General features: G+C 38.2%; 1 protein-coding gene across 1 annotated transcript; it reads right to left on the bottom strand.

The window, feature by feature from the left end:
• Positions 1-28,235: 28,235 nt before the first annotated feature.
• Positions 28,236-128,985, bottom strand: ldlrad3 (low density lipoprotein receptor class A domain containing 3). Its single transcript, XM_088006344.1, has 6 exons — positions 127,842-128,985; positions 89,649-89,795; positions 73,364-73,483; positions 70,671-70,805; positions 31,004-31,391; positions 28,236-30,034 (listed from the first exon to the last, which is right to left on the bottom strand). The coding sequence occupies exons 1-6, from the start codon at positions 127,891-127,893 to the stop codon at positions 29,830-29,832; spliced, it is 1,047 nt and encodes a 348-aa protein (XP_087862470.1). The 5' UTR covers positions 127,894-128,985; the 3' UTR covers positions 28,236-29,829.
• Between the last annotated feature and the right edge of the window lie 15,194 nt (positions 128,986-144,179).

Here is a 144,179-nt window from a genome sequence, read left to right as displayed (position 1 = left end):
AAAAACTGATCCAAACGAAGGCAGAAGTCAGATGCTTAAAGCCTAAAGGTGCTAAAATAATATACTTCTTTAAAGAATGATGCATGCTGATTGCTTTTACAAGGAATTAGAGTCATTGATATTGCTAATACCTTTTGAAAACTTATTCCTAATTTACGAAACAGCATTAAGTGTAGCATTTTTTAGCCTTGACTCGCTGACTGACAGATAACCTCTAGTTAAGGAGATGTTTGCATCCTTCACGCTAGCCACGCATATGAAACCCTAAAAGTTGTGTCAGGAATACACAAAACCCTAATGTGCAACTCTGCAAAGAATATGAACACAGCAGCACCAAAAATCTCTCTTGAAACAAATTGCCAAGTGAAGCACAAAAGGCAGAAAAACAGCAGAAAAGGCAGTACATGTTGTCAGAGGGATCTAGCAAATCATTTCTCAATATGGTGAAAGCCGCTGGTAGCTCTTGTAATCTTGATTCTCGGAAATAAACCCTTACATCGTACTTGTTAGTCTTCAAGAAATTATGCAAATTCTCTCTCTTTCCCTCTCTGTCTCTTTTTCTCACAAACCCACATTGGAAAAAAAAAAGTGTGGTTATGATTCACTGTTTGCCTCTCTTTGTGGACAAGGGATGTTGTTGACAGGCGTTTCACTCTAAGTCTGTTTATATGAAACACGTGTCTCCATGCAAACATTCACACACACACACTGTGACCGTTAACAGCTTCAAGTCTCTGGTTACAGGTACTAAAGGAGGAAGAGAAGAAAGAGGCAGAAATAATGACAAGATGTCTGTTTGATCATATGAATGGGGAATATAATAAAACCCATATAACAAAACGAACACCTCAAATCCTGAAATCACAAAAGAGCTTTTGACTGAATCTTCAGTGAAATGTCTGCTCAGACTCAAATATGCAATTGCTGAATTGAATTATGAAAATATTTTTCTGCTCTGACTCAAACATTTTACATATTTTGGTTCTTGAAACAGTCTTGGCATAAACCAACACAGGATCTCATAAAAAAAAAAAAAAAATCACTATACCAACAATCAGACACAGAGGTGGTAGGTTGATGGTCTTGGGCTGCTTTCTCCATGTCAATATCTGGACATCTTAGCTTAATTTATGCAAACTGCTGTCCACTAGAAATCTACTTTTGTACAGCACTGTGTATCTGACAGCATCCAAGAACATGACAGATTAGCAAAAAATAAAAAAATAAAAACATCCAAGAAGCCAAAAAAAAAAAAAACCAGTTAAAGAGCCAACATGTTATTTAAATGTTTCTGGGAATGTCTCTGAGAATGATCTAAAAAGGTATTTGAAGCATCAAAATTTTCATTCATATGTTATTTCAACTAAACCTATAAACATAATTTCAAAACTGCAACAAAAGAAGACGCAGCTATTAAATGGCGGAAGCTGAAAATAGTTTTCATCAGGTTTAGGTGTGAGACTATAGTCAGTGCGTTCCAATTTTTTCTCTTTCAACCCGAACATTAAAAGGAAGAGAGATTTGAAACTAAAACTCGTAATATGTAGGCGTCAACAAAACAAGAATATACTAGCAGTGCACACAGGCTTAATAACCAATACATTGTTTTTGTAACTACTGTTTGTATCATTTTGACTTTTCATGTTTTATGTTTTTTCATCTGTTTTTTTCTTCTTCACTTTCATTTCTGAAGAAGATCTCAGCACCTTATGACCTCCCTTGGTTTACTGAACCCACTTTGGGAACCTCCTTCAGGAGGGACTTTTTTAATTACTACAGATTAAAAAAGAAATAACTGACTTGAATTAAATATGTGGGAACCCACTTTCTTCATGAAAGCAGGTTCCTGTGCCACTTTGCATATTTTGCGCTGAGGGGAAACCAACCTGCGTGCTGATGTGACGAGGCAGCAATTATACCACAGGGATACATGCTGCCTGCATCATTCTTATTTATGTTTAGATGCATTTCATGACATGCCAGGTTGACTCCCTTATATTTACTTTTGCCCAAAGGCAGCCCTGTTCCTGCTGCTTCTTTGAGGTTTAATCAGTTGTGATGTGGTGCAGATATAATAAATAGTGCTATTGTTATGTGATGCTTTTAAAGCTTAGAGCCTATGACTTCACAGACTTCTAAAGAATGTTTCAAATGATAATAGAAAAGTTTTTTCAAACTTCAATTTAACCAGGAATATTTAGCATAGGTCCTGTTTAGGAAGTATGCGTTCTCTTGCCTTTTTTTTTTTTTTTCCCCCCTCAGACGGTTTTTATAAACGTCCCGGTGGAGCAGATCTTGGGACAGACCCAGAAGCCGTTACAGGAAGTGTTTGTAGGAATTATGCTAAACAGTTTATTATCAAGACTGTTTTCTTCTTTTCTGCATAGCAATTTAAACAATGTTGCAAAATAAATTTGTTCATAGGGGAGTTGTGAGGCCAATTTAAAAATAAGAATTTAAAAAAGTTGAATTGGCTCTAGTGATGTCAAACCATGTAGTTCACGCGTGAGATTGAAATGTTTTCTCTTTTCTTGAGAGATTATCAGAAGTCTTTACATTTACTCCTTAAAACATCATACGCACAGTGTGTGGATCTACCTTTTTGTCTCCTTTTATTATCAACCTTCTTCTTTGTAACTTTTTTGTATAGCGAATAAATAATAGGCAAATAAGGGACACTGTGATTCTGATCTGAAGTTGCAGTCTGAAGCTCATTGTTCTCTTGCAGAAAACAACAGGCTTCTGAAACTTGCTTTTCATGGAGACTTCAGTCACGGCCCGAGGCAAAACTCTTTTTACTGCGGCATCATTAAGTCACAAACCACACTGTGCCCACACAGTTGTTTACTTTTCACATTTTGTGAACCATTATGATTCAACCTGGTTTTCCCCCTTGTGCAGACTTTGAAACTGGGCCAAGTTCAGTTGGTTTAAAACATATGAAAAAAAAAGCCACTCCTTTAAACACATCCCTTTATTTCTAAGAAAGGCCATACAGTTTTTCTCTCTCTATCTCTTGCAGAACGACTCTCACTCTCTGTGGTTGATTGAAATGATGTGAAAGTAGACAGATGGGCTTGGCAGCTCGACAACAGTCCCTCATCCTCTGGGCTTCATTCCCTCACTCGCCCCCCTAGCGTCCTCCATCTCTGAAGATTGCCCTGCCTTTCCCCCGCTCACACTGCTTGCCCCGTCTTCTTTTTATTTTAGTCTTCACGCAAACATTCATTGTCAACATGTGTCCCAAAATCTGTTCTGTCCCCCCCCCGTTTTATTCCTTTCCACTCTCTCTATTCTTTTATTCAGTGCCATTATGGCCCCGTGCTAACGGAGGCCTTTATTAAATGTCAATTATACACCAGAGACCACACAGTGGAAGGAGAGGAAACAATGATTTCTGACCCCAAAAGGTCAACATGCTTATGGGCATTGAGCTCCTGTTGGAGAACAGTCTGTCTGCCGTGAGATGTGAGGAAATTTTAGCTGAGGTTATTGCTCCCAAGACCAAGACAAATTCACAACCATACCTCTGAGTAATAGCGCAACTGTTGCCCTCTGTAGTTGAGAAAAGTTTTGTATATTCTGGGAAGCGTTTGTGTAATTTCTTACATATAGAATATAAAGTCAAGATCAGTTCAAGACTGAACTGAAGATCTTAAAATATTACAAAGAAATGACAGCAAGGTCTGAGATTTTGAGACTTTCTTAGAAGACAATCAGTTACCTGCAAAAGATACGTTTCTTGGTATTGTATGATGATTATTCAGATTAGTTTGCCACCTGAGGACAAAGCTAACGGCTAGTCCAAGAGCAGTCAAGACGAAAGCAGACTTCTGACATCTTAAACAACTCAAAGCCGCAAATGGAATTAGCACATATGGAATGCTATTTTTTAATTTTTTTTACTTTTAAACTTTCAATGTATTTGCATTGGTAGTGAAGCGGATGAGAATAGTTACAGCAAGAAAGTAGCAATATACTGAGAACGTGTAAAGAAGTAAGTGAAGGGTAACTAAAAGCCAAGGCATTGTAAAGAAAGACAAATAAAACAGTGCACACAAAAACTACTATACTCTCTGTTTTTCGTACCACTGTATTTTCACATCAGACATTTTGTTGTCCAAAAAGCTGTACACGTTCTGTTCTAAGTACATGTTTCAGAAACCCATTGGTTGCCCACCCTCTTCCTGTGTAAAGAATCTGTGCAAATAACAACTCAAAACAAACATGACACTGGTTTACAGGTTCATAAGTAGTGTTGGAATAAACCGCTGGGGTTGGGGTTAGGGTTAGGGTTGAGCAGTTCTACAACTACTCAAGGTTTTTTTTAAACTTGAGTAGTTGTAGAAGTCTGCTTTGTGTTTGACCTCTCTCAGACTAGCTGTCAGTTTTAACCTCCACTGACTAATCTGAGTTTTTACAAAATTAAGAAGTCAAGGGAGTTGATTATTCTAGGTAATACATGTCAATGTAGTCCCTCTTTAAAAGCTCTGAACTTTTAAAATGTTGCAATTCTCCATGTATCAAAATTTAAACACTAATAAAATGGCATAATATTTTGAGTGCATTGATAACATTTTTCACATTTTTGTACTGAACAAAAACATTGAAAAAATTAAAATACTTTTAAATATTTTTTTGTTTTACATTTTTGTGTGTAAAATGTGATGCCACAAAACAGAAGTATTTTTACTCAAGGTTGTCATACTGTTGATATCTCGTGCCAGCCGTAGCCTGTATTGAAGAATTTTATTATTTATTTTTTTGTGTTTAACAGCCTTAGTACATTATAATGAAATTGCATATCCAAATTACTCAAAAGAAACTGGAACTGTTACCATGACACGGGGAAAGTCTCCATGTGTGCATGACCATGGGAATATTTTGATTGCACATCTGTGCACTTTGAGCTGTGTGGGACACTCGCGCTGCAGAGGAACAGGCCAGATGGTAAATATGTGTGTGTGTGTGTGTCTATGTGTGTGTGAGGAGGGAGTGGGGTGTGCCACATGTTGTGAGCCTCCATTCAAGCAAGCTGTGCAGTTTGGACTTGTCCCCCAGATCTAAATAAACCTGTGGCAGCATCCTGGGAACAAGGGGAGTGTGATGGGAAACATTCAACAGGAGTCTCATGCTGTTTTGCCCGCACACTGTGTATTGTAAAAATATTTTACAATACTCTTAGTTAAATTTTGTACATTTCGTACCGCCACATTTCCGTCATTCTCCATAAGTGCCTCACTCCCTCTGACCCTCAGTGAACTAAGCCCCTGTTCCCTTTTGTCTATCCCAATTACATGAGATTATTTGTTCCAGATTTATGTGTGTGCAAGAGAGACACTGGAAGAAAAGGCTTGGCATTTCAGGAAGCAGACTGAGAGACAATTAATCCACGTCAGCAAAAGAAAGATGAAGAACCATCTGTCAATTTTAGCTGGCCAAGTCAAAAAAAGGGATTCGGTGTACAGTCCCCCAATATGCCCAGGGTAATTCTAAAGGAATACAAACCACAGTAGGACTAAAAATCCCATCATTTCTGCTAGAATGCAATATAGATAAGGGAACCTTTAGCACCTGAAGTACGTACCTTTGGGAGATATGCAGAGAGAGTTCCTATGGGCGCATGCAAACTCACAGGCACAGCAGTTTTATCTTCTCCTCTTCTTTCCAGGGAAGTACTCCCAGATTACCAATGCATCTCCCTGTCAGCAGTGGCTGAAAATAGGTGAGCACTGACCCATTTAATCAGACTTGTACTGACCCCTCACTAAGGTGAGAGCAAACGTTTGGTCTGGAGCTGCAGGAATGGCTCAGCTCCTGTGTGTCCTGCAGGTCTCTCATGTGAAATTGCAACAGTGTGCAAAACATAGGTAGCGTTTGAATAGGTTTGGTTGACTTTAGGATAATCTAGTGTTTCAACACAAAGGTCATGGCATGCCTTTTTGCAACATTTTCCCACCCTTCCTGGACATTTAAAGATAAGATTCTAGACTTCCAGATTGTTTGTCCAGCTAACCAGTTTAGTGGTTTCTGAAAGGTGGAAAGAAGTGACAGGAGAGATTCTCATGGGAGACTGATGGTTAAGTTCAGCTGGCTCGTTGACCCATGTCTCTTCCTCGTCCCTTTCGGTCTGTCCTTGTGGGTGCCCTCTGTCCCCCTTAGTTAGCACCTCTGGCCTTCTGCCCCCTGATGTCCACCCCTATTGGGGCTTCTGTCCACCCACGCCATACTCTCAAAGAGCCAAATGGTCAAAGGAGCAGCAGTGAAGGGGAAAAAGCACCCATTCCCAAAGCCTGTTTGTTCAAGGCTGTCATTACTTTGGATGTGATTAAGAAACCAAGTTCAGCTCCAAGATAAACCAAACAACCCCCACCCCTCTATTCCTTCTGGAAAAGCCCCGTAGGCACAACGTCTTTTTTCTTAAAGGGCTCCATCACTGGCAGAAAACCTGCTTCCATTTTATTTCCCTTCGTCGCCCTCTCTTTGGTATTCTTAATATTTTAGCCTCATATGCTATCAAGACTGTGAGTGATACTTTCTCATAACCTTATCATTTCAGGGCTCTTCATCCTCAACCTTTCTTTTTTGTCTCATCACAAACATTTTGCATTTATCTCATCTCTTCCCATCTCTTTCAGCTTTAATTCTCCATCTCTATCTCCTTTTGGACCTTCTTCCCTGCTTCCATCTCTCTCTTCCAGTGTGGCCTAGACACCCTGTAGTCTGGAAACTGGCCCATCCCGGCCCTGCCCCTAAGGCCGTCCGCTTGGCCCCGTGGGTAATGGGCATTGTGTGTTCCTACTGATCCCTGACGGGACCATATTGTGCCTCGGCGGGATGTCAGGAGCACAAAGCCAACCAGCCTGCCACATTGTCTCACAGTCCAAATGAAGAAGTTCCTCCTCTGGCTCCCAACACAGCCTTGAAATGTCAGAAGGGAGGGAGGAGGTGCGACAGTGCCACGATGTGCATTAGTGCCGAGGTATTTTTTTCTTTTTTTTTTTTCTTTTTTTTTTTTTAGGAGTGTGAATATGTGTGGGCTTATTGTTGTACTTGAGGGTTGTTTGTTACTCATTAATGCACCAACACTGCACTCATTTGGGTCCAGATCCTAAAGGCTTTGGCACACACACGGACATAAAGATGAGCACACACACACATACACACATGTTTGAACTGGATTCACAGGTTCTCTGGGAATCTGTCTCCTCTGTCATGGTGATTGTCTGGGCTTTCACAATCACACATCCAGACTATCAGTGGTAGGATTCAGAAGCTGCTCATGTGCCGCCAGATAGATACAGATAAGCAGCTTCACATGCATGTCTTTGCCGTCACACCTATCACTGAGCAGGAGTGATTGGGAAGAGGCGTGCCATATTGATGTCTCTGCCCCACCATGTCTGTCTAATGAGATTCATTATTAACTTTTTTGGAGATAAAAGGTTATTCTAACCAAACCTTGGGGTTTTCTATTATTTGTTCAGAACAACTTTGACCTTAAGTTAGCTTGCATGACATGGCTTTACTCCAATGACTTTTCTGCTTAATAAAAGACTTTTGTCAATATATGTATTTGTGTAAAACTCACTTTAACCTGTAAAAGAGCTCATGAATTCATATAAATAAATGGACGACCTCAGTTTTATCCATAAATGCCAATTGATATGAATTTCATCAAAGAACTACAAATAAAACCTTTTTGATCATGTTCACCGAATTTCATTTCATCCCTGCAATGGCTTGATTTACTTAACATTTCTTCTCAATTTCCCATTTTGCACCAAAGGACTTTATGCCACAAACAGCAATGGGAGTAAAATTCATTTTCTGCAGAAGTTTTCTTCAATCATTTTCACTGAAGCTCTGCAAATCTTCTAGGGTGTGTGATTGGTGGAAGCGGAGCAGGAAGTGGCCGTGTGGACATGCAGCATGCTGTGCCTTTTGCAGTCTGATTAACCTCTTCATCTTACTTTCTTCTTCCCTCACCAGTACATAAAGCTCGTGTGTGGTGGCTAACAGGTGAGTCGTTTGTTCCCTTTGCAAAAGACTGTGACTTTTAAGCACATGTTATACATGTACACAAAAACACATTTTAACTAACATTCCATGGATGATCAATGACCTGAAAAAAAACAAAAACAAAAAAAAAAACGTTTTTTTGTACTTCAGACTTAAGACTGAAAGTGAATAGGAGTATAAATGGCAGTTTTACTAATGCCTCAATTTAGCTTTGGTTTTTAATTTTAATTTAGTTCAAAATGCTTTACTTCTCATCTGTTTTTGCACTTCAAACTTGAGACATAAAGTGATATTTGAATTGCATTGTGTCTTAAGAGATATTTTTTCTTATCAAAATCAAGTGCTATTGAAAAATCGCTGCAATTTCAAGTTTAATGTAATGTATTGTCACGTACTTTTGTTTTGTTCACATCTTCATTACACTATGGTGAGTTTGAATTCAAACCAACCTTTTGCATTTCAACTGTCAGCTCTTTTTTCTCCTCTCCCTCCTCCTTCTTTCTCCAACTTATCTTTCCATTCTGCAGTAATGAGCGTGCAGTTGCTGCAGGCCTGTCCGTGCTCTATGTTAATCCTTCCTTTCAGCTCGAGGGCTGTTTAGATCACAAACACCCAGATCCCGTTCCAGATTTTAATTAAAATTTTTTTGTGTTGCTGTCTTTCTTTGCACTTTGTTTCCTTTAAATGGAGACATACACTTTATGTGCTTGGATATCCATCCTCATACCAGTGAGAGATTGTGATCTACACGTACATTCCTTTGCAAAAGTTTTAACATCCCTAGAACATTTTCACATTTTGTCACTTTACAACTACAAATGTTATTTCAGTGAGCGTTTTAAGTAGTAGACCAAATTGGAAAACATGTTATTTTATACCAAGACCTTTTGCTGCAAACTTTTACTGCGGGTCTTGTAGTATGGCTCGACCAGCTCACTGACATTTTTGAATTCTGTAATGAAAAATAGCTGGATAGCTATTTAGCTTATTAGTTATAAGCTCCATCAGACTGGATGCCAAACATTCTCAGCTAGATGTAGGTCTCAACAGTTCTAACACAAAACTATGCTTTAATAAAAACCATGTCACGTGAGCCTATGTCCCTGTGTTGTACAAACAGGTTCTCTCCAAGGAACTTCTAATTTTCCTCTCTATCCATCTCATCAACTCTAATCAGCTCACTTGTCCTGCTGAAGTAACACCATGATGCTGCCACCACCATTTATCATGATGGGCCTGGTGTGCTCAGGACTGGCTTTATGCAACACATACCACTTTGCATTGAGGCCAAAATGTTCCAGTGTAGCCTCATCTGATCTCAGCACTTTCTTGTAAGTTTGCTGGGTCCCCTGTGTGGCTTGTTGCAAACTGCAGAGGCAAATTCTTCTGGCCTTCTTTATGGTTAGCAATAGCAATAGCAACTCAGCAGCCTTTCCACTTTTTCATAAAGACAAGCTGTGCGCTCTTTCTACGCTGGTTGTCCCGTGGCTCCTTCAGAGTTAGCGTGAACCTCTTGACTGGTTCTCTGAGTGAATGTACTCCTTGCCAGGCCACCAGGTGGGTTTTGTCGTCCCAAACTCTTTCCATTATTGCACTATGAATTGAACAGGGGTCTGTGAAAGGGCAAACCATCAGACATTGTTTTAGAATCTAACCCTGCTTTTAACCGCTTCAAATCTTTATATCTTATCTATCATGTATGTTCCTGGTCTTGATCATGCTGTTTGATCACAATGCTTTTGCTTGTTAACACTACTGACATTATGTTATTAGGTAACATTTCAAGGCAGTTGGCTGGACTGGATTTATTTTAGGGATATCTGCGCGAAGGAGACACAGGGTGAATGCACAGCACAGTTTTCAAATTTCTATCCACTTATAATTTTCCATTCAAAACACAATCAGGAAATCATAAATCGACCCATTTATCTTGGTCTATCAAATAACATATCAGTAAAAAACAGCTTAAGACAAAATTATGAAAAAGTTCAAAGGATATAAATACTATTGCAAAGCATGTACATCACATCCTATTTGCTGACTCTATTGTATGCTGCGGTGAAATGATTGCATATTCCGTTTATCTTCTAATCTGTCAGAGTCTAATAGAAGTCTGCTAAGCTAATAGATTTTGGCATCCATCCACTTAACTTTAATGTTTTAGGTTCGTCTAACATACAAGGACCAAAACAGAAAAACCAAATTGTTAAAGAGTCCTAAATTATGTGCTGTTTTTAAAAGTTGACGCCATTGAAGTTGCTCTCTTGTGACAACATTCTGACAATCAGGTGTTGTAAAATGGTTATATTACTCCACCACTTAGTGATTGAAGGAGGGCAGTCTTGCCTTTTATTTGACTGTGAGGAATGTGCTCCAGGTGCATCTGCGCCCTCATATGGCAGATACAACCTGAACTCCATAAATCAAGTCACTGTGGTTCAACCGCACCTCACCCCAACGGTGCATGCGTTAAGCCACAGAGCGCCCTCTCCACCTCCCCCCTCCAACCGTCCGTTATTTGTACAGCTTAGTCAGAGTCGATGTTTATAAACTACACAAACAAATCATCTCAAAATCTTCTGAGCCCTGATGCGTCTTAAAGAGGCCAGAGGACTGTTTGTCTCTGTTAGAGATGCTCAAGTATTCTTGACATGCTCCATGCACACATAGACACATGTCATAAAAGTTAACTGTTGGACAGGTGCACAAATTGTCCAGATCAGTTATGCTCACCCACCAATCAGGACTCTTCATCTTTTATCAGCAAAAAAACTTTCTCTGCAGGAAAATCAGAGAAGACAGAGAGGAATATACAACTCTGGCAGCTCCCCCTGATTGGGAGTTTGTTATCTTGCCTGGACTAACACAGGCGCTCATTCATACTCAGGTCTTTATAACTGGCCAAAGAAGGACTAATTTGGGTGGAGGCTTTTTTTTTTTTTTGGTGGAGGGGGCTGCCATGGAGGAGCTGCATTGTTTGCCTAATCCGCAGCAACTGGGGAGTTGTACACTGTGCAAATAGTGCATGTTTGAGTAGCTCCAAGGCAATGTAAAGCCCCCTACTGCCCCAAACGCTGAGATAAGCAAGCCTGATTTTATTCATAAGATGCTGTCTCAACTGCCTGTTGTAAAGAGCATGAAAGGTTTCATTACTGCTGTAAAACTACAAAAAATGATAGAGTAATAGATAATTCTTTTTAGGGAATTATGTTATTTCTGTGACGGACTGGCGACCTGTCCAGGGTGTACCTCGCCTCTCGCCCGTTGATAGCTGGAGGTAGGGACCAGCACCTCTCCCAACCCCAATGAGATAAGGGTGTAAGAAAATGATGGATGGATTATGTTATTCTTATCTGGCGACAGTGCAGCTAATCAGAGTCTGTATCTGCAGAGATGCAGGTACAAAATTGTGTAAAATATCAGAAAAATGTAAATGTACAGTTCAATTCTTTATTCTTTTTTCATCCCCCGTCCCCTGTTGCTTTTCCTCAATATTTCCCCTCTACCTTTTGGGTGCAGAGGTTTAGCAGTGATGCTAAAATGTTCTATGAAGTTATTTATAAAGTATTCACGTCCCTTGAACTTTTTAACACTGTCTCATTAAAACAAAGCAAAATACACATATTTTACCTGGATGTCACCTAATAAACCAGCACGAAGCACGACAGCATTTTGAGGTATTGGAAAAAATGTATAAAGAGTTGTTAGATTTTACAACATAAAAATATGACATGCATAGACATCCAACCCCTTGTACTCACCTAATTCATAAAACAAATACCCATCATGTTTATCTCTTGATGGCCAAGGATCACACCGTACAGGTCAGGGATAAAGTTGAGAACTTTCAAGCTGGGTTAGTTTTTTCAATAATATCTTTGAACTTCTGAGCCATGATAAAAATAAAAAAAAATCTGGAAAGTGTATGGTACTACTGCAAACCTACCAAGATACAGCTGGCTACCCAGACCGACAGGCCAGGAAAGTTACCCAGAGACTGGAGCTCTAGAAACTCACAACTCAGATGTGATTATCTGTGGACAGAACAATTTGTAGTGATGCACTTCACAGTTCTGGCCTTTATCAAAGAGCTTCATGCAAAACAATATGCCAAACAATAGTGCTCTTTGCCCTGAAAACACCTTCCACATGTTGGTTGCAGTGTTATGCTGTGGGGATGCGTCTTCACAGCAGACACAAGAGAGCTGACGAGTATTTAAGGGGAGATGGATGGAGGTAAATATGGAGCAATCCTGGAAGAAAACCTCTTGCAAGCTACAAACACTTGAGACTCTAGCAGAAGGTTCCCTTTCATCAGGACAATAACCCTAAACCCACGGCCGGACAAAAGGTTTAGATCAAAGCACATTCATGCGTTAGATTTGGCTAGTTGTTTCCTGCTGGTTTGATAGGTCCACAATCTCTGGAGGAGAGGAGAACAACTTGTTGCTATGGTGTCGAAATTATGCATTTTATGCATCGTCCTGGTGAAAGAAGAGACTGAGGTTTTCTGTGTTCAGGGCAGGTTGAATGTTTTGACGGTGACACTGAGTTTGACATTAAAGTGGCGCAGTCAGACCTGAACTGTTTCACCTTGTTCGCACCGGGGCAGAACTGCTCCCACGAAGCCTGGAGCTGCATGTTTTTACTCTACGTCAGAATAAATCGAAAGGTTCTGACATGCTGCCTTTTCCACATCTCGAAAGTTTCCCTTTATATGGCCCAAGGCTGACTTTACTATCTTCGCCACTGTTTGACTTTCAGATTACCATAGCAATGGCTTTTCAAACACCACAGACATCCTAGTTTGGAGCGCTTAAGTCAAACAGAGTGCATCGGAGGTTCTGATAAGAAATGTGGGACCAACAGCTAAATCCGTTGCTTACTCTGTTGTATTTCAAAGCTCAATAAATTCAGACAGCTGCAGCAGTTGGGGCCATTGTGCTACCGTTTGAATAACTGTGATAAAGCTCTGTATCACAACTTTAAAGGCCTGGGTAGACCAAGGCTTTCCTAATCTTCCAGTCATCTGCACAGAACTGCATAAAACCGTTGCTCACAATGGGTGTGCAGATCAACACCAACAAGGCTAACTTGTCTAACAAAGTGCCGCTTTATTTTAAAACACACAAGCTATAATCTACGGGGGGAGTGTTTGGGTTGGAGGACTGAATCTTTCAAACGCAGGGCTCCCCTTTTTTCTCTTTCTGCTATACTAAGGAATTCCCTTATCTTGCCTCACCAGCGGCGTAGCACAGAAAAGAGCAGGCCGCTTCATTGTCAACCCTTCAGAGTTCCAGTCTTGTTTGATAATATTTTCTGTGGGTCACTTGACATCCCCCTCCTTCTTATTTCCAGCACCCACCCATTCGCCCTCATTGTTTGCCTCTTCCATTATTCCTCTAACCAGATTCAGGGTATTTTGGGTGGTTTTTAGAGGGGGGGTGGGACGGGATGATATTGAGAAGTGGGATGAAGGGAGGATAGGGAAGTTTGTCATTGCTTTGAAAGTGAAAGGGTTCAGTCTGCCAGCAGCCAGCAAGGGTGAACCTAAAAGCAACAGAACCATATGGAGCTTGGCAGCAATCAAATTACTTTTCTCTCATGTCATCGTCTTCTTCCCCCTTTGTCTTTTCTTCTTTTTTTTCCTTAAAGAAATTAGTGAGGACCTTTGCATTTACCAGCCCAGGGCAGTGAGGCCATGTCATTGATGTGAACAGATTCCAACGCTCCTAATGGGTTAATGAAATAATGAGATTTTTCAATGCCCATCAAGAACTGAATAGTTCTGAGAAAAAAAATACTAGTGAAAAAACAACAACAACAACAACAACAAAAAACAAACAAAACAAAAAAAACAAAAGAAAAGAAAAAAAAAAAACTTGTTGGTTTCCTTCAATTTCTGTTGGATTCAAAATGGCTGTTTCTGTTATAGGACCATGCAGGAGCAATATTTTCCTTTTACAGTTGATGTTTCTTGCATTTATTGTTTTAAAATTTCAATAATTTAATTTTTACATGTGTAGAAAGTTCCTAATCCTAAACAAGACAATAACAACAAAAAGCCATCCAAATTGGCCAGTATTAGGCTGATTGGTGTATGTCAAGCAATGTTTATGTCAAACAAATCTTGAAAATTCACAGCAAAATTGCATTTTAATATATTTATTTATGGGATAAATATTGGAGATAAATATTCATGCAACGTATTTAAGCATAAGCTTAATTATTCTTTGATGCATTCATGACTCAGTTTACCAATTGTTGGAGGGTTGTGAATTCAAAATGAGCCTTAGTTGCAACATCAGTTTTATTCAAACCACCTTGTATAATAATGGCACATTAATTTTTTCCCATCAACTCCACATCTTGTGTTTGATCATTTGATCATCAGTGACAGGGAAGCTGGCTTGTTTTTTTTTTTTTTTTACTTTGTTTCAGAACATCTAATTCTCTCAATATTGTCATCTCACTAAAATTATGTTTTTAGGGGGGGAAATATATAGCTTATATATAGTGAAGTTTCATATTGGACCTGTTTCAAAAATGTTTTTATCGTCAGGGAATACTTCCTTCAGCTGTGGTCACTCGCATCCTGTGTGCCATTTAAATGGCAAGGTGAGCAAAGAATAGCTGCAGTTGGGAGGTGGATGGGGGGGAGTGGGGCACCATGGGATGGAGGCATGCACATGCTAGAGGCGACGCCTGGGTGGCCAATTAGCAAAAAGGAAATAAAGAGCCTGTGCCATCAACCAATGACTGCTGGGGGAGGAAAAGAGAGGGACGTTTTTTTGTGTGTCTTTTCCTCTCTCTTTTCTCCCTCCTCCTCTCCCTCCATTCCTCTTATACTTCTCAGCTATGTCTGTCAACTTGGTGTCCACAGCGAAACCCAGTCAGAATACCCAATGAGGATTACCGAACTGGATCTCCAGAGTTGTGTCTGTGTGTTTATGTATGTATGCGTGGCTGGGTGTGTGCGAGTGCATGTGTGGATCTCACTTGTTTGTGGAATAAAAATGTCCTAGTGTGTCCCCAGACAGACATTTGGCTGTGTCCCATTGGTCGTAGGGGATTACAAACCCTCCTTTTGCCTCTTCACACTGCTCCACAGTGCTCGATTCCCCTGGCTAATGACCCAGTGAGACACATTCATTCCTTCAAATAGACATCAGATCTTGGCTCAGACCCTGATAGTTCCTCTGTACTGAACAATAAACACCAGGCCCTGATTACCAGGAAACCCAGACATCTCTTCTTTCTAATTCCCGTCGCACTCATCCTCGTTAATCATTGGTTTCGCAACCAGAAATAAAGTTGCAGAAAGCAGAATTTTAAAAAGAGGCCTGCTTGTTCTGAGCGTTGACTGTGACGGTCATGTTTTCTGTGTGTAAAGGGATCAACAATCGTATTGCTCCAGAAGGGCTGGCTGCTTCTCTTCCAGGTCCACTGGTTGATGATTCTGGGAGAGGAGTGTAAAGGATACCTGTGGGAGCCTGTCTGTTGCTCTCCTTCCCTACATCCTCCATCATCTCACTGTGACCCTCCAGATATTCAACTGAGCCGATCCTCTCTGATGCCACGCCAAGTCATGAATACGTTGCCTCCAGCAGTACAGCCCATTTAATCAAATCATTTTGAAGTGAAATGTTATGAAAAGGTGGAAAACAGTCATAGCTGAAGGGTTAATTTTAATGCAGAAAGTCAATATATTTTATAATCCATTTTTTGAACTGGAAACAACTCATAAATTACAGGTAATAATGTACATAGTGATGTAATTTGATGCCTTTTTTTCCTGGATGTTACATCACAAGCAAAATGAATGTTAGCTGGTTTGCAATGTTTAAGTTAACTTTCTTAGCTAAAGTACTGAAACATATTTTACTGTAAATCAGTAAAACACATCACTTCGGTTTTGCATAGGCGATCAAAATGTACTCACAAAGATACCAGAAACTAGGCTAACTAATGAGCAGCCAGTGTGAAAGCATGCAGTCCCGTTCATGTTCGCGTGTTTGGGTGTGTGCTGAGGAGCACAGGCCTGCAGTAGGGTGCTGTTGCTGCTGCTTTCGGGGTCTTTGTGACTCTCTGTGAGGCGAGGTTAACCTTGTGGGGCTCTCCTCTGGGGCTCAGACAAAGCCTGCGCAGGATTATCCACCCTGGGACAAAGTGTGTGATTACCATGAGAAAACAGCCAGCTCTAGCGCCATAGCCAAGGACCGCGAGGCCTGCTGGAGAGGTGGTCCGCCACTCATTAGCCACAGGGTGAGGCTGAATGCAGACGCACACTCGCCGCACTTGGCGCACACAGCAAAAGAAAGCCAAAAAAAAAAAACAATGACACAGACACACATAATGACTCACACACTAATGCATTTGCTCATCTGTAAGTGAACAAAAATATGTTTATATACATGCACTTAAGTTTAGGTTTATGAAAGATGCACTATCATTTTAGTGTATATAAGTGACTGACATGATATTATTTTGTTGTGATAGCCTTCATTAAAACTTACACTGTTTCACAGTAAAACAGCATTCAGACAAAAAAATGCAGCAATTGTTGGGCTACCTGCTGAAGCAACTAGCCTGCAGTCTGCTGCTGTACAGACACAACGCTTTCTGTTTTCCAACCGTTGTATCAAAGCAGCTTAACACCTTTCTTACTACCCTAAAATGACAAACAAGAGTGTTTGTCATTTTAATGGGTAGCACAACTTTAGTTTCTACACATAATTTTCAACATGAATATTTGAATATGTTTGTTCTCATCAGAGAGGGACAAATTTGGTCAACTTTTGTCAGCTGGCTGATGGGCAGTGAGCTGTAACAGGTGGGGAAGGGGCAAACCTCGTATACTATTGATCAGGAAATTTAGATGATTTCATTTTACAAAGAGGTTATTTCCACAAATATTATATTGATAAATTTTAACTTGGCATTTGTGGTGTTTTGTGAGGTTTGTGTTTTTATTTTTTGTTTTGTTTTGTTTTGTTTTTTTGTGCTAGCATGCGGGTTTCATAAAACAAGATGTTCCACCTTGATGTGACAAGCCCAACTAGGACCGCAGACGTTTTGCAAGGTTTGCATCTCAAGCTCCCGATCAGCGGATTTCTCCACCTCACTGCTGAAGAGTCTCCATGTCTACCCGGGATTAAAGAGATGAACTGCTGCTCCTCTGTCTCTTCATGCGTCTCTGTGTCTCCTTGGAGGAGGAGGATGAGAGAAAGATGTCTTTTGTTGGCAAAGAGGCAGCCCCACTTGAGTTGAGCTAAAGAGCGCCCGCGACGGAGGAGGTTTGGGGGAGGAGAGATACAGAAGGAGGGAGGATAAGACACATGATTATTGATGAAGGAGATGTTTTTCAAAGACAGCTACCGGGAGGTACCTCTGTGCACGGGGCTGCACTTACGGAGGTGCTGAGTGTATTGTTTTAATTGGGTAGCAGATCCCGGTCAGCGGGTTAAAAGTTCAAACTGCAGCAACTTTGACCTTTCACCTTTACAGGCCTTTTTTCTTTGATTTTCTTTGTATTTTACAACTTTGTGGTATTTTACAGCCCTTTTGTTTGCCCGTTGTGGAGATGCAGCAATGAATAGGGTGTAGAGGGCTGCTGATTCAGGGATGTTGGTTTATTTTCCCACTGCGTTGTACTTTGATGTGTTCTTATCCCTCATTTCATCTTCTCTAATTATAGCACAGCTCATCTCCTTCTTTCTTGTACTTCCTGTTGCTCTTCTGGTTCCGAGCCTGGGGTGGCAAGGCTGTCATGCGCTGCTTTATCTCAGTCTGCACCAACTCATAGTGCCACAAGTTAACCTGGCTACTCCTTCCACTCTACATTAAACTACTGGAGGAATAGCAGAGTTTCTCCTCACCGAAGTAGTCTCTAGTGGCTCCACAAAAGGTCACTTTGACTTTTAATTTCCTTCCTATGAACATGATTCATGATGCAATCTTCCATGGGAGCTTGTTGACGTTTACGTTTGACTTCTAAGAGTGCTAAAATAAATTCAAATGCGATCGGACACACAACTATTTATCTACCCGGAGATGGGTGCCAAGTTATACGATGAAACAGGAATTAGTGAATGTCACACAAGAGAAATGAATCCTGGTGTGCAGCTCTATAAATATTTGACTCTCCTTCCTCTAGTCCTCACCCTGAGAGGAGGCTGTGCCTAGTCCTGCTCTCCTTACCAGAGGGAACAGGGTGGCAAGTCGTCTGATTAATAGACTTAAAGAGAACATACATCATGTTTTTTAGGAGGCCTAGAAAAAGTTTGGGCCCATCCTACATACCGTGCAGAACATCTTAGTCAGCAGTAAATCTGAGCCTTTTTTTTTTTTAGTGAAGCATTGCACCAGCACTGCATGCCCTGCTTCTTGCAGAATTACTGTCCCGTTGTTTATTTCACTCACTACATGCTTGAAATCTGTTCTCTCACAGGGTCTTCCTCTGTGATCAGTTCAGTATTCTTATCGACAGCATAAGAATGAATGTGGGTCTTATTTACGTAAAAAGTACAAAGAGTCTTTTTTTTAATATCAGCAAAATAAATAAGCTAACTCAGCAACTACCTTCCTATTTTGGTTAATCTGGCAAAATTAGCTTTTATACCATGTCTTATGATGTTAAATCATTCAAGGCTCATATAAACTTACCAAAAGGTCATTTTGGTAAGTTTAATTTCAAACTTTCTCTCCTTTGTAAATTTTTGCTCAACCCTCTTTTGTGTTAACAAACAACAAGCATTTTAAAGTTGCACATCATTTAATTTTATGTGGCTGCTTGGGTTAAATAATAATCATAAGTAAACCAATAATACCAAGATAATGTCATTGTTTGACTTGGAATACAATCCCTTATGAATGTATTAATACCCCTTTAAAGTTTTTCACATTTTTACAAGGATAGTGAAAAAAACAGATATCTAATCTTCAATTTTTTGTTTGTTTTTGTTTTAAATGCATTTACAGAGTATATCTGGTTTGTCAAAGTGGTTGATTTCACTGACAGACACTTCTTTAAAATCCTGGCTTTTTAAAAAGTGTCAGTTATAGGGAATTTTGGTTGCCCAACACGATTCAAATTGTGTGAGTATCACAGATGGCCTGAGGTCCTTTCCTGACATGAATCATTTATAACCATCAGGGGTGGAGGTGGCTCCCATTATTTCTTGGTCCTGTTTGTTCTCTTTTTTTATTTATTTTTTCTCATATGCACACATGAACCAACATGTATACATTAAATTTCATTTTACTAGAAAGCACTTAGACAACTTTATTATCATACACTTCAGTAGTTGCAATTTTCTTGCCAAACTTCAAGAAAATTGAAGTTTAGCAACTTCAATTTTCGTCCTACAATTTTAGATTTGGGCAATAAAAGAACATTATGTTTTGAATTTTAGCCCTGGGATTTTATTTTTTCTTTACAGCTCTCATAATGTTCAACTTCTTTGCCTGAAGTTACAAAACTAAATAATCAAATAAGACATTTGTTTGTATTCAGCTGCTTTGAATTCTCCCAGTAAGGGAACGCAACAAGCTGTTATCCCAAATATCGCTAAACTCAGCACCACCCGCCCCACCTTCCTATCCATCAATGCAGCAACCAGTGATGTCTGAAGAAAAGGGATCAGCTCCTTCTGGTGTGTTCCCTTGCCCCATTAAGAGTAGGTCTCCACCCTGGGGCCTTCGGGTATGGCTCTGTGCCCTGACAGAGCAGTCTGGGGGAATGCACACCCCTGCTGAATGCTTTCTAATGGCTCAGAATCGCCTTTAATGAGCTTGAAGTTGCAGCGCTCCGTATGGTGCAGATCACCTGGGAAAATCACAATCTGTGCACTTGATGACGAGGCTTGGGTCTGAAACAGACACGCTCTCTCACACACATAAAAGTAAAAGTAGAAGCACACACTGAACTGGCTTTATGCAGCCTCAGCACACTATTGTCCCAGCAGTGAAAGGAGCTGAAGCATGGTCAGTCACGGTTCCTTTAGGGTGCTGCTAGCTGGAGGTCCGCTCTTGTTTGTGTTTGGGTAACTATGTCTAATTTTCTGTTTGTTGTCTTGCAAGAATTGATCTTGTTGTTCCCCCTGCCCCCACCAAAAGTTACTTTCTTTTTATTTTCTTCCATAAAGTGAAGTGCATCACAATTAGCTGCATTTTTAACAGATTCTCCCACCTGAGCTATGGATCGCTGCAACTCCTCAAGAATTACTATGAGCATCTTTTCTGCTAGTTTTCTAAATTCTTCCTTTGCCTGGGTTAGTAAATTAGGTGGATGTACCGTGCTATTTTTTTCATTAATAAAAGATTTAACGGTGTTCCATAAGTTATCCCAAGGTTGGAATTAATTTTATAACCTAACACTGTAGAAGGGCCTGAATAAAAACACAAGATAACGTCCCAGTAAAATACATATTTACGGTTGTAACGTCAGAAAATGTGAAACATTTCAGGGGGTCTGAGTGCAAGGAAAGCTTCTGTAGTTACAAAACTCAAACTTCAATTGTCCTTAAAGTCAGCTTATATAAATCCCATGTTTTATGCATCTTTCCAATGCAGATGTTCTCTCGGTCCTGCTTCACACCTGAGTTACATGGTTCCACTTCACAGAGTCTCAGTGGTCAGGTTAGTAGAGGATTGTGAGCCTTGGACCCTAAGTCACCAGTTCAGGGCTCTTACTGCCCTGCAGAGGGAGTTCCGCTGGACGTAAGGGGAGGGACAGGGTGGCCCCGTTTGACAGCTCAACACACAAGGTCTGCTGGTGACCACGGGGCCATCTAGGGGGCCTTAACTATACTGCTTTGGATAGTACCACACCCCAGTTCCATCCCCCCGGCCTCAAGGCTGTTGTTCTCTTGCAGAAAAGGGTGTGTTAGCAGAAGAAACCAGGCAAAGACCGGCATGGCTGAGAACAAAAGGCGATCCTTGTGGCCAGCACTGTTCTGCATGGTAGCGGCTGTATTCTTCTCCCCCTTTTTTTTTTCCTGCCTTCTCTATTCTTTGGTTTAGCTGTCTTTGTGGAAGCATGATGAACGGTTGGGGGGGTGGGGGGGTAGATATGATGGATGGAACTAGGGGGCATGTATGAGCTGAGCGGGGAGGGACCCACAGGGTAGATCCGTATAGAGGGGCCCAGTGTCGTGCTGCCTTTTTGAGAGGAACGTGCGAGGCGTGGGGTGGGCCTCGAGGCTCAGGTTAGGGGTAAAAGCGGTGAAAATCATTCAGAGAATGATGGGAGCCACATTGAAGTTGGTTTGCATTTTTGTTTGAATAAATAGTTTTTAAGACAACTTTTTAGCAAGCAGTTAGTGATATAACAGAAAAAGGAGCTTTCCAAAAGGCCAAAACACCTTCACACTAAACGAGATAATCGTATCTTAATAGCCCTAGTGGTGCAGGACTAAAAAGTGGTAAGTTATACTTGTTTCTAAAATGTGGTTGTTTGAAAATAGTATTTTGTATCCCCTCTGGTTCTATTTGACCAATATGCAACACAGAGTAAAAAGGAGAGGTCTTTAAAGAGACAGAGGCCCAATCTGCTTGTTAAAAAGTTAAATTAGCAAGTACAATTTTATTTCAAGTGATGTTTGCTATATCTAGCATTTTTATATTAACTGCAGTTAGCACAGTTCTTGATTATGCTATAAAACATAGCATAATCAATGCACACAATGTGCATTGAAAACAAATAAAACTGGCCCTTTAAATTGCCAAAGCTTGTATACTGCTGTGTTTCTGACAGTTACATCAGGTAAAAGGGGTCCAACAAATAAAAAAAAATAGTAGTGAAGGAGCCTGAGATGATTTGTTATTAATTACTTCTGGTTGGTATTGTTTACCACATCCTCATACCTGCTTAGGATACAAGAGAAAACGACAATGAAGTAGTCGTTCAAATAGTTCCACTTTAATATAGATTTAAAGACCTGAGCACATCTAGCAATTACATCCAAATATGCAATATGGGAGATGTTTTATCGTAGAAGTGAAATAATACTTGCGTGTTACACTGCCTGCTGCCCTACTAATGAAACGATGTGTGTAAAAGAAGTGGGTGCTGCTGTATGGCGAGCCCAGTTCTCTGGGGGTGAGAAAGACAGATGAGGGTGCAGAGTTGGGAGGAAGTCACAATATTTCATCATGGACAGTATAGGACCAGAACTGGATAAATTCTTTAAAATATTTATCACACGGCTGTTCTCTTCCCAAGAACATGTGATGCCACACATGTGGCAGATGATGTTGTCATCAATTCTGAAAGCTAACTATGGTCTCCCGAATTCTCGTCATCTGAGGTGTTTCTTTTATCACAAATATAAAGACTTGCTGTTGCTTTTTAATGGTGTACCCAGAAGAATCAACTCCTTCACTGGCCTTTTTACTGCACCTTGCACTCTGGAATGTCATCTCAGGAAATCAATGAAAGCCCGTGTCACTTCCTTCTCCCACTGTCCACCTTGCAGTGTGGAATGTCCTAATCCATAGAGAAACAGAGAAAGGTTCACATAACTTTAGGAAGTGTCAGAGCTAATGCTGCTCTGACATTTCATCAATTTGCATGAAAAAGCCCCCTTCTCCTTTTTCTGACATGGTTTTATTTGGGAACGTCTTGGTACTTAAGAGGCTATTGCACTTATACATTTTAGTGTCAAGTGTGCCCCTTTCTGTTGCCAGCAAAATAAGCATTTGCAACTCCTTTATTTTGTAATCCAAAATCTTGTTTGGTTTTCTTTTGCTTATTGTTAAGGTCGCTGGAAAAAGCTGCAGGTCCAGCTGCAAATGTAGAAACCTCTGGCTATCCCTGCTTTGGTCCATTATATTAACTGGAGCCCTTTGCTGACCCATACCAACCACCTGCTGCATGACAAAACTCTCCAATGTCAGCCTTTCACATTTTTTCCCCTCTAAGAAAGATACCAAACCTCCTCCTGCTCCCTCGAAATTAGGAGAAGACATAGAGAGAAAATCAGCCCAGACGTCAATCGTCAGCCCATCATCCCTATCATGAACTGGCAACCTACTGGCATCCCTATGGAGGCCCGGGGATCAGTGTCTAGCAGCATGCTGTCTGTCTAAAGCAGGCAGGCTGGTGGCTGTCACCCAGTGCCCAGAGAGAGACATCCTCTTAAGGCTGGAACAAAGGTGGCTGGTCCTCAGGGATTACCCATTAGCATTCTAGTTTGTGTGTTTAACACTGGCCTGAATGGAGAGGACAAGAGCCAACACCCTGACCTATTCTTAGCCAGGGAAGTGTTACTGTTACAGCTGCTAATGCTGCTCTGACTTATGCATATATATGCATAAATGCATGTATATAAAGAAATTATAATTCCCTTGATCTACTGACATGATCATTTTGATGGAATGTTATACAGACAAATACAACTGGTTGTCTATTTGTCTAATTATATATAGTGTGCATACAGAGAGAGAGAAAACAAGTCAGAACTCATGCAAATAAAGATCAAATTTCTTGCAACTAAAAATCTTCAGAACCTATGTTGAAGTCCAATAAAATGTACTCATCCTCTATATTCATGCCATCTGAACATCTCCATTCTTGCTTCTTGAGATGCCATCTACCCAAATGTAGCAGAATTAACTGTTCTTTCTTTAGTCTGTTTGTTAAAAAGCTTGGAGTTTGCTTTCTACGGTGGTGGAAATCCATACTTCATTCCACAGCGGTGCTTCATTGTTAGTGTAAAAACATATACCACCAGATATCAGATTAAAAGTATATATTTTTTATGTTAACTTACAATTGCTATAGCAAGCTGATAAATTAGAGTGACACATATTTGTAGGAACAAAAACAATCTTAAATTCACAGATTAACAGGTTAAAAGTTGATGTTTTAATCTTTTCTGCCTAAAGATTAAAAAAAGAATTTGAAAGCAGGTGGAGGAAGTGGATGCTTATAGTGTGTTTCTGAAAGTTGATGTAACTTATCTAGTGCTCCAAGGTAACCATAGTTCCTCTTTTTCCATGTGTTAGCCACAATTATGTGAAAAGCATGCATGAAATCTGAAATTTCATTTGTGTTGTTGTGAGCGTGTGTAACTGTGATTGTGTGAAACGTCCATCTCTTCCTGCCACCGCTGTGTGTGATTATGTGCTCAGCCCTGCTGGCTGGCGGCTGATAATAACACAAGAGGCCGTATTTCGTGAATCTCTTAGTCGAGGAGATTCCCACCGTGCTCAGCATGTCTGGGCTCTGTGTGTTTTTGGGGTTGCACGCGTGACTCCGCCAGCTGTTCTATTCTCCCGTTGGCCCCCTCAACTCTACCCGGCCGTCGTCCCTCGCCGACCCCCTCCTTCCCTCGGAGGCCTGCTCTTCATCTGATAAGGGTCGTACTGGCCAAACCCTCAGCAGAGCTCCTCGGAGCCGCTTAGAGCTGCTCCATGCTTACAATGCACCCTCCTTCCTCGCCATCCACACACAATTTACATGTGAAAACCCTGGGTCTTATCTCCAGCTCACTGGAGCCTAGTTAGAGTGTGTGTTGGTATATGTATGTGTGAGGGGCCTTGAAAGAGCTGAGTGAGTATAAGCAAAGTGAATGGAGAACAGTCATGCGCCCAGAACTATATGTATTTTCAGCCTTTACTGAGTTTAGTTACTTTTTCTTAATAGAAAACACGTGAAAAAATGTATTTCACAATCATTTCAAGAACCCAATGGGACATTGGGCAGCTTCATCAAACTTGCACCACATCTGAAGGCTAAAGACATTGACGATGGAAAACAGAAGGGAAACAGAAGAAGAGACAAAAACTTGTCTCCGTACTGTATCTTTTTGGAATATGGCCACGCAGACTGTTAACATTCATATTAATAATTTATTTAATAAAGTGGCTCTCAAAAGTTTTCAGGACCACAATAAAGAATTTCAATTTGTTTTCAACATATAGTGGGACATTCATCCTGTAAAAATTCATCTGACAGCAAACAAGTCTGTTAAAAGAAAGAGAAAAGTGCAGTAAGTTTGCTGACTCTTATGCTATAGTGCTTTGTGGAAACCCCTCCTGATTTAGCTTTCAGCCCAGGAAGGGAACTGTTCAGCATCCAGCATCTTGACTGTAATATTTGTTCTCCACATCCAATGAGTTTGTGAGGTCATCTCTTGTCCACAGACCCTTTTCAGGTGGCACCAAACACTTTCATCAGAATTTAGCGATGGACTCTTGCCATCAGTTCTTGTGCTTTAAGCTTCCTCTCCTGAACTCATTGGTTTGTTGAGTTGAATGTGTACTCTGAGGCACTTATCTGCTGCCAAATAAAATTTGTCTTGATCTTCAGTTTCCTAGAAGTCACTGAATGGTTTGGAATCAAAACTAACTAGTATCTAGAAATATTCATAACTTCATGTACCATGGTAAAAACCTCAGTCATACCTAAAGATGCATTATCCTCTAATGTGGGAATGGCGGTGTTTTGGTGATCTATAGTTTTCAAATTTACCTTTGAATTCTGTAGGTCAGGTTTAGACTATAAAGTCTGGATGGTGTCAGCCCCAGAGTCCTGAAGAACTGTGAACCAGCTATGTGGCATTTTGCAGCACCTTTTCAACCTTAGCCTGACCCAATAGAAGGCTCCAGTTCTGTAGAATACATCTTGATCTGTCTTGATCCAGTACCTTAGAATGCTTGTGCATCAGTCTTCAACTCCTTTAAACCTGTCCCCAGACTTACTACATTATGACCGCCTCGGAGAGACTCGGAGTGGATTTTTGGCATCATTTTTCCAACTGATATCTGATACCATTTGTACAACCAAATCATTTCAATCCTTTCTAAGCAATCTGAAAACTGTGGCTTTAAGATAAAAGGTGAAAATGAGCAAATGTCAGGAAAGTCCAGTTAGGAAAGTATTGGCAAGACTTTAATTGATGGCAGATGGGAAGCCAAAAAGACTGAATGCTGGAAGCGAACCGAACCGAAAGGAGGTCAATTTAATTATCAATATGAACACTTTTGCAACCAGGTTATTGTACCTTTTATGTTATCTCATTTACTCCTCCTGGCTCTGATTGGTTGTCTGTCTAAGTGGTTTATTTCTGCAGATGACAGAAGGACCAAAGGGAAAAGGCAAAAGAGGTGAGTTTTTACAGATGATCTATTTCATATTATGTCATGGCATAGTGACAGTTTTAACAAATATGTAAAAAACAAGCAAACAAACATTTTTTTTTAAAATAAAAATTACCTACTGCAGTTTGAAGGATAGAAATAGTTCTTATCTTGGTGATTCTCACCTTATCTTGGTTTATCATTGCTTCTGTTTTACATTAGTGCTCCTTTCACTAACATAACATAACATGACATTCATGACTGACTATTGATCAGTCATGCTCAATATAGCCTACTGAGCATGACTGACCAATAGGCTATACTTTGCAGTATAGCACGATTCCCATCCTGCTTGTGCACCAGCTGCCATAAAGAAAAAGTGTACAACAGGCAGAGTAAGAAGTGTGCAGGCTTTTAATTAAAGTCTGTGTAGTTAAGGGCTCAGGATAAGCAAACATGGGCCTCCAGCATCAGAGTTTAAGATGAGGTAAAGAAGAGTGCAGTGACCAGAGAAGACTGGATAATTTTAGAAAATGGAGAGGGGGGTATAAAGGGGATGAAAATGAGTTATGTGCTTGGATGAAGGGGGGGGGGAAAGGACGAGCAGGCTGGAATAAAGGGTTCGAATAAAGTGATGTTCAGATAAAGTGACGGGGAAACCCAAGCAAAGGGAACAGGCAGGGAAGTCAAAGATGGTATCATGTTATCTGATGTGTCTTAATGTGATGCGGATATTAGGGTGGGAATGGCAAAAGGAGATGGGAGGTTATAAGGGGATCATTACGATGCAAATTTGAGGCGGCTGCTAAACGCTGTTTGATTTAGAACTGAATGTGAGACACATGGAGTAGACGTTTACCCTCAATGTTATACATCAGAAGACAAATTTAAAGTCAAATTGTTGTAACAAACAGCTTAATAGATACTGTCCCTTTGAAAGCAAAGCAAACAATGAGTAAAATGTTCAAAAACAAATGTGCTAAACATCCAAAAACATCCAAGACAGGCGTCCCTTTGACATCCTGCTTTACTGAACTTTATCCTGAATGGTGACCTAGTGACATCTATTGGAAAGTTTTGGAACTGCATGCCCTTGGTTAAGCCACCCAAACAGTCACCCAAATAATAATTAATTATTTATTAATAATAATAATTATTAATAATAATAATACAATAACTTTTTGACTTAATTTGCTTTCTATTGAATTGATATTTAGTTTCACCAGATATCCCATTTTACATGTTCCATAATTACACTGAATATTTTTTTTCTACCATTTTTGACTTGTTTAACTGCTTTAGTCACAAAGCACTTCATTTCTCACTCCCTGACCTGGAGGAAACAGTAAAGTTACTGGTGAGCATGGAGTCTTTTCTGAGGGGGGTTTCATTCCACCTACAAAGCTTTTCTTGTGCACACAAAAAGCTGTGAAACTACATCTCTATTAATAATGTGTATCTGAATTTGCTCAATTTGAGCTTGTAGAAGTTAAATGTTTGGGCAAGCTGGTTCTGTGAAATGCACATGTTGTTGATCTGCTTATGAAGTGTAGGTTTTGCAGATGTTTTAACATTTCATTTGATTATTAACAAAATAGGAGTTGATAAACTCTCCTTGTGTCTAAACTTCAACTCAGTAGTTAGAATCTAACATGTTTTTGAGTAATTCAATTGTTGAATTGAAGGAAAATTATCTGTACCAGAACAGATCTGCAGGCTTTATATAATAAATATAATATAATATAATATAATATAATGAATACTTGCAACCCCCCACCAAACCAACTAGTCAAATTATGTTAATGCTGACATCACTTTTGACATCCAGATCTACTGTAGTCAGTTCTAGCAGCTGACTACAGTAGATCTGTACAGCATCTCTTTCTCGTTCTTTTTATCTGGATACTGGTGTAAGTTCAAATAAGCGAAAGCAGTATTCCGCTTCAGAGTCTAAACTTTGACAACCCTTTATCTAATCAGTCCATAATCAGCGTCTAAACACGCTGATTATGGATAATTTAGTATCTTAAGTACATGCTTCTAAGCTATTGGTCAAGAGAAAAGCCTGACCAACAACCAATAAGACATTTAGTTTGACAGTAGAAAAAAATAAATATCAACTCAGGATATGAATCGTAAATTTGTTTTACTTCAAATGTACACACTACATAGAACAAAGAAATCATGAAAGAAAACTTCACAGATGTGGGATTTGTGTGGATAGATAAAGTTAGGACTAAAAATCAGAAATGAAGAAGGACTTGATCACAACAAACCCTCAAATCAAAACCGAGATCAACACTGGTGGGAATTCGACCTGAGACTCATGTCCAGTTTCACCCAATCAAACATTTGCAGTCGTTTTGGTGATAAAATTACAAACGCATAGTTGTTTCTTTTATTGGTAAACTTTTAGTATTCATATATTTGGTTTCATTTGCTTTTGTACCAGAATTAATTGCATTATAAAAGGAAAGGAAGGTACAAATGAGACCTAGAAGGTCTTACAACACAATCATATTTTACTTCACATTCTAAGTAGTGTTCTGTTTTAAATAGATTGATTTGTTTTGTCTTGTGCACAATTTCTTTACATGTGCATTTCAGTCTAATGCCTTTTCTACCTCACACCCAGCTGTTGTTCCAAATTTGAAAGAAAATAAAAAAGGTAGTATAGAATCTAATGGCTGTTTGTGTTATTACTTGTCCCATCCCTGAAATGGAAGGAAAAAAAAAAAATATATATATATATTGTACCGATGGCTAAAATGTTCAACTCAAGCTGGGATGTGACAATTTAATTTGTTTCTAAATCATTGAAAAAAAAAAAAAAATACAGAACTTGTTTCTATTTTAAAAGTTCATACATTTTTCTTTTAGAAAATCAAATAAGCAATAACATATTTTGTCAAACCACATTTTCCCCTTTGCATTCTTATGGAATATAAAGCAGATTGAACCCTGTTGGTCTTACAGGATCCAAACGTCTCGGATCCAAACGTCTCGGTTCTTCTGCTTAGAGGAATGATTTTAGAACATCAAGTACAAACATCGTCTCCTAAAACATAGGTGGTCCTATTACATATTGTTATTGGTATTTAACTAAATGGCAAGATGAGACACAAAGGAAAATATTTGAGTAAAAAGAAAAAAAAAAGCCTAAGCTGATCTGTTTAAAATTGTTTCAAACAAGCAGCAAGATATTAGTTTGTGTCTGTATGTCTCATATGATGGTTCATTTGATGAACTGGGAATTTAAGCTAAATCTAATTTAATTATATTTTAAATGCAAATAGGCACATTGTGGAGTATTTTAAAATATAGCAAAACTCATCCTACGCTAATCAGAAGTGTACCACAACAAAGACAAGCAGTTGATTTCTTCTTTGTAGTCTTCAGTATATTCACTGATAAGTATAATAGATAAAATGTCTTCAAGGAACTGAATTAAAACCAACTGAACACTTTGAAATGTAATTAACCTATCATGCCAGCAGAGGGAACCAGCACACGGGTTCAGTCTACAGGAGAAATGCTGGAGCTTCAGCAGGCTGAAGTGAAGGCAGCCAGTTTTGGACCCTTTTGAAGTTGATTAACTCTCCCGAATCTTTTCCTAAGGGTCTTTATTTAGGACTGTCCTTTAGTCTTTGACAGCTCTATATGGCTGGATTAGTGAATCCAGCTGTTTGACTGTCCAAAGTCCAATCAGTATACATGACGGGGCTACAGCTGGTCTGACTCCTCCGTAGGACTGGGACCCGTCTGCGAGTCCGGGGGAAGCATCCTGGGAGGTGGGGATGCAGAGCCCGGCGACGTGCGATGGCTCAGACCATCCTGCAGATCGTCGTACTGAGGAAGATTTCCCTCTGAAGAAAGTTCGCTGTCTTTGACGTAAGGCGGAGGGGGGAGGTCAAACCAAGGAGGTCGACTAGGGAGAAACAAAGCACATTGAGACTTTACAGAGCAATTACACAGAGTGCCTTGTAAAAGTTTTCGTACGGCACCAACCTTTTCGTACTGTCACATTATAACATCAAACTTCAATTAAGTTTTACGTAACAAATAAAAAGTACCATATAAATGGGAAGTGAAAGAAAAATGACACATGGTTTTCGAAATCTATTTCAATTACCTAAATGAAAAAAATTGGTGTGTTTATGTATTTATCTCCCTTTACTTTGATACCTGTAAGCAACATCTAATCGAACTGAACAGTGAGTGTTAATCAGAGGAGTCCAGGTCCAATGTGGCTCCGGACTCATAGTTATGATATAAGAAGGTTGTGCGGTCAATTGAGAGCATATTTTGTGTCAGTACAAATACACACACTATCTGTTCTTATTTTCATATATTTTTTAAAATGATAAATACATTGTTACATTTTCTTGCAAAGGATTTTGAGAACCTTCCTCATCCTTTGTTCCACTTCACAATTATACAATACTTTGTATTAGTCTGTAGACAAAATCCCAATAAAAATCTATTATTTGTGGTTCTAAAGTATGTAATAAAACTTCAATGAGTGTGAAAACTTTGTCAAATCACTATGCAAATTAAACAAGAGGTGCTTTTTTTATACAAAAGAAGAAATAAGTAAAAAACAACAACAACATATGTCTGGAAAATATTTTAGGAAACCTTAATCTTGTAAAACTTTTTTCTTATTGTTCAAATATCAGCCCTCAAATAAAAGGGCTATTTATAAGCCTGTTTATTCGAGGGGTAGGCAGGAAAGATTTAGACACAGAGGAAGATGAGCTGTGGAGATGAAGAGCCGGGGGGAAAAGGCTATACAAGTCTGTTTATTCGGCTTATGTAGTCGAATAAACCTCATAATAGGCTAGTTGTTGTACTAAAACAGATTTTAAGGTGCAAAATACCAAGAACGTTCATTTACCTGACATCCAGAACCGATTCAGAGTAAGAGGGAGGCGAGTCTAAGGACACTGAGGAGGGATACATGGCCCCGGACAGCAGATGCAAAGCTTGAGGAGCTGCGGTGTACTGGCCCGCAGCACTGCTGGAGCCGGGGCTGAGACCCAGACCTCTGGCATTAGCGTGACCCCGGTCCAGGATGACCAGTCGGGACAGCAGGAGGGGCTGGTGGTGATGCGTGCTCCCCCTTACGCTCCTGGGCAACAGGACGCTCCGTTTCCTCTGGTGATGAAGCACCAAGGCCAACAGGGCCACCACCAGGACGAAGATGATGGCGCTGCCGATGACACCGTATGTGATGCTGGGGTAATAGCGCAGACTGTGGTCCAGTGTCACAAAGCCAGGAGCTTCTGTGTGGAAGAAAAAGGAGAAGAGAAAACAGATGATAGGGTGTGTTTCCTGATATAAACAGGGATGCTGTAGGGGAGGAAGGAAGGATTTAGATACAGAGGCTGAGGAAACAGGAAGATGAGGCGTGAAGTTGAAGCGAGCCGGGGGGAACAGAGACAGGAGCGAAGGAGACAGCCGTGAATACAAAGCAGTAAATTGTTTTCACAATCATTTTGAAATATATCCTGCGTGATTCAATAACAAAAGCCCCTCTTGGAGATGAGAGGTGAGGCCCAATGAGCTCCATGAGACATAAAGGACAAGTCATGGATCACTGCTGAGACTTGTTGAGGGCTAATATGAAGGAACCAGAACAGAGACAGAAAGTAAATGAGTCTTTGTGAGAACAAAGCCACCCCTAGCACTCCGATATCGAATGCAACTTGCTCCGCATCAACGATGAGAGATGGCCTGCAGAACACCGGCAGCTGTCACACACCGCCATGTTTGTCACAGTCACATAAGGACTCTGAAAAACACTTGGAAGTGCAGGAAACTTATTGGCCACAATGAAAGCTCGGGCTGGGAGGAACAAACTCAGAGCGAGCCAAACTACTAGCTTAAAGGAGGAGTGGGACGACTATAAAGCCAGAGAGCACTGCAGCTTATTATCCTGGATAGGATGAGGGAATAGCACTTAAACATTTCCACTGACTGATATTACAGTGAGAGAATTTCAATCAGGCACTTGGCATGGGGCTCGTGTAAATGGTGTTTCAGCTTATCAGCCGACACCACTGTTGTATTAAGCAGAGAAGAAGAGCGAAGGGAAGGAATCTTATTTATTACAGAGCTGCAGAAAGCATGTGCTAATGAGGAACGAGCTACATAAAAGTATTTTACAGTTGCCGTTTCACTTCAAATTAAACTTCTGCCTCAGGGGACTGCGAACATCAAACGTCTGCACGTCACATAAAAAAAGCTTAAAAACACTCTAATGGAGGCTTTCTAAGCTTCGTCGTCCAGGCTTCTGTGGTGCTACTTAAAAGTTCATGTGCATCGCCTGGAACGTAAACCAGTCTCTGTCTACCAGCCATCAAGCAGGCTGTCGAGGATATTACCCAGAATGCTTGCCAGGAAATGACCATTACAGGAAATCTCAAGTTTAAATCAGTAGTCTAAAAAAAAACATTTCCTTCTGGAGGGATTTGATAGCAAGAAAATTGCGAGCAGGAAGCCATCTTGCAGCTTTTTGAATCATCGCAGGCATGGATACACTTACGGGCTTATAAATAAAACGGCGTTTGAACCAGTTCCACATTTAAAGAGCAGCGAGAACAGGGAAAACAAAATAAAGCAGGCCAATGTGACTCATTTTGATCCACTTTGTCACTTTGAAGCCTTTTGAAGGTAGTATACGGTTTGTTTACGCACTGGAGCTGAAATCCTGCACATGGAGTTTCCAAAGAACCTTTAATGTAGTGCAAAATACAAAACCAAGCTGCTATTTGCTTTATGCATTTCATTCCACATGGACAACCAAAGACAGCGATCCACATGATTCATGGAAATCGACATGTTTAATCAACTTTTTTTTTTTCTTACCCGATCTTTAATTTTCCGAAGCAAATTGTTGGCACCAAGGTAAAAATGAGCTGAAAGTTTCAAAAATAAAATACTTAAAGCTTATGTTAGTGTTGATCGATAAAATGTAATATAGAAGCAGATCATTAAGTAAACCACACTGAGGTCAAATATTGATAAGCAATTAAATCAGCTTTTAACGATTTCCTACTTTACTGTTACAACTAGCAGATAAAAGTATTTCATGGTTCTTCCATTTGATTGAGCAAACTTGCTTCATCACTTTAGGAGAAATGCCCCAAATGATTGAGTTCCTCTCACTGATTTATAAGTATCCTCATATCGGACTTTGCTGTGTAAGAGAGCTGTGATTGGCTAAGACTCCACCTTTCTGATTTGGGCAACAGCATATTCCTGTACTGAAATTGCAATCATTTTATTATGTTAATGTTAGTTTGGTTTGTTAATTATTACAAAATGTATTAGTTATATAGCTGCTTCTTAATATTGGTTACTAATTCTTGCTGATTAAATAAAATCTAATCGTGAGACATACGCAGATATATTCCTTACGCTGACATGTAATGAAGGTTGCTAAATGGAAAAGTAGAAAATAAAGATGTCAGATTTTTGTCCTTTCAATAGATCACGAGTGATTTGTTTGTGAATATGTACAAATGCTATTAAACAGTCACTAAAAGCCTGATGCAATTGCTGAGATCTGTCTTGAAAGAAATATTATATTTCAATGAGTATTTCTTTTGCCTTGATAAATAAAGAATATGTATGTCGCACAATTTTTTTTCTGAGAGTACAATGCGGAAAAACAAGCACCCTTACAAATGATAAATCTTGATTTTCTGTGTTTTTCTTTCCTTTCAGACAGCACAGTGCTTTTTTCCTCTGTCTATCTGACCTTGAGGGCCTCAGGGAGCTTCTTCAGTGTGTGAGTAACTGTGTTCGCACACATTGTTGAATACCTACCAACAACTATCCTGGCATACAGCCTTTGTAATGTACCACTGCAGTCAGGGGGCCCATGCCTTAATTAAATTTAATCTAATTCAGATGCTCCACCCGCATGCTGTCCCAACCAAAGGAAGAAAAAACAGCCAATAAAACAAGACCCACAGGTCCCTCCCTTGTGATTTAAAATTGGTCGGTCCTTCACGCTACCAATTAATCACACGCCGAACCCTCAGCAGAGAAAGGCCAAAACAAAGAGGAATTATTCACATAATTACCTAGCAGAAAAAGAAAAAAAAAACACAAAACAAAAAGCTAAAATAAAGAGATCCCACCACTGCCAACCTATGCTGCTTTCAAGATTCATTGAAGTCTTCTGGGAGCAAAGAGAAACGCACACAAAGGAATCTCATAATGCTGTAACGCGAACAATGGGAGCATCTTCGAAAAGATTTGTGACGGAGCCCTGAAAGCCTGCCGCAAATGACACACTGACTGAAAAGAAAAAGGGTGGAGACAGGCGCAGGCCCCGCTTTTCTGCCAGAGGAGAGGGGGGTCCCAGGAGTCTCTGGTCCCCTGCTATGTCTGTGATTGAGTTTTGGAATCTGTCTTTTAACCATATTAGCTCTAGCAACAGAAAAAGGTAAGCTGTAAGGATTATATACAAAAAAAAAAAACACAAAAAAGTGAGGTTAATAACATTTTGTTTTTCAAAATATGCGCTGCTAAAAACAACTTAATGTATTTTCCTTTTTCCAGATTTGTACAATTCTTTTGTTCGTTTTTTGCTGAAAATCTCTTGTATCTATGTGTTTGTGTGACCTTGTTTTTTTTTATTTTACCTGTTTTTGTCTTTCTTTTGCCTGAAACAGTGTACCTTCAGCTTTTTATGGTTTGAACATGTTTCACTTCTCTCTCTCTCTCAATCTTTCACCGTCTATTTACACTTTATGTACTTGCTCAAAGTTTTTGTTTCAGAACTTTAGTATATTTTGATTTTTTTTTTTTTTTTGTTCCTTACACCTACAGTACTTTGGATGTCCTGTTCAATGGTTTTGCTTTGAACTCTAAGCTTAAATTACACCAAATCCCTAGCCAGGACCTTTCAGCTCACACTCAAACTTGGTATTTAACAATTTGAATTGTAAACTCTTACCGTCGGGTACCTCCAAATTGAATTACAGTAATGAATGACTTCACACATCAAAGTCTCGGAAGGCTAAACTGATCAAAGATGCTGAGTACAGGGCACATGAATGAATATGAGCAGGGCAAAAAAAAATAAATAAAAAAAAAGCACTCAAATGCAATATTCTTCTGATGTATGCTAATATTCCATCACTTTTGATGATCAGATATGTAGTTGCTACAATGAAATACTATGCAGGAATTGCTGGAATTTATTTGCAAGATTTACATGCAAAATCCTTTTAAAATTCTGCTAAAACACAAAAGGAAAGAAAACTGAAATGGTTATGTAAATGCATAATATTATATTTTAATTTTTTTTTACTTGTATGTTTTGGTTTGTAGATTTTAGGATCTGCTTTTAGTACTACATGATATAATTAATTTAGGGGAAGTTCAACATCCAGCTCTGGCATTTAGCTCATAAAAACACTGTTAAGTTAGTTTTAAACAGTCGACAAAGATACTGTTGATCAGTCAGCGATAAACACATTCCTCATTCTCTTAACAAACTCTTTGCTGCAACATAAAAACAAATATTTTACAAAGCGCAGCTGCGGGGAAATAAGCCTCCATGTTGACCTTTTTTTCCAGCTGAAAGTATATAAAATCCACAAAGTACTTCTGATGTAAGCAAATGATAACTGCTTAGCCATGAAGCAGCAAACTTTACATAAATATTTGTTGAAATACAAATACCTGAAAGTAACAGGTAAAATAGGAAAAACTAGTAGATGTGAAGTTTAAACTAGTGATGTCCTGATTGTGTTTTAGTTGATCAGAGTCCACGGCAAAACTCAGACTTCTGCAGCTGGCAGTTCACTACAAACTCAGCATTTTCAGTTACATTGCTCAGAAAGTTACATTGCAGGCTGTACCTGTTATTTTGTTAAACTAACAAATCTGAAATTTTGTGCTTTTTGAAATGAGGTTAAGAGTGAAAGAAAGACTGTGTTTACAACTCAACCTTCCTGTCTGAGTGTTTTTAAAACATTGACCTGCTCTGCACATCTTTCCCAGACATCTGTGTGTGTGTGTGTGTGTGTGTGTGTGTGTGTGTGTGTGTGTGTGTGTGTGTGCGTGTGTGTGTGTGCGTGTGTGTGTGGGAGAGAACAGATAAAAGAACATAATAAAAATGTACAATCTTCAAAAGAAAAAGTTGAGCTTCTGATACAGGGCACCATCACATGATTTACTGGAACCGAATCAAACTACTAGACGAACTGTCAACGAGGCATGTCAAAGCAGAGAAAAACTTACCAACATTAGCTTAACTCTTCGGGAAATTAAATTTAAAAAATCATTATATTACTAAATACTATGGTTTTATATGTAGAGCATGATGTACATGTTAAAACCACATCTGCTTAACCCTGTGTGGGTATGAGAGAATCTTCAGTCTAACAATGCTTAGCCTTGTTCTTTTAGATTCTAATGTCAGAAACAATGTTATCACCACCTGCTGGTACTGCAAATGTTTAACAAGTTTTATTAAAAACATTATTCTTAAAAAAAATAGAGGCCTCCGAGGTAACGTTAAACTAAGATTAGAAGATTTTATACATTTCTTTGTTTTGACTGATTGGGAATAAACATTAGCAGCTAGGTGCCTAATCTTAAAGGACTTGCTATGAGGGAAAATCCTAGTTTAAGCAATACATGTGCCTCTCATCTGCCAGCTAGTCATTTCGTGTAATTGGGGCAGCACAGATGCACTTAGGTTCCTTATTAACAATATCACGCTGCAGTTCTCCCTGTGACACCGCCGCCTCTCTCCCACTGCATCCATACTGTATTCATAAACTCCTAAACCTTTCATATGTGGAGGCTTGGGGGAGAGGTGCAGCCTTTCAAACAGGCCACTTTAATTACATCAGAGTGCCATCTCCCCACATCCCTCGTCTACCCTCTTTCGCCTCCACTCCACTGCTCCCAGTGCATTTTGTGCCCCTCTTGTCTCTCCTCTGTTGTTTCCCGCGCCCTCTTCTCTGCTCTGTCGCTCTATTCTCTCCTCCTTCACTCTCTGTTTCACAGCATTCACCTCTTCATTTTGTTCAGTTGTCCTGGAGATGACATGTACCTTGCCGTTTTAAAACGCAACAAATATATGGATGGGGGAAATAACTATCTGTGATCAGAAACAGTCTTTCCAGTAGTTTGTGGATTTTGTCTTTTACCTTGTGATTTCACCAATACAATCCCTTGTAAGTAGACGTGCACCGATTGCTGTTTGTGGCTGATCGCCCATCTTTAAAAAGCCTGATTTTGGCCAAAACCATTTTTTTTTTTTTTACTGAAATGTTGCTAAATATAGCAAGAAAGTTGCTGAGTTGGGTGACTATTGTTAACTGCAAACGTGCAGACATGATCTGGTCTGATACATGCAATTAGCAAATTGCAACGTTTTTGGATAAGTCTGCATTGCTTTACATTTTGTACGTTGCCTGTGACGGGTGCTGGTGGGGAGAGAGCTTCAGTAAAACTGAAAAAAAGAATCTGAGGTGCACTATGTCTCAAGACAGGCTTTACAGTCTTGCCATATTGTACATTGAAAGCCATTTGGCTAGTCTTCGAGGACATGATCAGTCACTTTATTAGAAAGAAGGCTCGGCGCTGAGCTCTTGGTGAGTCAGGCTGAGCAGGCGCCAGGCAGCTGTCAAATGGCATATTTGAAGAAAACATTTGTGTTTGCAGTGGTTGTTTGTTCTTAAAAAAATGTGTTGTTTTCACTACTTTTAGATGGTGATATTAGCTTATTTTAATTTAGATTGATTGTAAAATTAAGCTTATGTTACAATTTTATCAACATAATACAGTTATAAATGCGTATGTGTAGGACTTTTTTTTATCTTTCAAGAATGTTTAAATAACTTTTTATTTTCATTTTCTTCAATAAAAAACATAGGCTGAAAAGACCCTTAGAGACATTTTTAATGTCTGCTTTTAATGATGCTTCAAATAGTGAATTGTACGCAAACTGTTGCATGTTAGAGTTTAGATTTAAAACCCGATCCCAACTCGAAACTGGAGCCGGGTTGCACCAAAATTTGCTTATTGGACAGGTCCAGGTCAATCCTCTGTGGCATGTTTCACTAGCCAACAATACACACAATGCAGAGAAAACCAAGGGAGAATGCACAATATAAAGTTGTGTTGATATTAAATTGCATGTACAGTTCACTAGCAGTAAATATTGTGCTAGTACCAGTACAAGACTGTAGCAAGCCTTTAAAGGTGGAACTTGACAAAATTAGGACTAGTTCACAAGAGCGAACGACTGTATATGTTAACATGCTACAGTCCCAGCAACACAGTAAAAACATACATACAGAAAAAATAAAACTAACAAACCAGAGACCAGGAGAAAAAAAAAATTCACCCATGAACAGTGCCAGTTGAAATATCTTACACACAGCTTCTTGAAACTTAACTTCACAGTTTCTGCTCCAAAAACCTGCTACAAGAGGCTGAGTAATACAGACTCCCACTGTGTGCTTTGCTCAGCAACAGGAACACACTCGTTTCTGCATGAACGTCTGTGTGCCATCCTTCCCAGACCCTACAGACGCTTCTTTTTCTTTAAAAGGGGAAATGAAAGTAACCATCTGAGTCTTTGTAATGACTCAGACTTTTTCCCAAAACCCCAGCAGTTCCTTTGCCTGCCATGCAGACTAATACTGGAGACTGTGAATGGCCATGAGGGATCACTGCTTTTTGTAAACATAAACACCCACTATTATAACGATAAAGGGAATACGAGTAAAATTAGAACAGAATCCAGTTGAAAGGAGCCGATTGAGGATGCACTCATAAATATCCAACAACACCAATTTGTTTGTGTGGCTGCATGTTAAAATCTCTCTTTAAAAACAAAACAAAACAAAAACATCCTCGAAAGGCCAAAGGGATTTACATTATAATCTAAAACAGCCCACAGCAATAAGACGGAAAGCTTTCATATCAAAATCACCAAAAATACACACCAGCGGGAGTTTTTGGAAAGCAGAGATCTGCCGAGAGAGGCCACACACAAGATCAGAGAGCAACTTACTCCCACTGAAGCAAAGCACAATGGGCGACTGAGGATGCAGTGATTAATACAAGAACAAAGCTTTCTTTTGTCTGCTGTTAATCAAATGATGATGCAGATGAACAGCAGACTAGCCGTTGGGTTGCTGAGATACACGATCCTTTATGTTGTTGGAACAAGCTCCTTTGTCTCGTTTGGCTACCTGCCATAGAAAATGCTAATCAACTGCTGTCCGATTAGGCCCATCCGAAGGTGAACAGGCAAAATAAGATGAAAAGAAAGTGGGCTGAAAGAAAGAGCCATCATTTGATAAATGCCACACTTAACACACTTCTGAATAGAGAAAAAAGAGAGCTGTGTTTTCAGCCATTTGAGGAAAAAAAGTAAGGAGATGAAAAGGTGCAGTGTACAATTCACATATTTACAAAATCCATGCTTTAAAGGAGCCCAGAGTAGATGGGCTGGTGGTAGATAGTTTCCTTTGAATTGTTTTTTATGTCAAATTTCCATAGTTTTCCAGAGCTCCCTGTTCTTTTTATGACCACATTTCTTTCTTTTTTGTTCTTTTTGCGAGTGGTAATATTCAGTTTTACAGGACGGGAAAATGAGTAGATAGAGAAAACATGGAGCAAAGCGCTCAGGTCAGATGGATGGATGGATTAATAGATATGTACTGGTAGTGGGATTAAAGTCTGGAAATGCACTTGTTTTTCAGAATCTATTTTCATTTTCTATACTTATCCACATCTGGAAAAGTATAACATTTCAGACATTCAACTTTGGCAGTCCAGGTTTCGCTATTTTTGTTGGCATAAAGCAGCTTGGTGCTGGAGAAGGTCGTTTCCTATCTGATGATAAATGCAGATGAGAAGCAGTTGACTAATTTGAGATCTGGCATCTTTAAAGATGAAGCTCTTCATTAGGACAAGGGAAGGAAGAGAGCCACTAGGGGGCAGGAATCTCATATTTTTATGCTAAGAATTTGGTAGACACTAGAGTGAGCTCAGGGTGTGCAGTAGGTGGAAGAGTGTGAGAAAGGCAGGATTCTATACGGTGTGAAAAATACCCACAAAAAGATCCACATGATTTCAGGATAGTTTATGTACATCAGATGTAAGATACTGCCATGCATAAATATTCATGCATAAAGATGATTAGAAAGGAAGTCTCAAAAAAACACTCACTCACACACACACCTTGACATTCGCAGACAGGCCATTTTTAGATTGTCACATGGCTAAAAACAGCAGAACAAACAAACACCAACACCTCTTTCATCCTGAAACAAAGTGAGCTCAGTTCAACTGTGTCATGTTGTGAAAGCTGATAAAAAAACAACAAAAAAACAGGGTGGAAACCAACCACTAAAAGAAACTTGGGGTGCAGTAATGACTTTGCTCTCTTCTGACTCCAGCAACAATGTAGTTTTGAGGTTGAGAGGATGAAAAACAAACTCTTAAAGCGAGCCAATAAACATGAAAAGGACAATAAAACGTAATGTTATGTGTACTTCCATTTCCCTGCAAGGAAAATCTGAATGTCATGCTGCATAACTCTGATCAGTTGTATCTTCAAACTGTCTAATAAAAATGAATTATTCTGCAATCCGGGCCATCTTTAAAAGTGGCCTATTGATTCATTTGCATTATGACAACAATGTCTAAGTGCAACTTATTACATTACCTGTCTAAATAAGACATCTAGATTGAAGTCTATAACTATTCACATAAACCCATCGCCCTCATATAGTTCACAGATTTGGACCAATCAGCTCAAGATGTATGGTGTTTTCTTGTGTTGTTGTATCCCACAGAAGAAACGTCCACTCAGGCAGAGCTGATAAATGGCTATAGATATGGGAGTTATCACCAAGAAAATGGGAAATACTAAAGTGCATTTCATTTAGGAGATACTGGGAATTTTTTTTATTTTTATCTCATATGACCTTAAGACCAATCACATCTTTGAGGACAGGATATTGGATCTTTAATAAAGTAGATGATAGGCACAAGGTTTTCTCAGGGCCAAGTCCCAGAATTAAAGCTCTTTGCATAAATGCCCTCATGCATACATTGAGCCAAAAATAAAAATCATATTTTTATTTTAGGTTTAATAGAAAAGGCTTGTTAATTCTCATAATATGATCACTTGGTTGTAAAACTACACTGAGATGTTTGAAAGCCCTTCTCTCCTAAGATCCTAGGTGCATGCAAATCTTTACTCAAGTGACTAATCACCCTTACCATCTTCTGGTATGCATTAGAGGTTTTTTTTTTTTTCTTTTTTTTTGCAAACCTTTCTGCCAACAAAGTTCTCTTTCCTGGAACATAAAACGCTGATTGAGTGAAAGCTGCTCTGCCAAAGCACAGTACAAAGCAAAAGGCTCTAACCGCAGCACTTTTCCAGATTCTCTTTGGCAGCTCACAATTAATATTTATACTCAGTGCTGTCACCCAGCTCCTTCACTTTTGGCCTGTCCTCTACTGCATGTCAACTTCACATGTTTATTTTCTCATTAGCTGGCACTGAAGAAGGTTTTAACACACAAGAAGACTGTACCTTATCTTGTATGACCTTGTTTGCGTTTTAGTAGTTTCTTAAGAGAGCATAGATGCTCATGTTGTTATCTGTCTTCCTTTATATTGAGCAGCATAGGATTTTTGTGCAGAAGTGATTATTTAAGGGGAGGAAGAGGCTCATGCTTTTATTGGTCTCTATTTGCTGTCCTGTAATAGCTTGTTTGCTCTATTCACTACCACTGTAGGATCTCATCGCAACACTCAACGTTGTTGTTGCTGAGGGGGAAGGGGAAGAGAAGTCGACTAGTTAAAGGAAGACTTTAGGAAAACAACTGAGTGACTCTATTGAGTTAAAAATGCAGCAATAAAACCAAAAGAAATATTCAAAAGAACAAAAGTAAAAAAATAAACTTCAGTAAATCAGGGCAAAATCAGTAGAGACTGGCAAAAGAAGATGAAATAAATAAATACAATTCTGAAAAAGCTCTGTACATGTTATACTCAGGACAAAGAGTTCCCACTAACATGAATTATTCCTGAGGGAGATGTTCTAGTTTAGGAGTCAGCAGTACATAGATAAGAGAAAAAAAAAAAACATATGAAAGCTGTAGAACCAGATGTTGGTGAGGTAAAAATACTCTAATGAGCTAATTGATGTGGTCATTGACCTTTTAACCTGCACTATGACAGCTACCACTAGACAATGGTGTTTTTTGCACCTGTGGAATAAAAACTCTCACCAAGAAATGTTCCTGCTAATTTTAGCTCTATTGCTAAGATTTGAACAGAAATGCATGAGGGATTTTTAATGAAGACCTGCTTCTCAAATGCAAGAAAGTTGCCTTTGGAGGACCCTGAAATCTTAATTTCTTGGAAGCAGAAGTCATAGCTTTTGGTTCCAAGAAATTATAGTAGCTTGCAACAATATTAACACCACCGACTTTTGCAATGTATGGATATGCATGAGTTAAGATGCATCCTTGTTCCTTGTCCAGCATCCCTATCCCATCCCCACAGCTTCATACTGCCTTCACTGTGCAGGCAAGCACTGGATCGTGGTGTTACATATTCAGAGGAATTAGAATAAATTAGGTTGAATAAAATGCCTACTAATTCGCAGAATTTTATTTGAACTTTTAATTTAAAAAAAATTGTCCTTCCTCTTTACAAATATTCACTGTGGGTCTATTATTTACAAGAAAATTTTGCAAAAATACACTGAAGATTGTGACTGAAAGGGCAAAAAAAGTTCAAGGAGTATTACTGCTTTTGTCAGGCACTGCAATGGCATAAAGAACCGACGATGCAATCATTGATCAAGATGCGAACAGAACAAACAAATCTGTGTAAATACAAGAACTCAAATGCACTTTATGTTCCTTTTTCATAAGGGAACGTGCAGAGAAGTGAGAAATGACACAGAGGGGTGGCTGATGTAATTAAGTGGAGAAAGGCTTTGAGATGTGAACAGAACAAAACACACTGGAAGCTGGTTAAAAAAGGCAAAACATTTCCACTTCTCTTTGTTTCTCACAGAATTCAACAAGTAAAAAAAAAGAAAAAAACTAAGAATGTGACACTCAATGTTCCTGTGGTAACATGTTAGATCCTCCATCCGAATCACACGTGCTGGAATTTTTATTTCTGTTAACCTTTTAGTAGAGCAGTGCGAATGTAAAAAGGGTTTGCTATGTTTTGTCTGGAATAAAAAGGAAGAAAGGGGAGGGCGAGAGGTTGCTCGGGATTGTTGAGGGCTTTTGAATATAAGCCTGTCCCACTAAACCTCATGGGTAAAATCTCCATGGCAACTGTTCTTTGGCACCAAAAGGTGAGCTAAGAATGAGCGGAAGGGCATCGGGTAGCCTGAATGTGGACACAAACAGAACTCAACAACAGAAGGCAAGGACATAAAGTCCTGATGTGGTGCAGATGAGTGTTAAGGCTACAAATATTCCTGTTTGGAGGCATTGTGAATTGTGCAGCAGTGTTTTAATGTAGCTCTGGTAAATGGAAGAACGGCCGCTATAAATTGCCGCCTGCAGGCTTCACTGACAGAACAGCCTGCAGGAAGGACATATAGGTGTAGAGACTGAGCCTGTCTGTCATACTTGTTGACAACATTCTGATTAATAAGTGCCTTTAAGACAAAAAATGTTAACACGAGCTGGGAAAATGAATTAGGGCAAAATAAAGTATCCATAGTTTTTTAACACTATATTCATGCAAATGTGCCATTAAAATGCTCTTGTTGTTGAATGCTTATATAAGGGGAAATCTGGCATGTTCAGTCCATTAACTTTACTTAGCATCCAAGAAAAAAAAAAGCTTTACAAAGTAAGGGAACCAATTTTCAAGGTTTTAATTAAAATATACCAACTGGGGTTACTGTTTGATTAATATTAAAGTTGCAGTATGTAACTCTTATAAATAAAGTGTTTTTAACATGTTTGTTAAAACTGTCACTATAATCTGTGAAAAAGACTGAGCTCTTCTGCCTTCCCCCTGGGTTAGGGTTACCCAGAAATGCACCTCTCCCTGTCAGAATCCACCAATCAGAGCGAAGAGGAAGGTCTTAGCACTGTCAATCACCCTTGTGCATGTGCTGCTCGAGGTCTAAAAAGCGTAAAGCTTACTAGACCTTAATACCTCAAACTGCAACATGCCCTAATAATGCACAATTAGTTTATGGTGATAAAATGAAACAAATAAAAGCTCTACCATCAGCTTCACTGTGGTTTTATCAGACTTTAGTCATGAGGATAAGGGAACAAAATTTGATACCAAGATGGAAAATAACAGAAAATGTTCTCACTGTATGGAAGCATGAGCTTATTCCACGGATATTTAAGGGAAAATAAAACTTCTCTGAAGTGTAAAACAGAGGACAGACCTTTTTATGACAAAGCCCAATTACCAACAATCAGGCACCAGCAGCGTGTTTGTTCTGCAGCAGGACAAATTTTCTAATAACTAGATATTACACCAGGTTTTGCAGCTTTTTACTGCTAGTGTCTCACATTTCTCACCCACATTGTGCCCAGGATTTTCCACTGGGTTTTTTCTCTATTCTCTTACTGACTGCTTTAACAGATTTTTTTTTTTTTTTTACTTTTTTACTATCCATATAAGGCTCACTGCCAGCCAAAAATGATTTGCTCAGCTCTTAGAAGCAAAATCATCTTTATCATCAACTGTCTCAGATAAATTGATTTTCAGCTTGATCAGTGTGCTCGAAATGGTTTTCATGTCCTCTAAAGAGAACTAAGTCATTGACTACAAATATGTTTCACTCCAATACTTGCAACTGGGGCAATTTACATGTAAATTTTGGAAAGTTTCCTTAGTCAAATTCATGCAATGGGACTTCAACCCTTGTTTTCTCACAAAAACATTTTACTTTTCAGATAGATGTTGCCGATAAAAATGAAAATGACAAAAGGTCAGGAGTTGATTTGCTATTTGCAGGATGTTTCCAGGCATTTGGAGAGGTAAGCAATGGAAAATGAGCTGTGTCAGTAATAAAGAGATTCAATAGAAGCGAAAAGACAAACATGACAACAGAGAACATTGGGGACACGAAGATCTGTTCCTGAAAATAAGACACATTTGGTTAAACTTTGACAAACCTGTAACAAATCCCTCTCTAAAAGGGGGACCGAACCAGAGAGTTCTTTGAATTGTTTTATAAAGGTTAGAAATATGAGTATATTAACAACTTGTCCTAATTAACACCAAAAAGAACAATTTGACAGAAAAGAAAAAAAAATATCTGACACGTCAGCTCAAGGTGCAGGTGTGTGGGGCTCGCTATATTTAATAATAATAATAATAATAAAAAAATATCAGTTGTTTAAAAGGGAAGTTTCAAAATAATCAACCACTCATTCACTCATTCACACCAATAAAAACTGAAACATCTCACAGGTATTTTACGTGGGAAAAAGAAAAAAAAGCCTCTGAAATACATAAATTTCATTTATGTATTTAGTTAGTCGCAGTTAGTCGCTCAAATACATCAGATCCCAAAAAAAGAATAATGTTGTGGGTCAAGTGATTCACCAGACTTTGTCTTTTAGAAAAAAAAGATAAGGAAACATTCTCCCCCAAAGTCCCTCCAGGAAGCGGATCCAATCCTTGCCCCGTGGGGCAATTAGTTGAATTTATTATATTTTATCAGTGAAATTATTTATCATTAATTGAGTCCTATTGCATGAGCTGGTTCTTGTTAAAAGAGAAGTTGCACAAAACTACACGTGTGTTGTCACAAGCAGCACGATAGTCATATTATGTGCAAGTCACATAATATGAATGTGGCTTATAAATGCAAAAGTCAAATTTATTTTGAAAGTACTAGGATGTAGACGAAGCGCGAGACGAAACGAAAGTTGACATGAAGGCCCACGGATTAAACTGAATCATGAAATGCTCAGTTTTGCCTTTCAGCTAAGTTAGATCTACTAATGTGTTGTGCTGCAGTACAAGTTTAAACACTGTAAAAAATGTCATACCTCCCAAAAAGAAATTGTTAAATATTAAGTCAATTAATATAAAATTGCATAAATATGGTTTGATGTGTCAAAATGTCACCATGGACAGTGCAGCTGCGTTCAGCTCTGATGAGTGCTGCCCCCATGTTCACACTCCGTAGTGATCAAACCGCTGGATGGTTATTGCAACTTGTTTTAAGTGGAGTGAGTCCCCTGTGTAAATGCCACTTTTATTGATCACATAAGAGGCAGTTAAGCTGTCAGTCCTCTCTGGGCTGCAGCAGTACAATCCCATCTGATCACTTTGTTCCAAAGAGCTCTAGTAGCTGACTGGATCAGGACCACTGCATCAACAAAGAAATGAACACAGCATAAAACACATCTTTGAAAGCCTTTCACAGGCCGTGAATAATAATAATAATTAAAAAAAAACTGGATGGAGAACACATTACCACACACCTCGCTGAGTCTGGAGCTGACATTAGATTACAGACAGTAGACCGACAGCAGGAATCCAGTTGGACTTTTCATGGACTCTAAGACTGACCAAAAAGGTCCCTTAAACGGGATCCAAAGGATCAGGAAGTTCCCAAAATAGTTTCACTATTTATACAGCTGTAGCAGGAAACTAATAATAGTTAATTTATAACAATCAATGCTGGAAAAACTAACTTTACAAAAGTTAAGTTATGTCTTAGTGAGCTGTTCTGATCAGTTGCTAAGGTTGTTATTGTACCTGGTGTTAAATTAGAAAACTCTGATGCCTTCAAGCTGATGCAGATTCTAATGCTAATAGTAAAGAAATAAAATGCAAGTAAATGCAAAATACTAGGTGATGTATTGGCTAAACTCTAAAACAATATCAAACTACCTTTTACTAAAAATGTTACATGCAATACACCAGGTTTACGTAAAGTTGGCATGAAGTAAGTATATTTGGAAATTCCCGTATATGTACCCATGACATGCATATTCAAAATGTTACCAAATGTTTTGACGAGATTCATGTGGCGATAGAAACTGATAAACATCTGTTTTTTTATTAGTCATTTCATCACGCTGTTGTGTAAAACAGCATGAAGTAAATACTATCCTGGTGCAAAGCGAGTATTTTTTTCAAATGCCATGTGTAGAACAAGTGATTATTACTCGGCTAATCCTGATATATGCATGTCATTGGAAGCCAGACATAAATGCAGGCAGAGTGCTCAGGATTTAATTGAGTTTTCAAACAAGACTTGGAAACCCCATAAATATACAATTTTTACAGTGTTGCTTGCTGATTTGAAATCTCCCCCCACCCCCCCAAAAAAACTGGTAACCGTCCACCTACTGCACAGGCTCAATTTATCCTGGGAGTCATGCTACATAAAATCTGAGCTCAGAGAGGGAAAAAAAAAAGAGTGCAGGGTGTCAAGCCAGGCCCTGTGTTTAAATAACGTGGGATAAAATGCATTCAGTCGCATCTATTCATACTGTTTGTACTGACAAAGTATTAGATATACACCAACACCAATACTGGCCAACAAGAACTACAGTGTGCAGGCCCACAGAGTACAAGTCCTCAGTCGTGCCTTATTCTTCACTTTGTAAAGTAACAGAACAAGACACTTGGGCCCATTCCATCTTTTAATCCCTCTTTTAACAATAGGCCTGGTCAGGCAAGTGGACGTGTGAGGAGGCCCTGCGAGGTCCATCAAAGTCAAACAATGGAGCGACACAGTCCGTGACTGAAGGTCTGCAGTTCCCTCTCATATCTACGCTCAGCTAAAGAGGAATCAATGGCCTCTGTCCGAATGATAAGAAGCGAGATGGTCAGTTGTACATCGTGTACCCATTCATTCCAAGTGAGACAGTTCAGCTTGAGGAGGCGTGCAGAATGATGGACCCAAGGGGAGGCTGGTACTTGGAGGGCAGAGATAAGGAAGCATCCAGAGCATTCTCAAAGATAAGTCACTGACCTTTGAAGTGCGGGAACCAGTGTGGAGCCAAAATGTGTCAGGAAGTTAAGCATTCTGTGGAGTTGGTACCAAGAATGAACTGTGTGATAGGTATAAAAAAAATAAAAATAACAATAATCTAAAATTAATTACCTGGTTACTTGTTTTGCTTAATCCTGTCTCCCAAGGGATTTGTCATAATATCCAGTTATTATCACATTTCATCTTACTTTCCTTTTACATACCTGAACCTGTAAGCACACAATATCAGATGTTATTTTAGGACAAAAATACTAAAGTGAAAAACTGCTCCATTTGAAACGCCACAACACCATCACTCAAAGCATTTCTCAATTGTGCTCTTTAGGACCCACTTTTAGAACCCATCAAATAACTGAATAACCCCCTCAACCTGCTAATTACCTATAAATTAATATTAGGTGTGTTTAGGCAGAGAAACATCTCAAACATGCCGGTCAGAGGGAGCTGAGGACAAGGGTTGTGACAGACTGCATCAAATCATCCCTCCGAACACTACTTTATTAAGAGAATAAAGTAAATCCTGCATATCGCTGAAGGGCAATGCTTTACCAACACGTCTTGTTAGGATTAAAGCAAAAATCAATTTTGCTTAATAACATAAAGTATATTAAATGACTGTAAAGCCTGGGGCTTCTTGGATAAATTGAAGCCAGAAGTTCAGGGTAAATTTAACCTTTATAATTGGGAACAAGGATGTAAGGGTACCCATCTTCATTTGAAGTTGATAATCTCTTCTTAGAGGGGCCCCAGTGTTATGCAGCCAGATGACTGGGTCAGGCAATCAGCTGGATGGCCTGAAAGTTTCCTCGTCAGCAAAGAAAAGACATGCAGTTCTAATCTATCCTAAAATAAACTTGTATGATTTGCCAGACAGATATCACAAGACAGGGAGAAAAGCCTGTTAGTTGGAACGGATTGCACTGATGCTGACTGGGGTAGAGTGTTGTGCTTTTATGACTGTATGACTTGCAAGCTTCTTGTGAGTCGCGTTGTCAACAGTGACGTGAGTGGGAGCACTTTTTTTCTTTTATGAGGCGCTGTGTTGAAGCTCTCATTAGCCCCCTGCCAGTGCTTTTCTTCCTCAGCAGAAAGCCATTGAAAAGCTTCCAGAAAGCCTTTTAATGGCAGGAATTTTAAGTAGAAGTGGCAACAGAGTTCCACGATATGTCAGAGAAAACATTCCTATTTTTCTATTTGTTGGAGAAAGATGAGCCTAATTTACGTAAAAGCTCGACTTCTGCATGTATTAAGTAAACAAACTGACTCACCTGTCTAGTGTCTTGCATCCACAACTAAAGCTTCAGTTAAACTACCTTTTTCTGTTCTTTGGTCATTTTATTGCATAAAAACTATCCATTAACCTTGCTTTATACTAGCAGCAAATGCTGATAAACTTAGTTTTTAACGCAGATTGGTAATATTTCATTATATAAGGTGGATAACTTGCAGAAAAGCATTTTACATGCTTTAGAAATGCAAATTTATTGCTTAGAATTTATATGCAATTTCACATATCCGGCTACCTTTTCTAGTTGTCTAAGGTTTTGTAAATAAGAAAAAAAAATTGAGTGAACAATTTTTGCTAATTTCCAGATACACTAATGTGTTAAACATTGGAATCTATGAGACTAATATGACAAAAATTTGATGCGACACAAATAAGGAGGTGATGTCCTTCCAAGAGCATCAACAGAAGGTTTATGTTAAACAGGAACATTATTTTGAAATTTAAAAATTTCTAGCGTCAATGTGTGCAGGCTCACTTTTTCTGATAGCAGACATTGTTTGCTGCTGTCTCAGGAATCTTCCATACCCCATTAACACCACAATATCTCCATTTAAATTAGACATAGGGACCTAAAAATAACATTTCAACTTTGCCTTCTCATACACTTGATATGGAGGCAAATGATTTTGATAAGCTACTGGTTTACACAGATATTTGGACATAGTGAACAGTTCTGTGGCATGAGTGTCAAAACTTATACAATATACAAAGTACGAACTTGATAATGTTTCATCTATATCAAGGCTTAGCAAATGTTTGTGGTGATCAAAACTCTCAGAACTCAGCATGCCATCTCAAAGATGGCGTCTGGAGAATTGAACTTTCATCCCCAGATCATAAAGCAAACACTAACGGGTTACTTCTGATTTTTTCTTTTTTTTTTTTAATAATCCCATATCTGTGAAGCTATAAGATAGCTCTGCTACACAAACTCTAAAAGATTTTGTGTAGCAGAAAATGGTTTAATCACTCTGAGGTTGTTGGAAAAGGGAATTAATCATATAGTACAAAAGGCAGAAGGTTACCAAGTTAGTGAAGCGTATCGGCAGTTTTAGCTGTCCTCAGCAATTTAACCCCTTTTGCCTGACAAAGTAGCGAAACTAAACTTTTGACACCCTTCATCCAAGTAGACATGCACTATAAAGAGATCGTATCAGAAGCAACCCACATTATTTCATATTTCTTGCACTTCATTTCTTCACATTTATACCTATCTGAAATCTGTTTTTAGATACAAAAAGATGAGTTAGCATGACGGCAGTTTTAGTCTTGTATCATAAAGAACCTAATTGTGTTCATTATTCCAATGTTTAAGTTTCTGGAATGCAAGATCGCTCTGCTAAGAAAAAAAACAACACAATAAAAAATACAACTTTGATATTGCTGCAGAGGATCTGTCATTAAGGACGTATATACTTTAACTGAGTCTGAAGATTGTGGCTAGACTCATTAGACATGTATTACGTATATTTTTTATAATTTTTTTATTGCACTTTTTCATGTAACTCACATTTTTAATGTGAATCCTCCTTTGCTGTTCAGTCATCTCCTTTCTCACTCTCTTTAAAGTATCAGCAGCTTTTTTGTATTCATTCGAATACAATGTCAGTACATCTCCTGTGAGCCGCTTCTTTACTGTAGTGTGTTCGATATGAAGGGTTCTGCACCTCTGTTAGTTTACAGATCAGATGTCGGGAAATAGGGGGCTTTATCTGTGATGCGCTGTGTTATGAGTTTTCCAGTTTCAAAGTAGACTTTGGGAATCTCAGTTTACATGAATGTGTCAATCTATAGAATTCAATCATCTAAAATATTGACTTAGGTGTATTAATATGTAGGAAGAAGACATATGTAGGCATATGACTTCTTCCTAGTTATGTTAGCATGATGGCTACCATGATTACCTGAAAGATACAGAAACTTCTTGTCACAAAAATATTTAAAGATTTACCTGAATCCATATTTCTGTGCACATAGATGGGAATCTGATTTATGGACATGAATTCAGCTACTTACAGTTTCCTGCTTCCTTTGAAGTTTTGTGCTGTTTTCAATCCCTTTTCTGAAACCCACTGAATGGATGTGTGTGTTTGTACTCTTCTCTCCAACTCTGCATCCCCTTCATGTTGAAGTGATGAAAAGAATAAGGCTCAGAGAAAAACGCAGACACTGCTACACAAGAGGCATACAAACACATGCACACTCCATTATAGATTGACAGACTGGACAGCATAGTAGTACCCTACAAACACTGAGAGCTGCACAAAGCTTTAGTTTAAACAAGTAGCATTTATGTGTTGATTATTGCTGCTGCAAATCACATTTACAGCAACTTGCCAGCTAAAATGATCTTGTTTTCAGTTCTTTTTAGAGATTTGGATGTTGATCTTGTCAACCTTTAGGAGGTTCCAGTTTTGTTCTATAAGCCTTTTAAGTCGGATTGCACTTCTTTTGCCTCATAGACGTCATATTACATCAATTGTTCAAATTATCCTTTTACCTCTTCTTCCGACAATGTCTCTGTCATCAAAGTCCAGCATTAGAGTCTCTTGGGGCGCCCCAATCTTGTCTTGTCCTTGTTTACATGATTGAATCTGTAACAAAACTCAAATCCAATACTTCTTTCTGTACAATATTACCAACTGCACCCAAGAGAGAATGACACACTCAAGTTATATAAAAAAAAACAAGATTTAAGAGTAGGAACATGAGCCTCATGAAAAATCTTTGTCTTATAAAATCAGAAGTCAATGTTAACCAGCAAGTTTGCCTCGTGTTTAAAAAATATTGTTTTCGTCTTTGAGGAGCTTTTGTTTATGCAAATTATGGGTTGTCAAGCCATCACTTATAAAAATAACGGTGCAGTTGCTGTAGATTGATTGCAAAGCTGTGTTTACATTTCTGCCTGCAGAAAATGAAAATGAATAACACACCTAAATATGTCCTGAGCCAAATTATCAGTGAGTTATACAAATACCTGGAGCTTATATTGCAAATGGTAGCCAAGCACTTCAGCAAACTGCTTCAGATGAAAACATTGTCTGCAGGAACGTAACACAAGTTTGTTGAGGTCTGCAGTTGTTTGTGTTGAGTCAGATACATATTTAGAAACAAATGATAAGTTACCCCAGGTTGGAGCAGCATATTGAGGACCATAAGCAGAAACCTTGAAAAAAACGAGTCACTGTATAAGAGAGATTGCATCTTCAGCAACATTACTGAATGAGTAGAGTGTAGCACAATCAATTTCCTAACATAGAGCATGTCATAGACATGATATTGATTTCAATGAAGTACAGGAATGGAACTCAATGTCAGCAAATATCTTTTCTCAAATGATCCAGACTGCTGATGGGCTGCAAACAATCCTGATCAGAACATCCAATCATTAAGCCTAAATGAGTTATTTCTGAAACTGTAACCTAGGCAACTAACTCCATCTATCATTGGAAGGATTTTTCCCGTCTTTAGCAGGAATATTTTTGTATGTGACGAATAATCGATGAGTGGAAACTTGTTCTTCTCTCAGTTGAATTTCATAGAGATATCAGACAATTTACCTCACTTCCTCAGACCAGTGGATTTTTCTTACAGTAAGAACCCCAAGTGATTTTTTTTCCCTCCACATGAATGGATTACTCTATAGAAATAACACACAGCTGATTTATTTGTCAGGGAACACAGCTGCGTCAGTGTTATCAATCCTCATCCTTGCACTCACATACTTTTGTTTCATCTCTGCAATTAGGGCTTTTGAAATAACACACATTTGCCGAAGATGCCATCCATCAGCACTAGTCCCAGGCATGCTTGGCCTTATTAGATAACGCACAGAAACACAATCTCTCAACCGAATAGCCACAGCTGGGACAGACCACACATATGATTGTGGTGCAGAGAGCAGGTGCCAGTCTAATTAATATTTCAGCTTCCAGCTTCTCACCGTCTATACACTGAGGAAGTTAAATGACACTACAAATTATGACTGGTTGCTGGCAGGCATCAGTTGGTGTCTTTGAATAACTAATGGTGATGTCTTCTCGGAAACTATTTGTAATTTATCTGTGACTCCCAAGTTCCCCCACAAACTGAATCACATAACACACAAAACAAAACAAAACAAAACACTCATGTTACTAGAAAACTCTCCATGAGTTTATAAACAAATAACTCAAGCTTAATTAAATCAATCATAATGTGTGTTTATGGTTATATAATTACATTTTTTCACCCCATTTATGTGTAAACTGAAAAGGAATATCTAAGTTTGTAGATATTTGTTTTCAGAAAAAACTATTTTTTTCGCCTTTGATGATATTAGCAAAATAAATTACTCTGATAAGAGCCAAACATCTCAATTGCCCAACATCAACACTGCAAAGGGATGGCATATAGTACTTCTTTGAAAGGTTGGTATTATATAAAATCAATCTAAAATCAACCTCTTATGTGGAAAAGCCATTTCTGCATTGATAAAACATGAATGTACTGCCACAGTCAAGCATTATTACTGAAAAAACAAACAAAAAAAACAACCGAAAACTGTACAAACAAGCAATGCCTTTAAATGAACAACACTAAGCAGACCCCACAAAGGAGCATATCATTCGCCCATTGACAGAAATTCAAAAACTGAAGAGAAAAAAAGTCACTGACATCAATTTTTCAGCAGAACATTAGCACAATAGCAAGTCCAACTCACAAAGGCCAAACCATTTTTTTTTGTTGGTTTCGATTCTATTTTTTGTTTGACTATGCCATTCTTACAAATAACTGCATTTGCCTGAGGACAGACGGAGAAATACAGTACCATGTGTTAGTTTTGCTGAATATCTTAACCTTGTTAGGGTGAATTAGCCCACACGGTCTGCAAATGTTTGACATCTACAGTCCAATTTAATAAGAGATCTGCATGGAAACAGGACTGGGTGAAGTGTTCGATGTCATAGCTCCTGTTAAAAACTGGCAAGAAAGAAACAACAAACATGGAGTGGACCATAAAAAGAAGGCAAGAAGGAAAACAGCAGGGGTGCTTGTTTTTTTTTTTTTTTTTATAGATAGAGTGTGAAGGAATGAAGGAGGTTTCCCAATACATATAGTGTTCATGAAAAAGTGCCGGACAGTTGGGCAATACATTGCGGTATTTTAAAATTATCCGATGAAAAATTATTAAATTGGCTGTTTTAGGGGTGATGTAAGCAGAAAATTCTCATACAAATTTTTACTGGTGTTTCTACAGGCAAAGTTTTAGATATACATATCGGTCTTTATGTCTATAGTTACACACACAACTGACACAAAGAAAAACTTGTGCTCTTAAAAGAAATTCATGAGCTGAGGTAGAGAATAGAATGGCATAGAAGAGAACAAAAAAAAAAAAACATGTAAAACATGTGCATGCACATTTGTTGAAGAGGGAGTTTGTCTCCGAAGTCAAAATCAATTTCTTATGTATAAGAATAAGACTAATAATAGTGCACTACTGCAAGTTTGAACTACTGTTTTAAATCAGAAAATACTAGTGATGTCAAAAAGAGTGGAACATACTTGAAAGACTCTGCACAGTCTTGCCCAAGTACATATAAATAACACAGGCAGATACACTGAATAAGAAACACGAGTAAAAACATTGAACGTTATTGTAGCTAAATACCAAACAGTTGTAGAGAAGAAAGTAAACAATACAAAGCAGCTGTCTTTTTCTCTGTCTTACCTACAACATATAATTAAAATATGAGATTACAGTCGTAATTTCTATTTAAATTGGTTGGTTTCCTAGTAAACACCTGGTTTTTAGGTATAGCTCACAAGTTCTGTATGGTTGAATCGTTGTTTTGGGGCACTCAACTTTGTGACAGTTTAAGGTTGATGTATTTACTGTAAAGTTGAAAAGATTTAATGTTTGGTCTTTTAAATTCTCCTGAGTCTCGTGCCACCAGTCACTGTGTTCCCATCTCCCACTTGACTCTGTTTTGGAAAAGCCAAAAACTACCTCAAACAATTTTTGCAAATTTGAGGAAGTTCTTTTGAACTTTTGCATCAACCTTTTCTAATGCAATGCCTCAAAATAAAATGCACAGACACAAACTGTTGATGGAAACGCGGCCTATGGCTAGTGTGATAAATCTGTGGCATTCAGATCGCAGATTTAGAATTAGGAGTAAACGACATGAAAACACTGATCCATCTAGCCTTTTATAAACACTTTAGGCTTCTGATAGGGGTAATGATTTGTGGGGTTTCTATTTGGCACACATTAGACCCCTAAATACTAACTGTGTGCCATTTAAACACCACAGCCTACTTGATAATTAGTGTACAAAACACTCCTAATAATTACTATGTTCATCCCAAATCCACTGACGCATAGCAGACAGGGATGTAGCCATCAGTATGGATACAATCTGTTTGGGGAGATTTGGAGAAAAACTGCAGAATCTCCTTGGTACTGGAGGCAGTGACTAATAGAGAGGCCTGTAGGTGTATGTCAATACCAGAATATTTATGGCTTGTTGTACTTTAAAGGCTGTATATCTGGGTTGCAACCACATCATCTGATTGTACTCCCCCAGATGCATAGTGTGCATGCACAAATTTACACACACATTTATCCTGAAGCCAAATTTGGCCTCGCTTTCTGCACACTCTCGATCAAACAAACCAGCTTAGAAGAGGCAGCAAACATGAAATAACAAAAAATAATAATAATCTCTTTCTATTGTTCCTTAAACCCATTTCAACTTTTGTCTTCCTGTCCCCAAGCTTTATCAAATCCCTGCATAGCTTCAATGAGCATATGGCATGTGGGTGTTCGTACGGTCGCATCTAACAATTAAAACATAATGAAAGAGTTGGATGGGGAAGTGAGAAGGGTGATGGGGGAAGCAAAGGTGTCAGAAGGGATGGTGAATTATTGTGTAGCACATTCTGTTTTATAATAGTGGATCTGAACACAGGATATGCAGCCAATCACAGGGGGGGATGAGCTGTAAACACAGGGAGACAAGAAAGTCCATGATGAGGGGAGTTAAGACAGTGAGGCAGTTGAAGTGAAATTTAAAATAAGAAATGGCATGAAAAGGGCCTGAGATTAGAGACAAATGTCAAAGCTAGCAGAAGGGAGGCCGATGGGACACGAACCACGACAAAAAAGAAAAGAGATTGACAAGAAAATAAGAGTCTCAGAAATATAGAAATAGAACCACTCTTAGATAATGGGTCTAATCTAGCCTTCTTTTCAGTCTACGAACCCTTTGAAAAAAGTCCTTTCACACCGCTTCTGTTTTTGCTTTTTACTCTTACATTATCCTGTCATCACTCAAATACCCCATCTTCTATGTTGCTTGTTGTTTTCATCTGTACCTTCACACTACTTGTGTCTAACCTGCTTTGTTTCATTCCCACTTCTCCACTCTGGCTCATCTTCAATCCACTGATCCGGATCCTTCTCCTTTGTTCTCCCCTGTTTCCCCAAATGCTTTTTCTCCCTCTTCTACCCTTATTTTTCCTTTTGCACCTGTCTCTCAGGCTCCTGTCTGCTTATTCCTGTTTCCGTGCGTACCTTGTTTCCCGCTAACTTTCTCATCTTTTTTCCTGCCGCTCCTCTCCATGCTCAGCTTGGTGCTTTGTTTCTACCTCTGCCAGCTTCCATGACCCAGTCCTCATTTACTCTATTCACATCACTGTTTTTTTTTTCTTTTCGTCTTTGTCTATCTTCTAATTCCCTGACTCTACATAGAGTGCACCCACAAGCTTTTATGCCTTTTTTTCTATCTAGCTTTCCCTCCCTTCCTAATCTCTCATCTCAATCAGCTTTCTCATTCTTCATCACCATGTCCCTCGTGCTTTGCTTTCCCCTTCCGCTCCATTGTCTTCACACTAACACTACATTTTTTGTTAGCTCATATTGTACCTCCTCGGCTCCAATGTTGTCTTCTCACACATCAATTTCTCACATTCTCTGGCATGCAATCTCTCTTTTCTCACTCTAGGGCACTCTTACACTTTTCTCGTTCCATTTAAGCTACCCTTCATTTGGCAGCTCCCTGGTGGATACGTTCAAGGCAGACACATACATAAATGTTTAACCCTCTTAAACCGCACTCATGCCATTACATCACAGGACACCTTTTGTAATTGCTGGGGATTTTTAGTTTTTTGAGTTATGCCTTTGTGGCAATTGCCTAATATGAAAATGCACACTAAAACTATTGGCAGGAAAAGCTCATCGCATTACAGTGACTGCTGACTGACACGCCATTCACTCTTGATAGCTGCAAATTGATAACGGTGGCTCTTAGTAATTAACACAGAATTATTTACTGTCAGCCTGACTATTAAATAAATGCAAATCATGGTATCATGGGGTAGTATTCAGTTCTTGAAGATTTTAGGCGATCTAACTCCAAATCTCTAACCCCATGAGGCAGACCAGAAGGCTGACTCATATGATGATGTCTCCTGATATAACACTGGCTGCTGGCTACTCCTTTTGAGCTGCTTCTGTTCCGTCTCTCTTTCTGTTTTCCAGTTTTCAAAATATCATCTGCTTCTGAAAACAAAACCCTGCAGGCCATCAACCAAAATACTAAATATGGCAAGGTTAGATGAAAAGATTTGGAACTGTGCAGCAAGGCAGTCCAATGTGATTTCTTTAGTAAATGGGGGTAAACATGTGCTTAACGTATTTGCAGATTTTGCACATTTGCCTTATAGGACCACCAAAGTTTATTTCCTACAGGCAGCACTTTGCAGTACAAGCAAGATTGGTGCATTTTTAAAATACAAAGTAAGCAGATTTACTATCCCGTATTTTAACATGCTGGTAATGTGGCCAATAACTCCAGTGCTCATGCAAGACATTGAAAAAAGTCACATTTAACCACACGGCCTTGCGCCACAACCGCTGATTTGTCGCAATGAGAACACAATTGTTTTTCAAAGGTATTAATTGCTCCTTGAACACCTCTTCTGTCAAAGCTTTAAAGAACCAACTTTTCACATAGAGCCACCATTAAAATTGCAATCTTTTAGTGTAACTCTATCTCTTTTATACATCTTGACACTAAATTGTTTGTGTCCAGACCTCCATTGGTCTGGCCTGGTGTTTAGAGACATTGTGCTGCTAAAAGGTGAAACTATGAGACAGCTTAGCTTCCAAGCTTCCAACAGGTTTTCTTCCAAGATTTTTCTCTTTTTATCTCCATCATATTCTCTAAGTTTTGGTTAAGTTCAGAGAAATGTATGGAACCATAGCAAAGATGTTCTATGAATAGGACTTAATTATGTTGCAAGACTTTGATGAATATATTTTTTTTTTAATTTGGAAAAAGTAATTTTCAAATCTTCCACAAGCCATTTGGAACCATGCTGAGATCCTCATATCGTTTACCTATACAAGGTTTAGGGCAGTGGTTCCCAAACTTTTTCTCCTGGGCCCCCCCAGTGGTTTCCAAACTATTTCTGGGCCCCGCTTATGTCTTACAAATAGCTGTTTGTTTGAACATGTGTGTGAGCGAAGGGGGTGGAGGGAAGAGGGATTCTTGGAGACTCCCTGTTATACTCAGCCCCGGCTCTAGACAATCAAGGGGATGGGGGGAATCAACTTTTTTGGGGACAAAATAAATAGTAGCTAAACAAAGACAACACCAGTAGCCTACAAGCTGCTTGTTAACAAGCTTAAGATGCTGTATTGATATTAGCTAGCTAGTCATCCTTTAGCTAACTTTACCTGCATCCAACAGCTTTACTCAACTCAGTCGGTTAGTTTGGAGGGAAAAACTGTGAAAAGTTCTTTGCGTTTTGCTGGTTTGCTGCCGTGATTCTAACACAAACCTGCGTAGCTCTGCACAGCAGCAGCAGGTCTCCTTCACTGCCGCACAGGTGTAAACCCAACGCAAGCATCGTAGCGCTCATGTTGCGTTTAAAGGCGGCTCGGAAAAACAGGTTACGACATGTTAACGGATTAAACAGTTTTAACTGCTGATAAAAGTGACAGAGGACACATGGGAAGTGCGGAACCCCCTACTGTATCACATTGACAGAGGAATAACAGAGTTGGCCATTCTAAGGTAAAACCCCAGCGCATACAACATTCATGTGTTTTTTTTTTTTTTTTTTTTCATCCAGACAACTTCCCGCGCCCCCCCAGTTTAGGAACCTCTGGTTTAGGGCGATGTTCAGTCTTAGTTTTCTGCCACACATAGCATTTAGTAAGTGGGCCAAAAAGTCTTTTTTTTTTCAGACACATTCCCACTCACAACATGCTCACAACCTGGCCACCACAAATGGAAGTGACACAAATGTGATTTTTTGGGGGGGAAGGTGAAAATATCAGAATTGTTCTGTTCAGACTGACATGAAAAAGTTGGATATAGGTCGCATATGGGAAAAAAAAAAACAGATTTGGGTTACATTTGCCTGCTGTGTGAAAGTAGCCTGAGTTGTTGAGATAATAAGCTTAGAGAAATGTGTCAAGGCAACTGTATCACTGTATCACAGAAAAGAATCAGAAAAATGTGGCTTAGTTGTAATAGCATTGTTACAATTTTTAGTAAGGGCATCTCCACTTCCTTAGTCTTTGATATCATTCAACTCCAGTTTCAACAGATTTTTGCCAGAAAATGTCCAAACATTTTGAGACTTACATTCCTGAAGTTTCTACAGGATAGATTCAAACACTGACTTTGGTTGGATGAATGGATGGATGAACTCATACAAAGTACTTATCAAGCCCTGGAAAATAATCACATCAAATTCCATACTTTTTTTCACACTTTTCCCAGGCTGCGTAGGGATCCTGTTCTTTTTTCCAATATGACTCCCTCAAGATAAGCTCCTGATTTCCCATCTGAAACTGCAGCAGGCAAGAGCCATAAAACAGCTGAATGACTTTCATACAAAATATATGGATGGGTGCATTAGACATGCTTGGGGAAAAAAAAAGATAATACGGTCGTAAAAATAGCGTGGCAGGAATTAAATTGAGCACTGGACCCCCTAACTATCTTTGAAAATTACTTTGTCCAAATTAAAAAAAAAAAAAAACATTCATCAAAGTCATGCAACATAATTAAGTCCTATTCATGGAACATTTTTGCTACTTTTCTCTGAACTCAACTAAAACTTATGCAGACTAAAAATGTGGAAACAGCATTTCCTTCCTCTTTTGAAAAGAAACAGTTGAGTTGAAAAAAATAATGTAGAACTTAATGAAAATATTTCAAGGGGAAACGCACAAATAAGGAGTGGTTAAATTTCACTTTTCTGTTTCTTCTGTAGCACACTGAACTATCAGGGACTTCATTAATCATCTTTGAACTTTTGCAAAGAAGCAGTGTTGCAAAGAAAACATGTCTTCCATTAGTTTAGAGCTGTTAGGGATTTTAACAAAATGACTAATGGATTGTCGATTCTAAGAGTCGGTGTGGCCAAAGCACAACTTGCTCTTTATTTCTTCTAATGGGACATTTTATAAAGAAGAAAATGCTTTCGTGAGCCATCTGGAGTCGGCCCAAGACCAACAAGACAGCAACATTTTCTAAATTTAAAGTGCACTGTGAAATGTGCTATGAATGCTTAAAATAATTCAGATGGAGATGTGGAGGGGGCTTCACTCAAGCGATAAACATTTTAAATGGTGATGTTACCTTCTGCTGTCAGACATCTTCGGAGCCAGCAAGGTTCAAATCTATCAGGCAAAGTGTGTTTGGAGGAGAGAAATGCATCCACCAAGGTCACGTCTGATCTGATACTTTTTTGCAGATCATTAAGCTAATGAGCTTGTCTTTTGAGCTCATATTTTTTTAATCTATTAAGTATTTGGTTACTTCATAATCACATACCATACAAGCTCAGCCAGTAGATGAGACTTGAACTAAATTCACAGGCCACTTTATTAGTATTAGATACACCCTGCAATTGTAAACTTTTACTAAGTCATCTTTAAACCATTTATATAAATTCACTGAGGTCCTATCATGTAATTGGCCGAAAGTGTGAAAGCAATTAAAGTAACATATCCAAGCTGTGGATTTCTGATAGCAAAATATTTTCACCTGAGACAATTAAACAGAACATTCTGGGAAAATCTAAGGATTTTAAGCAGTAGATTATTAAATTAATCTTTAATAATCAGTGAAACAACTTGTGGATACAGGGTAGAAGCTTCAGATTCCTGCATCCAAATTGTCAAAGATAGCTGTTTCGAACTCTCTGCTACAGCAGCATCTCTGACAGGCAGGAGGAAAATTCACAAAGTACTGTCAACATATATTTCAACATTTCCTTGAAATTATTCACAGTTTTCACTTTACAAATAGCAATTGTCTTTTCCACTTGAATTGCAACAGGCTCTCATTTTAAACACACAAGACACATCCTTGAGAACAAAATGTGGACATTTGCTTCAACATGAATACCTCACAGTTCAGAGACAAATAAATATTAAATTATTTCAGTCATCTTCAAGTCAATTACATGATGTCTTTACCTGCTTTTCACACCTAAAGAGGCATTTCTCTGCAAGAAAACATCAACTGTGATTAAGTTTGATTTGGGTCTGGTCTATGAGTGGATAATTTCTCACAGATTAAATTGCTTGATTTTCTTTCATTTTTAATATTTGTTTGCCTTTCAGTAATACCCCAGACTGTACATTTGACAAGTTCTCTTTCAAACGTTTGCTTAACAACATCCAACTTCTATTCTATTTGAAAGGATGTGAAATGCTTGATTTTTTTTCCCCACACATAGCATTTTGCATGTAGGTCAGGATTTTCATTTTAGTCTCATCTGACCACAGCACCTTCCTCCAAAATGTTTAAAGTATCATGGTTTGGTGCAAAATGAAATTCTTAGGGCTTTCTTCCAATGTTTTCTTTTTATATTTTTCTTGATTCTCTTCTGCAAAGAGAAGCAAATAATGTGTTAGTCATCCAGAATACACGACTAACAGTTATTTCAACAGTTTTTTTTTCTATTTACTCACATATTTCTCTCTTCATAGAAGCTACACCTGGTCTGGCCTTCGTTTGGCTGCGGAGTACGTAATAAAAATCTCAAATTACACACAGTTGGAGAGTACTCACTCAAAAAGCTACTTCTGAAGGGTGCAGGTTATACTGGATTTTCTTTATGGCTAAACTGGGAAAAGGTAGATGAATATTTGCTCCATAATAACACACTAGTATGTTTTTGCCTACTTAAAGCACTAAAGTAAAATACTGAACTACATTGGCATCTGTGGCTGCAATGTGGCAAGAAGACAATTAATACTTTTGTTATACTCTCTGTACGGCATCATAGAGCAAACCTCCGTTATAAGGAAAATAAAGGGACATTTTCTCATATATGTATAAACCAAAAACCTCGCACTTAACAGCAGCTCCCTTCACCTGCATCGTCAGAGATGACTGTTTCAAACTGATTTCTATAGCAGCAGATATGGTAGGTGGAGAATTCACAAGATGCTGTCACTATATATTTCAACATTTTCACGGAATAATCTACACTTTTTTCTTTGCAATATTTCTTTTTTCTTAATTTTACCCACCTTGTTCCAAAAGTTAAATCTCATATTCAGAGAAAGTTGAGTATAAATTAAAAATAATTTTGATAACCCTCCTTGTGTTCCAGATTTTTCAAAAATAACCAGTTCTGCCACGGAGAAGGTTTAGTAAGCTGCTCTGCTGCATACATATCATCCTTAACGCCCACCTCCACTCTTCATCACACTGCACTCCTGAACAGCACTTCTGGTCTATCTCCACTCTTTGGATGATCCTATCATCCTTCTTCTTTCTGAAGGTACTCGAAGGTAAACAAACCAATAATAATAATAATAATAATAATAATAATAATAATGATAAGGTGTATCTACAGTCCACATCAGTTGGTGATAAGAATTATTCACAATTTATTCTTGCACTTTGTTGCACTATTAGAAAACTATTGTTTTGTGTGTTTAAACCAAACCATTTAAAAAAAAAAGGAACAAATAAACCCTCTCACAACAGAGGAGCAATTGTTCAGAGCGAAATTCCTCTGGTAGTCGGTGGGCACTGGTCACTACTTGACCAGGATCACCATGGTGACGATATGTTTGGGAGGAAAAGGTTGTTAATTTAAAGGGAGCCTTAAGTATGATGGTTGACTGGTCCAGATTCAAGGACAGGGATGAATCACGCAGCCTCTGGTCCCCAGAGTGACCCTCAAGCAGACACAGCCAATGGCTGCAAGGCTCTTAAAAAAACAGCCACTCTGAAAAGACCAGCACTTAGCCTTGGAGGCTGAGGGGATGAGGGAAGAGACAGCTGAAGATAAAACAAAAGCACATAAAACCCCAGTCAAAGCGCAGAGAGCACTCCCTTTTTTTCATAGTGCTGGATCTTTAAACTTTCAGCGTTCCCTGCCATATTTAACAAAAACTCACACTGAGCTACAAGCAAAATCTATATCCTCCGCAGTATGAATTCAAACGGACAGGAATCTGCACAGATGCAACAGTCCAACATCACCACCAGCAGCCAAAAACATTTTTTCCCCAACTGCTTGACCTTCCTCACTTTCACACCTAAGGTCCCTCAGCGCTTCTTTCTGAAATGAATAACACCACCCAAAGCAAAAACCTCAAAGTTTTCCATAGTTCAAGTTCATAGCTCTGTGACATGCGAACCCTCGCCCCTCACTACCAGCACCCCTCTATTTGTGCCTGTCAAGTGTATGTTGGCGCTGATAAACTGGCACTATTACATTCCACTCCCACACCTCAGTCTCCTGCCATTATATTCCTCTACACTATTTCACGCTCCCTCCTACACTGTTCTCTCGCTGCCAGCTCTCTGTGAGCGCTGCTGACAAAGGGCTTGAGGAGATCAGCATCGCGGCGTCACACACATCTTCGTCACAAACACTTGCACATAGATTAATTTGTCATTTAAATCTGCAGCACCTACATTATTTCCATGGCAGCAATCAATTGGGAGGACGTGATTGTGCGAGCAGCTATTAGCAAGGTAAAACGATACCAGCAACGGATGCTGGGTGAAGGGACTTTTAATCACTATGACATTCTTTGTTCTTTATATATCAGACTGACACAATACATTAATGTCTAGTTTACAAGCTGTGTAATAGTGAGGCAGAAATTACTGCTAGGTGTCAGCAGAATGCCACTGTGTATACGTCCCTTTCTGAATTACTGGCGTTTATTGACCCCATAAATGGCAATGCCATGAAGACAGGTTGTCAAATGTGCAGTACTTATGCAAAACAGCAGATGCATAGTTGGAGAATCTATCGCCGAGTTCTTACACGGCCTAAGGAGGATATAACAAACAGAAAGCCGGAGATTACTCAGTGGGAGGGGAGTATCCTTGGAGTTCAAAATGAGGGATTTGACATCTCAGACTGCATGCTCGCCACACAAATCAGAGGTTAGAACTGCTTATTGTGCTATTGGCATGGATAGGGAGGTGGTTGGGCCTATAGCGAGCAAAAAGAAAGTTAATTACCATGCTGTGTTTTAGTTACTGTTAGAACAGACTGCATTCCCCAGACAGGGACTGTGAAAAGAAATAATTCAAGCTCGGAGGCTCGTCGAAATGTACAAAAGAAACTGTCAGGTCTAATTTTCAACAGCAATGTTCTTTGGGGGGAAAAAAACTAGATATAGATAGTAGACCTTTAAGTTTAGATACTGGGTTAATATTTCTGAAATTCATCACAGTTTGGGCATTTGTTAAGGTTTTTAATCATACTCCAATGACTGTTAGATGTCAGGTAGGTAGCCAAAAGTCTAACAGACACAAAGTGTAATAATATCTAATCCAGACCATTATTTTTAAACAAGACGACATTCATGAAGTTATTATGGAAGGATCATCCATGGTTTTTCCTGCTGTGAATTAGTTCTTTACTTTTGCCTTAGGTTCTAGCTAGGCTTCTTTCCCACCATGTCAAGAAAGTTTCTGCACCACTTTAAGACCAAACACCACTGTAAGGTTCTCAAACCTTTTCTGGCCAATCTCTAACTTCAGTTTCAATTGCTGCATGTGCAAAGGAAAAATTATCCAGGTTCTCTTTCAGGTTTTGACAGCGAGTATGAAAATAAACATTAAATGTTTTATCATCTCATCAACGTAGCTTTTGTGTAGAGTTGGGGGAAAGGGTTCAGGTTAGGGGCAGTTTAGGGGAGCATAAATGCAAAACAGTTTATGAACTTGAAAATGACTGAGCGGTGGGTGCTGAAAACGTTCTTGATATAATCATCTGGCATCTTGCAACGCTCCTCCCGCCCCAATGTTTAATAAAAAGCTTTACACTGTCTGAACCCAATAGAGGCTCCTTCCTATTTAAGACACTGGGAGTCTAGCAGTTCTGATGCAAGGTTCTTTAGACTGATGTAAGAGTCTTTAGCAGATTTGAAGACGGGCTCTTTCATGAAAACTTCTGAAAGCCTTGTTGGCTTGCTAAATTAATTTTGAACTATACGAATATGAGTCTCCTAAAAAAACCTGTTTGCTTTGTAGCTACTTTTGCAAGTATAATGTCGAGACTTCACAAAACATGCAGAAATGATGGCATTAATCTTGCTGATATTCAGGAAGAGGCAGTCCATCATAAAAAAAAAATCTTTTAAACTTCACAAACTTTTGATATGAATAAACATAAAAACAAAACAACCTTTTGATGTGTATAACTATAGAAAGCATGCCAAGTCTTCAAAGTCAAAATCCCCTTAAACCACTAGGGAGCTTTTGAAGCCCTCACATCATCCTTTGGCCCTCTTTTTTGTTTTTAGTCTCACATCATTTAAAGTTCCCATTACTGCTACAGTTTCTCTCTTCAAAGCTTCAGTCAACAAAAACAGGACAAAACTGCCGCTTCTTTAACTTAAAGGAGATGTGATCATAATTACCATCACAGTCTCATCGCCACATTAGGCTCTGTTTGTCTCTTCAACTTAATTAATGCATAATGAGAGGTGCTGATGTGAGCATTTCGAATCAATTATGATGCTGAAAACAGTCTAAGGGGAGTTCTTTAAAGCACAATGCAGCCCTGCTCATCACTTTTGTTCTTTAAAGTTGTCAGTGGAATGACCTTCGGAGAGTCTTTTTTTTTTTTTTTTGCAAGTAAATATGCAGACACCACTGACAGAAACTTGAATTTTCTGTCTGTCTGATTGCATCAGCATGAGTTCATACACTCAAGCACAGGTTGCTTCTATAAGGTGCGTAGATTGGCTGTCTTGTTCTCTTTCTGTAAACAGACTGGAAGGATGGGGAGGAGCAAAGAGAAGCTCAGCTTTGCAAAACTAGCTTTAATGTCATGTCTGTTTCCAGAGCTACAACCACCGGGCCTCGGGGCTCGGCTCTCGATGGATGCGCCGCTCATCCTCTCCAGCTTATCGGTATACCTTACTGACTTCTATCCAAATCCCAGCCTTTCACTGCCAAATCACCTATCTCTTTATGTTTACCTCTGTCTTCCTGCACATTGTTATTCATTGCTTCCTTGTGACTCCATCTCAGGTTGACTGTGCTATGTTCCTGTGGCGCTCTTTCCATTTCTTTATCTCATGTATCCATTTCAGTGGCCCCATCCCGCACCCTCCGTCTCATTTTGAGATGATTGCACAAAAAACCTGAATCGCTGCATAGCGCTCTTTGCAATTCCATTGCTTGTGTTAAGTTTCAAAGATCAACAGCTGGCCCTCAGATTGAACAAACAGAGACAGCAGCTCTGGTTCTCCTTGCAGCACTAATCAAACCGTTCTGATGGAGCAAGATTCTGGTTATGTAGATTCTACCATTTCACCATTCGCATAACCAAATATACATAAAAAAAAAATAAAAAGCTACAAAGACAGTGGAAACAACCCTACAGACACTGAAGTAAGTAATTATGAGTAAGAGAAGGGAGTGTTGAACTGAGGAGGAGAGGCAGAGGCGAAAATTAGGGCGATGGTATGCTCAGGTGGCTTAGAGCGGATATTGTACGCCTTATCTGTCACCTGCAGGTCTGTGCTTATTATAGAAAGAGGCAAAGTCAGAGCAGAATGTGAGGCAAGTGTTTGAATGCAAACTGTGGCGAAGCCCTTGCTTCCTCCACAGCACAGAGTGCGGTGGATGAAACAAATTATATAAGCAGAAATAAACATTGGGCTCCTGTGATGTGTTCTAAAGGCCATGAAAATATGAAACTCGCAACCTTTCAGCACCTTCTGCAGAGGCAGCTGCAAAAAAATATGCAGGAGTACATTTAGGTCACCTGTACATCACAGACACACACAAAGACTATATTAAGATCCATGGTTGATAGGGACTGCTGTAGCAAAAGAACACCCATATCTGCTCTATTAAAAATCTGATACTATGAAATAAATATGGCAGACCAAATGAAAAATACTCTGGTGGTTATGTAAAGATGTAGGCATCTATGCTACAAATTCACCTTTAACTTTTCATATTTCATTTCACAGCATTATTGTATCTATTTTGAGAAGGAAATCATACATAGGTGAACTATAGTAACTAATTAATCCAATACGTTGCACTGATTTTTATTTTGGGACATCGAAGTGGATCAAAAATGCACACCACGCTTCCAAAATCCCAAACCTCCATTTAACCATTACATCATTCTAGATTAAAATTATTTGCTACTTTGAGTTTGTCCATCATGCAAAATCTAATCAAAAGCATTTGTGGCTGCAACAACATGTGAAAAAAAAAAAGAAGGGTTAAGGATAGTTTGGCAAGGGGATGTACCATATTTTGGAGATGACACTGTTCTGGCAAAGGCTCGAAGGCAGAGAAGTTTCTGCATGGCTAGATATGTTTTGAAAAGTGGGTGACATAATTGTATTTAGAACCTGCAATGTGCGTCATGTATGAGCCGCAGACATTTAAAGAGATTATGTTTCAAAAATCGAAAATGTCTGATCAACTCGGCCGAATTCAGTAGAAACTACTTGAGTAAATTTTTTGCAAAGGACCTAATAAAACACGTTATTACAGAGCATAAATAAAACATTGTGTGTTTGCTTTGATAATTTGCTTTGTTTTGCCCCTGTAACATAAAGGTTTCTCCAAAGCTTTGTAGCTTTGAAGAAAGCTGGACAGCTTTAGTGTTTGCTGAGAGGAATGCCTCTCACAGTTCCTTTGGATGCTACAGTACGGAGATTTGCAGCTGAAGAATACGCTGCAGTTTTCATTCTTCACTTGTAAATAAGGAAATGGAGTGCAGTGGACACAGATACTGATCAATACTCCTTCATCACAATAAAGCTCCATTCAGCATTTTGCGTCTCCGTATTGAGTTGTGGAGTCTGAAAAGCATCGGCTGGTAATGAGGCATTGACTCACTTTGGGTGTCTCTCTCCCACAAAGGCAGAGGAAACTGAACAACTCCAATATTAGGGAGAAAAAAAATGTCTTAAAGTAATTAGCGAGGGCAAGTAAAACCTAATTTAAATGGTGCTGGATGCCTTGCTTATGTCATAACTTGCTTCATAACGTTACTGTTTAATTATTGTCATAACAATATATCCTATCTATCAGAAACTGTCGTTTTTTTGGCATTTTTATCACATTTCAGTTGAATATTAACAATGTTACATTTCTAGCTGTGATTGCTGATACCTAATAGACATGTTCTGTTTTGTTCTTTTTGAAAACATATTTACAAGCTACCAGTAATCAGCCTGACAGCCTCACCATGACGGAGGAGGACGATTTTTATTTCCACATTTGGCTGCTTGTGGATATATGAATGTCAAGGTTAGACTACTGGCAGAAAGTACAGCTGAAGAGTTGACAGTAGTCGACAGCTGTTCCTTTTAATGCCAGAAGAAAATGGAGATCCCAGCCAATTGGATGGCTACCTATAGCAGCAGGTATCTTACCCATCAGTGTGTATACTACCATATGTGTGTGTTTGAGTTGAGCCAGGAAAATGAAGATGGTTCTTCATGGACAAAAGGGCAAAATGAAAGCAGCATATGTCTTTCCTTGCATGGAGGTGATGTTAATTACTTTGAAACACAGACCGTAAGACACATTTTCAATAAGATGTAACTGGGATCCAGATGATGGGAACATTGGATGTCAGTGAACAGCACCTTCTCAATTTAACCATTGGATCTATAGTTTACACAGAGTCTTTATTGCCATCTACTTTGCAATCTGCTGCAGAAGTCCACCTAAGATATTTAAGTCAAATACAACCTGAGTGAATGTTACACATATACCTACTATCACAATTTCCATTTGGAGTGTTGCCACTCATGAATTATGAAACATGATTATAGATTGACTATGAAACAGAAACTATGACATATATTGGTTTTATGTGATCAGAGCCCCTTCCTATGTTTGCCATTGTCTTACAGTATATGACTTATAGCAAACTGCAGACATTTGGTCCAATGGTTTCCCTTTTTCCACTTTTCTATAAAGCTCAAATTTGTGTGTTCAGTGAATATGACTTATCCTGTAAACAGATTTTCCAACATGAGCTTTAGATCTCAACAGCTCCCCCAAAGGCAACCTGGCCTCCTGGCTGTTTTTCTAATAAATGGTCTATGTTTGTCCTGCAACATTTGCAGTTGTTTTTCACTTTTTATTTTTAGACAGTGGATGATACAAGCTTGGTGTATTGCTTCTCCTCAGATTTATTCTTGATCTGTCCACAGTGCTCATTTGTCCTCATGGTACTTTTGTTTTTACAAATGTTTTCTAGTAAACCTCTGGGACCCCTAGAAAAAAGCCATATTCACAGAGAATAAATTGCATACAGATTTCTGTGTACACAACATTTTTTTCAAGGGTATCATAGCACAAGGGCGTGAATGCATATGCATGGCACCCTTCCAGATGCCAGCAAGGAATATTGAAAACCACATATAGTTTAATTCTGCTTCTACACAAAATCCCATTACGTCTGCGGTTGTAAGATGACAAAATGTAAAAAAGGTTTAAGGATTATAAATAGCTTTGCAAGGTACAGTATGTTCCTAATCAGGCATAACCAGTGTGTCTGAAGAAAAAGGCAAATCAAATTGCTTGAAAATAGTTTCAGCCTTTTTCCTGCTGCAGTTCAGAGTTCTTCATTAACCATCAATCTTAGGCTGATTATCTTTGCCACGGTAGAGTTTCCATTTCGAGTTTTGTAAAAAAAACAAAAAAAAACAAAGATTTGCATTCATATTTCCTGTGCATGAATGTTTTCTTCGGAGATTTGAAGACCTACCGGCTGTGGTCAGGCAGAGCTCCTCATCACTGTTGTCCATACAGTTGTCCTGGCCATTGCAGAGAAAGCTTCGGTCTACACAACGGCCGTTTCGACACTTGAAGCGAGTCTCTGAGCACACTAGGGGGTTGCCTGCTGTGGTTGAGAAAGGACAAGTGTCAAAGGTCAGCAATTTGCTCACAGAAGGTCTTAGAGACAAAGTTTCTATTCAAACTGGCTACAACTGAAAAACAGGAAACAATTTATGAGAGACCTGAATCACGTTAGATATAAACAAATAATCTACAGGCAGAACTGCAGTTGTTTTATTTTCAGCTTCTCCCCAACCTGCACCATTTCATTCTGCTAAAATAAAATAAAACTGAGCTTCACCAGATGACCACTGGAGATGGGCTCCCCCCCTTCTCCCCCCGGGACTTTGAAAGGATAAGCGTGTTCAGATAATGGATGGAAGAGGATATTTGAAGGGCATTTTCTTTTTGTAAATGATAAGAAAAAATATAAACTTGTTCATGATATGATTGGTAAATTCTGATAAAAACCTAAATCGAGAGAAAAAAATAAAAACATGCCAAATCCCACTCGGAGCCACAACTCCTTTTTAACTCGTGTTCAGCCCTTTTGTCTTCGTTCTACTTCTTAAAAGGAGGCATAATCACATTCTGAGAATTTTCACACAATTACACAGCTGTGACGCAGTATTTGCTGCGAGCTTGGAGCAAAGCTCCTTTAAATGGAACGATTAGATAGTTGAGTGTGAGCCCTGCAGGCAAAGAACATTGTCTTTGACAATGGCGAGTGATAGAAGTGATTCTCAGAGGGAAAGCAGTGAAGCGGTTCTGTGAGAAGAAACCTTATTGGAAGTCATGCAATTCAAACGAGTGGAGATGACTTGACTTTTTTCAAATAAAGGTGACAGAATTGGAAGTGTTAATCCAAGATGCTACTAATATATGGGACATGAGAAAAACAATATGGAAATACTTAAGGAATATAGGCAGAAAAGTAAATGTAGAGCACAAAAATTTCTAATTTTTAACCAGGATATTTTTTTATAGACTTCTGCTATACTCAAAAATAACATCTAAGCTGGGGTTTCATGTAACTTTTGTTAGCAATGTCTCATTATTCATATGCAGAAAAGTATAAATAAAATGAAGGAGGACTGAAGGGAAGGAATAAAGACATTGGAGAAACATTATGAGAAATGTGTAAATATACAGTTGTTCATGAATGCTTGGTTTTTACTTCCTTATAGCAAATTTACTGTCAGAACAGGTCAGATTTCTAAATAATAGTTTTAAACTATTATGTCTAAAGGATTAAGCGATGCACACCCTAATATGACAAAACGTTGTCAGATTCCTCTTTGCCTGTCTTAATTTGACCTGGAAGTGACAAGTGAAAAGGTGATCCTCTGGGAAGTGCCTCAAGAAACTACGAGTATTACGAATTCAAATGTTCTTAGCTGAAGACTTTATCTTTGTTCTGCTTCAGAAGTTTCACCTGACAGTTCAAAAGATTCAACTCTGGATTTAAGTCTGTAACCTAAAAAGAACAGTTTCTTCCTGGAAATGTGTTTTGCGCTCAGCTCACATAGCATTCCCTCAACCCCACAACGTGTTCAACTGTGAGGACACCTTGACCTCCTGGAAGACGAGTGAGTCTGTCTTGTTGATTTTCATTAATTTAAAAGCCAGTGTACAGTAGAGTGCGTAAAATTCTTGCCATATTTTTGTTTTATTACAATGCGCAGTAGTAAGTTTAAGCTAAGTAGAAAGTCCTTCAAAAGAGAGATCTGCTTCTTCAGTTGTGCTGTCAGGCAAATGGTACACAGTTTGCACAATTAAAATGTGACATTTTGCAGTTTTTAAAGGAAAAGTCACCAATGTTTAAACTTAAGTATTCCAGACAGTTTGCAAGAATAAGATAAAGATAAATATTTATTATCTCCTGAAAGCTTGTATAAATGTTCAGAAGAAAACTGAATGTCAAAAGAGAGTCCAGAATAAAATGAATACAGCCATATTTTTAGTTATTAAATCAAACAAATTATAATGGTCAAAGGTTGCAAAAATCTTGAGTTTTGCTTTTATTAATGACAGCAAATGACAAGCTTTAACAATAGCTGCATATTTGTACACCCTACAGACCCTTTTTTTTTTGCAAAAGTTGGAATATCTGATGGTTAACCAATCCTGTTTAATAAATTAATGAATAATTCCTTCGTCGTTGACAGTCAGAAGCTATGCATTGAAAACATCAAAATGGTGATGTAGTATTTTGGTAAGCATAGACCTGGTCCAATAAATAAACCCTATAAACTTTACTGTCCAATACGCTGTAATTTTTTTCCACATTTACACAAAATCCAAATGATCTCTGGCATGGAATTACAAATGAACTTCATCACTCAATCTTGCCATCCGGTCCAGAACTCCCTTCACAAAGTGAAATTAAACCTTCCTGGAAAATTACTAGTGTCTATCACCACCCTAACACTCTGCTCAGATTTTGCAGGAGTACTATTTAAATATCTCATGCCAGGAAGCCACATTTTTGGCCCTCTCTCATCCATAAAGTGTAATGACCCGAGGCTGGTACATCTTGGAACAGACTATAACGTTTTGTGACTGTGGCCTGGAAGCATATGAGTGTTGCTCAGCTTGGACACCACGGTGTGAGAGACTCACTGCAGTTCTCCTCGTCGCTCCCATCAGGACAGTCGCTGAAGCCATTGCAGCGGAACCTTCCGATGATGCAGTGGACACCATTAGCACAGGCGAAGAATGTGGAAGCACACTTGACCTTAGCTGTCAGGACACAGGGAGTCAGGAGACATGTCACAAAGAGGGACAAAAGATTAGTCTGTGCATAATAAGCAGATGCAACTGCAGTTTTCAATGTGCTACATCATATTTTGTAACAGTATTAGCTTTAAGTACGATGCAGAAAGAAAAGGAGGAACTACCCAAAGAAGTCAACTGGGTTTTCTTCAAGGTTTTTTGTCGATAAAGCAATTTGCACAAATACTCTATTTCCAACTGAAAACTCTGAACCGAACATAAATAATATTCAAGGTCCAAACTTCAGAACAAATGTGTTGTTATAGAGACACATTACTATTCAGCACATATTTCTCATAAGGTTTACCTTCACTTTCGAACAAATATGACACAAAAGGATAGTTCTGCACACCAGGAACCAATAGGTGAAACAAAGTTACCAGCAAAGACAAAGAGAGCAAATTGCGTGGGAGAGTGCTTGCATAGATCCCATCATCGATCAGCCTAAGTAGGCCATGGGTCTTATCTCCAAGGACAGGCCTGAGACTTGAGTGACAAGCCTGCAGTACATCAATGTTCGCTGGACTCAGTTTAGCACAAACCCCACTAGCTTTTAGCTCATCTTGATCTTCCCTGGGAGCAAGAATAAAAAAAAACAACAAAAAAAAACGTGTGGGCAGGAAATAATAGCATATGGCTAAGTTGACTGTAACAATACTGGGCTGCTGAGGCCTGAACACATAAAAGAAAAATGGATAAAAGACGCTACTGCTACTGTTTTTACAAACAAAGTCATCTCGTACATCTCCTTTGCTTTGCTTTGCTTCGGTTGCTGTTAAACTGCTGCGGAGTTATTCTCCTCAGGTACAAAAGTTTGAAAAAGTACTCCTATTTGTTTAACTTTAAAACCTTTCCTCGTGTCACATCCAAAACCGTTGAAATATTTTTTATCTTATTGCTTTGGGTAGGTCCATAACGTATAAAATCACTTTAAAGATTTACACAAAAAAAAGTGCATAATTGAAAAGTAGGGGGTAAAGTGATGCATAGTTTTCAAAACTTTACAAATAAAAAGTGTGGAAGTCATTTGCAATCAATCCCCTTTCCTCCAATGCCCCTAAATAAATTCCAATGAAACCATTGACTTCAGAAGTCGTCTTATGAGCAAATAAAGCCCACCTGCATGTGATTTAACTTTAGTGTAAATACCACAGTTCAGCGAAGGCCTTAAAGTTGTTAGACCAAGTAAACAAGAGTAAGAAGAAACAAAAATAAATATTTTTGGTCAGCATGCTAAATGTGTGAAAATCAACATGGTTCAGACCTAAATTCATCTCAGAACATTTGACAAGACCTAAAAACCGATTGTATGCAAACACTGTACATTCTTAGAGTGAGTTATTTTGCAAATAGAGGGCATGATTTCAGTCTCTAGAAACTGGTACAGAGATCGGAAGTCTTGCAGATGTAGAAAAAAATGGCTCTACAAAGTATTAAATTAGGAGAGGCACAGTAACAATCTACAACTAAACATTTTATACTTTATTTGTAAAAATTACACATATGTTCCACTACTTCGCACTATGTTGTATGGGTCAAGCTCATAAAACTCCCAAGTAAAACTGAAATAATACAATAAAAAAACACATGAAAGGATTAAAAGTATTCTGATGTCTATAAAATAGAAAACAAAAGTTGAAACAGAAAAAGTTAATTGGCAGCCAATAAATCTGAAAACAACCCACAAAGTATTGTGTGTATTGTATATTCTCTTTGTTTTCTGTACTGAACACAAAGGGTGGAACTGGCCTTCTCATAGGCTGGCAAAGGGTTGTCTCAAATGCCAGGGGCACACATTTTTCCCTGCACAATATACTTTGGCAGACTGATTTATGAGCTCTTTCAAGCCGGGTATATCAGGGTGAGGGGAGAGGACGCATAACAACCGCATTGGTTTTGGAGCGTGCATCCCTGGGATGAAACGTAATCCGCTGGATGCAGGAGAAAGACCAGATAGCAACCAATCTATGTGTATGTTATCTAGGGAGTCTTTGTTTACCTGGATGGCGGAAGCTCTGCTCAGCCAAATCACATTTTGCATGCTGTATCACATTCATTAGAGCCAAAGGAAGAAAAATAGACAAGCTTCAGGGCTGTAGAAGAAGCCAAAATAAAATAATGATAATAAAAATACTCGCCGCTGCAGAAGACTGAGGTTAAAATTAATTTAGCAAAAAAAAAAAAAAATAAACATTTTTATTCTCTATCTGCATTTATTTAACATCTGCTTTATTTCAATGTTTTTTTTTTTCCTGAGAATTTCATTGTGTACTTGTCAGCTAAGATTGAAAGTTTCTACTCTGCTTTCACACAAGTTTGTCTCTCTCTATTTTTGGTGCTCTGCGAGCTTTGCTAAAAGAAGTGTTTTCTGCAACAAGCTTCGTCAGTCACTTCCTCCCTCATCTGAATCCTCATTACCGCTTTAACTGCTGGCTACGATTCATCTCAGTCAATGTTTGCGCTTCAAATTAGCTCAAAAGTCAAACGAAGGGCAAACTCATGAGTGGAAAGCTGTGGGTGGGAGACGCAGAGCCCATCGGAAGGATAAACTTAATGTGCTTAGCTGTATTTTGTGGCTTTTTAGCCATTTATAGCCTGAGCCAAGGAGTTTTGAGAGCAGGAAGTTAAAAAATTAATTACATGGAGAAAGCAGAGGGTAGAAGACATGCCAAAGATAAAAACTTATTAGCTTTTGACTTTTATTCTATGAAAGTTTACTGGTTCAATAGTCCTGAACTTTGGATGTAAACACTGCTGTCTACCCTGATATTACCGACAATCAGTTCTGTTCCACCTTGCTCATAAACCTTTGTGCAGTTTCTGCTTTACTGATGCCAAATATTCCTCCATTTCGCTCACCCTGTTTTTTTTAGAAGTTGTTTACAAAAATCAGACAGAGCGTTGGACTGCTTCCAAACTTTGCTCCAATGTTCAGCTAAGCAGCACAAATGAAAACGAATGAGGTTAGCAGTTGAGCTCGTTCCTTGAGGAAAGACTATCACTAACAGAAAAGCATGGCAGTTTCACAATAAAGCACACCGTTGGTGGACACACACCCGCATGCACGTGCACACACACACACACGCACGCACACACACACACACACACACACACACACATGCAAACATAGAGGCAGAGAAACAAACAGATAAGCCTGTCCATTGTCTCTCTGTTTTACGGCTTGCTACTGAAAATGCCTCTAAGCTTCTTCGACTGAAACAACTTTAAGACAAAATCCACAGCTTTTGTTTGGTATTTATATTTATATCCCACATAAATAAAAACACTATACTGTACAGGTGTTTATCGAGGCATTAGAAGAAGTTAGTTTATTACACCATTCAAATTAAAATAGCAGCTACTTGTAATGTTACAGGGTTAATGAAGAACGGAGGTTATTGTGATGATGTATTTAAGGCGGAGTGTCGGAAAGAGCAGGAGCTTCTTAAAGAAACAGAAGCTAATTACAAGGTGTTAAATTGCAAAGTCAGTTCTCTTTTAAGTCAAGTTCGATACATCTGCAGCATTTTTTATAACAACTGAAGGTAGCACAGTTACTTCATTATGCTATAAAATGTCACTATGTGCCTGGAAAACAAATATATCTACCTCTTTAATAGTTGATTTTAACTAATCTGCATTATTGGACCTGGAGTCACTCATCTTCCTCTTGTCAGAAATCCATAGATTTTCCATTGAGCTTAGTCCAATCATTTTGCTGTTAATGGTCACTAACCAGGTACTGGTACTTGGGGCAGTTTGGGTACCAAGTTCTATAGGAAAATAAAATCACTATCTTTGTAAAACTTGCCAAAAGATGGGAGGAAAAGCAGCTGACTTTGGACTTGATAAAATACAGAGCAATATCAGCGGATAACATGGCTCCCCAAATCATCACAGACTGTGGAAACTTAACAATGGACCAACTTGGATTCTGTGCCTTCCTGTTCTACTTTCAGGTTCTGGGACATTAATCTCAATACTCTGGAGACAGCAGTAACCCCAGTTGCTTGTACAGCATTGTATACCAACCACTTTCCTTCCCCTAAACCTTCCAGTAATGGGCTTAGAAACAGCAATGAGAGCAGACAGCTTCCTTCTAAATAAACTTTTGTGACTTATCCCCATTAAGGAGGGTGTGAGGAGTGTCTGCTGGACACCTGTGGAATTAGCAGTCATCCAGATGATTGGACAGGTCAAAATATAACATTTTTGGATGGCAAATTCTTTATTTTACTGTTTTTTTTAATATAACATTTTAAAGTTCTGAGAAAACAGTTTTGCCATTTTGTTAACTCTAAGCTAACAAAGCTAAAATTAACAGAAAAAGTTTGTAATTCTGTGCAATACATTAGTTTCATTTCTAGATTTGAATCACTCAACTTTATTGAAAGATAATGGAGAGATAATTTTACTATTCCCACACTCTGAAAGGTAAAACAAAGTGTTGTATGTTGGAAATGAAAATTAGTCTTTACATAATCTTGGTCAAAGTAAAAACATATATTTAAACACATATAATATTGTTGTTTGCTTTCATTACCCCTGTGGCTTCAGGATTAATATCTGGTTTGTATTCAGGATCCTGTGCTCTGCTGCGTTCACTTATTCACCTCTTTACCCTCCAACCCCTACAGCCTTGCCCCGAGACACACACACACACATGCACATCCGCCCTTTTCTTTCCTTCCTTGGTTCCTCCAAGAACAGAATAACTTTCAATACAGGTAAGCTCGGTCATGGTGCATGATTGACAGAGTGTGGAGAAGGCCTGGGAGAAGAGACTAACAAGAAAGAAGGCACGGAGAGCAGAGGAACGAGATAATAGAAAGCGAGAAGGAGTGGAGACAGCTGAGGACATCAAAGGATTCTCTGACCTTGCTGGGCATTTCTGAGGGGGAAAAAATCAATAGGTAATGGAGTCGCAGTGTAAGCAAGAAGCAAACGGGCAGTTTCACTCAAACAGGCCCTGTGATCAAAATAATCACTCTGTACATTTTACTGTCTATGCCTTATAAATGCACTGTAAAGCAGAGTAGGCTTTTATAGGAGAAATTACAATATAGAGCTTCCTTCAATTCCAGGGGAAAGCATTCGTAGACCACTGGCATTCTGCAAATCCATCAAGCTTCATGGTAAATGATACAGCAATTCTAGTTTGTATGCCATGCAGCAACAGCATGAAGAAGAAGAATGCTGTCATAATTTACCAGCTTCTGGTAAGAAAAAAAGAAAAAGAAAAGTGGAGCAAAAGAAGGGAAAACCTAAAAAAAGCAGAGTGTAATTTATCAGATCCACGAACCAACGCAATATCCATCATACGCAGAAAATGGCAACACAGTTAAACAGACTCATTTTGGTTGTTCCTATTAAACAATAATTTTCTTAAAAGAAGAAAGACACTTTTTTTCAATGGTTTAAAGATTTCAAAGCAATTACTTTTTCTTAATTTGTGACTTTTGATGTGACAAATTAGCAAGACAAAAGAAAAAAAAAAGACTGGGACAAAGCAAGATAAAAAATGAAAGCATCTAATAAATATTTCATCCTTGTCCCTTCGTATTAATTACAGTCGGTCATTGATCAGAAACGCATTAAGGGAATACAATCCACCAGACATCTCATAAAACCTCTTTGATTTTCAGGCTTTCCCTTATTTTAATGTTTTATATTTTATTTATCTATCATACCTTTGTCTCAGTTTTTTTTTCTCTCTCTTAGTACAAACCAATATTTGCACAGGTTTCAGAATCACAATTTCCAAAGTTAAACTCCCCTTTTCCTTAATAATGAGTTAAAGAGTTTGTATTAATCAACTTTTATTATAAATTAACAGTCGCTTTGCAGCTGTCTATATCGGCACTTAATTAGTAGGGCAAACCAGTTTTTCCTTTTTAGGAAATTATACTTGGTTTGACCATCACTTGCTCATATAAACATGTAGACTGATCAAATCTATACTTGATTGTTCTACACTGAGCAAACATCTTTCCTTTGCCTCCTGCTTATCTGCTTTCTGCAGCACATTCCGGTGGATGTCGAGGTGTTCAAAGGCCAGAAGAGATATAGAAGGATATAAGTTCTGTGTCTGCCCCAGTGTTGTTATCCCAGTGGAACAGAAACCCTCCAAAGAGGCTCCAAGGAGACATCCAATAAATCCATACTACAAACACATTCTGCAAAACACTGCTTTAGATGTAGTCAAAAGAATAAAGAATAGTTTTTATTCTACTTGTAAAAACATTAATATTTTTTATGGTCGTTTGTCACCTATAGTGGCCTTTATTTGATCATGAAGCAAAAGGAAAGTTGGTTGTGAGAGGGGCATGTAACAAAGGTCAACAGGTAGGGACTCAAACCCAAGACTACAGTGCAGAAGACTGAGGTCTCCATACATGGAAAACAAACAAACAAACAACAACAAAAAAAACGCTTGAATCTGTTCTAATCTCACTTCTTGTGGAAATACTGTCATATTCTTGCCTTTGGAGTTGAATGTAGTGTGACACCCCTAATTGGGGATTGTTGAGAAATCAACAATTTTCCAAATAATAACTTCAGTGAGTGTTCCTATTGATTTATCACTCTTGCACTTTGGAAATGCCCACTTAAGATCGGAGCATAGCTTGAGTAGGTTAAGCTCAGTATTCTGGTGGTGAGAGTAAGTATGGTAATGAGCTTGTAAAGGCAGTGTGTTGCTCGAACAAATCAGTTACTACTTCCAATTTCAAACATTTTTTTACTCTCACGTGTCCCACAGCTGACTCATCAGTTGGTAGGTTGAGCTTAAACACGCACCCTCTATCAGCCTTTCATTCTTGGTCCAAAGGATGTGATTTCATTTTTTTCCCAAGGTTTCCTATATCAATCAGTTAACAGAGCACAAAAACAACACTGTCTTTCTTATGAGAACTGCTGCCTGCTGTTATCTTCCAAAGACAGCAGAGTGAAACCAGAAAAAAAGGATAAAAAGAAGAAAAAAAAACAAAACCTCTTGCTGCTGCACGTCAACGCTGACTGATTGCTAGATTTATCCATGAGTGTGTGTCATTTGGCTCACCTGAAAAAACAAATAGCTTTTCAAAAGGCAAATGTCTGAATACAGAAAAAAAAAAAAAATCCCAGCAAGCTAACCAGGTTTCCACGGATTAAGAGACTAAAACACCAATCTTCTCTTTGTGTTAAAATTTCATGTCGTGGCCGCTTTTCTTATCACATGAACACACCCTGCTAATCTTGACAGTCCTTTCCCTTTACATGATGAGACTGCTAAAGGACTGCAGCATGTAAGCTCTTCATTTAAGAAAAAAAAAGAAACACCTCAGCATTCTCGAGCATGTTCTACCCCTGCTGTTAAGCAGAACTTGTTGCTGTTGATAAGCATTTAGAGGCTCTTTTCAAGTCAATATCTCAAAGGAATCCAGTGGAGGTCAGTACACAAGGGAAAAAAAAGTAGCCCAGTTGCTTTGGCTCCAGGCTCAGGCTTGTGTTTTTAATCCTCAAAGTGATAATGTAGAAATAATCTTTAATATGATCAAGGACAATATCAAACAGAGGATTTTACTTAGCTCCTAAATGTTACGTCGATATAATTACATCAATAAACAGGGAAGCGGGAAATCGAAACTCCCAATAATTATAACCCCCACTGTTAAGAAGCAGACACTTTGAAACAAATAACACTGCCTTTGTGTGTTTGTGGGAACGCAGTGGCCCCCACTGAGTGAAATAATTTACAAAAGTACAAAATAATCACATAATTTTCAAAAGAAGATGATATTTAAGTGAACTAAATAACACAAAGCTGGATGATATTTGGATAAACCCACCCATGTCATCAGCTCATATTGTCAACATACCGCAATGCAATACATTTGAATTCCTTTCAGAAACTTAACCCACAGGAGTTATCTCTTGGCAACTGCCCTATACAGTACGTTGTTTTTAAATCTTTATTGTATTTATTTATTTACAGAAATCTAAAAATGTGGCACATATACTCAGGCCTTCTGAATCAGTAATTTTTGCAACAATCACAGTTGCAGGTCTTATGGAATGTGTTTCCATCAACACCACACATGTAGAAAATGACATCTCTGCCTTTTCTCTGTAAAATAAAAGGAGCTCAATCAGACTGGATGGAAGATTTTTGAGAACATGAATTTTCAAGTTTACCTCAAAGAAACTTCATTGATTCTTTTGTTCCATGTTAAGTACTGTCGTAATTTTGGAAGGTGAACTTTCACCCCAGTCTCAAGTCTCTCAGGTTTTCTTCCTGTACTGCCCTGTGTTTAGCATCATCCATCTTCCCATCAGCTCTGGCATACTACTCTACCTCTGCTGGTGAAAAGCATCCCATCAAATGATGATGTTAGTACCACGTTCAAAAGAACAGGTTGATTTGGTTAGGACATTTGATTCACCTGTTTTGCATGTAGGTTAAAAAGAGTTGAATTTGGGTTCATCTGACTGGCTTCCATATTATCTTTGCTGCATACACTGCTTGTAGCAAACTGTAACTAGGATTCCTCACGACTTCCATTCAACAGTGGCATTTTCTTTCCCTGTTCCCTGTTCAGGTTTGTAAAGAGCATGACTAAGAGTCGTCATGATGTGAGTTCGCCATGCCCGAGTTACGAATCTCTGCAGGTCCTTAACAGTAACCATGGGTATGTTGTATGCTCTGAATTTTAATTAGAGAGATCAAAAAAGGGAATTAATATCTTCACATGCCACAGTTCCGTGATTTTTATTTCAAAAAAAGTTTTGAAAAGCATGCCCTTTTCCCCTCCCGCTTCACAGTTATGCACTGGAGTCTTGGTATAGATATATATCCTATTTAAATACACTAAATGTTGTGACATAAATATATTTATTTAAAACCTGAAGGGGTATAAATGTGCTTGCACAACACTGTCTGGAACTGGTGAGACATGAAAGTAATTTCCCTTTATTAAGATCCAGTGTACAAATTTTAAAAATGCCATCTAAATTTGAAACACAGTCATGTCTCCAGCCACTGAACACTGTTTAGCCCTTGCAGGAACTTAGCAGTCAGTGAAAAGCCAATTCTTAATGTCATGGTGTTCTTATCTTTTGTCTCTGAGCACTACTGGTCCCGCTGATGGTCAGAGAAGTAAAAGCTGAACTTTTACAGATGGATGTACATGGTGCGTTCTGAACACATGAATTCTCCCACACAAAGAGGGCATGACCATGGCCTGCAGGTCTGCTTCTTCTGAACAATCACTGCTTTGAAAAGTGCTTCTGTCTTTCTTCCCCTCTCTCTCTATCCAAGACCCATTTTTACAAGGGCCTACGTCTTTGATTCCCCACTTCTTGCTGTATGCATCACGTCCACTCCCACTTTCGGCCCTGCAATGTTTCTGCTGTCTTGCTTGCTCATGCCTTGCTCAGACAAGGGCAAAGAGGCTAATCCTGGCTCTGAGGCCCAGTAAGCTCAGTCAGCTCTCCTCCTTCTCTCTTCTGTCAGCAAACATTTCATCTGACACTCTCCTAGGCCGGTGTTATGGACACCAGGGAGCAGGATAGTACTTTTGACCTCTTTGTGAGGAATTATTCAGGACCATGCCCTCCTAATCTCCGCCTCACGTTCACTTGATCATGCCAACAAATATATTAATGATTCTGTTCCAGCAAAATAATGCAGCTAAATGCTTGTGTTGGTGTTTTCCACTGAAGGTAGTATATTGTGCCAGACTGGCTTTTTTTTATTTTTATTACTACCTCAGTAGTTCAAAGCACTCTGAGTTGAATCTACTCTGTGAGGTGAAAAACTCTGCAGCCTATTAAATGGTCTGAAAGAAGCTCACCTTCAGGCTTACAGCTATCACAACACTTTTGTCATACACAAACTTTGCTTTCTGATTTTCCATCTGAAGAAAGAAGTCATGTCTAAAAAATATGCACACAGTTAAAAAATATATATATTAAATCTGTGAGCTCAGACTGACAACATCTGACGTTGTGCCTGGATAGCATATCCACAAGCAAGAACTCCAACTCCCAGAGCCACAGTTTATTAAACCAATTTATTCATGACTTGTTTTTTTTTTTTTCCCTCTGTTGACAGGAGGTGAGCTCCACAGTACACAATGACGCACAAAGTTATAAAAGAGCTCCAGGTACAGATTCAACCAGTTATGGTCAATTCAAACACACACAAACCCAAACACAAAATGTATTTTTTTTTTTCCATTCTGAGTCACTGAAGCGTCACATGGAGTGAAACACGGCTGATCCCGCTCAAGTGAAGTGCCTTCCAAAAGGATTCATTCCCCCTGAACTGTTGTTATACTTTTTGTCTAGTTGCCACCACAACATTCAGAGAATTAAGATTATACACCACAGGTGACTATTTATGTGAATAAAAATTTGAAAACAATGTCATCCAGTTGCAGTCACTCCCCTCGGTCAACATTTGACAAGATCACCTCTCACTACGATAGCATCTTTTGATGGATTTCGTTCCGTTTCTTTCGGGCAAGTTCTTCTTTGGGAGGGAATGGAGAACACATGTGCATGGCAATTTTCCAATTCTCAATTGGACTGAATTTGTATGCACCTCTTAAGGAAGAGCAGCCTCACAAAAAGGGATTTTGATCTAATCTGACAAAAGCACCTTCTTCCACATGTTGGCCAGCTCCTGCATGACTTGTTGTGAACTTTAAATGAAGCTTTCAATTGTTTGATTTTCTTCCCTCTTCCACAAAAGCAAGACGTGTGTAGCACACAGCTAATAAGTTTCTTGTCAACAGATTCTCAGTGGAGCTGTGAACTCATGTTAGCTGCTTCTCTGATTAATGTTTCCTTGCCCAGCCTGTCAGGTAAGGTGGACCGCCATGTACTGAAGCTGTATCAGATCCTTTCCATTTTCTTACGAAAGATTAAAAGCACCTCCTAAGATGTTTAAAGCTTGGGATATAGTTTCATAAACTGACCCACATAAATTTTTCTCTTTGAACTGCCTGGTGTGTTTCTTGGTCTTCATGTTGCTATTTGTTCACACGTGTTCTCTAACACGCCTCTGATCTCCTTACAGAACCGCTGGATATATACCGGATCCTCCAACTTCATGGTAATCTATGCAACACAATCCTGATAAGATAAATTCAATTATACAGTTATAATGTGACAATATGTGAAAAAGGTTTAATAGGTTTAAATGCTGTTGCAAGGCACTGTTACTGTGAATTAGCAACACGAGGACTATGAAGAGAGAAAAGGTAATCAACTGTGAACGTACCACAAAGTGTACAGATAAGCTTCTGTTTGAAATTTGGCTAAACCTTTGAGAAAAAAAAAAAAAAAAAAAAAAAACGTCCTCAAAGGTTTTATCTTGCTGAGAAACTCTAGTCTTTCTCAGCAGGATACTCATATTGCATCCTTTAACGTTACATGATGATCGCTTCTTCCCAAAGTATGAATTGAAAAACTTAACTTACATGACTCAAGCTGACCTTTTTCCAGGAAGGAACCTGAAGGACACACTAACAAAAGGAGGAGTCCTGGGTCGTGAAATAAGACAAAAGTTTGTCTCGTGTTGGTCAATAAACATTCTTCACTACTTGAGACACATTTCTCGTAGCATGGCCCTTTGGGCTTAGCAGACTGGAACATTTGCGATGAATAATAGATCGAAGGTGGAAAACTCTGTGGAAGTTTTCCACGCTTCACTTAAAAACCTCAGCACAGGCGTTAGCGTCGGCATTCAGGTCAACAAGAAGGCACAGACAAACTTTACATTTGAGGTAAAGCGACCGTTCGTGATAAAAATATATGAAATCCTTCACCGAGTATATCTGCCGAGGTTCCGCTGTGGGATGATCTATCTCGCAGGCCTTATACGGCTTATTAGGCTCATTCATCCCTGTGAGTGAAAGCTTCAAAGCTTATTCAAATTAAATACCAATACTGACAAAACTACCAACGGTGTTATTTTCAAATGTCAAAACCATTTGAAAGTAGTATTTTGCTTAACATGCAAAATGCTTGATTTTAAAACCGACATTTAGTTAATGAGACAGCAAAATGTAATCACATTTGACCTTTGCTTGAGGCACCATAGTATTCCTTGGGTCTGAGACAGCCACATCAGCACAATCTGCTGCCTAATGGGCTTAAAGGGGATCAACTACAGCTGTCTTCTGGTTCAAATGCTTGCGGTAAAATTGGACACTGATTTGGAGAAAACTTTGCATACGAAATATATATGTTCATGCACAAAAAGCACACTCTTGTGTTGCTCTTGTGGTGGACTATGACAGATTCTCCTGGACTTTAGTTCTTGTAAGTTTTTGAAACTCCTTTTTTAAGCAATCCGTTTTTATTCGCTTGCCTCACCTGCTCCTTTGCATCCAGCTCTCTTTACCCTTATATGATGTGAATACGTTGCTAAAACTGCCAAAATGGTTTGCTTCTTTAAACTCTGATCAACCAAGTTAAAAATGCAACATCAAACCACAATCAATATGAGTACATAAGCTGTGCTGCTGGATTGAGATGGATTTTGGCAAGTTTTTTATGGGTGCTCTGAAACATGTTCAACTCTACAGCTCCACAATTGGCTTTTCTTACAAATATGTCATTATTTCAAGGATGTCAACAACTAAGGATTCGTTTATACTGATATGCAATACAATAATGGGTATTGGAAATATTCAGATAGAAGCCCCCATCACATGTTACATAGGGGGAAAAATATATATTTTAATATGTCCAAAGCTTTCCCAACATGAGAATGACTTAAAGTCAGGCCATTTATGTAAAGTATGATCAATGACACTTTAAATCCTGACTGACTATGAAAACATTATGTTGGAACTAGTTTCATTCACTTATTCGATTGCAAATTATTGAGTCACAGTAAAATATACTTTTCAAAAACAAGCTTCAAAGCAAGTCTAGTCAAGTTAATTTTTTTTTGTTTATTTATTTGCATGTTTTTAATTAAAAATGTCCCGTAAAACATTCTAACTTTTATGTAATCACCATCCGTATGGCTCTGGCAACACCTCTGAGCCACATTTCAGATTATAACACTGTGTCTCAGAATAATTTGTTAACAATGAACCGCATGGTAGTGGCTCAGGGAGGAGGGAAAAATGGCAAGATTTCATCTGATCTGCAGAGATCATTTTGAGTCAAGCTGCTATCAAGACCCAAGGGCCTTTTTGATGAGGAGTCAGAACTCAAAAATGATTTCCAAGTCCAAATATTATATCCTGCCAAGACCTGAATACCCTATAACTACAGCTATGATGGTAGTAAGGCAGAAAAACCTATAATGAGAACAATCTGTCCAGTTAGCCCTGCCATCCCTGTACTTGACGTACAGCCTATTCTGCAAACATCAATACAACCGACACCACGGGGAAGGACTGAGTCCCTGCAGCCAGAAAAAGACATTTTGTTCAGGCAAATGATTTCTTTAGTTCTGTGCATCACTTTATATTTGCATGTTTCCCACAACTCAGTGTCCTTGCATGACATGTAGCTATAGAACACGTATTAAAGTACAAATGTGTCTTATGAGTGGTAAACAGACAGAAACCAATCAAATGGAAAACATTCAATCAGGAAGACAATCAATGTTTGCTTTAGCTTTGCCATCCATGCGTGTAGGCATCATAGTTCCAGAACCAACGGAGTCAAACTAAAACACGTAAAGTGGGACCCTTCAGATCTCAGGCCCTCACTTTATCTAAAGCTCATATTTTTATTTATCTAAGTTGTATTCCTTGGGGGTAAAAGTCTGACAGAGGAGATGAAACGGCTTTAGATGCTACATCAGAAGCTAATAAAGCTTCCTTATCCAATGCAGTGTTTACTAACGCAAACTGATAACTGGAAACCTTACTGCCGACTGCCGATCCTCATTGATTAACGTTGAGTCTTGTTACATCATGTAACATTGAGCCATCGTAAATATGATGCGAACCTGAAATTCCATTTAAATTAAATTTCTTACTGTTTCAAAAAACTTGGTGAAATTCTGCAGAGTAAATGTATGAGTAATTGCACAATTTTTTTATGTGTTGCAGATATTAATAAAGATAGATACAATGGGATACAATAACTAAGGTGATTTAAAAAAAATATTAATATATGTTGTAACAAAGTGAAAGCAAACTGTCATTTCTGACAGCAACCTGTCATGCCTCTCTGTTGAATAAATACTGAAACATGAGTTTTTGTGTGTGTGTTTCATCTTAGCAGGGGACAGATAATTATGATTCTGCTTGCAGAGCAAAGTACTGAAGCCCTAAGGTTTCCAGGCATTGTGTCCTCCTTACCTTTCTTGACACAACTACTGCTGAAGCTATCATAATAAGTCCTTCCTGCACCTTTTCTCCTTCCTTTACTTTTCCCTTTCCCATTCTTCCATTTATCTGTCTGTCTGTGTCTGCAGAGACCCTGTTGGAGCAAGAGCATTTTCATGAGGCAGCCGGCTGACAACTAGCCATCTATTTAGGGATAATAGGGCCTACTTACGCCAGAAGAGATAATGCAGTTGTCTACAACAAGTGCAAATAGTCCCCTGACAGCAGAGGCAGGCCGAGTGTGATGGCTGAAGATCTTTTGGCATAGGCGCTTCGCAAAATATCAGCAAAAAAAAAAAAAACTAGCTTGCTTTTATTCTTAATAAAAACATCTTCAGGTAAACTGAGTCAGACATAGGAGAAACTTAAGATTTGAACCCGCACCAGATGGGCAAGTTTTATTTTTTACAATGTTAAAGTCAGAAGTACAGGTAAATTGGGTGGGGGGTTAGTTGATAAAAATATTTTATTAGCTAATTACCAAAATTAAACAATTTTCACCTATTTTTGCTCTTACCACTTACTAGCCATGAGGGAACAATACAATATCTTGTCATTACTAAGCTACAGAAAGACTAAAAAAAAAAAACATGAAAATATTGTTATGAACCATTAATATTGAAGGGTCTGCTAGTCTATTTAGAAAATCAATCAATCCATCAAATATAAACTATAAACTCCCAAATAATTTTGTCTTTGTTTTAATGATTTCTGTAAAGCTGCTTAAAAGCGACTTCTCTCTTACACTCGTTGTGCGATGTTCCTGTTGGTTATCAATAATTAATGACTACCCAAGGCTGGAAGGCAAAACATGCTGGGGTCACAGCTCTAAAAGCGAGATGAAAATCTGCAATCTGTACAAAAAAAGTCACAGCAGACTTAAATGACTGATGACACAAAGCCGTGCGCATGTTTCCTCGTACTGATGCGCTATGGGACACTGTCAAGAGTTGTCTTCCTGTTCCCTAAACTGCCCACAAGACAACTAAGGGAGAAAAGACAGCTAGACGGGGGAGAGAACAGAATATGAAGAGAAGTGACAGAAGAGAGGATGAGCCATTTGTAATTTTGTTTTTCTTACCAAACAGATTTAGTCAGGTAAAAAGAGTAAAACTCCTTTAAGAAGTGGTCTTAATGTTTTCAATAGAACAGCTTCTACAAAGAAAATTAGAAATCAAAACCATCAAATAAGATAAATTAGGAGGATGCTGATACACAGAGAAATAAATGAACAGGGTGAGAGGGATTTCAGTTCGTCTTCGAAACTCAAAGTCGATCTTCATCAGCAATCCCATCTTTGCGTGGAGCTCAAAGTACGTTGGGAGGGAGAAAAAAGGAGGAGCAGTGAACCAGAGGGATGAGAGCCAGCTAAATGCAAAGATCAAAAAATGAGCCAAACAGTTGCCTTAGAGTAAAATGATGTGTTCCTATTTCCACATACAGAAGTAATTGGTCTTGTCTTTGATGGTATTATGTTTTGCCATGGTACTAAAGTGAGGCTAAAGGGATGGAGGAAAAGGGAGTAGGATGCTTGCAGTGGGGGAGGGAAATGTGAGCGCTGAGGAGGGAAGTTAATTTATGTCGGCAGAGAATTAGGTTCTACTGGCCCTTGTGGCTCTGTGGACCGGGTAGGAAGAGCAATGAAGACTGCAACGCTTTGTGCTGAGGAAGGTCCAAGGGTTGAAAGACCACTACACGGCTCTAAGTAGGCAATCTGGCATTAGCACTTTAAGACACAGCTGGAAAGCTCTACAACAGTTCTTGACAATGGGGTTTAAGCTTGAACTTACGACAGCCTCTCTCGTCGCTCCCGTCAATGCAGTTGGGCACTTTGTTACACTGCCAGTCACTTGGGACGCACATTCCATCTCCACACATGAAGTTCCCAGGACTGTTACACTCAGTGGTGAAGTTATTCCCAGGAAGTTTTTGGCTCTCTGATTTGGGGGAGAAATAAAACAAAAAAAAAAACAAAAAAGAGAGAGAGTATTTTACAATTTCATCACTCCATAAATAAATCAATTAAGGATGCATCAGCAGCACTGTGAAAACGCATAAACTTTATGATCCGACTCCCTTGAAGGCATAAACGTATTAAATGGAAAGCTTTTGTTTAAAAAGCAGAAGGGAAAGAAAATGCCAGAAAAATGAATACTTAAACTGAGAAGGTCTTTCAGGAATAACAATACGGTTGGCAAAACTATTCCTTTAGAGTGAGGCAATATCTTAACGGAAAAGAGATAATAACCCAAACACTGGTAAACACATACACAGAGCACGTAGATGCACTGATTCCCATACATACCAGAAATAGACACTTTCACACAAAGAATGCACGCTAATCGAGGTTGGGCCCGATCTAGTTGACGCAGTGCAGCTGCAGCATAATAGGCTGGAATGTGAAACATGACCTTTTGGCTGAGGGTTGACACTGTGCGGCGAGCGGTTTCACTCGTAAACAAAGCTATGTGACAGTAATGAGGAGTTCCGGACAGAACGGAGAGCTCTTATCCTGCAGCGTCAAACTACAGTATGGCCCACTGAAGGGCCACTTCATGTAGATTCAGAATGAGATGCAAAAGGTGAACCTGCCGTTAAAAGTCCTGATCACTTTTCAGGTTCAAGGTGGTGTAAGTGATCAGAACAAAGTTGAACTTTCTACAGCAACTGCAATTTGGTGTCAGGGCAAGAGATGAATAAATGAAAAAAAAAAGTGCAAAATTTGACACTTTTCTGATTAGTTAACCTCAAAACTGTATTTAGTAGCTTCATTATTGTGTGTTAAAAATATTTAGCAGGGTTTAATAATTTAATATTTTAGAACAATAAAAAAAATAATAAAGCAAAAACATTAATTGCCAGCATTGCAAAAATATTAATTATCTATAAACATGAGTGCTATGCTAGTGTGTTTGAATGGTTTCGTGTCTTGAACAGGAGATATGAAAATGGATAGCTTGATTTTCTGTTAGCCTAGTTATACTACATGACAGAAGAAGCATTTTTATTTTGATTAAACTTGCAAAAAGGAAAAGACAGCTGGAAATACCACAAATTTTAGCATACAATGTACATATACAATTTTTTTCCAGTGAATGTTGGAAATTTCACAATCAAGCCAAGCCTAGTTGTAGGTGAAATCTTCACAAAAAACACATGTGACAAACACATTCACTTAGCACAAAGGGATTTTTTTTTTTTGTTTTCTTCTACATTTAATGTTTCAATGACACAATAACAGCGATGTAGGTTTGATAACAAAATTGGTCACACTCAATATACAAGTGAACACTGAGATTGTGTTCAGAGTTTTCACTGACATTACACATAACTGATATTAGCTCAGTCCAAACAGACAGGCGGAGTAACTGATGGGAGAACAATCTTATTTTTACATCAGTTCCAGCTCTGCTGCTTGCTACTTTTGCAGATACCAGGAACTACTTACAGCTCCTCACTTAAATGGCACCACGTTTCTGATAATCTGTTGAGATGATGTAAAGTTCTGTTTTGGCTTTTGCAATTTAGAAATGGGATTTCAATCTGAAAATTGACAAAAAAAAATTACTAATTTGAAAATAGTGTTATGATTTCTATTATGTCTACCTTTACTCTGATTCCAGATTTACAATATTAAAAAAAAATGCAATTGCTGCTTTCATAAAATGTGTTACTATGGGTGTTATTGCTCTGTGGCAGTTTAATCTGTCATGCTTGTTTTGAGATAACAAAATTGCATCAGTCACAAGAAATGTTCCAGACTATTTCATGTAAACAACACCTTACTTGTGACGAGGGTGGTTGGAAAAAAAATGTTATCATGTACGAATCCAGACTTCTGTCAGTTCACGAGTAAATTCGTGGCTGTCAATAAAATATTTCCTGCTGACACGCAAAGTCAAGAAATAGCTTAAAAGGTGACTTGAAAACATATTTTCATTTCTGAATGTAAACACAATAAAGGAAAAGGTGTCATTTTTTAAGACCCTCTGTGTTTAAATATATTATTTAGTAAGATGTTTAGATTTGAGAATTGCAGTGCATTGCACCGATCCAGCTATAAAGGATACAGCTTTCCCATCTCTATCTACACATTTTTACAACTTTACAAATGGTGTTATTTATTTATTTATTTATTTATTTCAGATATAAATTAAGAAATGAAGCTTACCATTTAACCCTTTAATCTCAATGCGCAGTATCACTACAAAAACTAACAACAGTGAAGGAAGCCTTCCTAGTAGAAAAAAGAATATAAAAGCTCCGTTAAGTTTAGGGGCACAATACATCAGCTACAATAAGCGCCCTCACCACATTAAAATTATTATGGTGGCAGCCTTTTGAGTGCTGTGTCAGGGTGACAGACGAGATATGAATGTTTTGTAAGCACTGTGAGTGGCCAGCAGCAGGTCTGCACTGGGAGAGGAGCACGACTGCAAAATAAACATCGCTCAAATTAAAGGTCACCTTACAGAGAAGCAAATTTAGGTAGTTATTTACAAGAAGCAAAAGATTACACATTCCCATTTGGGAAGTAATTGACAAAAACGGCCAAATTTCAGCTTATAATTCCAACTAGAAATCCCACGATCTCTGCTGTCTTTTTCATGTTTTGGTTTTATTTGCTCAGCTTCACCAGAAAAAGGATTTACACAATATGACAGCGCTGTAAAATACTTGTAGGGCAAGTGCACCTGCCTAACACGTTACTAATATTTGGTGGGAATTAAAACAATCAATGTCCGTTAGATGTGGAACGTCATCTTGTAATTTTAAAAACTGAGCTGAATATTTCTTGCCAAAGTGAAATTCTAAATCCCAAATTTGTTTTAGTCTAAGTTGTTGTGCCAGGATATCATGGCAAATATTTTAAGCTTGATAATCTGTATGTTTGAGACTCTCATGTTAAAGCAGCACAGGAAGTAGTTCTTGAGTTGGTTGATAGTCAACAGAGCAGACAAACAAAAGCTGCATGCTATGTTGGCTGACATACGATTCTGCATAAGCATGGATGACGTCCTGATCATTTGTAAATTATTTTAGTGGCAGCTTCTGAGTGCTTGGTGGGCAAAACCCTGATTTTCCCCAGGTCTTACCACAATTCTAATTCATTATTAGGTCAAACAAAATCAATAGTTATTTACAAAATAAAGTCGAAACATGTTACTCTGTTTCAAAAGACAGTTTACCAAAAATGTGCACAGAGTTAAGATCACTTGTTCTGTTCTTGATTTCTTTGAATATATTAATGATGGTGCTGCTAGCCTACACCAACAATAAAACTGACGAACGTACCCAGGTAAACAAGCTTATGCAAAAATACATCTGATTAAGGCCTCTCAGTGTTGACAGCACTGCAGGGAAAACCACGCCAAAAATGTCCAGTCAGAAGAACGCAGAACAAATGTAAGAGAGACCCATGCAAAAATAACTTCAAAGGACTGCTGCAGGGAGGCAGCGGGTTAATTGGAAAGTTGCTTTCTGGGCATGGTGGAATGGCAAAGGGACTGTGTGTGGCCAAAAAGTGCAGAGGAGAAAGAAGGCCTGACAGACAGCTCATCTGTTCCAACGTGTCTTTGATAATGCCAACAGAAAATCTTTTGTAGGCAGGTTGGGAGCCCTATTTTCTGGCGAGCTGCGCGCATCTCATTCCAAACCTTACATTGTTGAAGTGGTACAGCAACAAGCCTGAAAATGCTTCTGTTGTTTACCACTGGGGTAACGAGAAGTTTTAACTCATTAGGAAAGTAAGTGTATCAAGCTCATTACATATAACTTCAAAACAGAAATAATGTTCTTTGCAACACTCCCATCTGACAGTTCTAATGGCTGTATCCATGCCCACTCTGTAAAATAACCAATCTGTATACCTTATTATGTTGTGGGTAGCTAGAAGCATTGTGAACAGCAGCAAAACTTTACTGTTGTGTAAAACCGTGGTCACAGGGAGATGTATGAGGGAGAAGAGAAGGAGATAAGGCACGGATGCTTCTGGACAGCTGTGTAACTTGCTGAAGGAAGTGTGGACCAATTACTCAGAGTAAATATTGACTATACTATCTTAGCCTCTCCACATAGTCAGACCTCTTTCTATCTCTGCGCGTCTTCTCAGGTTACATTTAGACTGTTAAATCATAGGTGCTAGAGACGCAGGCTAGATACTTTTTTTAATTAGCATTTAAATTTCTTCTTGTTTTAAATAAAGCCTGGGCGAATCACTAAGGGGACATTTCTTCCCTCCTAATTTTTCAGTCCAGCTCTTGTTGCTGGTGATCTTTCAGAGCACACATTAATTCTAATTTAAAAGGGAAAAAGGACTTTCAGCATAAACTCAGGTCTAATTTCCCAGTGGTTTTGAAAAAAACTCCAACTGATTATTAAATTACCTGCTGCATATATTTTGCTGAAATTTCAGCAGATAAGGTGGAACAATTGGTACACGTTGGGTGACAAATGGTATGCAATATTAGGTCCACTGCTGGATTCTGAAATTATAGAATTAGTTCATGCAGGATCTTTTTTTTTTTCAGCTAATGCTTGAATATTGCTACAGTAATCTTAAGAAGAGCCATGGCTCTTTCCACACCATTCCAATATTCTGGCTCACGATTGTCTTTTTAAAGTATTGAGAAGACAAATAAAAGATAAAAATCACAAATGCGCCAAAGAGATTTTTTTCTGGCCAATTAGAATTTTAGTAGCTAATGCAAAACAACAGCAACAACAAAAAATAATAATAATTGGCCAATTGATGCCAACTGCTGATGACGTAAATAATTAAATGATTAATCATTAACTGTAACAGTTTGATCATAACATCTGATTTAATTTGTATTTAGAATTATTTAATGCAAAACCATGTGCTTTTTTTGTGCATTTTCTTTTATTAACTAACTGCCAATGAATACAATTATAATATTTTGAGTGCCCTAAAATGGTAGATTAGCGAAAATAATAAAAAAATGTCTTCCCTTCACTTAAACATTCCCTAATTACGAAAAGTTTTAGACCATAAATATTTAACATGATCTAATTGTTTTAAATAAAAAAAAGAAAAGCAAACTATTTTAATACTGCTGTCAAAATAAAGTAATATGATTGTTAACTATAGTAATTATACATAACTTAATAGAATGAGTGCTGTTTTTCTCTTTCAAGAGAAACATAAGTATAACCTGAAAGTCATACATATAGTTAGTGCCCTGAAGTTGCACAATTTATAAGTTTTTTCTTTAAATGTTTAAAGGGAAGCCATTTAGAGAAAAACATTCTCTTTGGCACCTATGTTTTGAAATTTGTACTCAGTTTTCAGTTTCCACTAAACACTCTGGATGAAGGGAAATGAACTCATTGCTCTATTCAACTTACTCACAAATGTTTGTTTAAAATGAAAAATGAAAATATATGTCCTAATTAAGTTTAAAAAAAAAAAAAAAAAAACAACTGCATGTTATACGATTGAATGTTGGAATGATCTTAGAAAAATCTATCCAACTAGATTACAAATAATTTAGAGTAATGAAATTGATGAAATTGATTTATTTTTATTTTTTTTTCCTATTTTGTGAATATAAAAATAACATAATGTATTGTACATGTTAAGTTTCCAGGAGGTAAGATTCTTTACAGCACATGATGCTTCTCGACATGGCAGCCTGGAGACCTCAGTGCTCTCTAGGCATTTCTCAGAATATGCAAAAATACGACCAGCCACCCACACACATGGGACTGTGTTACAAATCCTATGAATATTTTTACACTACATGTCAGTTAGTTGCTGGACAGCCTATTTGGTCATACAATCTAAACACTGTAACTCTTGACACCAGCTACAGAAAATATGGCAAACTTTAAAGGATACGGATGGCCTAGCGTCTCCTTAAAATATCCCTTCAGTCCTGTTTGGCCGACTCTATTAGAAGTAAATGTCGCTACAAAACTCAACATGGAGATAAAGCCAAGCACTTTACTGTTGGAGGAAAATATATCTGTTGAAATCGGGGACAGTTAGAGAGATAAAGCCATCTTGATCAGCCCTGGTTAAAGACCAACTAGTTATGACTCAAAACTCAGAATTTTTGTCAAACAGTAAAAACACAAAACTTAAGCCCAACATCACTCTTCAGTGTGGAAGCTATTATGAAGGGAAGAAGATAATAGTATTAGTAAGGTGTTGAGAAATAGACTCAGAAGAACCAGAGGGATGTCAGAATTTATTTCAAAAAGTATCTTCAACAAAATGTAGAGGCGTATATGTAGTTTGTGAGAAGGAGGCTGCATAAGACGGAGAGAGAACAAGACTTCCTATACAGAAAAGGTGATCTTATTCTATGCTTTGGAGCTTTCAACCTCAGTTTGTCAGGGAAAACAATAGATTTAAAAATGCTGCCGATCTGTTTGACATTTCAGAGTGAAGTTCGTTCTCTAGAAAAAATGCACAAACGCTGCAATGTTAGTAATGACAGCCATTTTAACTGGTGTTAAAAGCTAAATACAACTTAAATTGTGAACGCCTTAATCATTTTCTGTTTGTTATAAAGTAACAGAAAAATCTGGCTTTTACCCACTGTGACATTTCCTCTGCCCCAAATTTTGAAGTCTGTTCTTATATATGTATATCTGTATATAAAAATATCAGCTGGTATCAATCAATATTAGCAGGCAAAAGCTTCACAAAAAGTTTTGAGAGATTGGAAATGGACCACAAAAGAGTAATCAGTACATCTGTATTGTGATGCTCAAACAATCTGTCTATGGTGTTTGATTCTTTAAACGGCGTCACCGTGCAAGAAAAAGATGGTGAAAAAGAATCATAAGTGAATGAATAGAAACCAAGAAAAAAGAAAAACTGGACATGGGCATGCTAAGCAATTAAGCAAGAAAATGGCTGAGAAGTAGGCTAATAAAAATGAAGGGCCCCATTTTCCATCCCTGGATCCCAAGCAATAGCTGCCTTATATGCGACTCTCATACCGTGTGCTCTGCAGAAGAAAGGTCAGTGATATAAATCTAAATCTGAAAAGACTGTTGACTGGGCTGTTACGGCTTTCACCCCCTGTTTCTCTGAAGGCCTGGACATCTGACCCGCATTGATTAGCCTCGGATAAAGGTTCTAATTCAGACTGAAACAGCGCCAGAGAATTGATTGGGCTGGCGTTGTTCAGTTTGCAAGACGGAGTGAAAATGAAAGTAATAACAAGGGAAGGAATGCAATAAAAGAAAACAAAAAATAAAAAAATCAACCAGTTCTGTCCTAAAATATAAATGTCATCTTCTCATCTGTGGACCATGAACATAAGCATCTCCAGTAATGCACCAGTCTGTATCAGAAATATCTCAACCGAATCAGGTGGATATGTGTGCACATGAAAAAGCATGCTGAATTAAATTCCAGCCTGATGATATCAATTCACACATGGGCAGCAAGGTCTGCTACCATGGAGGATAGAGAAGGGCTGAATCAATACAGCACAGCCCTGAATAAAAACTAGCACTTTCAGGTTCACGGATAAAAGAAGTATTTTTCAATTACACATGACTTTTAATGGGTTGGCTATACAAGCTCGAGGCTTTGAGGCGCAGCAGGGGGGTGGAGGTGATTTGGCGCTTCCCTTCACAATGCAAGACACACACAGAATATATTCTTGTGTGTTGGTTAGAGAGAGGGAGAGAGAGAGAGCTAGACAGAGAGGCAGAAAGAAAGAGAGAAAACTTTCTAAAAAAAAAAAAAAGGGATATTCTGTTCTGTTCCTTCAGCTCACTGAAGCGTTCAGCATAAATAGGCACAAGTGTAAACAAACTGGTCTGCATCAATTAGAGCCACCTCAAAAGGACAGACTTACAGGAAGCCTGATGCAGGCAGTGAGCATCAGAGCAAGCAAGGCCTTAATGGCCACAGATAGAGAGAAATCAGTCATCCATGGAAATAAACAACAAGCCGGAAAATTATGAAACCAGCTTCTGGCCTACTGAGCCGCTGTTGAGCTTGTTTCGTTTTATTTCCATTCAGTGTCAAAGGGCAAATCTCTTCTCTGGATCCGTTTGTTTACAGGGAGGTACTGCTGGCTCCAGGACCTGTTATGTAGGTAGTGTCATGTGGCAATAAAAGCTAAATGAGCAATTGACAATAAAGTTAAATTGAGCAAGGAGCACAATAAATTTGAGCTAATTTAATTTTACTGTGAGAAGAACAAAGTGCAAGTTAGAAAAATGTTCATGTAAACCCACGCTTGTTAAACTCACTCCAGTCAGCCAGAGGTTGCATGATGAACAGCTATGAAAACGGATTACTACAGTTTAAAATTTGGAAATAATCTTGAAATTTCTCAAATATTTCATATTTCTGATATTGTATCAGTTCTTTTTTTAATATTTTTATAATGTATTGTCATTTACTTAGGTTTTGATCCTTGTCTGAGCTGATTGTAATGACATATTATAATGATCAAACCAAAATAAGTTCAACAGAAGAAACCAAACCATCACACCACCACCAACATATTCTTGATTTTCTTAGGCTGAGGAATGATTTGCTGCTTAAAAATTCATTGTCTTTAAATATGACTTAAGTTTTTTTTATTATTATTTTTATTATTATTTGGATGAGGATTGTTTGAATAGGCTTTTCACCCTAATAAGTGGATTTTCTATTTACTCAGATTATCTTTGTCTGATATTAAAATTTGTTGTCAATAAGTGTGGAAAAATAAGCAAAGTTAAAAAATATATGTTAGGGGAACAATACTTTTTCACAGTGCTGGATGTGCTTTTTCCCCACTGAAGAATTCGTTTGAAGACTGACTGCTTGTGAGAGTATTCAAGTCAAGTTTTGTTTTTGAACTTTGCCTTGGATATGAAAACACATATCAGAGGAATTTAAGTCAAAACACAAAACGTGTTGAAATGTTCGTGTCCTAACCTCTTTGATGTTCATCTACTTGGGAACAAAAAAATGTTGTTCCCAGGTGAGTTACTCACATCAACGTGACTATTTTTTTGTTGTCATGAAGTTTTATTTTTGGAATCATGCTTCGTGATGGAGAAAATAAATGAAATGACCTACATACTGAAATAACCAGTATCATAACAAAGTCAACACACACAGCAAGGTTGACAATATTAAATGGGAAATGGAGTAGACCAAGAGTATACAACTTAAAAATCTTGCCACAATTTTAGCCATAAAAAGCATGCTGGGTGGCCTCTTCCGTTGGAAATTAAATTAATACAAACAGATAAAATAATAGTTTTTCATTAATGAGTTGTTTTTTTTTTTGTGGTTGTTTATTTTGGCTCCTAGAATATAAATCCTTAAAACAAATTTTGATGTATATTTTGTTGGGTTGCTGGCCCATTTCCTACTTTCTTACTTTGTCTTTCTAGTAATTTGTGCCCACTTTTTAGAGGTAAACATTTCATCTGTCTGCCACTTCATGCCTGCGTTGACAATTAGTTATTTAGTTTGTGACCTGAAGTGAACTCGGGTTATGCAGTAGGGTAAAGAACCGAAAAACATCATTGAGTCTGCATGACTGAAATCAACAAAATCATATTTTCAAATTTAAATCCAATTAAATTGCTGCTTCATGATGCTAGAAACCTTCAATATGGCTGATTTAAAACAAACATAAATGGGGCAAAATTCCTCCACAGAGAAGTACAAGACTCAATGGCAAAAATATTTCATTAGTACAGACATTGTCCTACATATTTGTAACATTTAAAAAAAAAAATCAAATCAAGTTATTTTTGACTCTGGCAGACAAAAAAAACTGTTGAAGGGCAGGTTAGGATACATAAATATGGTCTTAAGGTACACAGTTGCACTAGGTATAACTTCTTGGTGATTAAGGTTAGCTGCTTTAAACTGTTGCGTCACAGAGATAAGAAACTGGAAAACCTTGTTAATGTACCTTGAAATGCTATAATTTGCTCAAACTTTATTTTATGTATTTTGTCTTTTTGGAAAATGAGCACAAGGTTGATTCTTGACAGTTTTTGTTATGGTACAAAACCTTATTGGTTACATTTGATCCTTGTTTTTTTTTTTTTTTCCTTCACATTTGATCAGTGAACAGCTTTGCCACAAAGCTATATCTCACTTCAGTCCCTATTCCCCTCCACATTCGTCTTTGCCTACATCCTCTGTGATGTTAATCCTGAACTGACACTAATAGGCTGAGGCTGTGTTTATATAGCCACTCTCATCTCTTAGAGGATTAGATGGACAATTGCCCGTCTGATACCCAAGTGGTTAAAAGAGAAATGCAACAAAACTAGATGTCTGAAAGTTCCTTTTGCTGCCATTGTGAGAGTGACCAATACAGATTTGAGAGTTTAGCACCGAGACTGTGCTGTACTGCATTTGTGTTCTAATCCTTATTTTACATCTCAGTTAAGATGGACTCATAAACAGCAAGTATAAACTGTTTGTAATGTATTATAGGCTCACTGTGATCCGTGATCCCACATTTAATGGGAGGACAGCCAGTGATTAATGGAGCGCAATTTCACCAGTGAGACTAATTTAGCCAGTAATTGCTCCAAAGATTCAAAGAATACACCACAGAAAGAGCAAGGCCTGCTTGAAAAAGAATTTGCCTCTAAATAATGCATAATAATAACACACAGCCCAGGCAATATGCTCTATCAATGCTGCCACACAGCTGTAGGTGCAAGTTTAGAAAAATTGTAATGTCTTCATCATTAATTACTCCCCAAAATGATAATGTCGTTATATTATTTTGGGGAATCCAAAAACAAATGAGGGCATTGTACCCTTTTCCAGTTCAATACCATGGTCTTGGATTTGGAGGTGCTGATTTTCATCCCAGTCACTTCACTCTTAGATGCAAACTGCTCCAGAAAAATCTGAATACTATGATCTGATGAAACCAACAGAACTGGAGACATCTTGGCTGTGCCTACACATTCTGTCCATAAAGGTTAAGATGTGACCAAATAGAAGTGTGTTTTAATGTTTTTATCTTTTTTTAAAATCTTTTTCAAAATGTCTCTTTTTCTCACTGTTTTTTTCAATGTCACATGCTGTTTTTATTTTTAATTATGTGAAGCACTTTGAAATGCCTTGCTGCTGAAATTATTTATTTGCTATACAAATAAAATTTGATTGATTGATTGATAGTAAATTTACTTATCATGCTATGCAGATGTGGTTTCTAAGATAATTCACTCACCTCTGCATGCTGAATGATTGAAGTGGGGCCAGTCGAAGGACAGTCTAAGCTATTTTCTGATACATTTAGCTGATAGTCTTGTGCTTTGATCAGCTGGTTAGCCACTTATGGAATAAAAACAAATCAATTCCCTGTATTCCAAAACACATGTACTAGTTTGCATCATAAGCAACACATATTTTATTGCATTACAATATTATAATATTTGATGGGCATGACTTTATATATATATAAAAAAAGTTAAATGGAGCTTTTTTTATATTCTTGCTATTTATTCGGAATCGCATGCACTTGTTAGAATAATTTAATGGTTTTCTTTTCTAAAAGGTGCAACTGGAGCATCTCAAAATATATTTTTTATAGATATTCTAATAAAGAAAGACACTTTCAAAGAAGCTGTGAATAGCCTGCTTTCCTTCCAATGCTAAGGGCATCTATAGTCTTCAAAAACATCATCACGACTTCACAGATGACAGATACATCATGCAAACACACTAAAATACTCAATTGAAATTAAAATGTTCAAATATTTCCCCAAGCCTGACAACCAGTGCCTTAAGGATTTGCTTACCGAGGGAAAACAAAATCAATATTTTCTTTTCAGATTCAGCTTTTACTTTACTCTGCTGGAGTTTACATTTTTACTGAAACTACAAAGTGCTTCTCCAAACTGTACACATACAGTCCACATTTGGGATTTTCAAAGTAACCCCAGTGATCAGTAGATCATTTGAAGTTTTAACATTTTACAAATGCTAAAAAAAAAGAGAAAAAAAACAAACAGCTGCAGCTGTAGTCAATATAACAAGCTGTTCCATTGTTTTCTAAAACCGCTATGCCTTTAAAGAACTATTCTATTCCCTCTAAATGACCCTTTTTTCCTCCAACATCAGATATACCCCCCTCCCCATCCGACTCTCTATTTCTGCCCACTGATGCACCATCAATAACCCAGCCTCTTTAACAAGGCCAAGGCTTTTAGAGTGAGTCTCGCCCATGTAAATCCCTGCTGGTTGCTGTGTGGTCTCCTCCTAATGAAAAAATCCTACATTTTGCTCTACAAGGCTGCCTGAACCTCATACCCTGGAATGTTAATAATAAGCTTAAAAATGTTTTGCTAAGATGTGGAGAATATATTTATTACGAGATGTTCTGGTTTATATTTAGGTGCAATGGGGAGGATTCCTAACGCATGAATAACTCTGACATGCTTAATCTACCTAGAAATAATTTTAGGTTTTGATGTAGAGAAAAATTAAAAAACAACCTTCAATTTCAAGTAGAATGTTAATAACCTAGGTGCTGTGGTATGATTACAGCTTGAGTATGATTCAATTTAACAAATTCAAAACATTCTAAATTTAATAAAACATGCCTCATGACCATTAAAAAAAAAGAAAATAGAAATAAAACAATGCACAAGTAATTGGATCCTACAATCTTCCATACGTGGGTCAAAACTGGCACGTTTTATAATTAATGTGTTTTGAGACTCTTTTTTATTGTTATACCGGTTAAGGACAATTATTTGTAATATGTGTTGCTCTATGATTGTGTTCGCATACGAATGAATTCAAGGTTAAAATAATCTCATCTTGAGCATTTTAAAAACATTGAACCGTTTTGGAAATTGGAAGTGAAATTGCACAACACCAATCGAATAATCAGCATCTATTTTGCTTGCCTGTGTGTGAAAGAGCATGTATGTGAAGGCGAACGTATCTGTTCATCCAACATCTATAGAACTATTTCAGCAGAATGCCATGCAGCTATGATACATTGATGAGGAAACATAAAACGACAAGAAAAATGTGATTTCTAAGCAAACCTAATTATCGATATGCATCCACACATGCCAGAGCTAAAACACACAGGAACATCTGAGCGACACAAGAAAGCTAGCTACCTAATTTAGCAAACTACACAATGTAAAATAGGCTAATTAAGTGACAGATGACACCTAATGAGATATATTCTTTTACACAGTAGTCATAAATGAGACACAGACACTATAAATCAAGTAAATTCAACTAGCTTAGAAAACTATTAAATAATGATAAAAAAAAAGGAATGGCAGAATCACACACACCTGCACAATCACACACAATAATAATGGAGATTTATCTCTCCACTGTTGCGACATGCATGCTCAGGTTGAAGGATTGCTGCACCGGCTTATCAAGGAGGAGTGAACTGAGTCAATGACTCAATGTAATCTGTTGGGTCTTCTTAGATACAAAGTTGTTGTTTTTTAACCAGTTTAAATAAAGAACTTAACTTGAGTCACTGTTTGATGACCATGGTCAACAGAAATGTGTGATTGTATTGAAATTCTTTTTTTTGCTAAATTCCCTGAGAAAAATATGTGTTCAGTCAGGAGTGTCCGAAAAACACCAAAACTCAAACATCCACATAGTATAAATATCATGGTGCAGTGAAGACGGTTAGCAATAATTTAGAAAAATTAAAGAAAATGTTGAGAAACTGGATGTTTGTCTAGAATTAATGAAAATATAGAATTAAAACAGATTTTGGAATCTATCAAGATTTTGACAGCAAGATTACAGTAAAGGAACTGTAGGGAGTTCTGTCAAGTGCTGATTCTGCTGTAAAACATGATGAAAATCTCTTGCATTTTCTATATGTCTGGTCTAATAGGTAGGGCTGCACAAACTGATTTTTTTTTCTTTCAAAGGGAATGGCAACATCCAGCTAAAAATGTTTTAAATCTTCTGAAATAGCGTGCTCTGCTGTGACAGAACCAGACATGAAATTCCAAAAAGGCTGTTTAACAGAAACAACACTGGACATTGTGGGAGAAACACCATACTCACAGTGAAACATGGTGGTAGCACTAGCTGGGCTCAGTTTTCTTCAAATTCTTCAAATTGAAGAAGGTGGGGTTTTTTTCAAGGTGTATAAAATTATCAACAGACTCTAATATCAGTCAGTTTTGATCCAAACCCTTTGAATATTTGGGTATCTTCTAGAAATCTGAAGGAGAATTTCATTTTCCAGTTTCACTATGAGTCCAAGAATACGTTGAAATCAACAAATAACTTCACCAGAGGAAAGATAAAGTTTGAATTTGAATTAGTTCTGGAACTAAATTTAAGGAAAAACTATCTGGGTTACAAGAGGAGCACTGTGGACAACAGACAACAGTGCAATCTGATGTGGACAATTTTTACAAGGTAGAGTTAAAAGTCAAGATGGAATCTTGACTCCCACTAAAGACAGCTGAATGCTTAAGTTAAAACAAGCATTTTGCATTCTTGTTTGTACTAGTTAATAAATATGAAATATTAAGAAGAGAATACTTTTACATGGTTAATATTCTCTCTTGAGACGTGTGCTCAGAGTAGTCTGTAATGAATAATATTTTGTCTAATATGTTTTCTTTCTCCTCAAACACATGTTTAATAAACTAACGGAAAGGATTAAAAGCACATCTACTCCATGTTTCTCATCAAAAATTCAAAGTCCTATGAATATGCTAATGCAGCGATGCCTCTCGGCGCAGTGGCACGCCACATCACACCCACTACTGCAGTGGCGGTGGTCTGATTACACTTCAGCCTGAGCGTATCCGCTCAAATCACACATTTCATTTCATAAACACTAAATTTAACTGCTGCTTGCATGTATGTGTATTGCACGTGGCCTGCAACCTTTTAAGCCATAAATTCAGGAAGGGTGAGAGGATTAAAACACCACAAGTTCACTCAAGATTTGTTTCCTCATGTGCCAACGTGACATTTTCAATCCACTAGTTGTACAGTTTTACAAATATCTGTGGAATGGGGTCTTTTTTGTCTTACAACTAGAATATTGAATGCCATAAAATGTAGATGAACGCATCACGGACTGCTGATCAAGGAAGATTCAGCATTATTTTACTCTTCAGCAGAAACCATGTTGTTTTTGTTTAGCTTTCTTACTCAGCAGGCCTTTTTTCACTCGATCTATATATCTTTCAGCTGTGTGTATGCAGTAAATGAACAGACAACCTCGAAGTGACACAGTCACACAGTGGGAAATATATATTTCGAAGAAATATTACTCTACAGCAACATCATCGTCAGATTGACTGAGATGCATGTGGCAATGTGGTCACTATCAGCTGTCTTCAGTGACATGCTGGGTCTTTGTTTTGATAAAGTGTTCCTAAACTCTGTGAGAATCAAAAAAAAAAAGAAAAAAAAAAGACATGGTTATAAATTTTGAAGCAGAGGACACTCTCTCCCCTTACAATTCTGCATTGCATCAGAGTAACTGTAGTATATATGAATTATAACATGAATTGCAAAAATGCTCCTTGAAATTAGTTTTTTTTTTCATGTAGGCTGTTACACTATCATTGCATCAGCAATCCATGTGCAGCTTGTCATTCCCCTTAATTGCTGCACATCATGTATCTAGATGATTATACAGCTCAGATATCAGAGTCTGCCATTAAAGGAGGCTGTGAAAAGCCTGCGCTGGAAAGATGATCCAACCAATTAAAGGCTGCACTGATATCACACCTCATGTTACTGACATAACTTGATTTGTCTTTAGATTATAAAGATTAGCATTTCCAGTAATAACTCATCTATTGGCACTCCCTGTTTTATTTAATGTTGCATTATAATGCAACATTTAAGTCCAATTGTCTTTCGTCAATAAACACAGACACAAGGCTTCCTTAAACTCTGATTTGCTTTAGCGAGGAAAAGTAAAAGCACAGTGAAAAAGCTATTGGGGAGGTGAGGTGGCTTAGGAAAAATGTTGGTTTTGCAATTGGGGCTGCACAATACAGTATTAGGAAAACATGGAATATGGAATATTGGTACATAATGCCATATTGTCTTCAGTCTTTCCATTTTATCATAACACTCAAAATACTTCTTGTGGGCTGTAGCATCTATGTTCCCAATCAGGTGTGGGTATCTACAGCAGAAAGATTGATTTCTCTAATATTTTGGTTGACTCAAAAGTATACATTTTAATCACCTTTCTTGCACCCCAAGGATTTTTGTACAATATTAATATTATGTACACTGCCATCCATATAGCAAGGGCTTCTAATATGCTCTGCAGCTTTATTTTGGACCGAATTCTTCCAGAAAGTTGGTCAAAACTCTGCTGGCCACTCAAAGAGCCTCAGCATAACAGGAGAAAATGCTGCCTCACTTTGAATCAATAGAATCTGAGCTTCACTCCTTTAGCTGCAGCACAAATGGGAGCTTTGAGAAGGCAGTGTTTGTGTGTGACATTTTAGCTTGTTTTTTTTTTTTTTACTTTTGTCTTTTTCTTTTGACAGCATTAAGGCTAAAAGATTTCAAAAATCAGCAACACATTATGCAGAAATTCAACCTGACATTTGATTGCGCCAACATTGATGCCAACAACTCCCATCAAACATTTGCAATGACTGCAGAATAATTTTTGACCATCCTTCATTGAAAAGACGGTTTTTACACATTGGAGGGTGTTCGATTGTGAAGGACTTGTTTAGGGTCATGCCACAGAATCAAATTTGAGAAAGGACTTCAAAATGGTTACTGAAAGCCAAAAACTGTATCACTGTTACAAATTTTTCCAAAAGAAAATACAATTTAAGCACATTTGGGAATTTTAAGGTAAAATCTAAAGCTTTTCATAGATTGGTTTGGATGTAACTATATGCTACAAGCATATATAATGCAAACATATTTATCGAAAGTTGAGTGATAGGAATGGTAGGAAAAATTGCATCAGCAAGATGGATAACCACAGCATTGAGAGGACTGTTCAGTAAAAAGTGGCTTCACAAGATGTGAAGTCAGCACATGAGCAATTACAGATACAAATTTAATACTCTTCATGCAGGCCACTCCGGAACCAGAGACGTCCTAACTTTCCCTGGGTACGGTTTCTCAATGGTCCATCGCTCATTTTACGATGGAAGTAGAGCTTGCAAATCAAGAGTAGAGAGGTACAGAATCTACGTGTGCTTGAGGTTCACTTTAAGTTGTGCATAGAAATGAACCAACATTCCTGAAGTCAGATATTTATGTTTAAGATATCCTTATTGATCTCATGATATACTCTACAATGATGTTTTTCATTCTGAATTTTTTTTTATTTGTTCCTATAGTTCTGAATTTTGAATGTGAATAATTCCTGTGTGAATCAAGCTTGAAACTAGTTCTTGCTAAGGGTAAACCAGCACAATATGGTTACAGTCTGTAATATAAAAGAGCTATGACAGCAATGCTCTATCATCTTTCTATTTAGACTCTATTAGTCTGTGCAGAAGATTTGACTAATCCTGTTCGGTAAAATATAAACTCCTTATTGTACCATTACATATCCAAATTGCTATGACTTGGATTGAAATGGTAGATATTTTTTCAAAAGCAGTGCAATCACGGTTTCAAGCAAATCCAAACCCAAACATTTCTAAAAAATAAATAAGATTCTAGAACCTGAACTATCGGTAGAGTTGCTTTTTTGTTCATCAGTCTTGGAGGAAACGTTTCCGCTCTCACAGAAACATCTATTCCATTCATAAAACGAAATGTCAACACTCCCCTGCGTCTCTTTCATCATGCAGTCAACTGTGGCAGAACACACTGGTAAACAGGACATAACCTTCATCCATCACCATGCTGCGAGAGCCTTCACAGACTAAATTGGCATTTCAGCACAGCCAGCCAGATCGGGAGAGATGATGTAGACAGCACCACTGTGGTAATCTGCAAGAGCTGACCTTACGGTGCATCTATAGAGACTCCCTAAATACCGTCTCGCAACGAACTTCTCGCAGTCAGAAAACCAAATGAATCACAAATTCTTCAATGTAAAAAAAACAAAAAAAACAAAACAAAACTGAATCACAAGCAAAAATGTAATCATCACAGGAGGTGAAAGTTTATTACATAATAATATTTATAAGAAGAAAACCATGCTAAGATGTCAGACATTGAACCGTTAATTGTTCCCAGCACACAGCGGTTGATTTTATACCACGCTGAAGATGTACTGTAGACAACGACGAGAAGAGTGAGGAGGAGGAGGGAAGACAAATTACACCCTTTTGCTTAAAATGTGCCTGGGGATGGAGTGAGATAAAATGATAGAAGTGAGCTGCACACAACACAGAAACGGCACAGACTGCCTTTGTCTCCCTTCCGCTCTGTGTATTAGCAAGTAATGAGCTCCTAATTGTGCAGCCAGGCCGTAGAGTCACTGCAGGGGTTGAAAAGCAGCGGGAATTAACTGTATCTGCCAAATGCGCGAGGGCAAAGAGATTGATAGAGGAACTGAAAGTGAGAGCGCAAGGTGAGAGAGAGAAACAAAATAAAGGGACGTGAGATATAGAGCCTCCTTATTAAGGAGAAAAGGGTAAAGGGGAAATGATGAGGGCATTACAATGAAAATGTGTATCTCAATAGAATGCAGATGAGGGCAAACAAGTACCAGTGGCCATTTCATGTGCTCCGTATCTTCCCTTGTTATAACCGTCTCCTCTTGTCGTGTCTCTTAAAGACATCATCTTTCCAGTGGTAATGAGCTAAAATGTTAAAAAGTTAAACGGAGGGCAGGGGATTACAACAGTATTGAATGTATGACTAGTTCTGACAGCAGGAAATGATTCTGTGACTAAAGTTCATTCCAATAGGATTTTTGCAGATGCTTCCTGTAAAAGGTCAACTTAGACGGAGAGCCATGACAGGAAAAGACATGAGTTATGGTGAAAGAAGGTCAGGAAATTTAGAGAGAAATATGTCTCCGGTAACTTATAAAGAGCAGCTCAAGTTTGTTAATTAACATTTTCTGATGTCCATTAATCAATATGACTGTGCTTATAATAAAGGATTGGTTTATTTTCAATTTGGCTTTTGTGGGATTGATATCTTAACTAGACTCAAAGTTGTGTCAAAGTGGATACATGCAAACACATTTAAACAGAGCAGATTTCTGCTACCTTAAAGAAAAAGGTTATTCTCAAAACATTCTAACAGGATATGTTATAAATGCTTCCTCACTCCTGCCACATTTTTATCTAGATCTATTATCCTCAAACTGTGGTACAAGTTCCTATGGCAGCCCTAGGTTTGCCTTCTGAAGAAATTTTAGTATGATCTATTTGCTAAATAAATAAGAAGTATTTCACTGTAGGGCTGAAACGATTCCTCGAATGATTCGAGTACCTCGATTACTAAAACTCCTCGAGGAAAATTTACCTGCCTCGAAGCTTCGTTAATTTATGTTTTATTAGTTAGCGCACCGTGTTCCGGCCGGGACTTCATTTGCGTTGCGCGGAGCTCTCACTTCCGCCTCTGAGTTGTTGACAAAAGCTAAGTCTCAGCGGCATAAAGTCCAATCTTCAAGATTGGCCCGTGGGGATTTTATTGATTGATGATAATGCCCGACCTTAAAATGACTGGGGGAATGCCTGGAGTACGGCAGCATTTCTCCTCCGGGGCTGCTGGTTGAAAGCGAACGGCGGGAAGAGCGCTGAGGTGAGCGGATAGACTGAACAGGGCGGGCGGCTGAGTAGCTGATGCTTACCGTGTAAATGTAGCTTTACCGACGAACCGCACAATAAATTTCATATCCCGGTCTGAAGAAACGGGTGGCGGAGCGCATCGTACATGGCTAGTAGATGAGTTTCTGAGTGTGACCAGTGAAGGTGTGGTAAATATCCCGTATTGCTTCCCCCGTGTTCGTCCCCCGGTCTAACGGTTCGTCAGTCCGCTGGTCTATTTCCTCCCCTCCAAACCATCTTAAGTTCGTTCATTCGCCCTCTCCTCCCACTCCAGGCGGCATTTCCCGTATTTTCAAACCCAAAGCGTGACAGGTTAGGTGGCAAGGTGAGTTTAATTAATCTATTAAACTCACTGAAAATGAATACATAAACTAAAAGCTGGATTGTAGACATTTTTTATAAGCATATTTGTGAGCCTGCCTCTTTGTTATTAAATTCAATATAATTTCAGATTTTTCTATAACTTTTCTTCTGGTTAACTTAGAAAGTGAGCTATTATTGTTACAGGTTAGTTTTCTAAACTACAAGAAAGCAACTGTTAGGGATGCTCAAATATGAAAAATTGGACTGATATTGATATCTGATAGTAACACCGGTATTATGCCAGATTTACCAATATTTCATTTTATAATTTTTTTTTATCCGATTACTCGATTAATCGTAAGAATAATCGATAGATTACTCGATTACTAAAATATTCGTTTACAACAGCCCTATTTCACTGTGATGTAGAGCTACTAAGCACCTACAGCCAAAACAATGAGTTGTTCACATTCATTTCATGCTCCATCAGAAACGGTTTTGTAAAATGTGATTGCTAAGGCAACTTTTTCCATTTTCAAGTAGTTGGGAAATCTGAGGGATTTCTTAATTCTTGTGATCCATGACTAGGCTAGTTGTTTATACAACTGAATGTTAAAAACAATAGCTTCGCATTTTACACTTTCAAACATCATAGCAACATGTTTGTTAAAGGAGATTTATAGTACTCTGTGTGTGTAAAATATTTAAAATGAACAATCATCAACTTGTCTTTTTTTTTTTATTATTCTGCTAGTATAACAAAGTTTTTAGATCCTTTGGGGGGGGGGAACCTCACCCTAGGAATGAGAACTTCACAGAACCTCCCTGTACTTTTCCAAATGTTAGAAAAACAGAACACATAACTAAGCGGTACACTTCAACAGAACATGCATTGCCAGCTAATAACAATATTTTGTCTGTGATTCATCAGCAAAAATGTATAATTAAATAATAAAATAACAATGTAAGACGTATTTTGTTGTGTTCACGCCACTTTGCTGTTCCACATAGATAGCTCAAGTACACAAACATCATAGCGTACTTGTGACATTCTGTATCCCAACATCATCTGGTCAGTATAATTCACTTTAGAGATTAGTGTAAATACCAGTTTGCTGCAGACTTGAGCATTTTAAATCTCACAGTCAATATCTGTGTCTTATGTTCCAGACTGCTCTACAGTAGTCAAGATTAAATCCAAAATTAATCAATCAAGCATAAATTCTTAATTTGAAAGACATTAAGGTACACTCGTGTTATTTTGAAAAATCAGCCCTGGTGTGAGCCAAATTTGGCTCTTGATGATAGAGTGTGGAATTTGTTTCTTCTTTTATGTTTAGTTTTATTATAACAGAATAAGAACACTGAGTTCTACATCATGCTGCAGCATCACATTACATAAGTAGAGAATGAGAAAGGACGTGCAGTTTTAAGACAATTCATAGGCTTCTAACTGAGGACTGCACAATACATCATTATCAGCTGAGTGTTAGCATTAATTATGTTGTTGCAAAAGGACTGTTTGGAATGCAATACTTGTCTTTTATTTCACAGATACATATATAAGTTAGCAGTTGGATGGAGTCTGTTTTCTTTATATGCTAAAACCTGACACAGATTACCGTGTCCGAGATTCTAAAGGTCATAGATAATGTTGGAAGCAATAATTTCACAATCCAATTTCCTAATATCTTGAAGACCTTCTTGCAATCACTGAAGTCAAAGGGTCACAGCTGTTCTAGGGCACTTTAATTAGCTGTTATCAGACTAAATATTCAGTAAAATACAAATATTGTGTCTATTTTGTTGGCTGTTTTTTCAAAAACACAACTGTTTACTGTAAGCTAACATTCAGTTTCTCTTGCTAGTATTTTGTCACACATGATTCCTGTCACTAGTAGCCAACAAAAATCATATTTAAATTATACTATCAAATAAATTGATAGAATAAATTAGTTCAGCCAAAGATATAAAAAAGCTAGGCAGATGTAAATATACAATCTAATGTTCTTCTCATGATGATTACAATCCAGACTGTTTTTCCTAGTTGCTACTTAAGCCTTCTTCCAAGCACTTCACTCCCTCTCTAACAATCGGAAGTTTAAAACTCGGATGCGGAAAGACCCAGACCTCTATGTTGTCATGGTAATGAGCAAAATGGGTTTTCACAACAGTTCCAAAAAGCTTCTAAAGACTCGCATGACAGGCAACCATTTACTTCTCACTCTTCAACATGTCAGATTTCCTACTGCTGCAATTACATGCAGACTCACATCTAGAGCACCAGTGCTTTGAAATCAAAGTACCAAAACGACTAACATTCTTCCACTTCAGCCACTGTGTCTCACGTCCTTTGCTCAACATTGATTTGCTTTCGCAACTTAGTGGCCAGATGGCTGAACAGGGGTCAGCCCATGCTAGTAATGAGCACCTGTCAATTCCCTGCAGCAACCTGAGTAGGTTACATATTTTGAATTTTGCCATTTCCATCATCCTTTTCCAATGCAATATTTCAAAATGGGGGTGAAAGAATGTTGATGGAAATCACATTATTAAAATAAAATGAAGCCATGCAGGTATGGGTTTTTTTTTTTTTTTTGTGACTGGAGGAATTTGCATGGCCTTGTTCATTGCAGCTAACCACAAAACACTTTGCTTTTCCAGTCGCCATTAACTACAGCGATACAGCGATAAAAGCAGCTGACAAACATGCTCATCTTTGAATAGTTGAGTGGAGCTCCGCCTGGGCTCTCAGGTGAGGGGTAGTGCCCGTCGATTGTGACTTAATGATGGGAAAGCTTTTGAAACTGCTCCTTTTCCATACACCAACACAACATTTACTTCTTGATTATTATTATTTTTTTTTTAGCACTTGAACTTTTTCTGGAAGTAGTAAAGACCCAAATGGAAGTACAAAAATGTGCATGAAGAGAATTTTGCATAATATGGCCGTTTTAACTGAAACAAAGGTGGGCACATTAAGTGGTACTGTTCTGAGTGCTTTGTAAATGAAGAAAGCATTAACTTGACTTGTAACTTGACAGACAAAATCCATTTTTGTAATTCATCGTTCCGCCTACAAATTAGTTCATTTTAAAAAGAGAGATAAACTAGGCAAAAGCTTCACTCTGCACCTTTTTAATCAATGTAGGGATATAATAAACTTTTACTGCATTTTACTGTCGGTGTCAGAATGATTGGTATGAAGTGCTGACCAAGTTGTGGTGCAAACAGCACCACCATTCATTTGTCGTTATGTGTAGAAATTCAGAAAGGAATCTGTGACTGCAAAGGTCAGTCAGGGAAGAATCCATCACAATCTACCATGCGGGTTTTTTTTCAGGACAGATGAGCTCCTGACTTATGGCTGCCACAGTGTGGATGAGAATCACATGAAGGTTAATCATGACGTTCACCAGCTTTATTGGTTTCTCTGTGAGATTTCTTTTAAACTTTAGCTTCACAGACAGTGCAAACAGGTTGAAGTAATTCTTACATTTCTGAGCAAATTGAAGAAGTTATAGTATTTTTTTGGAGGAGCTTTAAAAGAGTTTAAAAGACTCCACATTTGATATTTGGAAAATTCTTAAAACTCTGCAGGACTCAAAACATCTGGAGTTATTTAACAGCTATCATTATTTAACAGTGTTCATGCATGCTGCTCGGTCCTTTAGCCTCTTCCTAATCAACCAGCATTATTATTATTTACATAAACCACAGTCAAGGTAATGATAACAGCTTATAAATAAATGTTCAGGAATAATTATTAGGATTTTATTGTCTTGTAGTATACAGTCTCCAAAATGGAGGTGGCTCTGGCAAACCTCCTTAAAAGTCCCAACCTTTTTGAAGTTGCTGTTTTATTAGGGCATTTGTAGGCCTAAATTACACAAATGGAGGGAGAAACTACTGAGAACTTTTAGTCGGGCATTATACAAAATCATAAATCTTTTTTTTAAGCTATAGATCGTATTAGTGTCATTACTTCATCAAACACATATGTGTGGAGTGTTGCTTTGACTCATTCATGCATGTTTGAGGAATCCTTAAATCTCCAGTGGCAGCCATTCCCTTAGCACCTCCTTTGGCAACATGCTACCTATGTACCCAAACCTCCACCTTGCAGTCCTCAACTGAGCTGCTAACTAACTCAGTTGAGAACTGCAGCCCAGACCTCCCCCACACAGCTCCATCAGACTAGCGGCAGCAGCTAAATTACATCAAAGCAATAAAAACACACTGCTAGGATATTGGGTAGTGTGCTTTAAAATTTCCGCACTGAACTGTCTACATCAGATGAAGAAAATCAAAGAGTAAGATCCAGCAAAAACCTGACAACACATGAGAGATGCATCATCCTTCATCCGGTTATGGCCAGTGTTCAGATAAGATCTACGTCCAGCTGTGCTTGCTTTGATGTTTTAGGACTACTTTAAATTACAAGGCAACAACCTGTTTCATATCAGGCTGCTACTGAAAGTGTCAGCAGATCCACTCAAAACTGATCCCCAGTGCTTGGTTTCATCAGCTGAGAAGCACTGTTCGTCAAAGGAAAATCATTTTCTTTAAAAACTTTTTTTTTTTTTGCAAAATAGCCATATAACATAACTTTTAGATATTTTAAGATGCAAAACACATATTTACAAAAACACCAACCTGTTTAATACTACACAATAACAGAATTAGCAAACAGAAATGTGGTTAAACTCATTCATGTTCTTAAGCTCTTTGTAATGAGCTCGGAATATACAAAATTGTTTTCACTTGTAAAACTTTGAATTTAGAAAAATAAAACAAAATTTTAACATTCACTATAACAGATTTCATTTGGCCTAAAATATGCTTGCATATTATATTGTACGTATACAGCTAGTCTCAACTTGAATCCAATAGATGAACCATGGAGAGAGCTAAACATTAGTATGATGGTAAGGAGGATTCTAAACCATAATTTCAGAGTGCTTTCAAAGAGTTTGACCTCTGTAGATTGGTCTATTATGTTTTGGGAGAAGTCCGTCATCAAAAGAATAGAAACCTCTGTTTTGAATGGAAACAACTGTAAATCTTGATCTCTCAGGGGAATGAATCATTTTGATCTTTAGTGTAAATTCAGAACTTGATTGGCAGTTTTCTATAAAATGAATCAGACTGAGCTAGGAATCATTGCATACATTCTTTCAGATTAGCTGTTAATGGAGTAAGCTGGGCCTGACCTTCTGTTCAATTTCCCATTCGCAATAAATTTGTCTTCCAACCTTATTTTCTGCTCTGTTTGATTCTAAAAATCAGAGCGTGATATTTATTGGTTACTCTTCATTCACAAAAACCAAACACAAATACCTCGTGTTTGGTATTTAACGAAGAATCGAAAACAATTTGTTATGTGGCCGAGTCCTGGGGTTTGTTGCCAAGTCATGCTTAACAGTGAAGCAGCATTAAGACAATTAACAGAGGTTTGCATTTGATTTTGGCTGGCTGAGCTGCTTCTGCAAACAGCACGAAGAATCAGGAGGTTATTTCCTGTGAAGAGGAGCACTTCGCCTCCCATGGTACGGGCCCAAGAGATGATACACACTTATACACATATCACACATCCATCCCGCATACCCTATGCATGCACAAACAAACTATACATACCCTGTGAGTTGAAAGGAATCATGGCTGTCAGAAAAGAAAGACAACCGTGGGGAATCAAATAGAGTACGCAGTCAAAAGGAGCTCATAGCTCAGGGGGTTAAGGCTTGTTTGTGCGGCTGCAGAGGTGGAGCAACACCTTTTCCATGCATTAACTTTCAGTTCTCTTTCCGTCTTTTTCTAACAGAGAAATAATCTCTTACCATCTTGACCCTTTTATCCTCAATTTAACACAGAGCAGCTCCAGATTCAGCTCCATTTCATGGACTGGTTTTCAGGTAAGTAGGTTTGGAGAGTAAGATTAATTGTGACAAATTGGCAATTATTAAGTCAGAAGAACTGAGATTGATCTTATTTTCCATCTGTGCACTCTGCAGGAGAAAAAGAGGCTGAGGTCCATGATAGCTTTTATGCCCACAGACTGAAATGTCGCCTGAAAGGCTGCTAAATTAAACATGTGTCTGTGTGAATGAGCACACAGTGATAGGTGAAAATAATTCAATTGGCACTGTCAACTTAATGTCAATCAGGTGCAGAAGCAGGTGCAGATCCCACGTCTCTTGTGCTTTTTGCAAACAGACAGGATCTCACAGCAAGCAAGATTTAGCTGTCGTCTCCGCTCACTCAATCACGCCTGACCAAGCGCACATACTCCCAGAGGTACAGCCGGTGTAAAGTGTCTGCACGCAGAAAGTTTTTTTGTGATGGAAATTATTTCACAACTTTTTTTGTTTGTTATGTGACCTGTGACAAACAAAAAAAATCTTTTGAAGGAGGGAACAAAGGTAACAAAAAATTTATTAAAATGGCTGCCTTGGGGAGTGAATTGTCTTAAATCACTAAATCCTTTTGGATAGAAGTCTCATAAGCATTGTGCATCTTGACCTGCTTGGTTTTGTTATTATTTGGAATAATGTTCCAAATTGCATTGCATGACTGTGGGTCTTACAAATGCTTTGTCTGGTTTGTGGAGCTAATTAGCATCCTAGCCACCACTAACCACAACTTGCACAAGGGCTCACTGATAGCCTTCAGTTTTTCTTTTTTTTTTCTCTTCATGCCTCATAGATTAATTACATTCAAAGAAAGGACAGTTCAAAAAACCTTGGTTTTTTTTTTTTTTGCAAACTTGTCATGTTCCATGAGTGTTTGAACTTCAGACACCATGTTGCTGTCTTTACTCCTACGCCTCGTTTCCACTGAGCGGTACGACAGGGGTCGATGTGGCCATACGCCTCTGTGGAAACGAGGAATGTGTCATCAGATAAGCCGCTGCAACTGAGGGGAAGGGCTAGTGTCTGTGTCTGTCAAACTCCTGTGAGAAATCCGGAAGATAACGATGGTTCACACAAATTTTGGTGCAAAGGAGATCTTGAAAAAAAGTATTCACTCATTATCAGTTATACTGAAAAAATTATTTGACATTTTGACTGTAGTACTGACTCCTACTTTGTATGCGATTGGTATTTAATTCTAATCACATCCGGACAAAACAGGTCCTATGGATAAAGCATGAAATTTGAATAAAATATACACAAAATATATTTTTTTCAAATATCTAACTAAACTAACCTGGGTCATGTGAGCACAACAATGTATATTTTTCTTTTTTTTGCTGAATATTTTTTTATTTTAAACATTGTAGTCGGTGGATGATGCCTCTAAAAGCCCTTGTCCAGGAGCAGAACTCAACACATTCTTATAGTTTAAAACAATTAAAGAAATACTAAAATTATATATTATGACAATTAAGTATAAGTAGTCATATAAATAATTATAAAAGTATCGATAAATTGAATTAAAAATAATTTTTAGATATTTTCCAACTCCGTTGAAATTTGTCCTTAGTTTTTGTCAACACCGTCAGAAATGAAAAGAATGTAAAAAAATCAGGCATTATTGGGGGGCACCAGAACTTCTGAGGACCCCATGACGTTGTCTTTTCTCTTCCTTTGCTAGGAGGGCTAGTTAGCTCCGGTTAGCTTAAGTTATTCTTTAGTTTTTTCTTCTGTTTTATTCCTAAGTTGTTTGTCACAACCATGATGTGTCAACTCCATAACTGACAATTTACAAAACTTTGATGAAATTTTGCTAAATAAAAGCTTAATTTTGGTATAATGTAAAGATTTCATGGACCTGACGAGCTACAATATGGCCTCCTTCAGAATAACATCATATAAATTGAGGTAGTTTGGCATTTTGTCAACTCCATCAGATGTCAACTCCGTCAGAGTTTTTCTGACTCTTTCAGTGAAATTGTTGTCAAATCTCACTTAATTGTGCAACTAATTCATTTTAATGTATTTTACATGAATTGCATTACTTCACATGTACCAAGTTTTTCATTTTACTCACTAGTTTGTCACCACCTTCAGTTCTGTGTCAACTCCATCAGATGGACTTTTTCTTGTTTTTTGTTTTAAATAATATTTATTTTATTTCTTGAGAAGCATTTGTCTGTAAATTGAGTAAAAATATCACTAATGGGGTATTTTAAAAATCATTTTAGATTTATTTTTGTCAGATGGTGATGACAAAGTTCTGGGTCAGGTCGATTAAAAATGTAATTTTTTTTTTTAATTCGCAACTGGGAGCCTGTACCTTAGCATCTTCATATTTTCTAAACATTATTTGTCATATTTGCATACATAAGGTTGAGAAATAATTTAAAAAAAAATATGGGAAAATTAAAACCCATTTTGTCCCTATTCTCAAGAATCACTGGTATGAAAATAAATAAACGGTGTGCATTTCTATGCAACCACATTATTTTTCCTGTATTTTTCATTTCCTCCCCTAAATTATTTTGAGCTTATTATTTTAATTGAATTGTGCACAGGTTGCATTTCACATTAAAGCTGAAAAAAGTCTAAATGAATAATCTTGGATGTTGTTTTTATTTGTTTGTTGTTTTTTTTCCCCTAATCACAAAAAGTTAGTTACCAATATGGGGTATAGAATTTTTATACCAAATGTAATTTACTGACAGATAAATCTGTATTTTACTACAAATGTGAGAACCAAATCCATATGAACACAGCTGTGAGATAATGATGCCACATCACAATCTCATTTAAACCCTGAAAAGAAATCCTACGATTAATATCCATGAGACACACGGATATGCTATGTTCTTGTGGGAAAGGGAATTTCAGTGCAGTCTGTAAATTTCACACTCCGCAGCTCCTCAATTATGATTGTGAGGCTCCATTCACCAAAGGGCTTGTTTCATGTGCCAGTAGTGCTTGATTGTTAGTCTTTGGGTTAGAATCTGTCCCAGACCTATGAACAATCAGAATTAGTGGTTGTGCATTAAAGCAGAAAAAGAATGCTGCAGTATTGATACGGATTATTCTAATCCTTCCGATGAATGCATCCACACAGGTAGCGTTCACTGATAGACTGGTTTTAGAAACTTGCATCTCATTATGCTAACCTAAGCGAAAGAATGAATTTGGACCAATCAATATGGTGATTAAAGTGCCTTAGGTATATCAGGAGCACAAAACAACCATGCATGAGGCTAAAGGTTTATTCACACAAAGATTTAGTTCTGCATAATTACCTCCACGGGGATTGTAGTTGATGTGTGTAATCTTCCAATATATGGATACAATAAAGACTGCAAAAGTATACTAAAGCAGAAAAGCAAACATGATATTAATGCAGCGTGTTGACTTTTTCCTATACTTCTTTTTGAGGCTTAGGAGGAAAATCCACTGACTGACAAAGTCACTAGTTTTAGATTTTATAGGGACATTTTTTAAGTTATGGTATAAATGCTTTATAAATCCATTTTAAGTTCATAATTAGAGATTTCCTTAATCGGCTACGATACAAGCACTACTTAAAAATGGGCAACTCTGGCTGTTTTTCAACTAAATCCACATAAACTCATCAATAAAAAAATGGCTTCACAGTATTTACATAAATATTCCAAATAAATTGTTATAAAATCATCTAAATTCATTTAAGCTGGAGATAGGCATCAGCAACGACCCCAATGGGACAAGTGTGTAAGAAAATGGATGGCTGGATGGGTGGAGTTAAATTCATTTATATAAAGCATAAAACCAATAATTATTCATATTGCTGCAATATCATAGCATCTATAGCATGTATTTGGTTATTATTTTAATTCTATAATATTAGACAGATATGGGCTCAGAATTTACCATAAACAACATTGCATGTGTCCAGGCTGGTGGTGGAGTGATGGTGTAGAGGATCATTTTTGGCATGCTATTGGTCCCTCAGTATCAAATAAGCATCAAATACAACAACCTGCCTAAGTTTGTTGATGACCATGTCCATATCCCTTCATGCCTCCTACCGCTCTTCTGATAGCTACGTCCAAAAGGAAACAGTACCATGGCAAAAAAGCTCCAGTCATTTTCAACTGGTTTACTGTTCTCTGTCTTAACTGGTCTTCAGTCCCACAGAGTTCCTTTGGGATGTGGTGAAATACAAGATCTGCATCATAGATAGTGGAGATGACAAACTTGTAACAACTGTGTGATGGACATGTGGCAGTACGGACCAAAACCGCTGAAGAATATTTCAAATGTCTTGATCAGTCTGTGGCATGAAAAAAATGAGTCAACCTTTAAGGCAAACGGATATCCAATCCAGCACTAGTTAGGCGTACCCAGTAAAGTGACCATTACATTTCTGATGTAAGTCAGAGTAATCTTGCAATACTTTAATACTGGATTCAAAATTACTAAGTGTATCAGAAAAACTGTAAGACATTTTTCCTAGTTTATATGTCATAGTCCATTGGAGGAAAAAGTGAGATTGGAAAAAAATCTACTAAGATAAGAAATCAGAGTTCAGTAGTAGCTCGCATCTTTAATGATAGCAATCTCAGAATCATAAGGAGAAAAGGTTAAAGTCAAGAAAAAAAAATTCAGAGATGTATACCACACATAGTTTCCCTCTAGTCTACAAACAAACAAAGGATCAGCAGTCCTGATGTTATCTCTAATCCTCTATGGGTTTTTGTTGACCTTTAAGGTAGGTGTTTGTTTGGTTTGACAGAGGAATGCTGAAATTTCTGACTAAAATAGCCTGCCAGTGTCCACACTGGCTGACATGCTGGCTGTGAGACACAGGACAGCAAATGACTGCTAATCACGAGGGACAGAAGGGGAGCCAGCTGTCACCATTCCAGCCTCCATTCCCTTTCTGACAGCAGGCAAAGCAACACAGGGGAGTCATACAGCAGATCCCTTTCGTTCCCGATGGGTCACCTTAGATGAATATATAAAGTTAGGAAGGTCATCCAGCGGAGTGAAGCAGAAGCTGTTCAGGCCTTGCTGAAAGAGTTGGCAGCCTTCTTTTTTTTTTTTATCAAATAAGAAAAAAATCACAACATCAAGGTTAATGTAATTTGCAGTTTCAAACAAAAGTGCAATAGGGCAGTGACATACTGCAACTGTACTTCTGTTGTAGATTCTGCTACTGATTTGTGCTCTAGTTTTTTTTTTTAATATCACTTTAGGGAGAAAGGTTGTTCTTTTAATGCATTAAGCTCTAAGACATCCTCTATACCCAACTAGGTATTTGTTTTCTTTTCTTGTTCAATCTAGCTGTTGTTGCTTGGTCAAAAAAGTAAAAAAAAATAAATAAAAAAATAACAGAATGCATGGCATAATATAATAATTACATATATAAAAAAGTTGTCATTGTCTTGCCTTCAAAATTAATCTGGAAGCGAAGCAGGCTTGGGGAAAATTTAATCAACAATTCCTATGTAAAGAGCTCAGAGAGCCAGCTCACAAACATTTTTTTCTAACAAATGCAACAGTATGACGTCTCTGGTGGCGTCTGCTTTCTTCACAGACATGAGCAGAATGTGTTTCATGATGCTAGAAGGCTTGTAGTATCTTTTTTTTTGCATTCAAGAAAGGGATAAAGCTCTAATTGCATGCATCAAAAATTATAATGAATTTAAACTTAGTCTGTATCAGGTGGTCTCACTATAGAGCTGCACACAAGTTTTTACAAGAAAAAAAAACTTGTGTGAGGGGTGTGACAGGGCACACAGTGCAAGAATAAGCAGACACATCGCTGACTGGACACTGCACTTTGCCAGTGAACTATGAGGAATGTCACAAAGTTATGTGTGCACAAAAAGTATACTTTAGTTCACGTCTTCAAATGCAACATTTGGAAGGCTGCTGCACCCATTTGTATATCGCAGCTTTAGTAATTAAGAAAATAAGGATAAAAATGATTTATGGACACTGAAATTCCCCTAAATAACGATGTGTAACAAGTAGGGGTTTTTCGAGACCTCTTGGCAGAATATCACAAGTAGTCTCTTGTGATATTAAAATGTTTTACTACATTTCATCCACATGATGTTTGTCTCAAGCAGCATTATCTAACTGGTGTGTTAGTATACATTTTGGTAAAATTATGGATACAAAAGTAAGTCCGTCAAGCTTTACACTCTGTTGTATCCGTATTTCAGACTCTTAATTTGAAGAAAGAAAGAAAGTAGTAGTTAGGTTGTCTTATTCTGTTGTTGCAGCTGACAAGTAAAACCTGCCGACTGGACTCACTGACAACAGCCTTGAAGGAGCTGCTGCCATTTTCATAAATGTAACAAAGTGGTGATGAAGTTGGTGTAAAATACATAGCCTAGAGTCGTAAAGGAAATGTATTTTCATTGTTTTTAAATGAATATAGAATGCATTCAATCGTCCTGCATTCAAATAGTGAAACTAATTAAATTGGATTCTATAACTGACATATTTTTTTTTCAAAGTTTTGTTAAGCATAAGACCTGCCTTACTTTGAGACTGCATGTATGAAAAGTGCAATTTAAAGGTCAAACCTTGAATGAATTATTCTTTCTGCACTAAGTCATTCTTTAAAACAAATTTAGTGATTTGTTAATCTTTTGCTAACTTGTGAAAACAAAAAATAGGTCATCTAGTTTGATGAATTATGTTGTCCAAATATTGTCTTATTCACAACAACCTGATACTTTGTATCACTGCTTCTCATGGGTTAACTGTATTACTGTACGTCTACCTGACAATACTGAAAAATAAATAATGCCTAACCCTGTGACAGCTTGTACATTAAAAACATATTCCTTGCAGTCAAGGAATATGCTTGACTGCAACAAAAGTTACCACATCTTGTCAGCATGGAGTACGCTCCTGGGTTGTTATAATTCTTTTATTTATATAACAACAACAAAAGAAAATCAACAATTGTGCATGCAAGTATGTAAACTGACATTGCATATTCTTTGGTCCACAAAACGTTAAAAAGTTTTAGGATGAATGTGCTTTAGACAAGTCAGTGGAAGTGTGATGAAGGCTCAAAAGACATAACACACCAGTACCAGACAATAAACAGCAGAATAACGAAACAATAAAGAACTGAGAAAACCTATCCATTACCTTATAGTATATTAAAAAAGATCAGTTCAAAACCAATCAATACTGAGCTATACTCAAAACCTTTCCCCACTTCATTTCACCCCCTTGTTTCTGCTGTCTACTTCGATCCATTTACACTGGAGTTCATAAAATATTTCACACCATGATTTATTGATCAGACAAGCACAGAGACTGGTCAGAACACATACGATATAATCTTATACAGCCAACTCTATAAAGTCCAACAGCACACCAACACTGTATTGGTGAAACCCATTAAACAAATAGAGGGGTATTGTTAGACTTTGAAATGATGAGGTAAGAATCACATTAATAGCTGTCAAAGCTGCTCTGTCACTGGGCTCTGAAACGTGACTCCAGTCATGAGGCTTTGTTTAACGACTATGGGAACCAGAACCACGTTCAATCTCAGGCCATCTCAGAGCCATTTAACCATAGCTGGAAAATCCCCCCCAAAAAACCACGGCGGACACTGTGAAAACATGCCTTCACCTCTCCTTTCTGCTCCAACGACATGCAAACATAAGCACAAACACACAACACTGATTGAGTCAGGTGGCTTGTTTCAGCAAAGCCACTGTGCAGAAATACAAAGAACAATGAGCAGAGCGAGAATGTAATTATTTTATCCAGTCCACTGAATGACCCCAATACCCCGTGCCGGGGACAATGTGAAAGTATTCAAATCACCTGGCTTATGTGTGCAAAGTTTCTAAAATGTAGGACACGTTCATACACGGCAATGCCGTAAACTAAGCACACACTCCATATGCTGCGTAACTACAAAATTTAAAAGTCATTGTCAAGATGGAAAAATAAATACAGCCAAAATAATGTTCTGTTTGCCATCTGTGCAAATGCCACAATGGTGTTTAACATCCTAATGAATGCCGCCTATTATTTACAGCAGTCACTTTCTTTTAATTTATGACCCAAATGTTCAACTAGCACACACTGGGTGGCAAAAATGTATTAGACGCAGACCTGGTGTTATTGGTGCATGACTATAATGAAAAGCGCCACAAGATAATACTGTTGGCTGTTAACAGCTGTGCAGATTTCTAACTTCCAAATTGACCTGAATGACAGAGCAACACATGCGATCAAACACAATATGTGGCTTATGTCCTTACCTTACCATTGATTTACTACCACAACTACTGTTCAACATTACTAAAGCACGCAGCATTGAAGGACAATGCTACCATAATCCCATTAAGAAGAAAATTCTAATTTTAGTGAGTCCTTATGGAAAATGCTGGTGCCAACACTGAAAATACAAGTCCAGGTTTTGACACAAAAAGCAATCAAGAGTGTATTTAACCCAACGGGACATGAAGGAGACATTTTAAAGAAAAAAAATGTGTTTCAAATGATTGAAGTTTAACATAGGAACTGTAATGATCACCTTTTATTATTGTAAATTTTGATTTGAAAATTAAAAATGTATTAAGTGGTCAGTGTGTTATTAACAGAACAAGGACACTGCTCCAGAGCTATAAGGCAGTAACATCAATATGACCTTCATCAGAACCTATTAGCTTAACTGTCAGTTAAGGTTCATATGCAGCTCATTTGGCAAAGGACATGAGGACCCAGTGGGTCAGGATACACTGGCAAGAGAGGCTAAAACTCTCTCCGTCTTTTTGTTTATTTATGCCTAATATGGCATGTGCACTAATATGGAGTTACATCAATACTAAACTAAGTTAAATTATTAACATTTTTATTACATTTTCCCAATCTGTCAAAATTTGATCTTAAGCATGAGCCGTTAAACTTCTCATGCAGCAATCTCCATTTTCCAGACTACAAATAGCTTTTTCTCATGCTGATGCACATGAGTCACTAACTGAGTTTCCATTGACCATGTAATTTCTCAATTTGGCATTCTGAAAAGAAATTTGCTTAATGAAAACACTCCAATTCAGAAAAAAAAAAAAAAAAAAAACTGTAGTTTTTTTGCTAAAAAGTGAGGTGGTTTCTTTGGCTTTATCAGAATTGGTTTATTTAGTAAAACTGCAATGAAATCGCTATTCTAGCATCACATGAGTCACATAACGAACAACCAGATGTTTCAAACGGCGCAAACTACAAAGAAGAAGATAAGTTGGAGGACTGCAGTGTGGCATGTTTATTAATGACTCTTCATGTGAACAAACTTATTCACATGTGATTTTATTTGCATTTGGCAAATGGAATTGAATGGTTCAAAACTGCAAGAATACATGTTGAGGTTAGTGAACAGTACAGTTAGTATGTCTCCACACCCTATTTGCCAAGGAGATGAATATAAATGACTTTGTATGTAGACTCATGTCTGACACTTTCTAAATGCATGCAACTTACAGTCCAGTGTCACTTCTACACGTTTTGTTCCTCCTCTGTTCCTTTTTTTTTTTTTAAGATCTGGAAATTTTTATTTATTTATTTATTGAGGTTTCCTCTAAGTAGAACAGATTGTGACATTATGCAAATGAGGGGTTCAGCCTGACATCCAATAACTGAGGTGCAACCAAGTGTTTCAAAAATGTAGTTCGAAGCTTTTTAGTAATGAATGAAAGGCATGGGAACAATTCAGCATCATGAGTGCCCATTATTCTCCTTCAACCGCTCTCGCACTGCAATAAAGCAAGCGCTGGGCTTAATCCTTTCAAAAGGAAAAATATACAAACATTTGAATTGTTTCCTTGTGTTTTTTTAAACAACACAACACAAATAATTTTGAATGGAACAACTGTGCTTTTTATTTTTCCACATTAACCATAATTCCAAGATAAAATGCACTTTTGAGGCTGCAGCCACCTGCTCTATCACCTGAACCGCTGCTGTAAATTGTAAGGTGAAATCTAAACCATACTTCTAAAAGGATCCTCTTTTCGTGATATGGAAGCTATACATGCAATCTAATTTGTGGTGAGACAAAATAAAGATTGTGATTTTTGACAATAAACATTTCAAGATGACTCTGTGTTAAAGAATGAATATAATGTGGGTTAGCCCCTCATGCCTGCTGTTAAGTAAAGGGGGGATTTGTGATGCGTGGGCCTGTTTCTTCTTCATAGCCATGTGAACTTTGTTTGACATCACAAACTTATAAACATTCAAGAACATTTTAACTGTTAAAAACAATAGACTACAACAATGGGTTTATATTGAATCTTTCTGAAGGATAGTGATCCAAAGCACATGGCAAAAAAAGCTCACCAGATACAAAATCAGCCTTCTTCCAGGACCAAGATCTAAAAACCAATGCGAAACCTCTACGGTGAGTTGAAGAGAGGAAAGAATTAGATACGAACCAGAACTCCAAATATTCCTCTGGCTTTGTGAAATGCAGTAGAATAAGACCAAAGTCCTGTCCTGATTGTAAAAGGCAGCTGTACTGTTCCATCAACAGCAGGACTGTGTCCATTTTGTTAAAAACTGTTATTTCCTAGAGTGGAAAATATGTCCTGCACTGTATATCCTAAATGTATAAACTCTTTGCATCCATTCATATAAACAGATGACCTAGTGACGTGGTTCTCACACTGTGGGAGATCTTGAGCTGTCTTTAGTGGCACCCAGAAACAATTTGGGCTGAATTGTTTGCAGCATTAATACAAACAAACCGTGGAGTAGAACTAATAGATTGTGACATGTAAAAAGACCAATTGCGCAAGCACATTGATCTTCACTTTGTTGGAAACTTCATAAAAGAGAAGTGCATAGAGAATGTTTCTAGAACTTCATGTACATGGACAACAGTGAACCAGTAACAAGTGTTTGTGCCTTATGCTGTGTTTCATTTACATCTGCACTCAGAACTTGGATTTAGAAGTGGCTTCATTCCAACTTCCAGGCATAAGGATGAAAACCAGTTATTTTTACTAATTGCTGCATATAGAACTTCAGTCATCAGGCTAACCACTATAATCAATGAAAAATAGTAAAGTATTTCTCTGCTATAGCACCACGGTCTTTAAAGGGTTTTTTTTAGCACTGCCTAAGTACTGGCATTTGTTTAATTTCTCTTATTGAATAAGAATTTGTCCTGTGAGAAAAACGGTGAACTCAAAATGATGATATTCTGCTGAGTCTCAGAAACTCTTAGTACGGGTGATATTGTTACTCTTGCTGTTTGAACTATTTCTATGCATCCGGTTCGGTGTGATAATCAATAAATGCTGTGTTTAAGTTTTAACATTTTCAGTTTACACATTGTGTGTTTTAGAAGCAGTTTCACTACTGAAAGTATTAATGTCTTCGATAAACAGCAGTTTTGATAATGGTTACGTTTTAGTTTCAGGTTAGTATTGGTTTTGCGGTAAATTTATTGTGGCTTTACACCACAAAAAAAAAAAAAAAAAAAAAAAAGAATATGTAAACACAAAACATAAAAATCAACACAAAATATGGCTGAGAATTACAAATAGCTTTTTGCACTTGAAATTCCAACTTTACAAAACGTCTAACTTTAAAATATAGAATTCAAAGTATAAATGAGAAGCAAAATTAAAGACATCAAATTAATTCATTTTAAAATGCCTGTGGTTATTATGGTGACACTGCCATGAATTTGTACTTGCTACAAGACCTATAGCCTATAGGTAGTCTCGTCAACAACAAGCTAATGTTTGTAAACAGAGCAAAAGGAAATTGGAGACTAACACATATAACTATGATGCAGGCAAGCTGTGGAGACTCTCAATATGTTGCCAGACATAATAAGACGTCACTTCACTTGTTTTACCATCTTTTTGATGGGTTTCAGTTTGAAGAAACGCTATCTTTTAAGTTCAAGCCAACTTGTCAGAAGACAAAAGCAGCAGCTCCCTGGAGCAGATTTGTCCTCTTCCCACCCGCACTGATGCGTGTCTGCGCCGTGACAACGACCTCAGCTCCTCTGAGCGCTTAAACAAAACTTACCAGCAGTTCTCGAGCCTGACCCCGAACCAAGCAGAAGGTACCAGATCCACATCGTATGGTCGCTCTTTTCTCACCCGTCGTTGGCCTGGTTTTGTTGTCCTGCCCCGCGACGGGGCCAGACTCCGGGGACAAAAAAAAAGAAAAAATAAATAAATAAAACACACAAACTTCTCCGATGCTGAAACTCCTCTAAAGTTGGACTTTTGTAGCTTCCGACGGAACGATGAGCGCGTTTAGTTCGGTAGGAGTCGGATCGCGTTAGCAGAGTGGCACCGAGCCCGGTTTGTGGAGACTGGGAGGAGAGAAGCTCACAAGACGGAGCTGAAGGGGCTTCGGGGTGGCGGGCAGGCTGGCTCTGCCGTCGGTCGGTGCTGAGAGGGAGGCGGAGCCGGAGGCAAAGTACTGGAGAGCATAGGTCGACTTGTCCGGGTCAGCGGATCTCAAACTGAGGACTGAGGACTGCTAACCCCCGCAAAATGAATGAATGGCTGAATGAATAAACTCATTAATAAACTTTAACCTGCAGACTGCTTAGGGGGGGAAACATAAAACGCTCACAATCTTTCACTTTTCTGAAATCTGGCTTCCATTAAAGCATTTAAACCCATCATTATAGCCACCCGCCTAATATTGTGTCGCTCTCCCTACATGGGAAAACAGCCCTGACCTGTCAATGCACTAAAATGTTAGCACTTTGTGAAGTACAACCCAAAGATGCTCGATTGGGTTGAGTTCTAGAGCTTGTTCTACACATTACAATATTTTTAGGCATTTTTGATCATTTCATGAAAGGTTGTGGCTATATGTTCTGTAACAATGCTTTGAAAGGTGGGATGTGTGCCACAATAAAAAAAATAAAAAACATAAAAATGGATGTGGGGACCTTTCCAACATACTGCCTCTGCTGCCTTGACTTGTTCCTGGTACCATGTGTTTTCCAGACAAGTTGTGTGCATCCAGCTGTCTGTGTGAAAGAAGCTTTTTTTCCCCCCTTCCTCTATGGTCCAGTTTTGATACACGTGTTCTCTTGGAGGTGGACAGGGGTCAGCATTGATAGCCTCACTGGTCAATAACTCTGAAACCTTTATGTCAGAATCATCAATTATTTGTTCAATACCAGCTTCCTTTCCTGCCATGTGTCACTTGGACAAGATACTCAATGCAAAGTTCTCTTCTTTTAAGAGGAATATAATACTTGTGTCTAATTTAAATTAATACTCTTACAGGTGAAATTGTCATTTCACTTTTCATATGTTATGTTTTATGTTGTGGATTTATGTTTTCTAACTTCTGATTTACAGTAAATGTATCAGGGATGATAAAAGTCCAAGCTGACCTGAACTTGCTTGTCTTTCTTCTACACACATAGGGGGTAGTTGTCAATAAAGAACTCATGCAGTGCATTATATCAATCAATCAAATTTTATTTGTGTAGCACATTTCAGCAGCAAGGCATTTCAAAGTGCTTTACATAATTAAAATAAAAACAGCACGTGACATTGAATAAACAGTGAGAAAGAGAAATAGATAAAAAAAAGATAAAAAAAGATAAAAACATATATGTTCCCTTAAGGCTGTAAAAAGATGAGTGAGTGCAAGCAAACACCAGCACATGTGTAAGAAATGAATATGAGTTTTAAAAGTCTTTATAACCATGGAACCTTCACATTTTTTATTGTCTTAACCATAAACAACCACATATTTTAGTTGGATTTTATATGATAGACAAATGCTAGGTATAAAATCATAATGTGAAGCAGAGGATAAAAACTATATACTAATCCTCGTTTTTAATCAAATGTTTTGTACATTTTTTTGTAAGTAAAACTATGAAAACTGCTGTATACACTTATTCTCAGATACGCCTAAATGCAATCCAATGCAAGATATGTTAGACACCATTACTTAATATAACTAAAACAGAGAAACATGACTGACAGGTCAGAGGTAGATTGAAACCATGGTTACATCTTTGCACCAAAGACTATGGCATAACTGCAAGACTTCCAAAGACATGGATGTGTATGTAAACTGACAGGCCAGTGTGTATAAATCAGAGAAGCAGGCAAGAGGCCCATGGTAATTTATTCCTTAATTCACTCCTCAAATTTGATCTTCATGGAAGAGTGGCGAGAAGAAAGTCATTTATTAAAAAAAAAAAAGAAAAGAAAAAAAAGCACAAGACGTCCTTTTTGCATTTGACAACAAATCATGTAGGGAACACAGCAAACATGCTGAACAAGGTGCGATACTCACAACCCTGAATATAATATCTCCATTGTGGAACAGGGTGTAAGGAGTAACACATGATGTGGAGATAGCTTGTTGTTTTGGAATATTGAGGAGCTATGGGTCAGAGTTGAGAAGAAGAGCGTACACAGACGTGAAGAATACCCTGTCCTCAATGGAGATAGCCAGCATAACCCCATTTAAAATCCCAGAACAGTAAAATAAAGTTTGGGGTGTAGAGTGACAAAATGTGGAAATCTCCTAGAACCATGAACACTTTAACAAGGCACTGTGTATACAAGATAGAAGGTAGGGAAAGGAAGCATTCCAAAGCTTTACATTTATGTTTAAATGTAATTTAGGTTGAACCCGATCGCAGAAAGTCAGGGGGAGGAACAGAAAAACGAGAGGATTCACCTATCAGGCCCCTCTCCTCTTTATCGTACAACTGCAGCTGTGTGCAGACACACAACCTTGCTTCAAACAAACCCTGCTCCTTTTGACAGCATGCTAACCTGGAGGCATGTGATTGGGATGAGTCCCAATATCTAACTCCTTTAGCTCACTTTATATTCCTTCGCAGGCTGCGCTATCAAGCCAAAGTCTTGTGCAGGCTCACACTCTGAAGGAAGGGTCTTGGCACGTCAGCCTAATCTGTCAAAACTTTGTCAAAGATCCCAGTTTGATAGCTTCTGCAATGGCCCCATTGTCCTCCACTCCCCCCATTGCTGCCTGCAGGGCCTTATGTATTATCGTGTTCTTATTATGTTACAGTGAGTGCTGATGGGAGATGAGTGAGTGCAAGCACACAGAGTAACCACTCTTGTCTACAGTTTGCAGTTGGCAGACATTAATTTTTCAGTGATTACCAGAGTTAACAAAGGCAGACACAAGTCTCCTTAACACAAATCCCGGATAGAATCATCCACTAGTCTAACTGAATGCTTGTTGAGGAGGAAGAAGATTTGTCAGTCAGCGTTGAATGGATTTTATTCTGCTCCCCTGGAGTTATCATCAATGTTAATGCTGAGCTGTCTCCCAAATTACACAGCCTGATCCAGTAACCAGAACAGAATAATCTTTTTATTTTATAATTTTTTTTGTGGGGGCTGGTGAAAAAGGACTAAAAGCAGAAATGTGCTTGAATGCATTCCTGATTGACATTGTGTTCCACTAATGCCCATCAAATAGCTTAGGACATCTATAAACAGCACGGACCTAATTAGCTACTGGCCAACAAATGGACTCATTAAGAGACATTAAGCTCTAATATGCTGGCTGTTATTGAGTTAATCGCTGAAGAAACCCAATTAGAGGCCGAATTTGAAGAATGGCTCTGAGGTAGTGCTACAATCTGATTGGCAAAAAAGGCAGAGGAACCTGGGATGGCTTTGCCTGCGGGCGAGTGGCGGCGCAGAGAGAAAGATTCAGCCTCAGATTAAGCGGGAGGTACGAGAATGTGTACAGGAGCAACACAAAAGAAAGCCTTCCTGGGTGTGTGCATGTGTTGAAATAGAGAAAGACAAGGGCTTTTTCAGAAAGGCAGGGAAAAAGATGAATATACTAGGATGCAAAAAAGTGTGATGAAGAAGGTGAAAAAGAAGGGGGAAAAAACTGGAAAAAAAGAAATCACCCTTTGATATGAGATAACAAGTCAGAGAAGGAAGGTGCTTACCCAGAATTCCCCCACCTTACTAAAGAATAAATTGCATGCTTCAGACTACGAGTGAAAGCAAAGATATTCAAATTTCAGCAAAAAAAAAAACAACGAGAAAAAGCTGAAATCCCTGTCACTCAAAAATTTGATAACAATATATCAGACTATCTAAGCGAAATGTGGGCTGGGGAGGAAGAGGGGGAAAATAGCTTTTGTGCTCTTAAGGATGACATGTCCTTGTCATAGCAGACAGCTATCGAGGTAGTTGTGAAATGCCAAGGCCCCTCGAGGACTGTCACACACAGGTTCACTCTCCGCTGAGAGCCTGTTGACATTCGTTGTACCTTTTTAATAACCAGTGCACCAGTGTGAAGCATGTTGTTGTTTGTGAGTGAGTGCATGGTTCTGAAACGGCAGTATGACAGGAGACAGGACCCATCATGTTACAAGGCTGTGATGAATTCTGTAGCATTCTCAGCTTTGCCCTTCAAGAATCCGATTAAAATGTTGAAGAGTCTGAAACAGTCCATTTGTAGCTATTCCTGAGCAACACTGCACATAAATGTTTGCATATTTGCCAACCGTTTTAAGAACCTTTGTGCCTTATGGGGACCAAAACCAGGTCCTTACATTGTGGTCTCCCTTGTTTAGGTTTAGGTGTCACGTTTAGAGGTAAGCTGGGAATTAGGTTTTAGTTAAGGTTGGGGGGTTAATACTGGGAAAATGTCTGGGTTAGGCATAAATGTAGATATTGAAATGAATTAAAGTCAATGCAAAGTCCTAATATGGGTAGAAATACAAACTTGTGTGTGTGTGTGTGTGCGTGTGTATCTGTAAGTAGCTGTCAATCTACTAGGCTCAGGCGGAACGTCTGATAAAGATTAGATATTGATCTGGGATTTCATGGAAAGACAATTGCGAAGAGTAATGCCTCGAGCATAAACAAGTACCTTTCTAATTTAATAAAATTGATACATCGTTGGTACAGCATTAGCGCAATATTACAATTTTAAAACAGTTATTAAATAAAGTGAATCCATCCCAGTGCATTTTTAGGGAAATGTAAATTGTTGATGACTTCGATTGCTATTTATTGATTGCTCATTAAACCAACACAGCAGAAAATCATTATTAATTGTTTTTGCAATTGAGTGAATAATACATAATCCTTCAAATGTAAAGATGCATACATCTGTTTTGCTGGATACAAAAAACTTTGTATCCAGAACTTCAAACTTCAATCTTGTAGCTTGAGTCCAGAACAAGCTGGAGTTAGTTAATGTTCAACAGACTCCGGTCATCCGTGATTTCATCTGTTCTCCACACAACAGGCAGACAAAAACATGAAACAGGTCTCGAAAAGTCTCAAACACTGGCCACTCTTCTGTCAGTCATGCAGGTAATTAGAAAAGCCTTAAATGATTCACCATCAAGGTTTCCTTCTTTAAATTTTGCAATTTAGAAAAAAAAAAAAACATAAGGTAAAATGATTCTCATGCAAACTTGTCACGTCACTCTAGATGATTCAATCATTGTTAGTTCAGTTTAAAATGATGGTTGATTAGGGAAAAAGATACACCAGAGGCAGCTTGTCAGACTCTAAGTGTCCTCTGGGAGCATAAATTTAGGAGCAGTGATGGCCTTTGTGGAACGTGGTTGTAGAGTACAGCCAAGAATGCAAACACATTTCCATTGTTTTGCAGGCATTGCTTCGGACCCCAGAGTATTTTTCTTTGTATAATAAAATCCTGATCTGATATCTGCATAACAAGTAAAGAGGTAAGTTCCACCGCAAACATAAACCTCCTGCACAAAGCATCACTTTGACCTAGTTGAGTCACTGAATCATATCTTTGTAGCTGCTAGATGAAGTGATAAAGAGGAACCATACAAGCTTTGTTGGATGATTTTTTTATGGACCTCTTGGCAATGTCACATGAAAAGTCACACATGAGAAAGGGAGATGCACCTTCTGGAAACCTTCCAAGACTTGCCCATCTACTTAAAACTGACTTGTTGGAAAAAAGAGAGAATAATGTGAGAAGTAGCAAAATGGTCAATTGAAAAAGAGAGAGAGAGAGACAGAGAGAGAGGAAACGAGACACTGTCAAACTGCTCCCTTCAAGCTTTTCCAGTGTAATCTGGTCGTAATCGAACATCATTTCAAATCATTTCAGTCTCTAGATGTGGAAAGCTGGAAATTCAATGAATGGTAGCTCAACACAAACGCATGCCACACCATTCAGATTTTTCTTTGTAAGCATTTTTGACAACCATGTATATCCTCTTCCTTCCTTTTGCAATCTTGCCCTACTTTGGGTTCATTTGTAACAGACAAGCTCAAGAAAATACAAGAACATGTTGCTGTGTGACTAAACGGTAAAAGTTAAACAGATATGAGTATTTTGAATGCAGTTAAATTAAAATTGCATTCAGTACAAAAAAAAAAAACTCTCAAACTCTCCTGAACACAAAAGCTATGGTAGCCATGAAAAACAAAAACCGCATTCAAAATTTAATAAAAGATAAAGAAAAAGAAGGAATTGGAATATTTCAGAAAATCAGCAACGAGGTGGAGGAAGCCAGATAAATGGGAGTGTTAAGTCTGGAAGGTCATGTAATGGAGACAGGCCAAGATGAAAAGAGGCACCATCGCTCCCAGCTGGCTTGGCCTGTTTTATAGCAATCATTTTGGCTAGTCCTACTCTGCTCATACCCACAGGCTACCTTCATTTAGGCAGCCACCAACCGTCTCAGGTGTTTTTTTTATGGGCCAAATGTGGGCCACTTTTTTCTTCCTTCCCTGTCATGACAGCACCCTGCTCTGCATTTTCCATCTGAATGCTCTAGGCTCTTTGATAGTTTTGGATAATAAAAAAAAAAGACCCAGATTTGCAGAAGAGTGAAGCTGAGAATAACCTTGAGAACAGTGCTGTGTGTGGTTGAAACATATGAGGGGTAAAAATGGGTAAGTAAAGCGCTTGCGAGAAAGTGACATGTTTGAGCTACTGAACTGTGTATTAGGAGAGAGGCTATGGTGGGCAGCCTCTAAAAGCATCGGTTCACATCGCTTTCAGCAACAAAATTAGCAAATATAGACGACTGCAAAAAGAGCTGGGAGGAAAGGGTGTGTGAAATGTCTTAGCTGAACTGAAAAGCTAGGAGTGCTGCTAAGAGATTCTGTCAATAGTGGGATGAGTGGATGACGGTGATGCTCAGGAGAGTTAAACAAGGAGGGAAATAGTGAACATTGAATCAGCTGCATAAAGTTTTCCACAAAGGCAAGAAGTGAAATCAGTGGTTGTATGTCTGGGTGCAGTTAGAGCACGCAGATTGACCGTGTGAAGAGGAAATTGGGTTAGAGGGGGTACAACTCAGCATGGTGAGGGGGTTACCAAGCAAGACCTTAATAAGCAACACCGCCACAGGGTTATAGCTCACGCCTGGCTGCTCTTGACTGTGATTGGAGCAGTGAGGAGCAGGGGATGAAGGGAGGCCAAAGTGAACCGAGCAACGGCGGTAGGGGAGCTCGCTGAGAACTGAGCCTTTGATCACAGGGTGAAGAATTACCAGCTCAATGCCTGCTGCTGCAGGGTCCCAGCCCAAGAGCACTGTGGGAAATGTTCACATTCAAATATCAGCTTCTTTCTCCAAACACTGATTAATTTATTGGCAAAATACACTCACAAACAGCACTAGACACAAACAAATCGCTTTGTTCTCCGGAGTTGCCGTGGGCGTGCTCTCATTAGAGTCACTGCTGCAGGGCAGAGGGACTTTGTTGACATGTATCGATGCAGTTCTTTGCACAGGAGCACGCTCTGTGTCAGGCTGAGCTGAAAGGGGATAGAAGTCTCCAACAGGTGGCGCTAGTTTCTGTTTGACAAATGAGCGTTAAAAAAAAGTGTTAGCCTTCTGTCACACACAGCACTTTGCACATAACCTGAAACCTTCCATTTCCATCAAACAAGAAACAAGAGCACCTTCTTTCCCATTTGCTGTTTTCCCTGTCAGCTGTGGCAGACTTCCCTTTTGGTCACAGTTCCATAAAGATTCAAATTTGCAAAGTGAATGACTAATAGTTGTCCTTTCATCTCTGCAACTCCTCTTCAGAGTTACCTGCTAATGCTCTCTCTGCTCATGCCAGTTCATATGTACAGCTATGTCTCGGTAGTTCATAGCTGTGCAATACTTGTTCATTTAGTCTGAGATTAAATTACACGCTCGACGACGAGTAATAATAATAATAATAATAATAATAATAATAATAATAATAATAATAATAATAATAATAATGAGCTGATTTCTAAAAAAGTTTGCTCTATATATTTTGTGTTAGTCTATCACACTCAATTCCAAGATAATAAAATTAAGTCTGAGGTTGTGAGAAAGTTCAAACAGCATTAGTGTTTTTAAGGCAGTGTATATACACATAAAGTGAATTGAATTCATTGTGAATGTCATAGCAGGGGCTGAGCAAAATCCACATTTTGGTGTGGCATTTAAATGCAAACTGTGATGGTGCTGGAGAGCATCTCCCCTACAGCACCTAAGGGAGATGTTGAAGAATACGCAAGTGTTCTTGAACGTAAATGAAGAACACTTACGTTGTCTTGACAGGAAGTTTACTTTGGTTAGGCTTTGTAATGCTTTCATTTTGAAGTTCACCAACCTCTCCTACTTCGATTTGAACTTCTTGAAGCTAAGATTTATGGCGTGCACACATATCACAAACTAATGACTTCACCCTGGAGGGAATTCCTTAATCATCCGCCGTATGGCAGGTTCAACACCACGAAACCTTTACACAAACACAAAAAGAAGAATTTCAACATTCCAAGCACTACATTAGGTGAAATGTAGAGCCACCCAGCCGAGAATCAAGAGGGGAAAAAAAGAAAAAAAAAACAAAGAAAAGAAGGTGTCTCAACTTGACTTTCTTAAACATTTTATTCAGTGGTTAAAAAAAAAATATTGAAAAGCAATTTGACTTATGTACAGACTCGGATCCTAGAGCTTACCCACAAAGTGCATTAACAATTTTAGTAACAGTAAAAAAGAGAGCTCCTTAACAAATCCTGCTTCCACGTTTCCGTGCCCTTTGGAGTGTGCCTGAAGTAGCCCTGTAGCTAATACAGATGTGTGTACAGGCTGCTGGGAATTTCCCACCAGTGTTTGAAGGGAGGGTATATGACTGTGGAGTTGGACGAACTATGATCATTCACAATCCTGAATAAAGGAATGAAGCACTGTTAGTAAACCAATAAATACAAAAGGCATTCAGTATATGTGTCAGATGCAGCTTTCACAAACTGGTAAAATATTTTATTATGTTTTGTTCTTTTTCTTTGAGTTAAAAATAACTAAACAAAACACGAGGGGGAGATATCATTTTTGAACTTCCTCTTTCTGTCTCGTTGCTTTGCCCCTACTCTACATCTGTGACATCTCCTGGTTAACTCCTCAGGGATTAAGGGTCGCATTTGGAGTATTACTTGAGCTCTAGAGATGTCAGTCAGCTGCTCATTCTTGTAAAACACCTGTCTCATTGCTATGGTTACAAATCATAACAAGATGATGAAACTAAAAATGTAACAACAAAAGTCCTTCAGGAAGCACAGCACCAAAACCTAGATCTTATAGAAACTTGATAAAGGAAAGCCTAAAAAAATAAAAATAAAAAATAAAAAATAATTGCAGCAGCAAGCTGCCACCTTCCAGCAGGACATACAATAATATATCATAACTTCAGGCAAATTTTAAATAATTGCCTTTGAAATTTCCATTAGGGTAAATGAGGAGCTTTTTTGTATCCCTGCTGAGATAAACAAAAAGCTTTCACAAGGAAAGGGTTCTGCATATAGTGAACTGTGACTCCAGTGCATCGCTGATAAATAGAAACTGTTATTCACTTTCCTCTGAGCTATTATGTTGGGATCTCAGCATCTGGAGATGGAAAAAAAAAAAGACTCTTACCATATTTTTACACAGTTGTTTGCTATAAAGCCCATTGTGATGGCAGAGAGAGTCCACATTTGAAGTGCGTACATGTTGGAGATGGACTTATGTAACTGTCCACAAGTGAGAGGAGGAGAGAAGAAAAATTGAATAAACCTATTTTTATGGAGCCGTACTAGCACATTCAAACTAAGGTTGTTTTTTTTTTTTGTTTTTTTTTAAGTTTTTAATCCACAGCGTATAGATTTAGGCTGTGAGACATTTAGACAGTCATTGGATCGAGACAGCTACAGCTCTCACTTTACAGTCCCACTATGCTGCAAGATTTAGCAGGGCACTCAGAGGGGCGGTAGAAATTGGAACACATTCATCTCAATACCCGGCCTGACGCCACTAATGGATGTTAGTCACTTTTGGAGAGACAACGAGATCGAAGAACAATGGGCTTCAGGCTCTTGTGGACATGAGACAAAAGCATAAATACCTTTAATCCCTTTCCGCTTCTGTGAGTATCATGCACAATTTAAGACTGAACAGCATCTGAGAGCTTTCTCAACTTTCTCACGTTTAAGTTGCCTCCCTGTACCAGACGCAGGAATTCAGTTTGTAGCACATTTAATTTCCCTTTATTCCATCTCCACAGTGTCAGTTGTGTCATAATTCACATTCCTGGGCGGCAAATGAAAATGTACAACTATTAGAGTTTGAGATGTTTCTACCCCTTTACCTCCCGCAAAATTGCCTCCAGCCCTTTAGGTTATATTTACATAATTTCAAGTTGCATGTTTGCTAGTTGCATACTGAGCTCTATGTACACATTGAAAGATATTTCCTATCCCCAGTAGTTTTCACCAGCAGGTGCAGAATCTGCCAAATGGCTTGTTTACCGATTTATTCTCTCTCTCTCCTTTTTTTAGGATTCAAAATGCTTCTCAGTTGAAACATTATTTGTTATGTTTCTTTCCACCTGTAAAGTACTTCTGTCTCTTCCTGCAGGAACATATCTCCCCTTGAGACTGCATACGCTATGCTTCATAAAGGAGAAGCAAAACCACAAAGCAAGTGATGAAAATATATATTCTGCCAATTTGCTGCTCCAGTTAAGAAGCCTAATAAAAAAAAAAATCCAAGATTTTCACTCTGCACTGAAAAAAAAGGGGCCCCAGTCTCTGAGGCAGGTGTTGAGACTTCCTAAAAAATTTAAGAACATTCTCTGAATGAAACTGTTGGAGAAGAGCCATATGAATAAATGTGTACCATTGTGGTATAAACTGTAAATGAGGGAAATGTCATAGACATAAAAGTCACTTCTTCTGAGTGATTTATGTAAACTTTACCCTTTTTTTCCGTTTTCTTTGACTTCTTTGCACAAAAAGTGAAAAACAAACAAAACCTGGAAAATAGAAAGAGAAGTATTTTCTCCTATTATGTAGAGGTCATTGACATATCTGCACATCTGCAAGGGTCTATGGTTTTTTATCACATGCAGCTACACTGAAATGCAAATTTAGATGCAAAAAGTGCAGCGTAGAAGTTAAAGATCACGCTTTAAATAAAATTCTAGACAACCATTCAAACTTACCAGTCCATTTTTCAAAAAAATATTGTTAAGAAATTCAGGTAACATCTTTTATTGAGGCTGATTCAGCATACATGAATGTCTGCATGTTCAGTTCACTCACATCTTACCATTCGTGGATCCAATTAGGATGTGATTTCAAGCTGCTTGTCATCTTGATTAAGAAGTAACCATGGGGAGTCAGCGGAAGAAACACCGAGAGGGAGGGAAATACAAGGACAGACAATGACACCGATTATCACAGAAGAACTAAATGGAAAACATCCCTTTGACAATGCTAATTTTTACTGATGCTGATGTTTGTTTAGTTACTTCTCTGAGCATTTTTAGGTCAGTTGATATTAAAACATTTCAAAATCCCTTGAAATATGTATCTACATATATATATCCATACACTTGCACAGACACACAAATATATATATATATATATTTTTTCCTTTTTTCTATTTTATTTTTTTTTTACACACACTGCATGTTAGTTACATGCTGCAGATGACAAACATACTGAAAGTCATGCTTCATTTTTATTCCACTTCATAATTATCTTGTGTTGGTCTGTCACATATTCCAGTAAAATATGCCACAGCTTGTGCTCGTAAAGTGACAAAAATGAGGAACAATTAAAGGAAGTGGGATACTATTGCGCAATACTCCTGAACTCCATGGGCCAATTGAGCTCTTGTCAAGCTTTTGTTGTTCTTTGTCTATAATCACAGTGCCATCTGTAGAAAAAAAATCTCCATGCCTGGACCAAACAAGGGAGGTGATTTGTTTTTGTGATTACAGATGGCATTTCACTGCCGTCATCATAAAAAGCCTAGAAAATTGCAACTTCTTTTTATACAAGTGACTTCTCACTAAATCTCTACGAACAATAGCCAACTGCCTACTGACGATAACACTTTTTTCTTTTTAAGCCACGATTGTGGGGAACCCTCTTTTAAATCCATGCTTCAGTAGATTCGTTAGTTCTTACAAGCTCTTAACAATAGTAAAAAAAAAGAAAAACTTCCTATCACTGAGTCACTTTTCTCAGCTTTGGGATGAAACTTTGATCATATTAACGTTCTCTAGCTCCACTAGCAGTTCAGGTTTTCTCTTAGGATTCTTCTGTGTTTCTCCTGTTGTAAGTGGATGTGAAATTTTGCTGAAAACGAGTCAGTGAAAGGTGCTTTGCCACACCAAAACAGACACAAACACGTTGCATTTAATTTAATCCTCGCACTGAATTTAAGACTAAGTTTGCATATTTTAAAGAACCATCCTTTCCTGGACAATAAATCAAACTGCCTCATTTTCGACATACAACAACAAAAAAATCCTCAGATATTCCTTTCTCCTCACCAAATACTACCCTTGATTTATCTAGGATCATTACCACTGTAACGTATCCTGTCTTTTCAAGGATGCCGTGATGAATGGAAGGCACTGATTCCAGGGCCCAATTTCAGAGAAACCTATTTGCGCGGCAGCTGGCATTTAGCTCTGCTATTTGCATGCATGTGGGTCTACAAATTCAGCATTTAATCTCGTTGCATCAGAGTAAAGAGAAACAAATAAATTGAACAGATAACGCTGAGCCCCTGGGGTAATATGACGGCCAACTCAATATAGTCAGTTGTCAAGCTGCTCTACTTATACTGTATATGTAAATGAGTTGCAGCGTCGACCAGAATACAAAAATACTCTGCTGTTTTTTGGTGGATCCTTTATTCTGACGGTGTTGAACGTTTATCTGCACTGTTATATCATATAATAAATACTAAATTTGACTAAACCTACTGTTCCTTCCATCCATCCATCCATCCATCCATCCATCCATCCATCCATCCATCCATCCATCCATCCATCCATCCATCCATCCATCCATCCATCCATCCATCCATCCATCCATCCATCCATCCATCCATCCATCCATCCATCCATCCCATTCCATTCCATTCCATTCTTGTCTGTTATATCAAATACATTACCCTCTCCAAATCACAATCAATGGCACTTGCACCCCTAACATTCAATCTTCATGGACACTCTCACTTCAGTCTGGCTAAGCTTGAGCTGTTTAGTGAAGAAAAATGGGTCAGGATTTGAGTTTCTATGTGCCAAATTGGTAGTTGCATATAACCGAACGACTTGCAGCTCTGCCGGCAGGGAAGCAGTGCTTCCATAAAGTACCGACTCATCGAAGGCAAGTGACCAGCTTGATTCTATAAACATTTATTCCTAAAGGAAAATTCCTTTTACTTCTATTACAGAGATGCAAACAACTGTTTTTGTTTTTGTTGAATTATTACCTACAATCCGAATGAAATGCATTTAAGATTGTGGATTTAATGAGAAAAATAGCTTAAGGAGTACAAAAATTGTTCAAAGGCACTGCATGCTATCGTAAAAGAATAGAAGTTATTTTAAACACTTTTAATACCAGTTGTGCAGTTCAGTATAGAAGGTGATATACTAGCAGAGTAAATTGTAATTCTGCAGCTTTTGTGGTGTGTAATAATCCACTATTAAACTGAGCTGTGAGTTTTGTAAGAACGAATCAGGGTTGAATAAAGCAGATTAACAATGCTGCATGCTGCTGCTGTATGGGATTATGGATTGATAATTATTGAATTGTGACTGTACAAAGAAAGAGGTTTTGTTTCCAAGTAAATGACTGTATATATATTTAGTTCTGATAAAAATAAAGAGCTGTGAAAAATGGATTTGGGTTAATGTGACCCTGATCACTGTAAATTCAATATAACACAATTCAACTCACTTGATGGGAATTAAATGTTGTACCTTATTCAATTTTCTCCAAAGAGTTGTCGTAGGGCCTATATTACTTTTTAAGAAGCTGTGATGTCATCTTTTCCCTCATCTGTTAACTTTATTTTTTTAGACCAGGGCATGATATAATTAGTTTTTTATTTCTTTTAGCTTATGTTATGTCATTAAGCAGCTGTTTAAATTATTCTACAAGTCCTTAAGTCGGGCATTAATCTGGAACAACAAAATAAGGTCATTACTTTATCACATAAGCAAAGTTCAGTTTGGAAAGCCTTAAGAAATTAAATACTCTCTTGAAAAATCTTTATCTGTTTTGTATATCTGTTTATGGAACCTGACATTGTTTGATTGTCAAAAACATTAAGTATGCCTGAAATAAAAGAAAGCAATAAAAAAGAAATCTATAAATGCTAAGAAACACCAGGTCTGATTTGGCATCTGACCCAATGGAAAATTGAATGAAACGTTGTGACAACGTTAAATGCATCCGGTTTGGGGAAAAATACAAATGGAAATCTTTTACTCACAAAAGCGTACCCATGATCGGGGCTCAAAGGTACAGACAAAAATTAAAGAGTAAAACTGTAATCTTGTCTGAGCTTGTTTGAGCAGCTGGCTTGTGTTAATACTTGCAGGATTTCTGGTAAATACTTCCGCGTGAATACTCACTCTCCTGTGAGTGGTGGTCCGTAGGCGGACACAGGAGCACAGCTCTGTACTTCCTGAGGTGCATGTGGACACATTAACTACAGCAGACAGAGACCTGTCATTTTACTAGTAACTTAAGCCAGTCTGCAAATTTACAAGCCTCCTCTTGATAGACTGACATAACTTTAATGTCCATCAATCACTTTAAAAAGCGTTTTTCATCCCTACACATCTTTATCCTTGTCCCTCTTTGTTTTCTGTCCCAGAGAGCTTTCTTTTCTGCTTCTCCAGTTTTAGTTTCCTGTGATAACACAATTCAAACAAACAAAAAAGAAAAAAAAAAAGCACCCCAGCGCGTTCTTGGCTAGGATTTATTTCTCCACCATTGTTTTGGTGACGCCACTATTGCAGCGCCCCTAAGCATCGCATTTAGTGCATACCCACTTTTTCCACCACTGGACGAACCGTGTGTCACGTAAAAATTGGATTGGAGCGTGAAGAGTCCGATGCAAGTGCTGTGGGGTTTGCCTTAACGGAGCAAATATTTTTCACAGCCCTGTAAACAGGAGTAAACATATTGCGATATTCGTTGTACGTTGACTGTTTAACACATGCAACTGCTGGAAAATAAATCATCGTGTCCATGACTTCATTGATCCTTCCATGCAATGTTACTTGCTTTTCACAGTGTTTACAAGCCATCCGCTGGAAATGCACAAGATAATTTAGCCTGAGCTGCTTCGATGTGTCCCACACAGCCATCTAACGAACCCAATTAAAAGAGCAGCACAAGTTGGATGGTAAAATCTACCCCCCATAAAATTGTTAATGCCACCCGTCTCATCAAACGTGGAGACATGTATCTAATCTCACTGGCAAAGGGCAGACCTTCAGGCCAGACTGCCACACCTTCCTCCCCTCAGGCCAGTCCAGAGCAATTACGATTACTACTTCACACACAGACCTGTGTCACCCACGCAATTAACAATCTCTGGAGAAGCCTGGGCAACCAGCAAGGGGCAGACTGTGTACACAGCATGAATAATGAGAGGAATGACGAAGGATCGAAGAGGGAAAGGAAAACATCACACCAGGTTGCCAGGCTTTGGTGCACTAAATGCTCTCAGGTCTTTAAGATTTTAAAGCCACATTTCCGAGCCCATATACCACTTTCACACCGCAATTTAAACATAATGCATTTCAGTTTTAAAGATCCTTTGTGTGTTGACATTTTGCAAAGCGAGCCTGCAAATGCGATCATTTTCCTCCCACTCTACATTCTGCATTCATCCTTGTTGCGAGGATTATTCATCACAGCTGTGACACGGGGAGCGTAATGTGTTACAGCTCTCACTGGGAAAACACGAACTGTTATCTGTGTGGAATGTTCATTTTATTCAGAGGCGCGTTTGATTATCAGGCGAAGAAAACATAGCACCCTGGTTTCTCTTCAAGCTGCAGCCAGGGCATCTGGATCAACATCTCTTATTGC

The sequence above is a fragment of the Poecilia mexicana genome, unplaced genomic scaffold (genome assembly GCF_051168715.1).
Source record: "Poecilia mexicana isolate PSO_F unplaced genomic scaffold, ASM5116871v1 scaffold_6, whole genome shotgun sequence".
NCBI lineage: Eukaryota > Metazoa > Chordata > Actinopteri > Cyprinodontiformes > Poeciliidae > Poecilia > Poecilia mexicana.
Note: the sequence above shows the minus strand (reverse complement) of the source record. Positions and strands in the feature narration are given on the sequence as shown.

What these genes read in the sequence shown, in the direction of transcription:
- ldlrad3 (XM_088006344.1), bottom strand. Translation starts at nt 127,893, where the DNA reads ATGTGGATCTGGTACCTTCTGCTTGGTTCGGGGTCAGGCTCGAGAACT. An exon ending in GAGCGACGAGAGAGGCTGTC is followed by an intron (nt 73,484 to 89,648) that starts GTAAGTTCAAGC and finishes GTGTCCTGACAG; the next exon opens with CTAAGGTCAAGTGTGCTTCC. An exon ending in GAATCGGTTCTGGATGTCAG is followed by an intron (nt 30,035 to 31,003) that starts GTAAATGAACGT and finishes GTTTCTCCCTAG; the next exon opens with TCGACCTCCTTGGTTTGACC.